The following is a 142,078-nucleotide window of genomic DNA, read 5'->3' as shown; positions in this document are numbered from 1 at the left end:
ATGAAAACACCTAATTTTTTGCTTTTTAATTTTTAACTAGGTGGCGCTATACATGAAATAAGTGGTAATTGGATGGGTTGACATGGCCCCTTGAGATCAACATACAAAAAAAAGGTGGACCTCCTAGGCCCTACGGTTCTCGAGATATTCACAGAAAACTGTCTCCGGCCACCTACAGGCCAGTTGGTGTATAGTAACATAAATGAATTTATTGTGTGGCCCCCCATGAACGGAATTCCACGAAACTTGGCGTGCATTCAGAGGGTGTCATAATGATCCTACACTTCCAATTTCGTGCAGTTTTGACTATGTTAGGTCACAGATACCTGCGATTACAACACCTCATTTTTACTTTTTTGTGTTTAACTAGGTGGCGCTATACATGAAATGAGTGGTTATGGAATGGGTTGACATGGCCCCTTGAGATCAACATACAAAAAAAAATGGTCCTCCTAAACCTTACGGTTCTCGAGATATTCACAGAAAACTGTGTCTGCCCTACCCTCCTTTCGGGGGGTGCAGTCCAGCGGGGGGGCTACAGATCAAAACGAAAAACGATGGTTCCATGCTATCCATATGGGGTTACATGCCCACCAAGTTTCGTCTACCCCGGTCTTTCAGTATCCCGGGAATCATTGACAGAAATTTGGACATGCGAAAAAGAAAAAAAGAAAAAAGAAAAAAATAAAAATCTGACTAAACCTATATGACCGCCGCTTCGCTGCGCGGCGGTCATAACTAATAACACCTTGAAAGACAAACATGTGTTGACAACATGGTTACAACATGGTATTTTATTTATGTATTGGAGTTTCAAAATGAACTGTAATTTCATTTATGGTTACTTGGTACATGGAACAATACACACAGCAATGCATTTGCAGTTCAAAAATAAAATACCTGTATTTGACAGGCCGTAACGTTACACAACCCCCTTCACTTTACAAAAATGGTTAGCCAAGTAAAAATGTTCGTATGATTTCAATGGTACTGTGTGGTGACAAGCTGACAACAACATAACAAGGCCTATTTACCAGTAATTTGCCAGTAATAGGCACGCGAGACGAAGCAGTCATCGCTAAGTTCCCTCTCTCATGAATGCATGTTCATGTAGATTCTAACATGTGTGCCGCTGACCCAGTAACGTTAACGGTTGAAATTTAGCTGCTAACCTTTATGGCACACTTCCAACACTGTCTATATCGATAAATAACCTAAATACTAAATTCATGGCGCAGTGTTATTTTGTCTGGCCTCATTAACGCTAACGTTAACTTTAAATAATAATGTTGACATTCATATAGTCTAGATGCTAACGCTTAGGCTACTCTGTCCAGTCTGCCATTTCTCCTATGTCAGTGGTGCCTTCAAACTACACAGAACATAATACATTAAGAAGTATAACAGCATGCATGGTGTTTCAACTATGGAGCTGGAGGCTGGTTGCACATATTTAGAGAGCAACCAATCAAAACACCCTAATAGGCCAATATGGTTAGCCTAGAAAAAGTTAACAACTACTGTATTTATATAGTGTCACGGTTGAGAAAGAACACAGAAGAAATGATTGCTTCTTATGACTTGTGATACGTACTTTTAAGCTTCAGTTTCTTTACTGTGATGTATGTTGTAGGCCTACTTTTGGTAATGCAGTGTGTCCAGGCACCAAGAAGGCATAAGAAATCTGTCACTGAACACCAGTCATAAAAAAGATGTGCACTTCACACTTGGAATGCTGCCCTAAAATTTACTAGTTCTACCAGTGCCAAAATACTTGTGACACATGCCAATTATATGCATGAATGTGTGGTAGGCATAAATAGAGTACAGCACATTAGCATCTGTCCTTGGTCATAAAAGGAAAATTGCATAGGTGAACAGACTTATGGGGCAGGCATTACCCTTTAATTAGTATATATGATAACATTTGCATTTGTATCACACTACTATCAAAGTATAGGTCAACTGTTCTATAGTACTGTATGTTGATAGAGAAAACATAATTATGGACAACTTTGCTCGATGTGCCCCTACTATTAATTTTTTATTTCAGTTTTTTCTGCTCAGTCAAAAATAGCCACATAGTTTACCATAATGAGCATCTCCAGATATCAAATGTTTTTGCAACTTTTTAAATCCTAATATATTTCATTAATGAATTGGTCAAAATACACACAAAATTATTTCACAAATTGAGCCACAAAGACGGAACATTATTATGGCCCTCACTTTGAGGAGAGAAACCTCTTTTACTGTTGTGTGTGACAGGTTGAGATGATGTTTAAATAGATCCAAACACATCAATCAAACACACTTTGCCTTATTTGAGATCTGCTTAGTTGACACAATACGGCCAATATAAGGAGGGCTGTGGAGGGTTGCAAAAGGCCAGGGGGGGTTCAAGTGCTGAGTAAGTCCTTGCTTTCACAGACACAGGCCGACAGGAGGCAGCTCCTCCTATTACAGAATGTGTGATGGCAGACTGCATCTCCTCATCTCTAAAGCATGGAACGAAGCATGGACTGCTCAAATGTATGTATTTAGATTACATTTACTTCTATAATAAATACTTGACTTTGTATGTTTCATCGTTTTTAGATACTCAACTGAGGAAAATTCATCTTGTCGTGGGAGGAAAAGGTAAGGCACTACATCTGATTTATCTGAACATTTAAACGATTAAAACAAGCCTTCAAGTAAACTAATGTTTTAGGAGGAATTTACTGATTATTTATATGAACTATGACACAGATGTAACTCCATTCAAGGCCCAATTTATATAAACATATTCAATCTTTACAACAGATTGTGTCCAATATTCATACACCATCAATTACCTGGACATCTGGAGAATGGGATCTTATGTTTAAACCATACCTGTCAACATTTAGCTTTCCAAAAACGGGAGATTTTTTTTCGGAGGGGGGGGGGGGGGGGGGTCAGTGTTTATACCGGATCTGTGTTTGCATATTTAATACGTTTCATACACGTGTTTCAACACTGCATTTCGGTCGTTGCTTTTACCTTACCTTTACCTTACGCATGCCAGTTATGTATCCACCAGCTGCCTGCCTGCAGCCTACTTCCAAAACTCCAAAGCTGCTTGCTGTCAGATTTGGTTCCGAGGGCACAAGTTCAGTGTATCAACAACACTCAATAACAGTTTATGTGATGTGTTAATCAATTAAATTCCCAACAATTTCACAACAGCTAGTTCTGGAGTAGGCCATTCAACTAGCCCGCTTGCTTACGACGAGACTCAGGCTGCGCAGTCGGCACCCACTTCCTTATTTGGGTTTTGGGTTGCCAGGTTTTAGCCTATGACAACACGGTTGAAATTAAAACTAAGTGATCGTGTATGTGTAGGGTTTATTTCATATACAATCTGGCAACCTGAATGGATCAATGATTTTAAAATGAAGTTTGATGGCCATGCAAATTACGGGAGTTTTCCGGGAGAAATAACAAAACGGGAGGGTGCAGATGAGTTCTATCATCGTCAATTAATATGTTCTTCTAAACATGGATAGTTCTGGTCCTTAATTATGATTGTGCTGGTCATTACAACGGCATCGAACGTGATTCAGCCAAACATACAACAGATTTGTACAGTTTAAGTATCCTACCCTATGTAGGCTACATTGATAAGCTCCATATATGGAGGTCTGGCAAAAAACTGTGGTTTTCCATGTTTTGCCCCTTAATGACGATGACACTGTATTTGCAGTACTGTGTCTGTATATGTCTGATTATGAAAAGCCTTTTATGTTGAAACTGTCTGCTCTTCATGTTTATGATTAATGCAGTAACCAGCAACCATGGGAGACGGTGAAATGGCCCAGTTTGGCGCAGCTGCCATTTACCTTCGTAAGCCTGAGAAGGAGAGAATTGAGGCCCAATCCAAGCCCTTTGATGCAAAGACTGCTTGCTATGTGGTTGACAAAGAGGACTTGTACGTCAAGGGTACAATAAAAAAGAGGGAAGGAGGCAAAGTCGTTGTTGAAACGCTTGAAACCAAGGAGGTACTTTAGCAAGGAAGTTAAAATTGTTCTGATGATAAAATTACATTATCACAGAAAGCTTCTTGAATACATCTCTTTGTTAAAGCTGTTTTCTACATTGGTTTTAGGAAAAGACAGTGAAGGAAGACGAAGTCTTCCCCTTAAATCCTCCCAAATACGACAAAATTGAGGACATGGCCATGATGACCCACCTCAACGAAGCCTCCGTCTTGTATAACCTCAAAGAGCGTTATGCAGCATGGATGATCTACGTAAGCATTACACTTTTCACCAAATTAAAAAAATTAAATAAAAAATGAAAAGCTGAATCAACAATCTTCTTTATTTCTTCATTCTAGACCTACTCAGGACTTTTCTGTGTCACTGTGAACCCCTACAAGTGGCTCCCTGTATACGATCAAGCAGTGGTGAATGCCTACAGAGGCAAGAAGCGTGTGGAGGCCCCGCCCCACATCTTCTCTGTCTCTGACAACGCATTTCAGTTCATGCTTCAAGGTATGCTTTCTGTTTTAAAGCCAACACTGAATGATATTGATACCTTATACTGTATATTTGATTCATTTATGTAATATAAACTATTCATGTAAATCTAAATCTCTATTTTGCCCCACAGACAGGGAGAATCAGTCTGTCCTGATCACGTAGGTGTCAGTGCATCCCTTAGGGCTAAACCTTTGCATCATCTTCTATGTACTGGTACACTTTGTAATTGTGATATAGAAATTTGAAATATATTCTGTTTAATACAGCGGAGAATCTGGTGCTGGAAAGACTGTAAATACCAAGCGTGTCATCCAGTACTTTGCAACAATTGCAGTGTCTGGTGGCAAGAAGTCAGAGCCACCAGCCAGCAGTGGAAAAATTAAGGTATAGGACCCCTTGCATATTTATAGGCTAATTATCACATAGCAACACAAACATGAACTTAAGTAACAATATATCTATTGACATCCAGGGCTCTCTTGAAGACCAGATCATTGCCGCCAACCCACTGCTGGAAGCTTATGGTAATGCCAAGACTGTGAGGAATGACAACTCTTCACGTTTTGTAAGTTTAGTTTCACATCTAATCTCTCACAAGATTTTGTTTTTACTTCTTTGGGTTTTTCTTTTAACTCAAACTGATCACGTACTTCGTTTTATATCTATTAGTATCTCATATCTCTTTTAAAAAACATCCTCCGATTTCTACTTAAACTTCTACTATCATCTTTTACTTTTTGTATTAGTAGAGGCAGCATTTATTGTTACTCTTAGGTCTATTACTGAATATTTTAATATTTATTGAATACGTTTCCTCATATCTAACCAGCTTTGATTAAAAGCATCAGCTAAATAAATACATGTAATAATGACTAAATGTAATCTCAAACAGGGTAAATTCATCAGAATTCACTTTGGCACTTCTGGAAAACTGGCTAGTGCCGATATTGAGACTTGTAAGTATAATTGTTCCAAGTAGAAATGCTCTTTTATTGCCTTAAATGTATCAAATTAAAATACATCCTTCCCCGTGTAAAAAGACCTGCTGGAGAAGTCTAGAGTGACATTCCAGCTTCCTGATGAGAGAGGCTACCACATCTTCTTCCAGATGATGACCAACCACAAGCCTGAAATTATAGGTAAGGTTAATATACAGTATTCACAACGTTCAAAAATCAATACATATAATTCTGAATTTGTAAAATATTTTTTTAATCTTGACAGAAATGTCCCTCATCACTGCCAACCCCTATGACTTCCCAATGTGCAGTCAGGGTCAGATCGCTGTGGCCAGCATTGATGACAAAGAGGAGTTGGATGCCACAGATGTAAGTCTTCCAATAATGGGTTTTCCCCCCTTCCATTTCTTAAAGAAAGCTTTAAAATAATCAAATACTTTATCATTACAGGATGCCATTGACATCCTGGGTTTCAGTAATGAGGAGAAAGTCACCATTTACAAGCTGACTGGTGCTGTGCTCCATCATGGCAACATGAAATTCAAGCAAAAGCAGCGTGAGGAGCAGGCTGAGCCTGATGGCACTGAGGGTAGGTTACGGCACTACTGAACCAGTCAGTTCTAGTAATAACTACAACGTAGTCTTATTTATTGAGAACATTTTATTATGTTAAGTTAAAGTTTAAAATTACTGATGTTTAGCAGACACAAACTGGCAATGGCAGATTTGGAAATTGAACCTGGCATTGACCCAGGTCAAGCAGTAACCTTGCCGCTGTTACACCACACCCAAAATTTATATACCATCATGTTATTCATATCAACATACTGTATGCATATTCATGGTATTTGTATTCTAAATTTCCCTCAGGATTAGGAAAGTATCTATCTTCACTTCACAATAATATGTACAAACAATGGTCACTCTAATAACATGATTTTGTGATTTATAAATAGTGTTTTAACCTACACTATCTTGGCCAAACTTTTTGATTTAGGGAGAGGAGATTTATGTGGACGAACTTGTTTCATATGCTGTCCCAAACTAGCTTGGAGTGTGGAGTATTAAAAAGTTTTGATCGCTATATATTTCAAATCACTAAATGCTACGCTGTTGAACTGTTTTTAGATGCTGACAAAGTTGCTTACCTCCTGGGCCTGAACTCTGCTGACATGTTGAAGGCTCTGTGCTACCCAAGAGTGAAAGTCGGAAATGAGTTTGTCACCAAGGGTCAGACTGTGCCACAGGTATTATTTTAGTCACTAAAAACTTCACTAAAGATGTCAAATCCCATGCAAATACCTGCTTTTATCGTTTAAGCATTTTACTTTTTGGTCTGAACATAGCATAACCATTGCTTTGATATTCTATTTCAGGTCAATAACGCAGTGTCGGCCTTGTCCAAGTCCATCTATGAGAGGATGTTCTTGTGGATGGTCATCCGTATCAACCAGATGTTGGACACTAAACAGCCAAGGCAGTTCTTTATCGGTGTGCTGGATATTGCTGGCTTTGAGATTTTCGATGTGAGGATAATTTAACACATTTTTTTCACTCAAAGAACAATGTAATATAATTTCAATAGGGGACATTCATATTCGATTTTTTTCCAATCACAGTTCAACAGCATGGAGCAGCTGTGTATCAACTTCACCAATGAGAAACTACAACAGTTCTTTAACCACCACATGTTCGTTCTGGAGCAAGAGGAGTACAAGAAAGAGGGCATTGTTTGGGAGTTCATTGACTTTGGCATGGACTTGGCCGCTTGCATTGAGCTTATAGAAAAGGTTTGTTTTAATTAATTTGTTTAAAATGTGAAGTACTAGATTCTTATTGTTTCATAATGACTTCTTTTAAAATCACAAATATTTTTCACAGCCTATGGGTATCTTTGCCATTCTTGAAGAGGAGTGCATGTTCCCCAAGGCCTCTGACACCACTTTCAAGAACAAGCTGTATGATCAGCATCTTGGCAAAACTAAGGCCTTTGAGAAGCCCAAGCCTGCTAAAGGCAAGGCTGAGGCCCACTTCTCCCTGGTGCACTATGCCGGCACTGTGGACTACAATGTTGGTGGATGGCTGGACAAGAACAAGGATCCACTGAACGATTCTGTTGTGCAGTTGTACCAGAAATCGGGAGTAAAACTCCTGCCTGTCTTGTACCCACCTGTTGTTGAGGGTAATAACAAAACACTATACAAGTCTACAAGCTAATGCAAACATATCCCATTTATGAATTTGTATATATATGTATACCTCAATCATTGAATAATGTGTATGTCAACAGAGTCTGGTGGTGGTGGTAAGAAGAAGAAGAAGGGTGGCTCCATGCAGACAGTGTCATCACAGTTCAGGGTATGTATGTTTAACCAATAACAAACAGATCAATCATCTAAACGAAAGTTGAGGGGATGTTTTCATTGCATTCTTATCTCAACAGGAGAACTTGGGCAAACTGATGACCAACTTGAGGAGCACCCATCCTCACTTTGTGCGTTGTCTGATTCCAAATGAAATTAAGAAACCAGGTAAAAGGCCTTTGGTAGTCAATAAAGATGTGTGCATTATTCATGAAATACATTGAGAATAGAAAATCTCATGACATGTATTTGACAGGTTATATGCAGAACTTCCTGGTCATCATATTATACATGTCATTGCTCCAACTCCTTAAAAAATACACATCTCTCTATAATAACAGGTCTGATGCAGAACTTCCTGGTCATCCACCAGCTCAGGTGCAATGGTGTGCTGGAGGGTATCAGAATCTGCAGAAAGGGTTTCCCAAGCAGAATCCTCTATGGTGACTTCAAGCAAAGGTGAACTGAGAAAGCCAATGAAGTATTATATAGTATTAGATTATAAGCAGTATATTCAATACTGCATTTAGAGAGGAAAAAAGTAATAATGTATATGTACATGTATTTATTCTGTCCAGATACAAAGTGCTGAATGCCAGTGTGATCCCTGATGGTCAATTCATTGATAACAAAAAGGCTGCTGAGAAGCTCTTGGGATCCATTGATGTTGATCACACCCAGTACATGTTTGGACACACAAAGGTAGACAAGTCTCATGCAATCTATTATCTGCTTGTCACAAGTACAAACAAGAGCTAAGCTTTTTCTGTGTCAAATTCATGCTGATATTTTCCTTTGTCTCTCAGGTGTTCTTCAAAGCTGGCCTGCTGGGTACCCTTGAGGAGATGCGAGATGAGAAACTGGCTGCCCTGGTCACAATGACTCAGGCTCTCTGCCGTGCATACCTGATGAGGAGGGAGTTTGTCAAGATGATGGAAAGGAGGTAATTGTTTTATTATTTTATTTTAGAGCTCAGAAGTCTTAAAGATTTCTATAGTTTGAATTGTATCACTTGTATAGTCATATTTCACTTGCTAGCCATTTCATGTAATCATAGTTTAATATAGAAGGTTTAAAGATAAAATTCACCAACTTTCTTGTATAGGGAGGCTATCTACACCATCCAGTACAATATACGCTCATTCATGAATGTCAAGACCTGGCCATGGATGAAGGTTTACTACAAGATCAAGCCCCTACTGAAGAGTGCTGAAACTGAAAAGGAGCTGGCCAACCTGAAGGAGAACTATGAGAAACTCAAAGATGTCCATGCAAAGGTTGAGGCCAAGAAGAAGGAGCTTGAGGAGAAGATGGTGGCTCTGGTGCAAGAGAGGAATGACCTGGCACTGCAAGTGTCCTCTGTAAGTGTATACTGTACCATTTCAATATTCACAATCATACAACTACCCAGTCTCAGCATTGTGTTTTCAATACAAATTATATATTGTCATGCTTCCATCTTATATTTACAATAGGGAAATGAGGGTCTCAATGATGCTGAGGAGAGGTGTGAGGGTCTTATCAAAAGTAAGATCCAGCTTGAGGCCAAGCTTAAAGAGACAACCGAGAGACTGGAGGATGAAGAGGAAATCAATGCTGAGCTGACTGCCAAGAAGAGGAAACTGGAGGATGAGTGCTCTGAGCTCAAGAAGGACATTGATGATCTGGAGCTGACTTTGGCCAAAGTGGAGAAGGAGAAACATGCCACCGAGAACAAGGTTTGGATTTTTAAAGGGCAGATCAAGTGTGTTGTAAATACAATATCATAGTTACACTGTTTACTAATTTAAAACTATCTGTGTGCAGGTCAAGAACCTAACTGAAGAGATGGCCTCCCAGGATGAGTCCATTGCTAAGCTAACAAAGGAGAAGAAAGCCCTACAAGAGGCCCATCAGCAGACTCTTGATGATCTTCAGGCAGAGGAAGACAAAGTCAACACTCTGACCAAATCCAAGACTAAGCTTGAACAGCAAGTGGATGATGTAAGTTCTTAACCAACAGGAGTTTACAAAAATCTACATTTGATACATTTTCCCACATGCTCACCTCAAACTTCAAATTGGCAGCTTGAGGGTTCCCTGGAGCAAGAAAAGAAGCTCCGTATGGACCTTGAGAGAGCCAAAAGAAAGCTTGAGGGTGATCTGAAGCTGGCCCAGGAGAACATCATGGATCTGGAGAATGACAAGCAACAGTCTGAGGAAAAGCTGAAGAAGTAATGCATGATTCCACTGAACAACACCATTTATGCAAAATTGTAATCTTAATACGACTAAACACTTTTGTGTAAGCGTTTACTAACATTTATTTTACTTTACTGTGACATAGGAAGGACTTTGAAACAAGCCAACTTCTTAGCAAGATTGAGGATGAACAATCACTGGGTGCTCAGCTGCAGAAGAAGATCAAGGAGCTTCAGGTTTAATTATTCTCTAGCGAATCAAAATCTGAGCTTTTTTTTAATTTTCTGTCTTACCAATATTCTTGTTACCTATAGGCCCGCATTGAGGAACTGGAGGAAGAGATTGAGGCTGAGCGTGCAGCTCGTGCCAAGGTTGAGAAGCAGAGAGCTGATCTCTCCAGGGAACTTGAGGAAATCAGTGAAAGGCTTGAGGAGGCTGGTGGTGCCACTGCTGCTCAAATTGAGATGAACAAAAAGCGTGAAGCTGAGTTCCAGAAGCTGCGTCGTGACCTTGAGGAGTCCACCCTGCAGCATGAAGCCACTGCTGCAGCTCTCCGCAAGAAGCAGGCCGACAGTGTGGCTGAGCTGGGAGAGCAGATCGACAACCTTCAGCGTGTCAAGCAGAAGCTTGAGAAGGAGAAGAGTGAATACAAGATGGAAATTGATGATCTCGCCAGCAACATGGAAGCTGTTGCTAAAGCTAAGGTTGATTATATGTTTACCCTCATGTTATCTTTTAAACAAACCAACTTACAATAAAGTTTTTGCTACTAATGGGCATTTTCATAAACAGGGAAATCTGGAGAAGATGTGTCGCACCCTTGAGGACCAACTCAGTGAAACCAAGGCCAAGAGTGATGAGGGTGCCCGTCAGGTCAATGACCTCAGTGCTCAGAGAGCAAGACTTCAAACTGAAAATGGTGAACTTGGCCGCCAGGTTGAGGAGAAAGATGCTCTTGTGTCTCAGCTGACCAGAAGCAAGCAGGCCTTCACTCAACAAATTGAGGAGCTGAAGAGACTGAATGAAGAGGAAGTCAAGGTACTGATACCTGTGCATGAAATAAAAAACAATGGCAGTATGTGGATCACTTTATTTGAAAGGTTTTATAAACATCCGTACTTGGTAACAAACAGGCCAAGAATGCCCTGGCCCATGCTGTTCAGTCTGCACGCCATGACTGCGACCTCCTGAGGGAGCAGTTTGAGGAAGAGCAGGAGGCTAAAGCTGAGCTGCAGCGTGGCATGTCCAAGGCCAACAGCGAGGTTGCTCAGTGGAGGACCAAGTATGAAACTGATGCCATCCAGCGTACTGAGGAGCTTGAGGAATCCAAGTATGTGTTAAAGATGCAACAAAGTGAATTTGGATGTTAATTAAAACCTTGAATTTTCTTGAGGAAAATCCATCATGCCCCTCTGACATTAATCTGTTTGTATTTCCAGAAAAAAGCTTGCCCAGCGTCTGCAGGAGGCTGAGGAGCAAATCGAGGCTGTCAACTCCAAGTGTGCCTCTCTGGATAAGACCAAGCAGAGACTCCAGGGTGAGGTTGAGGATCTCATGATTGATGTAGAGAGAGCCAATGGTCTAGCTGCCAACCTTGACAAGAAGCAAAGAAACTTTGACAAGGTATTATCTCCACAACACCATTCAAATGTGGAATGTAGGTAAAAGCGTAGTAAGTATAATCTTCACAGCAAAAACTGTTTCTAAAAGGTCCTGGCAGAATGGAAGCAAAAGTACGAGGAGGGTCAGGCAGAGTTGGAGGGTGCCCAGAAAGAGGCTCGTTCTCTCAGCACTGAGCTGTTCAAGATGAAGAACTCCTATGAGGAGTCTCTTGACCACCTGGAGACCCTGAAGAGGGAGAACAAGAATTTGCAACGTGAGTCAAATCAACCCAATCCATATCCCAATCAAAAATATTTTAAAACCTCCAGATAATATTGTTTACTATAATATCCTGGAATATTCATGTTCGCAGAGGAGATCTCAGACCTGACTGAGCAGCTTGGTGAGACTGGAAAGAGCATTCATGAGCTGGAGAAGGCCAAGAAGACAGTTGAGACTGAAAAGTCTGAGATCCAGACAGCCTTGGAGGAGGCTGAGGTAGAAATTCAGGCGGGCTTTTCTACACAGTGAAAAACTAAAATGATGATGTTATATTTTAAAATTCTTAATTTTCTTTGTTTAGGGAACTCTCGAGCATGAGGAGTCCAAGATTCTTCGTGTCCAACTTGAACTCAACCAGATCAAGGGTGAGGTTGACAGGAAACTTGCAGAAAAGGATGAGGAGATGGAGCAGATCAAGAGGAACAGCCAGAGGGTGATTGATTCCATGCAGAGCACTCTGGACTCTGAGGTCAGGAGCAGGAATGATGCCCTGAGAATCAAGAAGAAGATGGAGGGAGACCTCAATGAGATGGAAATTCAGCTGAGCCATGCTAACCGCCAGGCTTCTGAGTCCCAGAAACAACTAAGAAATGTGCAGGGTCAACTCAAGGTCAGTTATAGAATGAAGTAGTACAAGGGTTCTATGTGATCTCATCTAACCACCATTACTATTTATTTGACAAGTATCTTCATAAAACATCTGAACTGTCTATTGGTAGCATGACGTCTCTTTTGTCATTCCATGTTTTTCTGTTAGGATGCCCAACTGCATCTTGATGATGCTGTCAGAGGACAAGAAGACGGGAAGGAGCAGGTTGCCATGGTGGAGCGCAGGAACGGCCTGATGGTGGCTGAGATTGAGGAACTCAGAGCTGCCCTGGAGCAGACAGAGAGAGGCCGCAAAGTGGCTGAACAGGAGCTGGTTGATGCCAGTGAGCGTGTTGGCCTCCTGCACTCTCAGGTGGACATAGTTTTTTACCTCGCATAAAATAATTATTTCCATTGTTTCCACAGTATTTTCAAAAGATTTTTACTCATTTAACATTTAACAAATTATTTCTGAATATTAGAACACAAGTCTGATTAACACCAAGAAGAAGCTTGAGGCTGACCTGGTTCAGGTCCAAAGTGAGGTTGATGACATCGTCCAGGAGGCTAGAAATGCTGAGGACAAGGCCAAGAAAGCCATCACTGATGTAAGTAGTGCTATCTTTTTCTTAATTCATACATAGCGTATTAAACATGTGAACATTAAGGATATGTTTTCATGCTACCTTCCATAAACAATCATGCCGTCATCTAGGCTGCCATGATGGCAGAGGAGCTGAAGAAGGAGCAGGACACCAGTTCTCATCTGGAGAGGATGAAGAAGAACCTGGAGGTCACTGTGAAGGATCTGCAGCACCGCCTGGATGAGGCTGAGAATCTGGCCATGAAGGGTGGCAAGAAACAACTCCAGAAACTGGAGTCCAGGGTGAGTGGCTAAACTAGGGTGAGATGAAAATTGTTCAAAATGTAATGAATAAAATGAAGACCTTGTGTGATATGAAAATGTTGCTCATCTAAAGGTTCGTGAGCTGGAAGCTGAGGTTGAGAATGAACAACGACGTGGTGTTGATGCTGTCAAGGGAGTCCGCAAATACGAGAGGAGGGTGAAGGAACTCACCTACCAGGTACAAACTTTATTTAACCACTATTGAAATACATTTAACTTGAGGAGTACAACAATTGACAGATTGGTTTTCTTTTCAGACTGAGGAGGACAAGAAGAATGTCACCAGACTGCAAGACCTGGTTGACAAGTTGCAGCTGAAGGTCAAAGCCTACAAGAGACAGGCTGAGGAAGCTGTAAGCAGTTTCTTGTGTTACCTATATGGTCAAATATCTTGCCTTTCATATTAATAAAAAAATATCTGTATAGGTTTGCTTTAGAACTTAAGCCTCTGTACAACTCATCAAACATATTTGCTTATTATTAGGAGGAGCAAGCCAACGGCTACCTGTCCAAGTTCAGGAAGGTTCAGCATGAGCTAGAGGAGGCTGAGGAGCGTGCTGACATTGCTGAATCCCAGGTCAACAAGTTGAGAGCAAAGAGCCGTGATTCTGGAAAGGTAAATCAAATTTACCATATTTCAATGTGTTGTAAGTCATCATATGTCACTATTCAATTACATTAAATTTCTCAATTTCTCTGTCTTAGGGCAAGGAGGCTGCAGAGTAAATCCTGTGAAATCTTCTGCCTTGTCACTCAGCTGGATTAATATCCTGATTACTGTGGCTATTTTGTAACTACTACATAATAAATGTCTCTTCATTATTCTGTATATGAGTTCATTGTTTTTAATGTCAGTTAGAATTTGCTTATTTTGTAACATCTTGTAACAGACCAACTCTATGTTTGAGCCTGTACAGCAGGATGTCATGGTCAATGGTGTCAAATGCAGCACTAAGATCTAATAAAACTAAAATGGTGCAGGAACCAGAGTCAGTGCAGAGCAGAATTTCATTGTACACTTTCTTTAGGCACTCTCACTGCTGATGATAGCTGTAAAACTAGATTGGAATTCATCTAATGAATTAAAACGGTTTAAATATGCTGTGAGCTGCTAGAAAATCACTTTCTCTAAAAAGCCATTTTGAGATAGGTCTAATTTTTCAAGTTGCTTGAGTCAAGGGAAGGCTTTTTAAGGAGAGGTTGCACAGTTGCATGCTTGAAAGTGGATGGGACAACACCAGTGGCTAGTGAGCTAGATTTAAGATTCAAGATTTTGTTTAATGAAATTCCAAAAAACACTTCAGGAAGTGCAGTGTAGAACAAAATTACATTGCATAGGACCACCATAAAAACAGACATAAAAACACCATCAGCAGTTACAAGAATGCAATTATAATTAAATAAATATGGTGTAGTAAAATATATAAATAAGGTAGCTTGCAATTAAATATGAGAGATGTAGAAATATACTGTGCATACACATATCCCACACATACATAAATCATATATCACTATATCAATATTGCCAAAATGAAAGGATAGATAATGGAAAATAATAATATCTGAGAAGAAATGACATCTGAGGGGCAGTGAGTGGGCTTCATCCATGAGACTCCCTGAGACAGCTCAGAGGAAGAAACTGGTACAAACTGCTGAAGATGGCTGCTAATGGGGGGTTGAGATTGTGCAGGGTCAAGAGTAGAACTAAGAATATTGGCTCTTATTGAGTCAATGTTTGGAATAAAATAAATTAAAAAAAATGCGCACAAGGTTCAGTGGAGCTTTTAATAGTGAGGACAGCATATCCGATATCAGCTATTCTGATAACACCCAAATCTGCTTAGCCCTCTCACCCTAAGCAATTACTAAATCAGCATTTTATCATCTAAGAAATAGATAGATAGATAGATACTTAGATAGATAGATAGATATATAGCATGAAAAACAGTGTAGCAGTAAAACAGTGAAAAACATTAGGCTGTGTATTAGTAAAACAGTAGTAAAGCAGTAGTGGGCAGTCAGTACTCAAACATGGAGAGGGTGGAGAGGCAGACAGACTAAGCAGATATTGCCAAATTGAGAACATTTATGTCAAATGATGATGTAGAGAAACTTGATTATGCATTCATTTCTAGCAAAGTTGGTTACTACAATGATCTTTTTACAGAAATTCCAAAAAAGACCATTGGCGGGCTCCAGATGATCCAAAACTGTGCAGCCAGAGTCCTAACAAGAACTAAACGAACAGCAAATATCACCCCTGTGATCAGTCTATCAGTCAGCTATAGATTTGATTTTAAAGCCCTACATGGTGAAACAGCTTTTAGCAGCTATGGGATCAACTTCCAGAAGACATTAAAAATGCTCCAACAGTAGCATAAACCAAACAGTTTTATGATTATTTTTGCTTCATCACATTGCCTCACTTGTATGTATTTTTACCTAATTTATGCTTCTCACTTTCGCTCTATTTCTGTTTCCATGCGGACAAATGCGAACGAACGCCGCGTCATGCGGAAGTTAATCTAAACTGGGTTGGAAAAACGATAGACGCGCCCAGTCTGCTAACTTTAATGGTTAGGGCTAACGTTAATAACATTATCCGTTAGCATTCCTTAACATGCAATATCATTCTAGCAATGGGAAAATAAGCTACGGAGAGCTATTTGCCAAATAATGCTAAATCTTGAAATATGGTTCTGTACCTAGCCATTTCCTTTTCAAAACTCGATGTAGCCCAACTGTTAACGTTAATGACTTCAACTCACCATTCCCAGTCAGGAAGTCTAAGAAGAACGTGTCCCACTGAGTGCTGGGCAGAGTTGGGTTACTGTTCATGAAGTGGAAGTAGGACACAGCCGTGTCTTTGGGGTTCCTGAACACCATTAGCATCTGACAATTTAATATCTTTTCCTTTGTATAGCTAAACTAAATTAAAAGGAACACAATACAAAGCATTGCACAAAACACACATTTGCCAAAAAAGCTCTTTAATTTCAACATGAAACCAAGTAATTTAAAGTAAAAGTGAATTAATTAAAAAATATATAGTACAAAATAAGCGATTGCATAAATATATACCCCCTTCAAGTCAGTATTTAGTGCACTCACAAAGTCCAGTCACAAATTCTCTATTGGATTGAAGTCTTGGCCATATAGGAATCATCTTGTTATCTTTAAACCATTTCTGTGTAGCTTTCACTGTATGCATCATTGTCTTGCTGTAAAAGTAAATCTTCTCCCAAGCAGTAATTCTCTTGCAGAGAACCACTGAATCAGATTGTCCTCCAGGATTTCCATATATTTTGCTGAATTCATTTTACCCTTTACCTTTACAAGCCTTCTAGGGCCTATTGCCAAGAAGCATCCCCACAGCTTGATGCTGCCACAAACATGATTCACAAAGAATGGATCAGACAGGAGGTACGGATCGACACCGGAACCTCATAGCATGTGCTTTCCTTTGTTACAATTTGATTTGGTAGTGTGATGTTTTTTCTTCTGACTATTCGTCCCTAATATTTTACTAATTAAGCACAAACCTTTGCGTTTACAAGTGTTGATAACTTAAATTCTCAGCTGTTGCATATTTTACTTCACTATTTGATGTTTTAGTGATAGCGCAGAAAACACTGTAAAAGTTATGCAGTGGTATCTGGAAGAGTATGTTTTGCCACTGTAATCCTAATATACTGTATGTATATGTATATAGTTTCCCGTAATCGCCTACAGGGCCGCTCAGACAGGTGCCTTTAAATAGAATACATTTTATAGGCCTACATAACCAACAGACCATTGTGTAGGATCTGTTAATGTTCCATCAATTGTTGATGGGACAATTAATGTTGTAATACCATACATACAAGACTTCACTTCAGCAAGGACTTGGTTGAAACGGTTAACAACAACACACAAGATTCAGGTATTGATGTCCATGTCCACACCGATGTCCATATCACATGTCAGTAAATGTTTACATGCAGGCAGTGTGTGGTACAGTATAAGGATGGGGTAATGCCATGCATGTCTGTCTTTAAGGTTAACATTAACATTAAGGACCCTATATGGGTTTACGAGACTTATATTATCACATTCTGTTTTTATTTTCATTTTACACAATGTCCCAAATTTATCTGTTTTGAGGTTGTACAAAAACCATTTGTGCAACTAGGCTATGACAGATATCTTCTTTCACATTGAATGAAGTGGATGAAGTGAAACAGCGAAAGTAAGACATTAGGCCCAAAAGGCTAGACTGACGAGCCAGACCACATTAAAGACTACAACTCATGAGTCCCATGCGTTTCCCACCAGTGGAGCTAGTTGGCTAGTTCAAACTTTTGCCAACTTAAAAAAAGCTTAACTTGTGTCACGCTGTTCGCCAACAGCAACATCCATCTTCTTTGTTTTCAAGTAGCAGGGAATTCAAGCTGAACCGTTGCAACTCTGCCATCAATCATTATGTTAAGCCCGCCTACACAATGTGATTGTCCTTATCGAAGTTTAATTTTTCCAGCTCGCAAGCCAACGGAGAGTTGCTAGACTAGCCCCGCTAGGGTGCGTCTAGATTTCTAGGCTACCAAAAGGCCAACTAAAGTTAAGGCAGCTAGTTCTGTTGCTGGATGCTAGTTCTGTTGTTTCTCTCATTCATGCTTTTAACTGCTTTTAAAAGGCAACATTTCTTCATTTCAAAACAGACATTGAAATGACAGTCAGACACAGTGTTTCATACAGACATACTTACCTTATTCCGCGTGTAAACGGGGGGGGGGGCATCTTTCTCCGCTTTGTGTCGGAACTCCCCGTTGAGCAGTAGGCCTAGGCCTATATCCATTGCGATACATTGAGATAGCAGAGTTCTATCGAGATGACTGGCATCATATGTTATGGGTCATCCTAAAGTTACAAAGGTTTACTTAAGTGACTTAAGATATTTCTGTAATACACCTTTCTTATCTGAAGTTAGGAGACTGACTTAGGAGTGGCTGTTCGGTCCGTGCACCTTCTGTTCATTTGATTTTCAAATTCGAAACGAAAATTGAAAATCGAAAAACGACCTTATATCTGTATTTTTAAAAAACAAAAAAGGAAATTCCCTCGTGTTTTTGTTTTGGATATTAAACTTTGTATCCCCACGACCGAAATCCAAAATCCGCACAACAAGAATGTGAAATCGGCACTTTCCTCAATTTTTCATTTGGCCTATCCCCGCTAGGCTGTCCTACATTGAAACCTATGACGTTTTAATTAGAGACATGTTTGTAAACAAGCTAACTTACGCAGAAATGTCAGCTACGTTGTATCAACTAGGAGCAAGGGAAGCCGTAGAACGCAGCTGGGGGAAATCTGACAACAATTCACTGGCACGTAAATATGCATTTGGGCTCCTCTGTTGTTCTGTATGCGCGACTAGCCTATCGTTGCCTGTATTATGTTGGTAAAGGAGAATAGTAATGGAGAAAGAATCGAGAATGAGCTGTCCTTGCATTGGGGGGGTGCACGTGATAATTGGCCTAAGGAAGCATAGCCAGCCGACCAAAGACGTAGGCTATTTGGTTATGGTTATGATAGGCTAATGGTATTTGGCAGATGCTTCTGTTCAAAGTGATAGGCCTACAACTAATTTATATTTATATTCATATTGTAACAACTGAGGCAACAAGGTTCAAATCAGTACATTTATTGGGTCAGGAGCGGGGAACACAGACAGGTCAAAACATCATTGTAGAACACACAAGGCTAGTCACTAACACATGCACAATACACGAACGGGTAGTCACACACAACACACATGAATAAACACATGAGGTACAACCATAGGGTAGGCTACTATAACCAAGGGAAGACTACACATGCTAACACACCACAAGGTAAATGCAAATACAATAGGCCTACTAAAACCGATATATCACTTCCAACATGCACACATATGGCATTATGGGAGTCCGATACAACGAGTCAAACGCACCGACGTTAGATTTTTTTTTTGCAGTTTAAACTGTTAAACTAAGCCTATAAACATAGGCAAATAAATGCATGATGTGTATTGTCTTTTCAGTGACATTTACCCTCTTTCTTCGAAGGGTGCACGCAACCATAATCCCACTCCCTAGCACACCTGGACATAAATTAGGCCTACATATCGATCAAAATGAGAAGCTTGGAATGTTCTGGCGATTTTTTTTCTATGTGCAGATCACTGTCCTTCAACATCACCATCTTGCTCCCTTTGATGAACATATAGGCTAGCAATTATCCATTCGGACAGTGGCAAAAAATGCTGTCAGCATGCAATGTGGGTCCGTGTACCTTCTGTTCATTTGATTTTCAAGGTTGAAACAGTGATCAAAAAACGGATTTGAAGACCTTTACCTAAAACAGTACTTCCCAGAGAAAAATAAAACACAAATATTGAAGCATTTTGTGAAAAAAATAATCAAATATACAATGAGGGTTTGAATTTCAATATTGTAATTTCAATTAGTCATTATTCAAGTTAAAAATGAAAACAGGAACTCCACATTCACTACTGCATGCTGACAGCATTTTTTTGCCACTGCCCGAATGGATAATTGCTAGCCTATATGTTCATCAAAGGGAGCAAGATGGTGATGTTGAAGGACAGTGATCTGCACATAGAAAAAAAATCGCCAGAACATTCCAAGCTTCTCATTTTGATCGATATGTAGGCCTAATTTATGTCCCAGGTGTGCTGGGATGGGATTAAGGTTGCGTGCACCCTTCGAAGAAAGAGGGGAAATGGCACTGAAAAGACAATCGACATCATGCATTTATTTGCCTATGTAGGTATAGGCTTAGCTTAACAGTTTAAACTGCAAAAAAAAAATCTAACGTCGGTGCGTTTGACTCGTGAACATGCATATGTGCATGTTGGAATGTGATATATCGGTTTTAGTAGGCCTATTGTATTTGCATTTACCTTGTGGTGTGTTAGCATGTGTAGTCTTCCCTTTGTTGTACCCATAGACTGTATATATATATATATATATATATATATATATACAGTCTATGGTTGTACCTCATGTGTTTATTCATGTGTGTTGTGTGTGACTACCCGTTCGTGTATTGTGCATGTGTTAGTGACTAGCCTTGTGTGTTCTATAATGATGTTTTGACCTGTCTGTGTTCCCCGCTCCTGACCCAATAAATGTAGGCTACTGATTTTAACCTTGTTGCCTCAGTTGTTACAATATGAATATAAATATAAATTAGTTGTAGGCCTATGTCATTTTGAACAGAAGCATCTGCGAAATACCATTATCATAACCATCACCAAATAGCCTACGTCCTTGGTCAGCTGGCTACTATATGCTTCCTTAGGCCTTATCACGTGCACCTCCTCCCAATGCAAGGACAGCTCATTCTCGATTCTTTCTCCATTACTATTCTCCTTTACCAACATAATACAGCCAACGATAGGCTAGTCGCGCATACAGAACAACAGAGGAGCCCAAAATTATTTCCGTGCCTCATGCAGTGAATTGTTGTCAGATTTTTTCCAGCTCTGCGTTCAACGGCTTCCACTCCCCTTGCTCCTAGCTGATACAACGTAGCTGACATTTCTGCGTAAGTTAGCTTGTTTACAAACATGTCTCTAATTAAAACGTCATAGGTTTCAATGTAGGACAGCCTAGCGGGGATAGGCCAAATGAAAAATTGAGGAAAGTGCCGATTTCACATTATTGTTGTGCATATTTTGGATTTCGGTCGTGGGGATACAAAGTTTAATATCCAAAACAAAAACACGAGGGAATTTCCTATTTTGTTTTTGAAAAATACAGATATAAGGTCGTTTTTCGATTTTCAATTTTCGTTTCTAATTTGAAAATCAAATGAACAGAAGGTACACGGACCAATGTGGAGTTCCTGTTTTCATTTTTAACTTGAATAATGACTAATTGAAATTACAATATTGAAATTCAAACCCTCATTGTATATTTGATTATTTTTTCCACAAAATGCTTCAATATTTGTGTTTTATTTTTCTCTGGGAAGTACTGTTTTAGGTAAAGGTCTTCAAATCCGTTTTTTGATCACTGTTTCAACCTTGAAAATCAAATGAACAGAAGGTACACGGACCCGGTCCTGTAATGACTTTCTAAACAAGTTAGTTTCTCCATCCTCTTTTGCCGTGTTATCGCAATGAAAATGGGATAAAATGGGTGTGGCGGAATAAGGTAAATATAGACAAAAGTATTGGGACCCTTTTAGCTAGGCTAAGCAAGGCTAACTGGGCTAATCCACTTCCAGTGAATTATGCTGAGATAGTGTGGTATAATTCTTATATAGGTTTCTCATTTACTGATTTTTTAAATTTAACCATGTGCTATGAGAAAATGGTTCCCTTCATCCGAAGTCTCCCTCTGTGGAAATATCCAGAGAACGAGAAGACTGTTTGCTGTAGGGTGTCCGATTGTCTTCACCCTAAGGACACAAAACATAGGCTATTAGAAGGTTAAGGGGTTTTGTAACATCCACTAACTGGATGGATGGACCATTGTTGGAGGGAAGTTTCTTGTGATTTTCCATGGGTGTGTGTTAAGGGTGTAAGAACTGATTTTACCCATGGATGTGGGCTTGTTACTTTGACATTTCATATGGGTAACATGCTCCCGGTATCGAGAATAAAGCTGCAGTCTCACACCAGTTGTCTTGGAGTAATTTTGACCACACTAGACTAACAGTGTCAGACAGGGTTATTGCACCCATGAGTGCAGGCTTCTGAAGCTAGCACACCTGGGCCTACTTTTGATCTTGAAGAACTGGAGATATAAATACTATTTCTGTTGTTTCTATAAGTGTCTGTTCATGTATTTTGCTTTTAAAAAGCAGTTTTTTTTCACCACAAAACAGACATGCAGTGTTTCCATCTATACAGTAAGGTATCCTTTTTATCTGACTCTGGGGTAGAGAGCAAATAATCCCAAAACATTGTTGTTTTCCTTGAAAGACTTTTAGTATGACTTAGAAGTACACTATAGCTGTAGGAAAAAATGCTTTGTGAATACGGGCCCTGGTGTTAATGAGTGTGGTTCCTACTGACTGCTTTTACACTGGGTATTTTCTGTTGCCTAACAATCAGTATGGTGAAGTTAAGAGCTTAAATTCAGTATGATAGACCAAGTTTACCAAGTTTAAAAAATATTGTCCTATTAAAAGTAAGTGCAGTGTCCTTGTGTGGAGTGCTTTTATTGGTTGGTTGAGCAACAAAATAAAATCCATATTCCGTGACCTGTGCTGAGCTGGAAAATTGAAAGCCACATGGTAAGCAACTGTCTAAGTGCTGAGTTTCACACCATGCTCATATTCTCTAAGATTATTCCATAAGTGGAAAGGCTTAAGTGACAGAGCATCTAGCACATATGCACGTGACATTCTCTGGCTCTGAGGTAACTCATAGACACCAAGGGGTGTAACAGCAATTCAGAAAGATTCAAATAATTTGTCCTTATATATTATAATGTCTGTAACAAAATCAGTAAATGTGGTCTGAGTAGATCACAGTGTGTGTGAAAGCTACTAAATACATAAAGCACATTCAGTTTACTCTTGAGTTTGAACCTGACCTGCGTAAAAAAACGTTCAGACGCAGAATGCTACATACACTACAGGTCAAAAGTTTGGGGTCATGTAGAAATTTCCATTCCACTACATTATAGACAGAATACCAGCCGAATATCAGTTGCATTGTTTTTTAATCAGGGCAGTTTTCAGATTACATTATGTGCTTACATAATTGCAAAAGGGTTCTCGACTGTTGCCGAAAGAAATGGCTGATCTTTAATGCAATTATCAGTCGTGGCCTACTGGTTAGAGCTTCGGGCTTGTAACCAAAAGGTTGCCGGGTCGATGCCCAACCAGTAGGAAAAATGTGGGTGGGGGAAGTGGTTGAGCACTGCTCTCCCATGCCCACATCCACGGCTGAAGTGCCCTTGAGCAAGGCATCTAACCCCTCACTGCTCCCCGAGCGCCGCTGTAGCAAGACAGCTCACTGCTCTAGGTTAATGTGTGCTTCACCTCACTGTGTGCTCTGTGTTCACTAATTCATGGATGAGATAAATGCAGAGACCAAATTCCTTGTATATGCAAGTATACTTTGCCTAGAAACCTGATTTACTACTTATTTGCTTTACTACATTGCCCATTATCAGCAACCATGTCCCAAAGGCGCATTCTGTTTACTAATCTGATATCATTTTAAAAGACTAACTGAGAGAACCCTTTTGCAATTATGTAAACACATAATGTAATATTTAAAAAAAAACTGCTGCTCTGATTAAAAAAAACAGTGCAACTGATCTTAGCTGGTATTCTGTCTATAATGAAGTGGAATGAAAATTCCTCAAACCTTTGACCAGTAGTATATGTTGCCCTCAGTGTCAATATAGCCATACTAAGTTGATCTGGTGTTTTGAAGGGGTTGCATTTATTTCAGTCTCATGTGACCTCACAGATCGGAGTCAGTTCATTCAAGTGTTGGTGGTGGTCTATATAAACTTTGCATTTTTGTCCATGTTTTTTTTTTCTTTTTCAAATTCTTCTTCTTCAAGCACCAATGAACTAGTGTTTAAGCAATGGATTGAGCCATTGGGAGAAAACAACCTTTTATTAGAAAACAAAAAATATTTCTTCAGATATATAGTCTAAGTAGCACACTGAGTGTATTAGTAAGCAAACCCATGGTAACAAAACACTACACAGTCCTGCAATTGCATGTGGTGAATGATGATTTTAGATTACAGTTGCCCACAAGCTTGTGAACAAGGGCTTGAGCCAGTATGGGGGCTTTACAGCTTATCTCTTTGGCATTTAAATTGTCCAAGTTTAGGATTGCTTTGGCTTACACACAGTAGATGCTTTGGAGTCAGCAGCTTGTCAAGACTCCCCCCAAGTGGGTGGTTTATTACCAGTGTTGCAGCCACCTCTCAAGACTTCCCTTAAGCATTTCACACTTCCCTAAGCATTTATCACAGGCCATGGGGAATCGAACGGGAAGTGATATATAAACAAATTTCCTCTTATTTTTTGTAATTTATATCCCAAATGTGATCTAATGTAGCCTGTACCCAATAATTTTATGGATTCACTCATGTTTTCTCTTGCAGACATTTTTTAAGTGGTTGAGAGCACTCCAAGATTAGGTTAAAAAAACATTGTCCAGTCAAGTTTATTTATTAACACATTCACACAACAAATATATGTCATGATTAAACACAGTAGATAAAAATAACTGGAATGAATGAATATCATAATCTCTGACATTTACATTATATGTTTTTAAATAATTCCATGCATGTTGGTGCAGTAGAATATTACATTTATCTGATAGATAAATAATATTGGTCCATTGATCAAAATCATTGGATATTACATATTAGCATACTTAAAGCCCTTAAAAGCGTGTCTGGGTATTTCCACAGGACACAACATGCCCTTTTATAGTCCTTAGGGGGCGGTACCTATACCAATAACAAACAATCCACTCCCATTTATGATCAAGAGATACTTATCGTTCAGCACACCAGGGTAAGATTTGGATGGTTAAGAACCTGTGGTGTATTTATAGTTGACTTCTGTTATTTTTCTCTTGACAGAACATTAAGAGAAAATACAGGAGTCATTTAAGAGAATATTGCTGCATTGTCCTGTTCCTAACCAAGTTTTTATTGATAACTCTGAACTTTATAATATATGATTCCCCTGTAAATATTAAGTAATAAATTAGTCTAAATTCTGAAGATTTATCATTGCATACTATGCATACCTGATTATTCCTCAGCAAAACAATGTATTGCTTCTTATTACAGTGTATTACAATCAACAACCCAACAAGAAAAGCAGCTAGAAGTGCAAAACTTGAATAGTTCAGTAAAAGTTGAGAAACACGGGCATTAAGAAACCAGGGGTTTTTTTTAAGTTTGAAAGTAAACCCCTCCCCAAAATAACACTTAAAAACATAAGATTTTATTCTAAATATATTATGCAAACTATAACCACTTAGAATATATATGTTATACAAATGTCAAATATAATATGATATAACAAACACTGCACTGGGTAAACTGAATGCCACACATTCTTGAAACATATAGAATATTCCTTACATTCCTTATATTATATTCCTAACATCCATCACAGTCTTCTACAAGCTTTTTCAGTAATATGCATGCAGGATTTGTATAATTACAGATATTTTAAAAGTCATGCCCCTAAATCTTACCCCTTGGATCATAAAGATGTCCCATGCTCTGCTATGTTGGTTGCAAGCAGCTGCTAGGCAGACTGAAACTATGTGCACTGAAAAATATGCCAAGACCCCGTCCTAAAGAAGGTGATATGAAATGTGTCTGCTCAAGTTCCTTGAGGCACACATGGCTACCTCTGACTGCCACATTTCTGCTGTGGCTGCTACATTTATTTTTGGCTGTCCTCTCTGCCTTAACTGAACTCAACATCAAGTTCATTACGGACAGCTGCAACATACAGTTGTGAAATGAGAGACTGCCACAACTCCAGCTGGCTTGGTCTCTAAACCACCTGCTGGGCATTTTATGTATTGTCTTGTTATGTTTTCATGTCATGTCAAGTGGATGTGTGTACCTTGTGTGTTTTCACCTATTCTAGTCTTTGTCTGTCTTATTGTCTTTGGCTGTTTTTGAAATGTTTACTTTTTCATTACATAAAGCATTATAGAGTGAATAACTATATAAAGGTCATTCATCATTATATATATAGTTCAGTGAATAGTGAGATAGTGAAGATATCGAACAGAGCACCTGTGTGTTTACACACCATTTTGTGTGCACACCTCTTTCTCGTTGGGGTGTTAATTTGATGTATTTATATCCACTAGGTTCTATTGTTTTATTTTTGGATGATAACGAATGTAAACTTTTTTTTGTGGATAAAAATAGTAGTTTTTAGTATTGTTATATGTTGCAAAGATATAACCTTGAGGGCCAGCTCAGTACAATAAAGACCACTGACCATAGACAGACTGTGTTCCAATTTGCATATTTCTGTCCTTACAGTACCTAATATGAGTGCACAAGTGCATTCAAATTGCATTTAAACACCAGTAATGTTATGTTTAAATGTTACAATCGTCATTTCTGTTAAGTGCACGGAGTTGGTGTTTGATTTGAGACAACCCTACCCTGTTGAAATTCACACACTATGCGATTAAGAACACGCAAATAGCGCACTTCATTAAAGCAACACCAAAGAGTTTTTTATACCTTAAAATAATGTTTCCAAAATCGTGTCAGTCGTTCATCAACTTGTAACAGGGTGAACGGCACTTCTGCATTTGCTTCGCGGCCCTCTATCGGCTATAACCGCACTATATAAGTTTCCCAGATCGGGTAGCGGATCTGTAGTTCAATGGAATGAGACATAAGAAACTACAAATTTGACTTGCATCTGATGTCGCAATACATCGTAGGCTACTTTTTTTTTATAAATCGTGCAACATATTCTACCTTGTCTGTGGACATCGTTATTTGCAAAGCCGGTGCTGGATAAACAAATAGCATGCGTGCGACAGAGGGAAAGTTCTTTGGTGTTGCTTTAAAGTGTACTGATGGAAGTACGTGGATTGGAACAGAGTCAGAGGCTGTTTCTCAAAGGTAAAGTAGCCACTATTTGAAGGATATTACGTCATCAAGTCCAAAGTACTGTTCCAATGTCAAGCATCCATCAAAGTCTACCAAATTCTACCAAGGCCAAAGTCCTTCATTTTGCTGAATTTTCAAGGATGCATGTATGTATCCTCTGTGTGTTCGGAACATCCACAATTCAGTGCGCACATTTATGGAGGATTTAAAATCTGTACTAAGGCAGTTCAGTATTTAAATGTAAACATTGTTTTACTGTCACTATGTAAGATAGCCTAAATGAAGTATAGGCTCAGGTTATTTTGACAACTTTGAACTTTTACTCTGTAATCGTGTAAAGAAGGCATTTAAGAAGGTTATTTAAACCTTTTCCAATGAGCGTGATTGCGAGCTAGTACACTTTTCTCTTTACAATGGTTGCTGCTCTGTGGTTTATTTTGGTAAATTAATCAAATGTGTATAATTTAATTTATTGACATGGGTATCATCTGTTCCATTGTGTGTTCCGAATGCTAAGAAGAAGCCTTGCCTCGTCTTTGAAGGACTTGACCTGGCAGGGCTCAGTTCTACCAAGCACGAATCCTCGAGGATCCTCGACTTTGAGAAACAGCCAGAGACTTTCTAATGAGGAGACACAGCACTCAATGAATCCAATATGGCAGTTGTCTCTACACATATCCTGTATGCCTCTCCATTCACTTGAATAGGAAAATAGCTGCCCAAAGTGGGTTTCAAGATGGCCGCTGAGTGGGGGAACTTGCTTAAAAGGACTTTGCCATAGACCTCTGAAGTTCGCCTACAAAAAGGACCCAAAGCTGCCATCTTTGCCCATATAAGGAGATTCGTCTCTACTTATCTGGACAAATATACTACCCAGATCTCCTTATATGGGCAAAGATGGCAGCTTTTGGGTCCTTTCTGTAGGAAAACCTCAGAGGTCTATTCTTCCAGTTTGTTGTTTGTAGGTTGTTTTTAGACCTTTTAACTGCCAGTTTGTCTTGTTTGCTTGTATGTTCTGTTTTCCATTCTGTACTGTATGTCATGAGGCCTGGTCATTGATGGACCTTATTTGGTTCAGATTTGCCTTTGAATATAATAATCTTGTGTCTGGTCTTTTTGAGTATACTGTGTACTGAAACTTGGCACTTTTTTCATTAAAATAAGATTCACTTTAAGCCATGCCGGTTTGCTAGCGGTCCCTTCTCCTAGTTAAATCAGACAGGCTGACTTGGTGGAAGGAAAACACATGCATCTACAACAAGAGCAGTCAGGCAACGGCACACCTTCATCCCTATCACACAATATTGTCCAAAAGGAAACTCCATTATTTTAACGAATTCCAGCCATTTCAACATTCCATTCCAACATTCTGAGTGGAAATGAGGACCAGATATGGTGTCTCTCTCCCTTATTATATGACACACACTCAGATGAACAAAAAAAACCTCCAATTTTTGCAATCTAATTGATCTGATTTCAAATTATTGAGAACTTTCTGTCACAATGGTACACCAAATTTAAATCAGAATCCAGAATCCATCTATTGAGCATGTTACATTAAAAAACAGATATGAAAGGATCCCTCATCCGTGGTTTGCCGACCAAATATTGAATATTGATATGAAATATTGGCCTCCTCTGGGAGAGACCCAATGCTAATACAGTTTAACTCAGTGAGTACAAACTAGTACACAGTACTTACTTCATACTTGCATATAATCACATTGTAACCATAATCCTGGACCTACCCCTAACTTTTTTAGATATGTATTAGATGTGTTGCAGCAATTAAAGCAATATGTCTCTTCTATTGCTGATGTGCATCTGGTATTGCAGATCATAAATATCAATAATCTTTGCTTTAAACAACTTTACTCTGAAACTGATGAAACTTATTGTGATAAACTCTGAAACCGAAACTTATTGTGATAAACAGACACAGCAACACCTGCAAACATAGACCCACACATTGTTTCCTGACTGTTGATGCTGTTTATTGTCAGCTTATAAAGTTTAGGCGAAGTAAGAAGTAACGTTAGGAATCTCTGATCAATGTGATTGGTAAGGCTGGGCCAATGATTTCAAAGTTAGTGCCCGTCGCCATGCAAGTGTTGCAAACGTTTCCCAATCATGTTACCAGACTCTATTCATGTTGTGAAAAAGTCTGGATTTTTCCAGGCTACAGACATTGCGCTAGACACTGCTAAAATGTTGTAATACAAAGGCCTAAAACACAGGCGGGCACAAGAGAAAATGTAACTACCCGTATCTTCTTATAATGTCCATTTTAATTTTTTTGTTGCATTTTGTATCCATGTAGACCATCAGATAGTGTTAGGTTGGTGTGGTGAAAGTTGCTTATTCAGTGGACATCCTATGAACTTCCTCCTTTGCTCAGTGAGGAGCATTAAAAGTGCAGATCTGGGCTGCTACAGACCAATTGGATGATGTCTATGCTGTGAGTGTCAGGTAACCAAACTCCATTTATAAATTCTTGATATATTTCCCCTTTGATTTATGTGCCCAAAGTGGGTGGTTAGCCCTACTAGCAGTATCCAGTGTCCAACATAGTATCCAGTATGATAGAATTGAAATATAGCCTAATATAATATACATTTTAGTCTAACAGCCAGGAAGATGACAACACAGTGGTCATAAGTCCAGAGCTAAATTATTTCTTGAATGGACTTGTATTGGCTTTTTTTCTTGGATGGAATGTAAATGATTTCTTGAATGGACTTGTAATGACTTGTATTCTTAGATGGAATGTATTTTATTTCTGTAAATGATTGCAAATAAATGTACGTTTAAGCATACTGTCATATCATGGCAATGTAATTCTCAAGGAATCTACAACTCTGATACAGTGAATCAAATATGATTACACCATATTGCTCTTAATGAACATCAATCTATGCACACATTTGTCATGCACTTAAAATTGTCATAATCAATAAAGTATTTAAGGGCCTTCTCTCCTACTCTACAAAGTCCCTGAGTGCAGCTATCCTTGGCCTAGAACACTGCCAGTTTTTGGACAGGTTTATATGGATGTATTTATGTATCTTGAAATGGTGACAATTCCAAAGACCTGTCACCAGCTTTTTCATCAGTGACTGAATCTTGTAAACTTTCAAACTTGTAATCCTGTCAAACAAATGCCACTTAAAATAAAACATAAATAAATATAATAATAAATAAATAAATAAGATAAATATCTATTACCATGACAAATGTACTTAGTGATTTGAGCACAGATGCATATGTTGCAGGCCTTTTCAATTTCTTATCTTTATAGCCTAATAAATAACAAACTCTGGTGCAGTGGTAGTGCAGTAGGCTAATCATTTCCCACTTTCTCCTGGCTAAACACTTTTTTTCTTTAATGTTAAGTTCAAACAAGGTATGGTAAGGTAAGGAGTGGTATGCCTCGCCTTGGTGATATGAGATAAAAAGTTGTTAAACCATAAAATAAACATTAGGCCTATTACCAACATGACAAAATCTACAATAATTTGACCACCTAGTTTTCCCAATAATGAATAGGCTATATTACCAAGTGACAAAGTAATAAATCTTTAGCTGATGTTTCACTAACTGAGCCTAATGACTCTTGAATTTCCCCTTGGGGATCAATAAAGTATCTATCTATCTATCTATCTATCTAATGCCTTTTACCATGCCTCTCACGTTCATGCCACTTACACAACAATTTACTGTAACCAACTAACTCATTCCGAATATTTCATCAATGATCCTGCAGCTATTTAACTAATTAAGAATATTTCAAAGCCTGTGCTATGATCCTACCTCTTGGGACATAACGCTGTCCTGTTGCACTATGTTTACTGCCAACAGCTGATAGCCTAATTGAACTGTATATCGCTTGGAGCCTGTCCCATAGAAGGTAATGCTTGCTATGTGGTGTGTCTACTCTAATTTCTCATGACGCAGGCTTCTCAGTGACACTCAGCCTTTCACTAGCCTGCTACGTTTTTGCTGTGGCTGCTACATTTATTTCTGACTGTCCTAACTGACTCAAAAAGAAGCTCACATGTGACAGCCGCAACAGGTGCGATTGGACGAAGGTTGGTACTGACGCAGAATGGAAAATGCACTCCGGTGTTGGTGGGGAAAATAATATGAAGGATGATCTGCATATATTCATGGTTCATAAATAGGATCAAAGCTGTCTTCAACTGGAAATACACAAGAATATTAACACATTAAAAGTGTTTTGTTGCATGCCCTAGATGGAAATGAGATATGAGCAGAGCCATGCATCAGATTAACCTCTAGCCTAATGGAAAACTAAACTCAAGTCAAAGAAGGTCATAGGAGTGTGCAGCAATTTCATGGATAAAATTAGACCGAGTTTCTTAAGCAAAGTAGAACAGCTTATGATAGCCCAAAAGAAATTTCAATATTATAATATTTCATATATTTACATTTTTTTGGAAAGACTTCCGACACCATAGCAAATTTGCTGCAGAAAGTCATCAAATGAAACATTTGTTAATAAGTATATAGATAGATAGATGGACTGATTGAGTGATTGATCAATTTGTTAATTCCCATAGGGAAATTGCAATGTTGCAGCAATTTATACCTCACAAAAATAAACCACATTCACAAAAAAAGCATTCTGTATTATTAATGTATAAATATCTTAAGGCACTTCACAGAGTGTCTGACCCCCTGGAGCAAGCGCTAAGGTGACAGGTGACCCTTCTAATTCCATGGTGTCAGCTTCATATCACTTTTTAACAGTAAAAGTTCCCAAAAATAGAAGGGAGGAGGAGGGAAGGACAAGAGAGAATCAAAGGCAGACAGTTAGTCATACATGTCTATCACTATCAAGATAAACAAAGCATAGTCTACAAGTGACAAAAGATAACATATTATTATTATTATTTAGTCTATATTGTCCATAATGCACAACATAATGACATAGTTACATAGAGCCAGCATTCAAAGTAATGGCTGTAGTGGGTATCAGCTAGGGGTTTAGAGTTTGGTGGGAATGAGCCGCTTTTTGGTGGGCAGCAGAGTGTTTCTGCAAGTACTGTACATCAGATGGACAGACTGCAACAGCATCCCACATTGGGGGTTGTCTAGAGTAAAAATGGGAAGAAAAGAGATAAAGTGAGTGGACAGAGCTAGGTTACCAAATATCATATGATGATGAGGAGCAGCATTTGCAGGCTGAGGTCCTACAACAAGGGAGAGTACAGAGACAGGTTAAGTATTAGACCCAGAGTATTAGACCCAGAAAAGAGAAAGAGAAAAAGAAAACAACAGGTCATATGGCCACTTCAGTATCAATTCCTTAGGATAATATAGAAAGAGACAAAGGGATAAACGGAGAGGTTACCCAGCACTGTGTGTGGGTTATACCAGGATAGCAAGGGTTGCCAGATAGAACAGCACTGTACAACTGGCTGGTGACAGCCACAACAAGCCCAGGAATCCAACCACAAAACTGTCGGACACAATAGAGCAGAGAGAGAGTTGGACGTAATATACTTCCTGGATCATTCATAGGCCCTGTAAGCCAGGAGGAGGAGGGGAGGCTAATTCACATGGTTCAGTTGACATTAATGACTGTGATGATAAGTGCTTATTTCATGATCTCAACAACTTCCAAATCACAGCCCTCTTTTGGCATCCCATGTGGCATGTCTATATATAATTTGAGAAATTCATAGTTTGATATGACAGCAATTTGTGTTTGTAGTGGATTCTGGCATGCACAGTGCTTTAATGACCACAGGCCCATAGCCTGTGCTAGCCATAGCTATGAGCGGGGCTGCAGCCAGGGTTTGAATATGAGGTCCAGGGCTTTGGGGGGGACACGGGGAACCAGGCTCAAATCCAACCTGCGTTCATATCCCGATCCCACCCCATCTCTCTCTCCCCCACTCACTTCCTGTCTATCTTCACTGTCCTATCCAAATAAAGGCAAAAAGCCCCAAAATAAATAGGCTATATATACTGCTAAAAAAAATGAAGGGAACACTTAGTTTTCCACAATTGTTAAAACAAATTTTTTGAAACCTTCCACCCTTTTCTCCATTCTCAAACTACATTCACAGAATGTCTGACAGTTCTTGCAAAATAAAACACTCGCCTCAAAAGTTTTACTTGTGCTCAGAAACAAACAGTGTCAGAGTACTGATCCAGGGTATTGAAGTGTTCCCTTAATTTTTTTGAGCAGTATATATATATATATATATGCCTGTCTTTCAGGCTTGTTTTTCATACATTTGTACATTTCTATGTTGTACTGTAGGCCTAGGCCACAAAGAATAATGGCAACAATTAATCTCCCTCAGAACTAAATTGTTTTGACCATTTGGCCTGTAAAGTTGGCAACAGCTTCTTGACTGCCAGGATGCCAGTATGTTAGCCTACCCCTCTAGAGGACCATGTGAGATGGCATTGAGGGGGAGCACACAATCACCACTAGTTAATGGCCAACACAAGCTGACTACTATGCAACTGGCACAATCACAGAATAGCAGGGAAGCTGGCTCAGTGAGCTGTGAGATATCTCTTTAACATATTATAAATTCGATAACAGCCTAATGTGTGAAGTTGTGCATCGCAATCTAATAAAAGAGATTTAGAGCCATGATAATGACACACTGAAACATTATTGATCAGGTCAAAAAGTGCCATCGGTTTCTTTGTGTGATTACTTATGCAGTGTACAGTGCAGTGGTTCTCAAAATGTGGGTCGGGCCCCTCTAGTGGGAAATAGAGGCATGACAGGTGGGGCGTGATGAACAGGAGGAAATCTTTTTTGTGTGTGTGCCTATCTTTTAGCCTAGAAATCTAGACGCACCCTAGCAGCAGCACGTTTGATTACATTTTAATGTGGGTCTGGCTCGTCAGGCTACCTATCTTTAATAATGCCTTTCATTTTTTGACAAGGAAGATCATAGATTCAAAACAAAATAGCCACACACAAACATAGAAGTCAAACAGACCAACATATGAATTTAAATAACATCTGATCCAGCGGACCAAGACAGGAAATGTAATGTGTAACCAAAATGTGAAAGAAAGAAAAATTTAACATTATCATTTTGCTGGGTAGATGGGGCCTGAAAATTCCCCACTCTCAAGTGGGGATTGCCAGAAAAAGTTTGAGAACCACTGTTTTAGTGGATGTTTAAATCAAGAGTAATGAACTACTTATTTTAAAGATTCACCAAACCACATCAGAGGATGACAGAAAACCTTTTTGTAGCAACATCTTGAGTGATTTGTTTCTGAATTTGGGCAAACAGTTTCTTTGTCCCCTTATGAATGAGCTTTCAAAGTTTCATTCAGAGTGGGCTTTCACACAGTCATAAAGGCTAATATTTTGATTATTTGATTATCCATTTGCGACCATTTTGATGTGCAAGCCAAAAGGAACTTCAGATGTAAACAAATGTGGCCATGCATGCATACCAAATAAGACATAGCAATGTACTTCTGCACCACCTCCACCAGGTGGCGATGGTGCCAAGGAAAATACACAGCCATATGGTTTTGTATACAACCACACACACAGGGCTGGAAATATGAAATCGGCTGGTAGTTGTCAGACACAAAATAATTGAGTGGCTGGTAAATTTCATCAAAAACCTGCCAGTGGCTAAATTTTAACTTTCACCCCTGCACACACGGGATCATAACCATTATGTTCTAGACCTTGAAGTTTAATTGGATACCCCTGGTCTGTAACTAACCCAAGTTTCATGTCACATGTTGATCATTGAACTTGCAAGGTTGCATTGTACAAAAATGAATCCACTCTAATAAACTTTATAGACTGAGTACTCTTTTGTTGCTTTAATCAGTAGACAGACTATTTGGTTAAAAACCAGGATAAAGTAATTTAAAAAGGGCACTGATTTCCCAGATTGACAGTAATGTCTTGTGTTCATTAAGGAGCATTAAAGGAACACGCCACCCAAAATCAGTAGTGATATATGTTCTTACCGTAACTTTCACGAGTTGAGTCGTAGGCCTACCTCTCCCGCGTCGGTAGGTGCACTCAAACGCTCTGTCGCGCTGCGCGAATGTGTTAGCATGTTGCTATGCTAGCGGGCTCTGCCGTGGCCGTAGAGAGAGGCACATAGCAGTATTCAAACACCTCCACGTTTTACCTACTTAAATACAGTTGCACGAGTAGTTGATGAAAAACATGAAACGTGACGATTTTCCAAGCGAATAAACATGAGAACTACAATGTGTGGCGCAATAGCACTTGGGAGTACTTCGACCTAGCGTGGTAATATTATTAACACCTATAATTGTAGATCCTATCCACCACAGAGTTTAGAATCCATGCTGGATCGACCCTCAGCCTCTCCCTCCCCTCTGAGCGAGAGAGAGGCACACACACTAGAGATGCGCTGATGGGCTATTATTTCAACCATAACTGCATAGCAAAACTTATCATCCATCAGCCATCCATCAGCACCAAAGTTTGACCAATTTTCAAAACTGCACCTGCCCACCATCCGCTGGTTGTTTTAATGTCTATATGGGTGATGCAGCGCTGCTGACGTGAGGCTAGAAAGCCCTTGCCTGTTCTAGAAAGACTGATCTAATGCAGCAAATATATTAAAAGGCAAAAGTTGTACATTGGCTAGGCCTATCCCCAGAATATCAGCAGCAAACTCAGTCTCTGTCGCGCAAAACAGTCTCCAAATAAAACGCACATCGGCCTGTTGCCTATTCTGCCAGCTTGTGACAATATATCGTCCAAAATGCTTGATTGCATTGCATTCTCCACATTTTTAGCTACATTTTCATGTACCACATCAGCATTTTTGTTCAGTGAATCTTTTGTAAATTGCTTTACAATTACCGTCGGGCCCTTGTCAGCAGACTTCGGCTTATGGCAAGCGATTTTAACATTTTCCGCTAGACTGGATATGTATTGCAGATATCTGTAATTCAGTTTTGCCTAGTCAAAACGAACATTTTAGATATCCGCAACTGAATTCTTCCTATCCATAATCGTCATTTCAGATATCCACAAAGACATTCTTCCTAGGACAAATGACGCCACATTTGCCATTCATTTCTATGGGGTTTATCATTACGGATATCTACAATTCAGTTGCAGATATCCACTATGTGAATTACGGATATCTGCAATTGAATTGTAGATATCTGTAATTCCAGTTAGAGATATCTACAATTTGATTCTGACTAGTCATAACTCCAGTTGAAGATATCTTTAATTCACTTCAATTCAAGATATCTACATGTTCCTTTTCAGATATCTTGAATTAAGTTTTGACTAGGCGAAATGACATTGTAGATATCTGTAAATGGAATTTTGACTAGTCAAAATGACGTTGTAGATATCTCAAACTGGAGTTAGGGATAGTCATAATTTGATTGTAGATATCTATTATCAAGTTATCGATATCTTGAATGATTTTTGATTAGAGATATCTGAAATTGGAGATATCTATAACTTTCATTCTGCCTAGTCAAAATGTAATTATAGATATCTTGAATTAGAGTTTTGACTAGGCGAAATTACGTTAGAGATATCTGTATTGCTATGCAAATTAGGCCCGCATCCCACTTTAGGCGGGAGAAGAGCGTGTTGTTGTTCAAATCATCAAATCACATAGCACCTGTTAACTGTTAACTTTGTAATTAGCACCATGTCAGAGCAGCCAGAGGGCGAAGGAGTTTTTAATCGTCTTTTTAATGCTGCAGCCTATGCAAGACAGGAGCTGGCAGCAAGAATTGATGATTCAATGTTGCTTTGATTTTTTCGATTACAGCCAACATTATGAATGGAATTTCCTGTAGCTGGTGCTGGTGAATTTAGTAGCCTAGGCCTACTAATTAATGTAGGCTACGACATTACAGCCTGCTTATTCTTCTTCCATTCATAGAAATAAGGAAATTTCTTCGATTATGTTGGGGAGGGGAAATTAGCTGACAATGTCTAAGTAGATGGGCTAGCCTAGAAATCTAGACGGGCTCTGCTACGGAACTAAAGAGCAACGTCTTGCACAATAATTTCCACTAGTCATAATGACGTTTGAGATATCTTAACCTTTCATTCTGCCTAGTATGGCAAGCGATTTTATCATTTACCCGCTAAGTTTGACTATCTGGAATTAACATTGTAGATATCAACAACGTCTTTCTGACTAGTCGCAATTACATTTTGGATAGTTGGAATTGTCATTCAAGATATCTGTAACGTAATTGTGACTAGTCGAAACGTCAGATAGAGATATCTGTAATTTAGTTTTGACTAGGCAAAACTGACCCAGACAGCAAAATATATTTGGGCCAGATTTGGTCCAGATCTTCATTAGCATTTGGCGCAGATCCTCTAAACGGACCTGCCCCGGGGTCATTTCTTCCAACGGGCCAATACCGGAACAGGTTGGAATTACGGATCAGAGACAGATCTGGGCCAGAACTGGCCCAGTACAGTTAATATTGCCATGGCATTTGGTGCGGATCTGGCCCAGACTCATATTCTACATCTGGGGCTCATCTGGCCCTAGTCTGTGATTCATATTTAAGCTATCAGACAATTAAGACCCACACAATTTGTTATTTTCAAAATAGTTTTTTATTTTCAAAAGGCAAAAGAGAACACTGTGTCCGCTAGCCTAAGCTTAGGCCTAGGCCTACAACATAACAGAAACCAATATGTTAAATAAGGCTTATGTTGATAAACAAACTCCGCTAAACGCACTGAAAGAAAATGTCATGTTAACATAGTCCGTTGCATCTAACCGGCTGATGTCCCGATGATGATGACGACGACGCTCAGCTGTGTCGGAGGAAGATTACTGGCAGTCTGGGGAGCACTGAAAGCACAGAACAGTTGGGCGATCCTGCAGATCAGCAGGTCGGTGGACTTTGACAGCGACAGTTTGTTGTTTCGTGAGAGTTCTTCGACGTTAGCTAGGCTACTCGATCCAGACTGCAGGGCAGGCTGCTATCATGGCAGCTCGCCGGTCAGCAGCAGTTCCTTGGTCGCGGCAGCGGCAGATCTCTCGCAGAGGCTAGCTGTCCTGAGAAATATTTTCGGACAGACTGTGAATAGCAGCGCCGTTCACGGATGGATGTCAGAGGACCAGGGCAAAAACTAGCCCAATGGACTAACGTTAAATTAGGCATCAACCTGCGATTCTTCCTCACTGCTCCTGTGAGACGTACAAAAAGCACACAAAGCAAAGAAACAAAGAGTAAATATTAGATTCAACATCCAAAGATTATTTATTTTATAACAGTAACGTTATAGTATGCCAACAACGCAATTGCATCCCAAACCGGATAAACTGGAGGACAGCGACAATTCTTGTGGACCTTCGATAAAAGGCTTTACAGCCCAGTTTTTCCACTCTAAATCCATTTTAAACAGGCTTAAAAAACGCTGGCCGTCTAAAGCTAGCTACCTACAGTGCTACTAGCAGCAAGGCTAGCTACAGACAAATCATAGATATATACACTAGATGTCGCCTTGACTACTGCTGTTCATTGGAACGAATGCGTCAATCGAGACGCCATCTTGCTTCAGTGATCCACTCCTCTATAATGCATTAGCGTCAATCTGGGCAAAGATCTAGCGAAAATAAAATCACCATAAATCGTCAAAATCTCAAGCAATTATCTAATTTTTTGGGTTGTTCCAACTGACAGGCATGTATTTATGGTTGAGTCTACAGAAAACTAAGCTTAAGACGATAATAAAGATACATTTTACCCGTCTAGCCCCATAGACTCCCATTCATTCTGCACTAGCTAGCGGCGGCCCCTAGAGGAACAATGAGTAAACTGCAACCAGGTTCGATACAATGAAAGTAAACAGGCTCTTCGTAGACAGGCTCTGGTTGAGGCCACATACCCCTCGTCTCGTTTACTCATGTAAGTTGTAATCTCACCAGAAGTTGCTGTAGATCTGTAGAACATTTACCTCTGCTACTACATAGGCTACGCCAGTCGTTACTTTTATAATCATGGGTCAGTGCCATGGGCAAACGAGATGTAGCTGAATTCATAAATGACAAAGCCATGAGAAAGGTGATTTTCTTACGTTTCAACAACAAAGAAGCCGATCTGCCATCATTGTGAGAAGTTCCCAAATTTGTCGCTAATCGCTAAAAAGGTTTTCTATCGCTGGGGATGGCCAAACGTCGCTAAATAGGTAACGCTGACAATACAGGAGAACTAGTTTAGCGATTCAGATCCCTGTACAAAGATGGCGGCGGTGTTGACGCATGCTGAGAAGCAGAAGGCGACATCTAGTGTATATATCTATGCAGACAAATGGCTACGAATTTGCAGCTAACACACAAGGACACGATATTAAGCGATTTTGGTGAATAATAAGCAAAGCTCACCAATTTAGCCTTAAAGCTCATGTTCACATAGTTGTGGATGCATGTTTAAAAGAACCTAGACTACAAGCTAGATCTAACCGTAGCTACTACCCTTGTCTGGCACGTTTCAGGTTGTCAGAATTTCAGAGTAAACTAAGTTTGTAAACTTTCATGTTTAATACAGAACAGGCCTAAATATTTAGCAGACTAAAATGATATCAACACCAGTTTACATTTAAAATGATACTTGTATAATGTACTTACCAATAATCACAAAGACGGTGCAGCCTGTCTTCCACTCTGCATAATCACATAACGTAGTTGCAGTTGCAGGTTTATGTGGGGGAAAAGTGTTCCGTTAGTTGTGGCGCGTCAGGTCTGCGCAGCTCCTGAGGATCTGGCCCACACCCGCCGGGCGGACTCAATTCAGTTGTGGCGCGTCTGGTCTGCGAAGCTGCCCCGGATAGGGGCCGCACCCGCTGGATGGACTGTCACAGTCAGAAGCTACAGACAAGTCTGGCGCAAAGTTGGTGCAGATCTGCATAGTGAGTGCGACTGCTGCGCGAATCTGCCGATTCAAAAACGGATCTGGCACAGATGTAAATGCTGTCTGGGGAATTACAGATATCTGTCCTCACGTCATTGAAAACAACATTCAACTCGTCACACATCTTAAATGGCAATTGCAGATATCTTCAATTCAGTTTTGACTAGGCAGAATGAAAGGTGAAGATATCTCAAACGTCATTATGACTAGTGCAAATTATTGTGCAAGACGTTGCTCTTTAGTTCCGTAGCAGAGCCCGTCTAGATTTCTAGGCTAGCCCATCTACTTAGACATTGTCAGCTAATTTCCCCTCCCCAACATAATCGAAGAAAAAGTGGGCTTATTTCCTTATTTCTATGAATGGAAGAAGAATAAGCAGGATGTAATGTCGTAGCCTACATTAATTAGTAGGCCTAGGCTAGCCTGCTAAATTCACCAGCACCAGCTACAGGAAATTCCATTCATAATGGTGTTGGCTGTAATCGAAAAAATCAAAGCAACATTGAATCATCAATTCTTGCTGCCAGCTCCTGTCTTGCATAGGCTGCAGCATTAAAAAGACGATTAAAAACTCCTTCGCCCTCTGGCTGCTCTGACATGGTGCTAATTACAAAGTTAACAGTTAACAGGTGCTATGTGATTTGATGATTTGAACAACAACACGCTCTTCTCCCGCCTAAAGTGGGATGCGGGCCTAATTTGCATAGCAATACAGATATCTCTAACGTCATTTCGCCTAGTCAAAACTCTAATTCAAGATATCTATAATTACATTTTGACTAGGCAGAATGAAAGTTATAGATATCTCCAATTTCAGATATCTCTAATCAAAACTCATTCAAGATATCTATAACTTGATAATAGATATCTACAATCAAATTATGACTATCCCTAACTCCAGTTTGAGATATCTACAACGTCATTTTGACTAGTCAAAATTCCATTTACAGATATCTACAATGTCATTTCGCCTAGTCAAAACTTAATTCAAGATATCTGAAAAGGAACATGTAGATATCTTGAATTGAAGTGAATTAAAGATATCTTCAACTGGAGTTATGACTAGTCAGAATCAAATTGTAGATATCTCTAACTGGAATTACAGATATCTACAATTCAATTGCAGATATCCGTAATTATGGCAAGCGATTTTAACATTTTCCCGCTAGACTGGATATGTATTGCAGATATCTGTAATTCAGTTTTGTATGGCAAGCGATTTTAACATTTTCCCGCTAGACTGGATATGTATTGCAGATATCTGTAATTCAGTTTTGCCTAGTCAAAACGAACATTTTAGATATCCGCAATTGAATTCTTCCTATCCATAATTGTCATTTCAGATATCCACAAAGACATTCTTCCTAGGACAAATGACGCCACATTTGCCATTCATTTCTATGGGGTTTATCATTACGGATATCTACAATTCAGTTGCAGATATCCACTATGTGAATTACGGATATCTGCAATTGAATTGTAGATATCTGGAATTCCAGTTAGAGATATCTACAATTTGATTCTGACTAGTCATAACTCCAGTTGAAGATATCTTTAATTCACTTCAATTCAAGATATCTACATGTTCCTTTTCAGATATCTTGAATTAAGTTTTGACTAGGCGAAATGACATTGTAGATATCTGTAAATGGAATTTTGACTAGTCAAAATGACGTTGTAGATATCTCAAACTGGAGTTATGACTAGTCAGAATCAAATTGTAGATATCTATTATCAAGTTATAGATATCTTGAATGAGTTTTGATTAGAGATATCTGAAATTGGAGATATCTATAACTTTCATTCTGCCTAGTCAAAATGTAATTATAGATATCTTGAATTAGAGTTTTGACTAGGCGAAATGACGTTAGAGATATCTGTATTGCTATGCAAATTAGGCCCGCATCCCACTTTAGGCGGGAGAAGAGCATGTTGTTGTTCAAATCATCAAATCATAGCACCTGCTGTTAACTTTGTAATTAGCACCATGTCAGAGCAGCCAGAGGGCGAAGGAGTTTTTAATCGTCTTTTTAATGCTGCAGCCTATGTAAGACAGGAGCTGGCAGCAAGAATTGATGATTCAATGTTGCTTTGATTTTTTCGATTACAGCCAACACCATTATGAATGGAATTTCCTGTAGCTGGTGCTGGTGCTGGTGCATTTAGTAGCCTAGCCTAGGCCTACTAATTTATGTAGGCTACGACATAGCCTGCTTATTCTTCTTCCATTCATAGAAATAAGGAAATAAGCCCACTTTTTCTTCGATTATGTTGGGGAGGGGAAATTAGCTGCATGTCTAAGTAGATGGGCTAGCCTAGAAATCTAGACGGGCTCTGCTACGGAACTAAAGAGCAACGTCTTGCACAATAATTTGCACTAGTCATAATGACGTTTGAGATATCTTCACCTTTCATTCTGCCTAGTCAAAACTGAATTAAAGATATCTGCAATTGCCATTTAAGATGTGTGACGAGTTGAATGTTGTTTTCAATGACGTGAGGACAGATATCTGTAATTCAGTTTTGCCTAGTCAAAACTAAATTACAGATATCTCTATCTGACGTTTCGACTAGTCACAATTACGTTACAGATATCTTGAATGACAATTCCAACTATCCAAAATGTAATTGCGACTAGTCAGAAAGACGTTGTTGATATCTACAATGTTAATTCCAGATAGTCAAACTTAGCGGGTAAATGATAAAATCGCTTGCCATAGTTTTGCCTAGTCAAAACGAACATTTTAGATATCCGCAACTGAATTCTTCCTATCCATAATCGTCATTTCAGATATCCACAAAGACATTCTTCCTAGGACAAATGACGCCACATTTGCCATTCATTTCTATGGGGTTTATCATTACGGATATCTACAATTCAGTTGCAGATATCCACTATGTGAATTACGGATATCTGCAATTGAATTGTAGATATCTGTAATTCCAGTTAGAGATATCTACAATTTGATTCTGACTAGTCATAACTCCAGTTGAAGATATCTTTAATTCACTTCAATTCAAGATATCTACATGTTCCTTTTCAGATATCTTGAATTAAGTTTTGACTAGGCGAAATGACATTGTAGATATCTGTAAATGGAATTTTGACTAGTCAAAATGACGTTGTAGATATCTCAAACTGGAGTTAGGGATAGTCATAATTTGATTGTAGATATCTATTATCAAGTTATAGATATCTTGAATGAGTTTTGATTAGAGATATCTGAAATTGGAGATATCTATAACTTTCATTCTGCCTAGTCAAAATGTAATTATAGATATCTTGAATTAGAGTTTTGACTAGGCGAAATGACGTTAGAGATATCTGTATTGCTATGCAAATTAGGCCCGCATCCCACTTTAGGCGGGAGAAGAGCGTGTTGTTGTTCAAATCATCAAATCACATAGCACCTGTTAACTGTTAACTTTGTAATTAGCACCATGTCAGAGCAGCCAGAGGGCGAAGGAGTTTTTAATCGTCTTTTTAATGCTGCAGCCTATGCAAGACAGGAGCTGGCAGCAAGAATTGATGATTCAATGTTGCTTTGATTTTTTCGATTACAGCCAACACCATTATGAATGGAATTTCCTGTAGCTGGTGCTGGTGAATTTAGCAGGCTAGCCTAGGCCTACTAATTAATGTAGGCTACGACATTACATCCTGCTTATTCTTCTTCCATTCATAGAAATAAGGAAATAAGCCCACTTTTTCTTCGATTATGTTGGGGAGGGGAAATTAGCTGACAATGTCTAAGTAGATGGGCTAGCCTAGAAATCTAGACGGGCTCTGCTACGGAACTAAAGAGCAACGTCTTGCACAATAATTTGCACTAGTCATAATGACGTTTGAGATATCTTCACCTTTCATTCTGCCTAGTCAAAACTGAATTGAAGATATCTGCAATTGCCATTTAAGATGTGTGACGAGTTGAATGTTGTTTTCAATGACGTGAGGACAGATATCTGTAATTCAGTTTTGCCTAGTCAAAACTAAATTACAGATATCTCTATCTGACGTTTCGACTAGTCACAATTACGTTACAGATATCTTGAATGACAATTCCAACTATCCAAAATGTAATTGCGACTAGTCAGAAAGACGTTGTTGATATCTACAATGTTAATTCCAGATAGTCAAACTTAGCGGGTAAATGATAAAATCGCTTGCCATAGTTTTGCCTAGTCAAAACTAAATTACAGATATCTTTATCTGACGTTTCGACTAGTCACAATTACGTTACAGATATCTTGAATGACAATTCCAACTATCCAAAATGTAATTGCGACTAGTCAGAAAGACGTTGTTGATATCTACAATGTTAATTCCAGATAGTCAAATTTAGCGGGTAAATGATAAAATCGCTTGCCATAACAGCCAACACCATTATGAATGGAATTTCCTGTAGCTGGTGCTGGTGAATTTAGTAGCCTAGGCCTACTAATTAATGTAGGCTACGACATTACAGCCTGCTTATTCTTCTTCCATTCATAGAAATAAGGAAATTTTTTCGATTATGTTGGGGAGGGGAAATTAGCTGACAATGTCTAAGTAGATGGGCTAGCCTAGAAATCTAGACGGGCTCTGCTACGGAACTAAAGAGCAACGTCTTGCACAATAATTTGCACTAGTCATAATGACGTTTGAGATATCTTCACCTTTCATTCTGCCTAGTCAAAACTGAATTAAAGATATCTGCAATTGCCATTTAAGATGTGTGACGAGTTGAATGTTGTTTTCAATGACGTGAGGACAGATATCTGTAATTCAGTTTTGCCTAGTCAAAACTAAATTACAGATATCTCTATCTGACGTTTCGACTAGTTACAATTACGTTACAGATATCTTGAATGACAATTCCAACTATCCAAAATGTAATTGCGACTAGTCAGAAAGACGTTGTTGATATCTACAATGTTAATTCCAGATAGTCAAATTTAGCGAGTAAATGATAAAATCGCTTGCCATATCGGCTTGCCTCTTGCCATATTCACTCCTTGTCTTCCGATGTAATTTCTGAGTCATCTACAGATGTTCACCTCCCTAAATAGAACCAACTTCAACCTGTGTTATATCCTAGATGAGACTGCCTGGGTTATTTTGTTTAGATATTAGCCTAAAACACATAATTGTAGCCTACCATTCAGGGAATAGGCATTTAAAAGAGAGACAGAGAGTGATATGACTAAGAAATGACATCGGGCGATGGCAGTGCGAGATGTTCAGAACGTAAGAGCTAAAACTTCTACAAACTCACTAACATCCACAGCGGAAAAAGAAGGTAGCCTAAGTCGGAAAACTTAGATGTGTAAGGCAAGCAAGCAAGTTTGGCGGTTGTTACTAAAAATGTGAACATGCACGTTGCATTGTTGTGCGGTGGACTTTCAGAATGAATGGAGTCGGAGTTTCTTTAATATCGAGGCGTCATATTTGTCCGATGGCCTGCTATAAAATTAATTGCGATGTCTGTCTGAAAAAGACGCGCTCGTGCAGTCAAAATGAATGGGAGTCTTCAGAACAGGCTTGTCAGTCAACCTGACATAACAGTGTGTAAAGTAGCCTATAATGTGAATGACTTGTTATTTTATCAAGGATTTCTTTGTTTTTGCAAAAAATAAAGTACAATAGGCATTAATTAGTAGGCCAGGAGCATGCTGAAATTATGTGGCAAATTGCGTTTTTTATTACAATGATAAAATTGTAAAAGGACGTGACCGAAGCTGAGGCAAGCCAGGCAATAGGCCTAGGCCCGACGGTAATTGTAAAGCAATTTACAAAAGATTCACTGAACAAAAATGCTGATGTGGTAGGCCCTACATGAAAATGTAGCTAAAAATGTGGAGAATGCAATGCAATCAAGCATTTTGGACGATATATTGTCACAAGCTGGGAGAATAGGCAACAGGCCAATGAGCGTTTTATTTGGAGACTGTTTTGCAAGACAGAGACTGAGTTTGCTGCTGATATTCTGGGGATAGGCCTAGCCAATGTACGACTTTTGCCTTTTAATATATTTGCTGCATTAGATCAGTCTTTCTAGAACAGGCAAGGACTTTCTAGCCTCACGTCAGCAGCGCTGCATCATAGCCTACATTAAAACAACCAGCGGATGGTGGGCAGGTGCAGTTTTGAAAATTGGTCAACAAACTTTGGTGCTGATGGATGATAAAGTTTTGCTATGCAGTTATGGTTGAAATAATAGCCCATCAGCGCATCTCTAGTGTGTGTGCGATCTCTCTCGCTCAGAGGGGAGGGAGAGGCTGAGGGTCGATCCAGCATGGATTCTAAACTCTGTGGTGGATAGGATCTACAATTAGGTGTTAATAATATTACCACGCGGTCGAAGTACTCCCAAGTGCTATTGCGCCACACATTGTAGTTCTCATGTTTATTCGCTTGGAAAATCGTCACGTTTCATGTTGTGTGCCCTAACATTTTTCATCAACTACTCGTGCAACTGTATTTAAGTAGGTAAAACGTGGAGGTGTTTGAATACTGCTATGTGCCTCTCTCTACGGCCACGGCAGAGCCCGCTAGCATAGCAACATGCTAACACATTCGCGCCGCGCGACAGAGCGTTTGAGTGCACCTACCGACGCGGGAGAGGTAGGCCTACGACTCAACTCGTGAAAGTTACGGTAAGAACATATATCACTACTGATTTTGGGTGGCGTGTTCCTTTAACATGCAGAAATTACATCCTGCCAGAATAGTTAGTGTTGGTGAATAGCCATACCATGCCCATTTTGGGTCCATTTGTATCAGTAGTAAACTTTTATGCCGCTTTCACTTTCACAAGCTTCTGTGCTCTGATCTTTCATACAAAATTTTCCACAAGCATTTTAAAGCTTTCCAAAAGTGTATAATAATCACTCATGCTAGAGATGTGAGGTTCTGGCCTTCATTGAGAACGCCTTTTTCTTTACTTTGAATTTCCTGAAAACACATAACACAAGGAATCCTGGTATACTGAATGAAGTGGAAAATGTTTTTAACTGGTAATTGGGAGGTTTCAGCCAAGAAGTATTTATATTTGCCAACTGCACTACTCAAGTTCCCCCCACTACTGGAACTTGTAGAAGTGGTGTGTGTGTGTGTGTGTGTGTGTGTGTGTATGTATACACATCTCTAAACTACATCTGCCAAACATCAGATTTAAAACCAAAAGGTCAAGGCTAGGTCCTTGATCTGCCTTGACCTTTTCTGCCTTAAAAACAATGGCAGACACACAGGATCAAACACAATAAACGCATCAGTATGGTACCCTCAATTTAATGATCCCTTTATCCAAAACCTCAGAGAAAATTAAAACAGAAACAAAAAGGTCACTTTCTGAATACAGATTTAAGAACATAAGGTAAGCTCAAACGCTACAACACCTTCAACAGAGCACAAGAGGACATACAAGGAGGGAAAAAAAACAACACAATTGCTAAAAATCCTCACTATGTACAAAGCGTGTCTTCCATCTCCAGAGGACAACTGAAAATCAGGGCCTTTATCATGAAAAATACGCGAAGACTGATTCGTTAGGGAATAGGAATCCACAAGCTGCCTTCAAATGGTAGTCACTCTCGCTGTCAGCTTGTCCACCTGTAACAGAAAACGAAAAAAAGACATACGTCAGAGGCTTCGATCAGTCACCCAGGACTAATTGAAGTTTTTCTTTAAAAGAAAAAAACTTCATCTCCTTGTTTGACTGTTCACTTCTTGAGCTGCCACTTTAAGCTACGAAAGATGTACTTCACCAGATTAAAGATCATATGTACAACTTTCAGTTATTCAGGAGGAAAGAAAGCAAGGAGAACAAAAGAACAGCCAGCAAAAGCTTCCGCTCCTCTGCTATGGTGGGCAACTTCACCATAAAGGAGTGCATCTGATCACTTACACTGATACTGACTTCTCAATCAGTTTAGGGACATTTCAAACCAATTAGACCCCTCGAGGTTGGTTCTAAGGGTAGATTTTCCGGTCAGCTTTTTTTGGCTCAGTAATGTGCGTTTACATATGATCTTTAAAATGTATTATTACCGCTTTAAAAAAAATTAATCACAAAAAAAGGCTCGTGATGTATCATTTGGAGTTCTCTAGGGGCTCTAAAGAAAAAGCAAGCATTATGAGTTTATGCAATTTTACAGGGGGATTATTTAAGGAAATCAAAACAAAGGAAATTAAAAACCTCTGAAGTTCCAGAACTGAAATACAAGGACACTAAAATAAAACAGAGAAGAGCAGAATAAAAATATGACATCTTGAAATCACTCTTTAGATTTCATTATTTAAAAGCCCTGTAAGAGACCCATTTCAAAAAATTGTTAACAAAAACATCCACAACAACTTTAAGGAAAATTTGTTGAAAAGAGAAGTCACTTCCTTTCTCAGTTTATGCTGTTTTTTGGTTGTGTGTGCTTTCTTTGTCTGTCTGTCTGTTTGTTTTTTATTAACGCTGGTACAGGAAGGTTGAAGAGACCATACCACAGGACAGCGTTTTCTTGTGCATGCCTGGCTCTCTGCCCGCTATGTGCGACGCCCAGAGATTTGTGGTCAGGTGACACACGGCCTGCAATGAAGTTCCCGCTGGCAGGTACAAACAAGGTACAATATCAGAATTAGGAAAGGAGAGGAGAAATAAGGATAGGTCCTTACTCTGTGCCCATTAGCAGTACGTTACCTGTTAACAATGCTATCAAGTCTCTATGCTCTATCCTTATGATCACCTGTTAAAAAGCAGGAGGAAAAGACCAAGAAAACAAAAACAACACGGAAAGGAAATCTACAGAAAAACGCTTACGTTTTCCTGAAAGCTTTCAAAATAAGTGAACATTAAAAAGGAAACTTGAGGCAAACCTCTAAACCAGCATTAGCAATTAAAGATCTATAGACATTTCAGTTTAATTTTGGCATTGGGAATAGACATGTGATGTAAAGCTTGTCTCATAATTTCCAATTGTTTATACGTGTCTATTGATCTTTAAATCTTTGTGGTCAGGCCAAAGCTACAGCTTAGTTCAGGATCTTACCAAGGGAAATAAAATGATCTAAGCAGGTCTAGACAATCCCTCAGTATGGCTGGTAGTTGTTCTGGTGATTACCGCCTTCTCGTGATGCCTTGCCATAGCTGCTTTGCTGCCCTGGAGGAACACATTTAAACTTCAAAGACAGACAAACCAAGACACGCTCAGAGTCCAAGGTTCATCATGAAATGCAGAACCTTGCAACTTTCCAATTACAATCCACATAACCATGGTATCAACCAGAGAACAAATTAATTGATATTAATAAACCAAACAATGGCAATTAAACATATGCACACATACATTTTTGCTTTCTATAACAGTTAACAGTGACGATATATTTCAAAAGACATGTTAAAGTATTTATCAAGTGCTTACCACTGTAGTCATCGTAACCCTGGCCATATCCATAATTCTGATAGTTATAGCCGGAGTAATCATAGCCCGTATAGCCATTGTACCCCTGACTGTATCCATCGCCGTAGCTTCCGTAGTTCTGGCCATAATAGTTACCATAGCCTTGATTGTAATTTTGACCTTCGTACAGAGAAGAAAGGGTCAGTTTCAGAAACACTTTAGGTCCCTTTGCTTCTCACCCACCCAGTATTTCACAGCCAAAGGAATTACCGCCCCTAGTATTTGTAAATATGTAGGCAAGCAAAATAGAGCTGCACAAGTAATCAATTTTTAAACACAATCCCAATTTGAACTGAAGCAATTAGCTTATCGCAAAGAATACTAATAATAATGCAGCTCGCAACTGTCCAAATGGTTACGTCTATGGTTTCTATATACAGGGTTCCTACACATTTTCTATTTCAAAATTCCATACTTTTTCCATACTCAAATTTCCAAACTTCTCGGTAGATTTTTCTGACCATATTCTCGACATTGCGGCCACATCTGGTTTGGGATAACTCGGGGGGGGGGGGGAAACAAAGGTATGGACAACTGAAGTGAATTAAAAAATGACACTTAATATTCGTCCATTTAGCTGGGTCATTTTTAGTTGTATCTTAGTTGTATCTTGACGATGGGGACTGACAGTTAGCTACACAACAGTAGGAATGGTTCATTATGACCTGAGTGAAGTGATTAGTACTGCAAATGCAATAGTCTGGAAACACAAATATTACTCCATACCCTTGTTTCTTTTTTCCATACTTATCCAGACCTGGAAAATACTAAAATCAAATTCCATACTTTTCCAGGTTTTCCATACTGCGTAGGAACCCTGTTTATACACATCATCCTCCTTGTGTGACAGACAGTGAAGCTCACCTAACAGGGGTGTTGTGGTTCTCATGCACTAGTCAGAAGCGGCCCAACATAAAGAATATTGATTGACAACATAACTGAACCTTGACGTCGCATATCAAAATAGAAATCGCAAAATCTGTCAGAAAAATCACAATTAGATATTTCCCCAAATCGTGCAGCCCTAAAGCATAACAAAAGCGTTTGCTCTAAAATAAGCAATTAGCCCATTTCACACTTTCATGTTGCCAGCGTATAAACCAAATTCCACTGAAATTTGAAAGCTATCGCTGCTTGCCAGCGGTCCACTGTCAACAAACCGATTCATTAAAAATGTAGCACTATTTCAAACCTTCTTTGTCAAGTTTGCCGAGATTTAGGTTTGAAGGTGTAAACAGTGTTGTAGAAAGTCACTCTTCTACAGCACAGTCTACAGGAATGACAAGATGCTTTACCCAGGGTTCCCACCTATTTATACTGAAAAACTTTCAAAACCTTTCCATTGACTTTTCAAGTACAAAATTGCTTAATGTATGCCACAGATTGGGGGCAATTATGGAAAGTATAAAATGTGTTCACCCCACCATTTTATATCTTTGCAGAGAAATCCGAGTTGATGTATGACAATTAAATTTCATGACTTTTCCCAAACTTTCAATGGAGTTGACTGAATTACATAATTTTTCAATGCCTATAAAATGGGATTTTATAATTCCATGACTTTTCCTTGTTTTTCATGACCGTGGGAACCCTGTTTACCCTGCCAAGGTATCATTCACTGGAGTTCAACAAGCTATTGTGAAATGGGCTAATTGAGGTGGGGAAGAAAGACCAAGGCGGTCAATACTCTACCTCCACCTCTACCACGCCCCCGGAAACCACCTCCTCTGCCGCCGCTGTAGCCGCCTCTGCCCTCCGCCCGGTTCTGTTGTTTCCTGTAGACTTCTTTGGGCTGTGCCACCTTGATTTCACACTGAAGATCAAAGAGAATCAATGGTTAAAGTAAATATAGGGTTCACTGAATGAAAGGGTGCATTGAATGCGGTTTAAAATTGGGATGCTGTTCATTGTCTCCATACATAGCTAGACCAAAGTGGGGATGCGTCAATCCTATACTCAGGAACAGTATCGCTCTGATATTGGTCAAAATTAATGGATCAGTGATAGAAAAAAAAAATGGGTAAAACATCTATTTTAGAACATTTGGCCTGCAAATATAGGGTCTAGGGTGAGCTTGTGGGGCCCAGGTTTAATTGAATGTTGAATACAGAGGCACTGTTTATGTGAATATTTATGTGGACTTTTTGCATCTTAGTAATGCATAGGAATAATAAACCACCTTTGCAGAAATGTGCAATTGTGGCTGAGCCATATATCGTTAGGAATACTACACTGAGCCCATTGCGGCCTTTCCAGCATGCATTCTAGGCAAATGTATTCATAACTGCTTGGTTGCTTTAATAGATGGGAAAATACTTTATCGGAATGTTATTGGTATTAGTAGATACTCAGGGTTGTGATATCAGTATCGGGCATGAGAAAGTGGTATTGTGCCATCCCTATTTTAATGCAAATGCCATATGAACATTTCTGACATACATGCTAGGGGTTGGCAGAAAAAAGATTAAGGGCAGGCTACCACACTTCACTGAGAAGGTGAAAATTGTGCAAAGTGCTAGGGTATCCCTCTTACCTTTCCTGGTCCGACTTCATGGTATCTGTTCTCCAGGAGCTTCTGAACGGGTTCTTCTTCCACAAAGGTCACAAAGCAGAATCCTCTCCTTTCATTTGTTTTGGCGTCGACAGGAAGTTCAATATTTTCTATCTATGAAGGTGACAATAGGGCCATATATTCACATAACCCCTTCATAAAGTTCACCATAGAGCCATCAGTTCACACAAACCATTTACAAAGTCCTTCACTATTTCTAGCATATCTACAAAAAACAAGTTAATTTCACATTGGGTCATTCCACGTCAGTTCAACCAGGGCCCATGCACTTAGGTCTCAAAAAAGTCTGAAAAAATTACCAGGTGTACCTATGTTATCCAGGAGACACACTGTAAAAGTACTCTTATGTAAGATCAATACTTTCCAAGATACAGCCAGTTTTACAGGGGGAGGGGTGTGTCGATTTTGTTCTGCCTCTATTTTTTGTCAAAGTTCACAAGCCCACAGCGCAAGAACTAAACCATTGCAAAATCGTCACGTTTGGTCTGGATGATCCTGCATGGTCATAGCTTTCTCTCAAAGTTGATCAAAATTTTATTGGAGTTTTTGGCTGGGCTCTGTTTAAGCCTTCAGAAGACATATTTGTACTCAACATAGGCTCTTGATTTATTTTCCTCATTGAGATAAGTAGAAACACTCACAAAAAACAATGAACAGAAAATAAATTCCTTCAGGGTCTGAACAGCAGACATTACAAGTCTGAAAAATCATTTTGGTTCTGATTTTCAGAGCACCCAAACACCTTGTGGGATTATGCAAAGATTTTTTTTTATATTTTTTTCTTTATTCTCCATGATCCTTTCTTTTTAAAAACACCAATTTGACATGTCTTATGCAAATCTTTCTTTTTCACTTTCCACCCTGAACATGGGCAAAATGCACCATTGAGATCAATATGTTTTGTATAGAGCTACCACAGGTTACTCTATACAACCACAGGTGGCACTGTGGTAACTCTATATAAAACATATTGATGTCAACAGGGCATTTTGCCCATGTTCAGGGTGGAAAATAAAAAAGAAAGATTTGCATAAGACAAGTCAAATTGGTGTTTTTAGAAAGAAGGGATCATGGAGAATAAACATATTTAAAAACATTTTTTTAAAAATCTTTGTATATTCCCACAAGGTGTTTGGGTGCTCTGAAAATGATAACCAAAATGATTTTTCAGACTTGTGAGGTCTGCTGTTCAGACCCTGAAGGGATTTATTTTCTGTTCATTGCTTTTTGTGAGTGTTTCTACTTATCTCAGTAAGGAAAATAAATCAAGAGCCTATGTTGAGTACAAATATGTCTTCTAAAGGCCTAAACAGAGCCCAGCCAAAAACTCCAATAACATTTTGATCAACTTTGAGGGACAGCTATGACCATGCAGGATCATCCAGACCAAACGTGACGATTTTGCTACATACTATTCCTATTTATGTACCAGAATGCAACATTTGAGCCTCCTACATGGTTTAGTTCTTGCGCTGTGGGCTTGTGAACTTTGACAAAAAAAAAGGCAGAACAAAATTGACACCTCCTCCCCCTGTAAAACTGGCTCTATCTTGGAAAGTATTGATCTTAGATAAGAGTAATTTTACAGTGTGTCTCCTGGATAACATAGGTACACCTGGTAATTTTTTCAGAATTTTTTTTGAGACCTAAGTGCGTGGGCCCTGGTTGAATTGACGTGGAATGACCCCATTAAGTATCAATTTCAAACTTGACATTACATTTCCAAGGTTTTCAACCCTTCAGTCGTCCAGCCCATTCATAAATCCCACGTTGAGTTTACCAAGCACTAAAGCAAATGCAACATCTTATGCAAGACATTGCCATAAACAATTGCAACGTACCTCTCCATACGTCCCGAAGTATTCCCTGATTTGGTCCTCTGTTGTCTCTGGGCTGAGTCCACCAACAAAGACCTTCTTAGGAGGTTCCTTCCCCTTCATGGCTTTGGCTCGCTTGGGATCAATGAGCTTCCCATCCAACTTGTGCTCCTTCAGCTCCAAAACCTACATGAAGTAAGACTGTCAGTGAGCTGTGCTTGGAGACAAACAACTTAAAACCAAAGCTAAAATCAAAATAATTCAGTTATGCACAGAACAGTCAATGTTGTCTGATTAAAAAAAAACGAAAACCATTACCTGAAAGAACATATTGGCTTACTTACTCTTTCAACACTCTCTGCATCTTTGAAGAGTACGAATCCGAAACCCCGTGACCGTCCGGTCACGGCATCTGTTTTGATCGTGCAGTCCAGTACTTCTCCGAATTTAGAAAGATAATCTTTGAGGTCTTTCTTGCTGGTGTCCCAGCTGAGGCCACCAATAAACATTTTCCTGGAAATAAAAAAAATGTTTGTTATTAGCACACGTATTTCAAGGGCATGCATACATATGTGAAGCGCGCGACAACTCAACATATGCACAAACAGAACCAAACTAGCCACGTCAGTGAGCAAGTCTTGCTGAGGGCTTGCTAACGAGGTCAACTAATGTTAGCCTCCATGTTAACACACTATTGACTAGAATGTATGCCACCACAACACCTAAAAGCAAGAACACAAGCACAATCACGTCTCTAACTCAAGGCAATGACACCACAGAGGTCTGGGTGTAGGTATGAATGCAAATTTGCAAGCACCAATGTTGCGTTCACCTTGCCTGACAACGACATAACGCCGGAATGCTAGCTTTCAAAATGTAGCACTTTTTGGGTTCACTACCAGGTAGGTTTCAACAGACTCCTTACAATGGTAGTAGTGAGTTAGCAATCGCAGCTACCTCCAACTTTCAAACCACAGTAACTAACATTAAATTAACTAAGAAAACCACAAACACGCTGTGATTTCCTATGTAACGTAACGATACTTGCATTATCAGTATAAGATAGCTTAGCTAACACAATCCTCGTAAGCTAGTTGGCTAACTTCCTCAACTACGCAGGCTGCTAATTAGCATGTGAACGATAGCTAACGCTATTCATTTAACGTTACACCATTAACACCAATGTATGCTATATAAGAGATACACACACATGCAATTGCCAAACACGGGAAAATACAACTGTATATAAAATAGCGCCAATGTCTAGATGACATGTAACGTAACTAAACAAATAAAAGCTGCAGGCCAATCTAAGACTAGCTAACAGTTGCTATGGTTGCTAACCTAGCATAAAAATACAGGATACCTACCCGTCATCCTGCTGATTTTTACTTGCATTTATTTTAGATCCCTCTGGACACTCGTCTGAGGTGAAATCAGTCAGACCATCTGTCTCCATTACGCCTGCTGTCTTAATGAAAGTATATTAATATAACTATGAAAAACCGGGAAAATCTAATCCCCTCAAGTGCTTTCAGCTCGCCGCGTTTGATAAAATGGCTGCCTACAAAGGCCGTGATGTCATTCAACTACAAAAATGAAGGGGCGTGGCGATAGACTACGGAAAGCGAAAGAGAAGCCCCTGCTGGCTGCAGCTTGCAGGGGCGTACTTGAAGCGAAACCCCCCCTTCAACCTATGGTCTATGGAGGTTATAGAAACAGGCCGCCATACAACAACTGTAAACTAATCATGATATGCAGATCATGGAACATTGTCTGAATAGCTAGTGTCAGATGTATGTGCTCGTGTCAGATGTAGTTCTCCTATGTATCCACTGTAAGGAAATCTCTGGGTATGACTAATTCAGCCCAATAACAAACCCATCTTTTTGATTTACCAGATGGGTTGGCAAAAACAATGGTGTTTCATTTATTTATTAAGCAAGTATTTCAAGCTCATTTAGAGCGGTCATGCTGCAGGAAATGTGACAAACGATGGCCCAGGTGGGTTTGCATATATAGTCTGAGCGAATTAGCCTAGAAAAGGGTCAAAGGTGGAAGTAAATACAGCAAAAGCATATTTGGTATCATTTGAATCATAATTTTCTGTAGATTAAGAATTTGTGGTGCCTACAGTGCAGATTTGTACCGAAAAAAATATATAGGGCTTTGAATGGAGCATGGCACAATGATTTTTGGGCCAAAAACTTATGTTAGTACATCTTGATAATAGCTGATATCTCTTAAGCCAATTGAAAGATATTCATCAAACTTGGTCTACTTTCCCACTATAAGTTGTCAAAGAACTGGCAAGACAATTTAGGTCTTGAGGTCAAAGGTCAAGGTTACAAGGGGTCACACAAATAACTCACATGCAGTATTTGGTTCATATCTCCAAAGCAGACTGTTGGATCTTCATTAATTCTAGTACATTTATTGTCTATACAAGTTAGATGAACTTAGGGACTTAGGGCCATGGGGTCAAAGGTTAAGGTCAGTTTTATCCCGACATACAAGGTTATAGACGGTGGAGACATGCTAATCAACATGCCATGTTCAATTCAATTACTGTAAATATAGTGATTTCTTTTTTTTATGTTGCACAACATAGACTTGGTTGTTTTTGACATGGGGAGTCCCTATCTACAGCACAATAAGTTTAATACCCCTTCTTTGTATATAAGAATCAAGAATCTGATTGCAATTACTAGGCAAATGTGCTTAGCAGTTACATACAGTAACAGTGAAATACGTCCACTAGCATAGTCATGACCTGACCAATATCTCTTTCAATATTGCCCTTGCAGTCCTTTCCACAATACAAGCAGTGCTACTTCCAGCTGTAAATTATAGCTTTCTGTGCTGTTGTGACTTTCCATACGTTAGTATGACTGTTAACTGTGGCCCTTGCTATTTTTCCCTTCGTGGACAAGGTGGACACTTTCTCCTGGTAATTTCTGTGACCCTGAAGACAGCATTGTCTTCCAGTTTTGATGTTAGTAATGTGGCATGTCTGTTATTTGCAATGGATGATGAGACAGCACTTGAAGAGGAACCTGGCATATGCGCAGATCTTTGTGTTATCTGCCAATGTGGAGGTGAGCTGTCATCTTGTAGCACTGGCTTGCAAAAGCTGATTTACTATAGCATTGCTATAGGCAACAACACATTTTTAAAGGGGTGGTTCAGGATTTTGGACATAGGACCTCATTTCCAAGTTAGCATGTGTGATATTTATCAGTGGAGACCGTTTTCAACACGTTTGATCCAGTCCTTATAGTTGCAGAGTTTGCAGGTGCTAAGCTAGCGCAAGTCATCAGTATGTGTCAGCCTGCCACTAAAAACAGTCTTACCCACTCCACAGTACACCCAGGCAAATACATTATAACGGCAGACAAATAAATTATAACGGCAGACTCAATGTAAATGTCTGTGTTGATCATTTTATTTCTAACATTATTCTATGCATTTCAATGATCGCATAACATTTTAAGGGACTAGTTTTTTAGCAGCGGTTAGTAGTACTGCGTCGAAAAGTAAACAGACAAGCGCACTCTAATCAGGATACTGTCATGGAAAATGTCTACCCTGGAAATCCAGAGTTCTCGCGAGAGCACAATGGAATGAGCAATGATGCACGTTACTTTTACCCCTTGCATCCCGGGGAGCCAATCAAATCGGCGTATCTGATATATGCGGGCCAGAGGCGAGCTAAATTGATGACGACAACGCTGCAACGTTGGAGGTCAGTAAACATTGGTTATAGTGTTATCCAACTGTGTCGAAGTCCGGAATCATTCAGAGTAAACATTGGTCTAGTGTTATCCAATTGCTTGCAGTGAGATTTTCAAATGCATGCTTGGTGCCGCCGCTCGAGTTGGGCCATTACATTGTTCGTGGCCAGACCCTTAATCTTTTGAGATTACCAGGGTCTGGATTTTCCAGGTTAGAAAATGTCCACTTCCAAATCCAATTGTCCAATTAACAATTACCACATGACTATTTAGTAATTTAGCACTCTGGAACAAGGCGTCCGAAGGAGACAATGTAGATAGAAGATTTTCCGAAGACTGTTGATCTTTATTCACCGTATTGCAATGATAGTACAGCCCAACCAAAGTCCAGACCAACCATCAAAGCAATAGGGAGGAGATGTCATCAGCTGGGGCCCCCGACAAGATCTCCCCTACGGATGGCTATACACTATATTTTATACTCCTCAGCCCTTGAGAAGTGCCACCCTCTCACGCCATCTCCATCAACACCCTTCACCAATTAGTATCAAGCAGGGTCGCTTACATTGGTGGAAACCATCTTCCCATCATGCATCCTATGTAATGCATAGATAACATATGTAAAATAGTGTAACCCTAAGTTTTTCTGGTTCCTTCCAGTTTGGTGAAATAAGGCCTTCTTATCTTATTCTTTTCCTAGCTAGACAGGCACAGTGGCCTCCTCATCCCTGTCCTGTCCAGTCCTCACCAGCTTGATAACACCCCCTCTCCCTTAACCATATAAGGAGGAGATCCTCTCATCCTGGTACCCCCAGTACTTTTCCACTCACCCCACTCCGCTGACAGTCGGTCTGGCCTACACAAGATACAATGACCTCACACTGCTCACAGCAAATGCAGTGGCATTAAGACTTATGAAACTCATGACTACATTCTTCTAAAACATGAAAACCCATGCAATAGTATAAACCCTTATGAAACCCATGATTACATCCCTTCACATCCTGAAAACCCACCATAATAGTACAATCCTAGGTAATATCAGTCCACTGCTGCCGTTGCTTATATGCCTACTACCAACTTCAGGAAACAAAGTATAACTATTGCAATGCGATGCAAGGGTAGTTTTTATTTCTAACACTATTCTATCAAGATAGACATTTACATCGATTGTCTGGCGTTTTGACTCTGAAGAAGACGCATGGGCGTCGAAACGTTAGTCAGTTTGCACAAATAAAAACACGTTAAAGCATTGAGTGCTCCGGTCCTGCTCCTTGGCTCCTGTTAGACCTTGGATCTCCCTTTTTGACTTCTGCGTCCTGTTCCGTGAGCACCAACCAGGCTGAAGCGCAAGTGACCCCCTTCTACTGTCTGGCGTTATAATTTAAGTTGAAGGAAATAGCTCTAGATGACAATGTTTATCAGAAGTTTGACAGAAATGGTTTGGATTTAATCTACAACTTCTGCTATTCAGCTTGTCTAAATGAACTACAATGTTGTTATTGATGTACTGAATGTTATGTAATAGTACTTTGTTTTTACTCCAATATCATTTATGAACTAAAACAGTTATTTTAAAACAGGTATTCACACAGATGTTTGCATTTTTAAAACAGCAAATTATTTAGATTTCCCCTGATTTCAGAGAGGCTATTACTACAATACTAAAATAAGATGTGGAGGTTGAAACAACTGTTTTTATACAGAAAATAAAGTTTGTTTTGCTTTAATGAATGTCTCAATCTTTTTTAATGTTAATTCAGATAGTTGATTCTATGCCTCAGCCAGCTATAGCCTCATGACCTTTAACCTCTACCTGTGACCCCATGATCTTTAATGCCTTATCAGTTAATTTAGGCTTAATTAACTGTGTTGGGTTTAATGAGGATCCTTCAATCTGCTTGAGAGGTATAAAACAAACATTGCATGTCAAGTATGACCTCACGTGACCTTGACCTTTGACCCCAAGACATTAAACACCTACTAATTTTAATGAAGAACTTATGGTGAGTAAGTACACCAAGTTTGGTAAAGATACTTTTACCAGTATGGGAGATATCAGCTAATATCTATATGTTATAGTATACGTTTTTGGCCCAATAATCATTATACCATGGTCCATTCAAAGCTGTATATCTTTTTTCTGGTACAAATCTGCGCATGTAAATTCTTAATCTACATGAAATTACGGTTCGATTGATACCAAATATCCTTTTGCTGTATTTACTTCCACCTTCAACCCTATTTCGCTCAGACTAATAGTGGGGCTGTTAAGCTCAACGATCTTGCTTTTTATGAAAGAAGCATGAAACTTTCAGGGTTCGTTCTTGATGACCTAAGCTTTGATTTTAGATCTGGAGGCATTCTCAGTCTGACCTCTGAGGTCAGATAGAGGTCACTTACTGACCTCTGTAATATGTTGTGACACTACGGGTGAATAGGGTAAACATTTTAAATAATAGATATCACCATGAAACTTTCTCAGTTGATTACTCATGTTAAGCTAAGAAAAAAATGTATTGAAAGTCTTTCTAAATATTCGAATTAAGCCGTATCTCATTAAAAATTCACAAATTTTCATACATTTTAAAAAACAAAATCAGATTATCTGATAAAGCCAGGCACAACATATATATATTTATTTTCATTTTGTTGTCATATGAGATGGGAAAAGAATTACTGAGGGGTTTATGGACACATAGTTCTATTATGCTGTAATTCACCTGTACCACTATGATATTACATTTTTCGGCCCGAGATTAGAAATGGGTGTATCTTGGGATCTAAATGTGATAGAAATGTAAATTAAATATGTTTTTCCATGTTTCTGGGCATGAGAAACTCAGATAGCATTGATAACACTCTTAAGAGGTCAACATCATTAAGTGCAGTGAAGATCACTGGCAAAATATCCAATGATTGGGCAAATCCAAGTACAAAATGTATCATTTCACCAAACAATTTCATATAAATATGGACATGACAAAAATGTAGCCCTAGGCTACTTGAACTTGAGCTACTACCAATGTAACATTGAACAGGTTATCAGCATTCTAAAATAGTACAGTGAAAGTTGTTGTAGAGGCCTTAGCTTTTGGTGATGATTTTTAAATGGACTTCAAGAAAAGATTCAATGCAATTGAAGAACTGAGTCTGCTGTTTATCGCTCTGTACTGTTGGACAGTCAAAGGAGAAAGTTAGAGAGAGAGAGAACAGCACACAACCTTTTAGGTTCCCAAGTGCCGGAACTTCTGAAACCACACCCAGGCCACACCCATTGCCCCACCTTGTACCCAAGAACTGTGGGAAAATAAGATCCCGTTTGCATGTTTATTTTTTAAACAGTGCGCCCAGGGGTGTGGCGATTAACAACGTAGGGAGTGGCCTGGTGCATTGTCTAAAAATCGCTATTGTACACCTGAAACATAATTAGAATAAAGATATTACGAAATACATCTCACAATGCATTTGCAAATTGGTAATGATGGTTAAAAAATGATTAGGCGAGAGCACAGCTGAAGACGCACTATCACAACATATAACTCCTCTGCAGGATAAACGTTGTTTTAAACGTTGTTTTATTCAGTCATTTGAAAAATATTAGGGTAAGTGTTGCTTTTTCCAGCCTATGTTTTCGATGGTAACCCATTGTCAGTTAATAGTGAAAGTAACTTACGTTGCGTACTGGTATAACTGTCTTGTCATTGACTGACACCATGGTGAAGTTAGTTTCACTTTGCCAATGAGTTCAAATAATAGACGAGTGCAAACCATAGATGCAAACGCGTAAAGGCTATGCTAGGTTTTAGTAAAGCAAAAAAAGTTTAGCGGAATGACTGTTCCATACGGTCTCGCAAGCAGACTCCTTCAAATGCGCCGTTGACTGTCAAAATACCGATGCATTCTTTGACGTCGAGCTTTGCGCTGTTAAAGGGAATGACAGATGTCATTCTCATTGGTTTAAATGATGTTACGCCCCAAACACACCTATAACTGATTAAGAAACCTAGGAACACCTTGATGCCTCATGCGCTCGACGTTTGATAACGAAAACACTCCCAATGTGGACTGGACATCCTACTAAATTTGAATAAGCTTTTGACAAGTGACGATGCTCTTTAAGACTGTCATGATAGGGCCCTTGGAGTGCTATCAGTGCTATAGATGAGTTCCTTTGTACTTGGATTTGCCCAATCATTGGATCTTTTGCCAGTGATCTTCACTGCACTTAATGATGTTGACCTCTTAGAGTGCTATCAATGCTATCTGAGTTTCTCATGCCCAGAAACATGGGAAAACATATTTAGTTTACATTTCTATCACATTTAGATCCTAAGATACACCCATTTCTAATTTCGGGCCTAGAAATTTCATATCACAGAGGTACAGGTGAATTACAGGATAATAGAAGTAGATGTCCATAAACCCCTCAGTAATTCTTTTCCCATCTCATATGACAACAAAATGAAAATAATATTTTGAGCCTGGCTTTATCAGACAATCTGATTTTGTTTTATAAAATGTATGCAAATTAATGCATTTTAATGAGATAAGGCCTAGTTTGATAAACATTAAAATGTAAAAAACTTTCAATACATTATATACATTATACATATATTATTTAATTTTTTTGCCCCCATTCACCTGTAGTGTCACAACATATTACAGAGGTCAGTGACCTCTATCTGACCTCAGAGGTCAAACTTAGAATGCCTCCAGATCTTAAATTAAAGCTTAGGTCATCAAGAACAAACGCTGAAAGTTTCATGCTTCTTCCATAAAAAGCAAGATCGTCCCTATTTTAAGAGCTTAACAGCCCCACTAATAGGCCTATTACACAAAAAGTCTTCAGAGGAGGATGCACCTTCTTCCCATTTGAAAGTGAGGGACATCAGAATGTAAATGCTGCATGGGATTTTGTGCTCCACTGAGTTGGCTGCATGCAACAAATTGTCAGTATTTATAAAGCTATCTCGTTAGTGCAGACCCTAAGATGACAGGGGAAAAAGAAATGTTTTAAGTTTCTGAAGCGCACAGGAAAGTTTCTTTCCTTACAAACAATGCTTTTTTATGAATTATTTGGAACTTATATGCAGGAAATGCAATATGTTGGACCTTTAAAAACTGTATTGCACTACATAGTAGCATACTGCACTTCACACCAGAAACTAAAAAAATGTTGTTCAAATCAAAGTTTTTTTTTACTTTCAGTAGGCCTATTCGCTGAAACATCAGGTCAACAACAACAGCAGGAGGCGCTGCAGGCCTCTGGTCAACAGCCATGGAACTCTGGTAGAGGATTTTTCACGAGAATGTTAAGGGCTCATTTGTGTCTGGTTCTGCGGTGGCTTCAGAGTAGTTTGTCCATTTAGCTTGCTGACTTTTATTTTTGAAGTAACGTAACTTGTCTGTTCTCTGTGCTTGCCTGGATCTAGTTTGTCTGTGTTCTTATTTAAGATAGATATACTTAATTGCAGTGCTAATGTAAACCCATATTTTCAGGCTTTGACATTTCCTTATTCAGTGCAGTGCAGTGTTGTATTTGGGTAGCTAGCTAGAATTAGCCAGCAACTTGCTGGCTTGGAGGGGTGAAATGGCAACGGTTACTGTTCCAGCAAATACCAGTGTGTTTCTGCTGGATATTGAAGGCACTACCACACCAATCACCTTTGTAAAGGTAACGTTCAGCACGTTATTGTTGCAATTAGACAGCTAGCAAGTTAGCGCCACCCAGCTAACATTAGCTACAAAACAGTTGGCTAATTTAGATTTCTGCCTCTGTGATGTTAAGGCTTTATTTTCTTTCCCACAGGATATACTGTTTCCCTACATCAAGGAGCATCTTGAGGATTATTTGTCAGATCACTGGGAAGAGGATGAATGCAAGCAGGACGTGCATCTTCTAAAGAAACAGGTCAGATGGATGACTGTCAACGCGAAACATGTTAGCTCATTTACTTGGCTAAGTTAGCTATCCATTGCCACATGGTCTAGCTGTTATGATGAAGGCATTGCTAACGGGCTACTTAACGTCTGAATAGATTATAACCCATTTATCAAATATAGTGTCGTAGAATTTGATGTGTTATGTTTCTTCACACTGGGCCGCGTGAATCGTTTTGTCATTTGCAAGGAGTGGTACTGTCGGTGGTAACTTTAGTGGCAATTTGTATGGCCATAGGTCATTGCATGGTTAACCAGATTCGCAGATTTGACTATTGCGGTACCCTTGCAGTCCAAAACCATAATAACAAACTCATATTTGATGCTATATAAATGTATCATGTTGTTAAACCTATTTTTGTGGCGATGGTCTGACTGAGTAATTAGGTTATGAGGCTACTGTTGGAAAATCAATTGGAAAACCACATTTAGGTCTGTCAATATTGTCTGAGAGGGATCCTCGGTAACACCATCCATCAACCTTTGTAGGCGTCTTCCGTTTGGTTGTTCAAAGACTGTAAATAGTCATTAGATTCTTCAGTTACTTCCACAAACGGTTAACTTGTTCACTGTGCACAGAGCTTGAACCTAATGTGCTAATGTGAATAAGTGTGGCACTTTTTACCAAGTTTCTAAATTACTTTTAGGGCAAGTGCATTAGTGCACTTGTGCATCCTCAGGCTTATTGGCACAGAGCTCACTGAGGCTTGCCAGCTGGTATACTTATGACCTCACTCACAGCAAAAGCTCACCCACAGTGCCAGTCTAGGCTGTGTAGACTTCTCCTCCTAATATTGTCCTATGACAATGCATTCATCTCAAGAACGCTTGCCTATTAAGCCTGGATGAAAACATGCCAAGATTCCATAAAGTTAACCATCCATTAAATCACCGGTTTTACAGTATAGCCCTGTGGATAGGCCTTCATAAGACTACCGAAGCATTATGAGCATTGGAATGTAGCACCAAGGTTCAGTTTGATAAGAAATGTGCAGTGATGGGCTGGGCACTGATCGAACATTATTCACCCACCCAGTGGCCTAGCCAGTGAATCTCTTCTTTGATTCATCCAACCATGACCTCTCAGGTCACCCCTTTCTATCTTTTCTCTTATAGACAGAGGAAGATCACAGACTGAACCGAGCAGGCCCAGTGCATGCTGTGGACCAGACGGTGCACACTGACGAGGAGAAGGCCATCCGAGAGGTAGTGGATAATGTCCTGTGGCAGATGGCCGCTGACAGGAAGACCACCGCACTCAAACAGCTGCAGGGGCACATGTGGAGGGTTGCGTACAACACTGGGAAAATCAAAGGCGAGTAAGTGGCTGGAAATGTGTTACTGCTCTAACAATCTATAATTCACACATTTAAATGTACATTTATTCACTTAGTAGATAGAGATGATTTGTGATGGCTTAGTATGTTTACAGTTTATTATTTCTGTTTAGGTTTATGGTATTTAGCAGACACTGTTGTCCAAAGCAACTTACACCGACAAAAATAAACAATCAATAGTTTTGCTTCCAAGATATCAAACACAAACACACAATTGTGTTTTTTCTTTACAGTAGCTGAGCGACAGGGATGTATAAATTGAAACAATATACATAATGTCCGTTCAGGATGTGTAAGAAATTGGTTATTGATTATGCATTATGGGTTTAATTGTATCACAGGGTCCTGCACCCAGATAATGATCTAATACGGAAGTTTTGTGTTTCTGAAGAGAAGGCTTGCCCATTCTTTAGTATTTAGTGTCAACATGCCTTTAGAAGGTGAAAGTGTCATATGCACAGTCAATGTAAACATTTGTGTACATAACAGGAATACCAGTTAGATCACATAGTAAAATTAATTTCTACTTTTTCCCTCCAAAATGAGTTGAAATAACTAACATGCATTTACAGTTGGACATTTTCCAGATTAAATGTGCCTATTGTCCCTTTTACATAGACCGAGGCGGGACAAAGTGTCTCGCCAAATTTACTACCAAGCCCCCTAGACATTTTGCCGAGTTTTTTCGTTCCGGCACCAGTGTGAATGGGTCAAGGCGGAAAGGGGAATCTGGGCGGGCATTTCGATTATATGTCCAGCCCACCACAGGAGATTGCAAATCAATCTGATCAAAAGCAGCAATAGCAGAGACACCACATTATGTCAATCTATAAATTCACAAAGTCTCCAGTCATTCAATGCCTGCTAGAGTTGACTGTAGCTTGGAATGCAATCAGTTGCCATAATAGGCTATCATAAAATCCAGCGAAAAAACAAAGCATGAACTCATGAGCGTCTGTCTGCCCTATATGTAGGCCTATATCCTCTGATTGTAATGCTTACAGATATCTAGGCGATATTTGTAACATTTGTTTTGTATTTGGTCTGTTATAAAATCATGTAGACCTATTGAACAATTTAAACACATTAGGAACCGCAAAGTTGGAGACGTGCATAAAGACATTGCTGCAAATTTAAAACCGGATTACTCTGGAATGGCTAACTGTACAGGGGCTTTACACCTTTGTGTTCGGTAAGGTCTGCTGTTTATTCTGATATGGTTTGTCATGTGTTGAGGTAAAGTTCGCGAAGTACTCCACCAAGATGAATGGGTAGGGAGACGGGCGCAAAAAATATGATTAGATTAAAGTTACTTTTCTCGCGAACCGTTTACCACAACAACTAACCACTAACATCGTTTAAAAGCTCTTTCGTGTGATAGCCTACATGTGATGTCTGTGATGAATAGGCTACTTCGCAAGTAGTTCAGCAAATTTGGGTGGGACAGAATACCTTTACAGAGCAGCAGCTCTGGCCATATCGGCTCTGGCTCACATGATGTACTGCTTTAAATGCATTATCGCTTCACTACCCAACACGCGAACAAAAAAGGAAAAAAAAAAGAAACCAATGTGCTTATGTCGTGATTTCCGTTAGGCCCAGGCCTAGAGAAAAGACAGCTATGGTAACCTAACAATTAGGATTTGCTTTGCCTACACTGCTGTTTGGTTGTCCCAAACTTTGAGACGATCCATACTCGCATTAACTGAATCTTATCAACCCGAACTGCGATGTTCCAAACAGAGTGACAGGATGCAATGCCTAATAATCTCACTGCCTTCGGCATAACTGCTACAGTGCGCCTAGGCCTACTGTTAAACACCTGAAAAATATTAAGCTGCTGTTTTCTTTTCATGACGAGCAGGCCTACGCTTAAATGATATATGACTGAATGGAACGTTGCGTTTTTAAGCGCCAGAACTGCTTATCACGTCGTGTGACAAAGTTTACACCAATCATCATCTTCTAATGTATCCTTATGTTGAGATGTCCATTCTCTTTGCCCTAGGCTATCATATGTGCGCGAAGCATGTTTCAATTAAGACAATACACAAGCTATTTTTTATTGTTGTAATATTGAATGATTTCATGAATAAATTGTACGCACAGTGCGTACAGGATTACAGCTGGCGGCGCCACTGACCAAGGCCACAGTGTGAACCTCTGATTTTCAAAGGGGAATCACGGCGAACGCAAGGGGCAACTCTTCTCTTCAATTTCCCTTCCAAATTACTTTTTATTGTCTGAAGACATCTATCGCAAGAATCTAACAGCAACAGCAAAGCAAATGCAAGCTAACTAAAGTGCAGTCGGTTCTCCCGCCATGTTTTTTGAAATCACACACCTGCTGTATCTGAAGCCCCACGCACGCATAATAAGGCCGACTATAGCTCTACACGCCCCCTGTTGCACGTCACAATTTAATTACAGTGCATGAAAATGCACTGTACTGTTCTTCCTAGGCAACTTCTTCTTATTATTATTATTATTCCGCTTACCACTTTTTCTAGACGCAATTTCTCTTGAACAGTTTAACTTAGAAACTTCATTCAAACTTTGTAACGTAGGTATTCAAACGGACAAAGCTGCTATGTATTTTTCATCTTTGTAACTTTTATACTTTTTAAACTATTAAAGAAAAACGTTTTAAAATTCCCCATAGACTTAACATTGCCGATTATGACATCATAATACGGCCATTAAGCAATTAGAATCCTATGGCAGGTGTTCAGGCCACCTGGATCTCAACTGCCAGTCTCAGGCTTTAAGCATACAAACTGGCCCTATTAAGACTACACATCCTGTTAAACTGCTTCCTCTGCCAAAAACTGTTTCAAAATAAAAGTCCTCACTACAATATTTCACTGTTAAACAATTTAACCCTTTAAACTACTGAACTTTTTAACTGTTTAGCCATTGTAACTGTTACTTGTCATCAACTATGACTCCTACCCACTGTAGCTAGTTAGCATGGTTAGCATAGTTAGCATGTTAGCATGCTAATTAGCATTTTTAGCAAAATTACTAAAAATGATTAGCTAAGTTAGCTAAGTCATATGGTTAGCATAGTTAGCATGCTAGCATGTTAGCATGCTAGTTAGCATTTTTAGCAAAACTGCTAAAAATTATTAGCTAAGTCACATGGTTAACATAGTTAGCATGCTAGCAAGTTAGCATGCTAGTTAGCATTTTAGCAAAATTACTAAAAATGATTAGCTAAGTTATTAGCTAAGTCACATGGTTAGCATAGTTAGCATGCTAGCATGCTAGTTAGCATTTTCAGCCATTAAACTATTTGAATATCAACATTCATTAAACTGCTAGAAAACGTTAGCTAAGTAGCATGGTTAGCAGGTTAGCATTGCTAGCACTACTATAAAACATTAGCTAAGTAGCATGGTTAGCATAGTTAAAAATCTTAGCATAACTGCTAGCGAACATTAGAGCCATTCCAACTTTCAGTTATCGTCAAATATCTACCTATGCACAGCCATTAAACTATTTGAATATCAATATTCATTCAACTTCCAGTCTGTCAACAACTTTTAAACTATTTACCTTCAACTTTTAAACGGTCTACTTTTAAACTATCATTAAACTATCTATTAAACTAGCTGTCTATCAACAACTTTTAAACTATCTACTGTCTATCAACAACTTTTAAACTATCTACATTCAACTTTTAAACAGTCTACTTTTAAACTATCAACTTTTATTAAGCTATGCAACCACTATGTCTATCCTAGCATCACCGTAGTAACCATCTCTTTATTATTATGACCGCCGCTAGCGAAGCGGTCATATAGGGATTGTCAAAGTTTTTTTTTTTCCCCCGTCATCTACTTCCTGAATTTTTGGCCAACGATACCCGGGACACCGAACCACCGGGGCACATGAAATTTGGTGGGTATGTAGCCCCACTAGACTTTTACGGAAACATTTCGTTTCGTCCCCGGGGTCCACTCCCCCCCCGTGCTGGGCCCCCCGAACCGCAAAAAAAGCAGTTTTTCCTAAATAACTACCTGAACTGTGGCACCGAGGATGAAGAATCTTTTATGGTATGTTGGTCTCAAGGGCCCACATCAATCTGGCCCATAATCACTCATTTGTGATTTGCACCCCCCCGGTAAAAAATGAAAATGCAATATTATTCTGCTTTAATCGTCCCTATCTTCAGTTAAGATGTTCAGAACTGCACCAAATTGTATGTGTATGATTGACCTGGCATTCTCTGGGGGTATGCCAAGTTTCGTAGAATTTCATCCATGGGGGGGTCTTTAAAAAAATAGATTATGTGTACATTTAGTGACTGTACACTCATTGGCCTGTAGATGGCGGTGCACACATATACACATGCACACACACACAGGCACCCACATACTATCGGTATTAGAACGGCTGATACATAATTACAAATTCAGTAGGATTAAAAGAAAGCCAAAATAAATATTCATCATCATCATCATCATGGCTGCATTTCCAGTATTGGCGATAAGTAGTCGTTTGTCCACTAGATGGTGCATCGTTGCAGTGAGACGTAATTTTGTTGGAAGTTAAACGTGGGTTGGAATACAATGGCCGCTTCCTACAAGGACTATAGTTTACCGCAGAGAACGTCTAATAAGGATAGGATGATGTTCACATGAAATGTAATTCCCATTTCTTCTTGAAGCCGAAATAAATCTGAGGATGTTTATCGGACATGCTTGGTTTTTACTGCAGGTACGTTAATCTTATAATATCAATAAGGACCTAGGCAATGTTACCGTTAGCGTTGGTTGAGTGATGGAGGCCAATTTGATTGATTGCATTTGTAGAAAACTATAAATGCGGTTATACCAAGCAAATTGATAACAGCACTGTAATTGTATCTTTCGACTGTCATTTGTTGCACGTGCTACAAAAATCATTCTGTGCAATGGAAGATTTACCAACGTTACACCGATCGATCTGATACAGTTTTGCCTACATGCGTGAGACTGAGACGCCTGTTTATTTTGTTTGAAGTGCGTGCAGGGTGTGAGAGGGGAATCGATGTGCTTTGATTCCAGCTTGGTAGTTGTAGTCTGTGAAATTAAAAAGCACGTGTGTGTGAAGTATCCAAACAATGACACCTTCATTTCATTATGGCTGCTTTAGCAACACACCATAAGCTACTGTGTAGGCTAGTGGGTCCCATTTAGAGGTGGCTACTTCATTCGCGCTTTCCTTGACTCATGGAGCTGCGTGAATTTTATTACAACTTTTCGCCACGATATGGCAATTTAAGTCCGCTTGATACTGTAAGGCTTAAGCCATTGGTTTCCAAAGGAGATTTTATTTGTGTCGCCAGCATAGCTTATTGACAATTTATGTTGTAAATAGGCCTACCTTATAAGCCTACCTGTAGCTTAAGGAAGCTAACAGCTTTCTATTAGGATCTAGTTTGTTAGTTACAGTTTTGTCATAACTCCCTGATGCATTTTTGCATTTAGAATAGCCAGAGCGTGAACAATATCGGGTGCCTATGGACTAGGCTCGCTTGGTGAACCCAGCCTGATCTGCCCGCTATTTATTTTTTGATTTCTTAAAAGATTGAGCTTGGTCTGGTGAAAGCCAGACTAGCCATGGACCTCAGTTACACAATGCAAGGGAACATGAATCAGCCTATATTTGCACGAACAATAACGGACAACAGCTCTTCAACTTTGGCCCGTTAAAATGTGTATGAACAGTCTAGCGACGCATTTCATCAAGGCCCATTTGGACATGTCAGTTATTTGCACCACTAGTAAAACAGCATTTCGTTTCAGACTACTGTTACTTAATTTGTGCATTAACAATAACGTTTCAGACTACTGTTACTTAATTTGTGCATTGACAATAAAGTATTACATGAACTAAAGATGACTAAAATCTTATGTAGAAGAAGAAACATTCACAAAAAAATCCATCCATCCAAAAATGACCTTTGTTTTTGATAGCTGTTGAAAACGGCTGAGATGTTTTTGTAAATAAATAAATAAATAAACAAATAAATAAATAAATAACATTATGCTGATACCTTTTGCTTTTCCCAAATACAATGTAGCCTACAGGTGTAAGTGACCTTTCATCAATCCAGTTGCAATGGATGAACTGTGATGAACTGCCCTACTTGTGATTGTTTAGAGATTTTAAAGGTTTTATAACAATGCTACATCTTCTTTGGCTATTCTACAATCTATTCACCTTTTCAGCACCAGTAGGCTACTTTCTGTGCAGCCGCACACACACACTCAGGCATGCCAAACAAGCATACACAAAAGTTTCAAGAGTGGGGGATGGAGTAAAATATGGAGACAAATTGAAGTGTGCTTTATTTTCGCGGAACGGATGTACAGGACTGAGCGGCGGTCATATTTTGTACCGCTATGCGGTACATCTAGTCTGTTTTAACTATACATGATATTTTACATCACAACTTTAGCATTTTCATGCACTGGTAATTCCTTGGAATTGCATTTCTAGTTTACTATACTGTAGCTGATCCTGGCTCCCTAAAATGCCGCATCATGTGAACAGATCAGCAGGCCGGCAAATTTTCATCTCGCTTTCAGACACAAAAAGACGGCAAAAAGACGTCTCCCTCTTCCCGCAAATTTAGCGGGATCTTTGTGTGAAAAGGCCTTATGTCTAATTCAAGTACAAAAATCCAACTGGCTACTCAATCCAATGGCTACTCAATAATTACTAATGAATGGTGTGGTTATATGATAACTTAAAAGTCTGCAACAGGATATGAAGATGACTGATATTATCTTTGTATGTTACAGAGTGTACCAGGATGTAGTACCGGCCATCAGAGGGTGGCGAAGGCAGGGGATGAAAGTCTACATCTACTCCTCAGGGAGTGTGGAGGCACAGAAGCTGCTGTTTGGATACTCTGTGGAAGGAGATCTTTTAGACGTGAGAATTTAATATTGTTCCCATGGAATTTAAGCCTGATTTAATGACAGAGGAGCATATAACCCATCACAGCAAATTCAATCTGGGGTACAGGCTTATTTCCTTGGTGCTTTTGGGTGTTAAAAGTAACCTTTTTGCACCTCTGGCTCCCAACCTCTAGTGATAATTGGTGTAAAAATGTGGAATGCTTAAGCGTACATTTTTCCATTTACCTATTGCCTGAAAGTAATTGTGGTGAATAATTACTTAATATTAATCTTAGACTGGCAAACTTCAGGAAAAACTCAGGAATCAGGTTTATTCTGTTACAAGCAGAGAGGGTACAAAAAATGGTCTATGGTCTATGTAGCCTAGGCCATGGCCTCTGTTGGATCACCCTCTCTCTTCTTCAGTTCTCCATGTTCTAATCTTAGTCTTACAATGCAAGTTAATCACTTTTGTATGGGTTAAAGGTCCAGTATGTAGGAAATAATGGAAAATAAACTGTAACCATTCCAAAAATGATCACCATATGTTGTCAGAGAGTAAGGAAACACGATGAATTGAAGTAATGGCTTATTTGACAACACTACTCTAACCCGTAAAACCTATGAAAAAAATGAGTTACGGGGCGGAATCTCTTGGAATTTTCGTTTATGTTTTGAACGATTAATTCTAGAATAGCGTATTAATAATGGGCTAGCGTGTCCTCCTATTTGGGTTGCCAAATTAGCGAAGGCCAACTGTCAACAGCTGTCAGTTGTAGTCATGAACGCCTACGAGAGGCAGGCAAATTTCCAAAATTAAAACAAACAAATTAAGTGCACATCGGAGGAGCTTCCTGAGATGGTGACGTCTTCGTCATACGAAGAATATCAAGTCTGACGCAGAGCTAGCCATATTTCTCCACGACAGGTAGCCTAGGCTAAAATTCATCTGCATCGCTAACTTCAGCAAAATATGTTACGTTGGTTAGAGAGGTATGTTTTGTTTTCACGGTTTCCGTAATGTGTAGCTGGGTCATGGTTGGAGAAACGTTAAAGCAGCTGCAGGTCAACTAACGTTAGCTAAGTCTTCATTACATCTGGCAACCCAGAAGAGGCTCGCGTCTGGTAGTCTTGAGAACGTTCACCAGTGTTTTGATTTTGGCCTACAGAACGTTCGGTAACAATCCTACAAATTGCACCTTTAAACAAAGAAGAAATGGCGGCAAAACAATCCCACGTGATTGGTTCTCCACTTGGCGTCAGACACACCTACTCACACCTACTTCACACCTATCTGAATAGCATGAGGAGAGATATCTTATATATCAGAAATATCACTTATAAAATGTTCCAAACATTCTCACAATCAAATCATTACAACCCTTGTACTGAGACTATTACAATGATACCAAACATGAATATATTTACATTTCATGACACATTATATCAAGGTAACATCCTTTGTCTTGTGGACCTGATAGCCCTTAGAACCAGTACATTAGCATTTCATTGGGGGAGGGGAGGGTGTCTTTGTTTTAAACCAAGAAGGGCCACATGGCCAACTGAAACTAGTCTTGAAACTCCAAAATAATTCCCATCATGCCTTTGTTGTCTTCAGCTCTTCGATGGGCATTTCGACACAAACATTGGGGCTAAAGTGGAAAGCAAAAGCTATGAGAGGATCGCAGAACGGATAGGCTGCGCGCCTGAAGAGATCATGTTCCTGACGGACGTCACAAGAGGTAATGACCTTTTTTCTGACACGGACAGTTGTTACTGGAAAAAGAGTTAGTGTAGTACTTAGCAGTGTCTTACATGGTTAACTTGTGATGGTAATTTGCTTTTAATGACCTACTTTATGGTCTTACTTATCTGTTTGCAGCAACTTTCACTCAATTGTGGTGTCTGTCAGTGTGCATTTCTGTGTGTACCCATTTGCATGGTATTTTACATGAATTTTGAATTTTGACATGGTATTTGCATGAATTGCCAGGTACTGTTTTACTTAAGACGAGGTTTAAAATGGAATAGTCTCATACTGACTAATTGATTGATTGGTTGATAGATCAGTTAATTGATTGATTGCTTTTGCTGTGTGTGCTGCTCGCAGAGGCAAAGGCTGCCGAGGAGGCGGGCTTGAACGTGGCGGTGGTGCTGAGGCCAGGCAACCTGGAGCTGACGGATGAGGAGCGGGCCCACTACAGCACCGTCACCTCCTTCAGCCAGCTGGAGCTCAGCAGCAGACCTTAACATAGACGCCACAGACACCTGCACGACTCATCCTCCTCTAGCTTTCCCTTTCCTCAGTCTCTCTTGCCAACATTTCCTTTGGATGTCTTTTCGTATTTTTCTTTCCTTCTTTTTTTTATTAAGTCCTTATTTATGTGGAAAGGTAAAGCGGTGGTCTCAGATACTGTTTAGTGAAAGGATGACTAAAAGATACTGTGTTTGAGAGAAAGCGGTGTGGTTAGTACAGTGCTACCACAGAACCTGCCATAAAGATGTGTGAGGCGATCTGAATGTTCCAGTTCTTTGGTTCCACTTATGAATAAAAGTTTTTGAAGAATGATCCAGGTGGCAAGTGCCAAACAGGTCTTAGTGAAATGTCCTGGTTTCAACCAGGATTTCTGTCAGTCCTAGAAAACAGTAGTATAAAATCAGTGTTATGTCTGTGTGTGTGTATTATGAGAGCAGGGATCCCTCAAATTCATTCCCTCATTCGACTTCATAATAGTCATCCTCCTCATTGGTGCAACATATTCTAAATCCATGTTGATAGTAAATTGAGTGGATGCTCTGTCTAAGTGACTAATACCACGAGTGAATGTTTTTGTATGGGTCTTGTGTGTGGGGGTGGGAGCATACTGTTTGCATGACGTTACTTTGATTTGTAGAAGAGTGTCCAGCAAACTATTTGTAGCACTGAAATTATGCAGACATAATGGCTCCCTATCATATTCACAAGCCCCCTGAATAAGGACACAATAGTCTGAAACAGGAGTCACTGTGATACAACTGATTTGCGGCAACATTTTAATAATCTGAAATATTACAAAGGTTGTCATTACATTTTTTTTTAAGTATCAAGAACTTGTAGCTACAGTATTATGTTTGATTGGAGTACTGTATTGTGATGGCCTGAAATGAAATCCCTTCTTTGTTCTTTTGATGGAAGATCAAGAATGTGAGTTTGTTAAAAGTCTAAGATGGTATGCATTTGTGTTCTTCTCAGTGGCACTTGAGACACCTGTGAGATTTTGCGAATGGGAAGTAAACACATGGAAAACATCCTAGTCCTACATGCTTCTTGTCTCTTTTTACAGAAATACCACAGATGAAATACAGATAAAAACAGATGAGTTGACTGAGAAAGTAGTGACTTACCTTTAATTTCTTCTACTTTCAAAACTGTGCTCTGAGTTGGGTGAAAATGAGTCATTCTAAGCTCAGGGTTGAATACATTCCTCAGGCAAACATGCATGTAGTGTAGCGCTTACACACTGATCGGATACATTGTGCTGGATACCGCGTTTTGGTCATAGAATACTTTGGCTATTAGCCAGCATGCCTGTCCGTTGGGACTAAGAACAAGGAATTGTATCCAACCATTGGGTGTGTTTCTAATGTATAATTGCGAGTTTGTGGCAATACCCAAATAAGGTGCTTAGCTAATCAATGCATCTGTCTGGATATCTGAGACAGCCCAACACAGCAGTCATTTCTGCCACAAGTGTTTTGTTGTATTCAACCTGCATTAGAAGCAGTTTAATTAGTTTTATCCAGAGAGTTCAGTAGATCACAATTGTTTTTGTTTGTTCTGATTCCTCCGTTGGCAAATCCTACGACTAGGTTGAGCTCTGCCCAAGCCAGGCCCTACAGCTGATCCGACTGGTACTCTGACACCTCAGAGAAAGTCTCGGACAGACTGAGTGGGGGGTCCCGGTTGTCAGTGCACAGAATCTCAAAGTGATAGTTGCGGAACTCGATGGCGAAGGAGGCTAGGAAGGTGAGAAAGAACATGACAAGAGCCCACTGCGTCCGTGCAGCGTGCATGTGAAGACCCTGAGCCATCAGGATGAAATCTGTGTAGTGCTAGTTAAGGTCAGAGGGTCAAGGACATTTCAGTCCCACCTTATTTTGATCTGGGTGTTCAGGACTCACAAACATAAGAACTACTATCAAAAATATATACTTAATCTATTATTACATGTTCCTAACTCCTAGTTTATCTCAACAACATTGAGTACAGTATAGTAATGATTCCTTAATATAAAATGTGGACATTTTGAATGTTTTTTAGGCATGTGCAAAGTGAGTTTCTGCCAAGATCAAATAAGCAACTGCAATTAGCATTTCCATTCTTTGCTAATTTGAGTGTGTCACTGTTTTCCTAGTTTGATAACAAGTTTGTCATGCAAACATCCACAATATGTGGTGTGGTGAGTTTGTCGTTGGGTTGGTGACTGTTGGTTCTCATAGCCGAGTGGTAAATTAATGCATAAGTGTAACATAAGGAAGGATACAAAGCAGCATGCAGATAGTGACTGCTCCAGACAAGAGGAAACGAGGGATACCTGCCCGTCTGCCCTCGTTCAGCAAGTTCACCTTCACTGTTATGAGGGACTGCACCCAACAGAACAGAGTTCCCAGGCCAAAGGTCATTGATGTGCCTACGTTGTGCAGCTCTTCATCATTGGTAAGCTGGGCAAATGAACATAGCAAAAGCCAAATGATGTATATTGATTGTCATACAAAACTTAATAAGAAACACATAATCTCAGAAATGTGTCACTTTCGCATCAATGATTTGATTTGTGAAATATATGAAAATGTCAAGGTTTTCAGACTAGCTCAACAGTGTCTGACAGGCCTTAGACTTAGTAAATCGATGAAAAGAGTCAGAATATGGTACCTGGAAATTCCCCACTAAGGTCATTCCAAAGCAGGCCAGAGATAAGGCCACAAGACCGCCAATATTCATCCAAGGCTTGTGCATACGTGGCTTTAGCTGAAGGTATCGGAGCACACCAAGAATGAATCCTGTAAGTATAGCAGAAATGAACATTTTGATCTGATTTTTTTATGTAATACACATAATACAATAATATTTTTCATAATTTATATTTGTACAGAATATGATCATATATAATGCTGTATGCTTTATGTGCTCAGGGCTGAAAGATCTTAAAGGCCTTCTGTTCCTGAAATACAAACCCTTTCACATGGTAATCGGACACAAAGCAAACATCATCAAACATCACCTATCCTTTCAACAACCTCTCTCTTTCAAGAATTCCAATGACACAATTTGTTATGTATTCTGCAGATGGATATTATAAAAACATGCAGTAAACAAACAGTAGGAAGTTTTTGTATTGAAGTAGTATTGTAAATAATTGAAAAGCTGATATGAATGCTCCATGCCTACCCACAAATGCTGCCATGTTCATGACTTGGCTAAATACGCAGCTGGCTGGAGGTGCATTGCCTGCAATGCTGAGGAGTATGAACACGTGAGGAAGAATGAAACCAGCAAGAGAAAAACATACACTCTTCATAATTACTATGAGGTAAAATCATTAGAGTGTGCTTTGACTGCACCTTATGTAGGGGGGAGACTTCTGGCCCGATCTTCTGTGGAAAATAAATGTTATTAGACAGGATTAGATTAAGTGAGTGTCATCTGGTCCAGTATATGTTTATGTATGGAATATGTTTCAGGGGAAGTCACCTACTTGTACTCTGAACTTAGAGGAATTATTTTGTCATCCTCCACTGCTATGAAATACCTAAAAGGAGAAGAATGTACATATCTCTTTTATCTAGGCCTAATTGCCCCATGAGTTTAGTGTAGACTTAAAGTATACCTCCCCTTTTAAAGTAAGCAGACCGAGGTCATATGACCTATATATTTATTGTTGTTTACTTTCTACAAATAGGCAGTTAAAAAGGGACACAGACCAGACCACTAGTAGATTTTAGAACCCATAGAATACTTACACAACCCACAGGCCAGCTGCTGTGAACAGGGAAAACATAATAGGAAGAAACGTCCAGGGACTACATTTCCTCATTCTGTCATACAGTGTGGTCCCCACAGCCTTCTAACGTTATCTCTGTGGTAAAGAGCACACGATGGAATATTAGCATAGATCTTCAGTTACAAGTCTCAAGGTGATGCAACCACATAGGGATGCTCCGATTGATCTGCCACCGATCATTATCGGCCGATATTGACTCAACTTAGTTTGTTCGGAGCACTATGAAGACCGATCAGAGAGCCGATCAAATTACGCAAAATTGGGCACAATGCGACCATTTCTATCGCACGTTCGAGTAAAAATTATGGCACGGGAGTGCAAACAAAAAAAATAGGCGCACTGGTGCGAATGACTTCTAATCTGTCTACAAAATTCACCGAAATATAAGTCTACTGGTGTGAACTATAACGACGTCGCGAATGCGGCACAAAAAAACTAGGCCTACACTCCCATCAACACAGTGTCGCGTTACTTTACCTGAAGTTTCTCTCTCGCCTTTTTGTCCAGTTGAGGGATTTGGCTGGAATATGCCAAATATAACCTTATAGCCTAGCTATAGCGAACAGGGACAAAGGTAGTCCTAACTCCTAGTTTATCTCCATCCTAATAAAACAACGCCGTAAGAGGTTATCTCATACGGGTCCTAAAGCTGATACACCTTATGTTAGAATTCACTTCTGCTTTTCTCACTTCTGCTAACCAGACTAAAAAAAAAAAAAAAAAAAACTTACGATGGCCCTTTTCAAATGAAAAGCTCACACCTACATAACGGTATAGCCTCATCTGGCCTACATTATGAAGAATACGATTTAAAACAGTTATTGTCTAAATTAAAGAACCTGTTATGGCGTAATTTATGTCTACAATAAATATCCTTGATTAGGCTATGTTGGGTTCTGTGGAAGGCTAGCTTGGTTTTAGTAGGCCTGCAGTATGGAGTTAAGACCATGCATGGACATATCTGCCTGGATTCACAAAGATTACATTTTGCAGGATACTTGATGATATACAGGCTAAATGCAAATAGGATATAAAAATAGAACAGACCAAAAATAAAGTAGGCTCTATGCACTAATATTCTTTAGATTTAGTTTCCTGTAAATGTTGTCAATCATTCACCTTGCAACTGGTGCATTGGCATGTTTAACTGTTGGCTGCAGTGTAATTACCAGGGGCGTCAGGGGCATCCCATTTTGTTTATTGATATCAGTAGGCCTGGCAAATTATCATGCTCATCCAATCAGCATGAGTTCTGCCTACTGTAGCCTACTGTGGAACACTGGCCAAGTACCCTACTCAAAAAGTTGCCTTGTGCATCATCAGCTTCACACACTAGCTAAAAATGAAAGGCTTGTGTCATGTTGACAGAGAATTAAAAGGGGGGGGGGGGGATTTTGAACTGATGAAAAATACAGTCACACAATAGGCATATCATGGTAAACCAAACAGCCGTGCTTAGCCTAGGCTGTGCAGTTTCAGAACTATGTGACGGACAGCTCCTGTTCAACTTCAGTGGACATGAATGCATGCCCCATTCATTGTATCATTGCGTTTAATTTGTCTTGCATCTAAAGGCGAGCCAGCAAGATGATGGAGATTTATTAGACTAGAATGTACAGGATGTTTTATACACGTGGCTAGCTTACGTATTTACTTTAAACTGCTTATTTTCAGTAAGGCTAGGCCTGGGCTATAACTTTCTACAGCACTGAACACGTTCTAGGTCCTCATCACTATTCCAACTCACTTCGACTGCGTTTAAATCATAGACTGTAAGGTTTAGATGCGAACAACGCCCATTTCGAACACATCTATAAAGCTAACTGTAATAGCCTAGTTGAGGGTTAGCCTACTTGTAATGGGCTATTGGACTTGTTTCTAAGAGACAATTGTCTACGAACCCAATAAAATGGTGGACTTTTTCACTGTCGTGACGAGATGATATGCAATCCCAGGTTATAATGCGCCATTATAGCATTCGAGGAATCGGCTTACCTCCTGAACAGTCAGCACCTCTTATGTGTGTGACGGTTGTCTACTCATTGCATAGAAGTCTTCATCGACCATCGTGTTACTGGACCCTCTTCAACGACATTGCCCGTTGCAGAGAATAGGCTACATTTCAAGTCAAAGAAATCGCGCAACTGCCTGAATAAAGCGTTGCTGAAGGCTGGCTGTTAACGTAAGCTACCTCAAAATAATAGACTAGAATAGAATAGACGAGCTTTCCTCTCAGAAATTGTAGAGCTACGCATACGACTTTCTAGAGCTGACATAAATCGGTGGACATTCAGACAGCAGCTGTAAGTGAAGTAGGCCTGCCTGACCCACTTTTCATCTAACATTAGATTCTAGGCTAGTAGTAAACAGGCACCTGCCGATTACAATGTTTGGGAACTCTTAAGGGACGTTACGTAGGAATTCGATAGTCTATCCCCTAGCACACAGCTCACAAATGTGTAATATGCAACACCAGAAACGTCTACACATGATTTATTTATGGAAGAGTAGAGTAGGCCTATACATTTAGAGCAGAGACTGGTAGGTGGGTGCTGACAAGGACATAGCCAGTCAATGGAATTTATTAAATAAAAAAACAACTTCTGCAAATTCAGCTCTAAATAGCTCAGCCTACCCAATAGGCTAATCTATGGATTTAATTAAAACTGCCAAGTTTTGCACACACGACGTTACAGAAATTCAAAAGGGATGTCTATTCAAATATGCACAAATCAGACCAGGTTTGGCTTAACATGTATTTAGAAGTTATGATCAATACAATCCTTAATACATTTGTAGCTCATCATACATTTCTTAGAATTACCAAAAAAAGTAAACATGAGAGTGAAAACGAGCCATGTCAATGCTGCTGAATGCTCTGCAGAGACGGAATAATTCCTGATATAGGCCTATCAAACTTGTGTCCTTTAATAACTGTATTAAGATGGCATCTATTACCCTGACTCAACAAAGGTTTCTTCAAGGTAACAGTGGTTACAACTATATTGTTAAATGGCTACAACAATATGACAGAATTTTTTTTATTCATACACACATTTTTCATTGATGTTACCATGATAGTTCTCGCACTACACAAATATCACAATATGCTAGATGTACTTAGACAAAACTGTAAGTAAATGTAGCCTACCACACTTTGTGTTCTGTTGTGCAAGCAAAAGGAGGCTAGGATTGTCTCATTGAATATAAACTGAGACAAATGAAAAGCATTTAATTTATCCTCCATTGGCAGAGTGGTTAAACTGCAACCTTAACTAAACCAATAACCCTGAGTCGCCAATATAGACTTTTCTGTATGTCAGAGGGAGGTAGAAATCTTAACCTCTGTAGATAAAGAAGTCAAATAACCATACATTCCTCAATCGAGTCATTGTGGACTTTGGAAATTGTAAATGTGTAAAAGCCATCTCACACTTACCCATACAACCATGATATACTTCTCATCACCCCCACCCATATGGGGTATATCGCGCAAGAAATATCAAAACACATCAATACTCAACAATACGAACAGTTGATTGTTTAGTGGTCAAACACTTGAAATCTGTCATGACCAGCAATGGGCAGTACATTCAAATAGGTGCTAAGGCAAGTCTGTAACCCTATGGTGAAATTAAGTAGGGTTGCATATTCAGCTTGTTTTGACCTTTGTAGGGGTCTCCCTCAAACTGACCCCTGGCAATATTTATGCAAGTTGCTTTTGTCTTATTGAATGAGATTAATTAAATAAAATCCAAATATAATTTAACTAATTTCATTGAATTGTAAAGGAAATAATTTATTTTTGTGACAGCATTAACAATTAATATTGCCTGGTGGCCATGTTTTATCCCTTTCCAGTCCTGCTCTGTGGCACACCCAAATAACTGTTGATAAAATATATAAAAATCCAACCATAGCAGTCCAATACATTTAGATTTTACACTTATGTAAACATACAGCATGTTTTTTCAACAATTATTAAATCTATGGCAAACCAGCACTATTAACCAGGAAACAAATGTGAGGCTACTTCTCCCTATCATCTCTAAATCCACATTGTATACTTTGGTGAGATGTGTCCTATGATCCCCGTATTTCATCTGATCTACAGCTTCTGTCTCTGTAATGCTCTGCTACATCATACACACTATCCATACATTTCTTTTGAATGTAGTTGATGAACCCATCTGTGAAGACTCCAGAGAGGCACACTATATTAACTTACTTACCCCTCCCAATTTGTCATCTATAGATAAAAGATAAATATAATCTTTAGTCAATAAATAGATTCATGTTCAACTAAATGTAATTGGAAAATGGTTGAGATACAATTAAAGCAATGTTCCATACAGCCTTGACCGTGACACAATGAAACAACTGGCAACTGACAAAAAAAAGTTGAAGAAGAAAAGGATAAACACACTGATAAAGTGTTAATATCTGGCTTCAGAAAGTAAAAGTTCTACCATGTATTGGTTCTACCTATTCACTTAAAGGTACACTATGCAAGATTTTTGAAACATTACCTTGTCAGTAGATCATTTTCATTGTGTACAGGGGGATAAGACACGAGAAATCTGCTATTTACAACAGCAGAGTAAAATGTAAATATATTGCTCTAGAGGGAGCTTTACGGTCGCCAAAAATACCTAAACCTGCATAGTGTACCTTTAACACAGGGAATTTCACTAATTTAGCTGATCTACCTGATTTAATAAATGGTAGGAGCAAATATCTGGCAGGACTTTTGCTTTTTATATATATATATATATATATATATATATATAGATAGAGAGAGACCCTCTTCACACACACACACACAGACATATATATATATATATATATATATATATACGAGCCCTTGCATGTGTGAAGAGAGTCTTCAGCCCCTACATAAGTGAATGATGGCCCTCTGAGCGGATCTTCACAGGCTTCCTTCTCCCGTCCTGCATTTACGGGCCTGGACCATCTGTGCTGAGGCTTTCTTGCAGTCACTGGCCAAGCCGAGCAAGCACATCAGGTCTATGAAGCAGGTGGTGGGGTTGAAACGTAGTCCGAACTCACTGGCGGAGTAGTCGAAGGGGAAGGTGTGGTGGAAGTTATGGAAACCCTCTCCTGAAATTTCCCCAAAAGAAGTTGCCCAAGAAATCATGGTCAAATAAAGAGTTTACATGAAACACAAACATGACTATTTTGGGTATAAAAAATCTACTGTGCAGTAGCTGTGCCATTTTGCACTCTGTATGCAATATTTAATGCCATTCAATCAATTGAAGTTCAGTACATGATACAGCTGTAAAAACGATAAGCCCCCATTTAGAACATTGTAAATATCAACTCACCAATGGCTCCAAACGTGACAAAGCCATTTTCGCGGGGGTTTATATTTACATCATATGGCCGGTTTCCGTACATGTGTGCGGCGCTGTTTACTAGCCAGGTGATGTTGAGGGAGACTGTGTAGCGCAGAATGCCAGCCAGGAAGTAAGAGTTCCACAGGCTCTCTCCCCAGAGGTACCACGGCACCAGAGTGGGCACCAAGAAACACATCACAAAGACCGACATTAAATAGTATCTGGGAAAAAATAAAAACATGTATGTAATGAATGAATTTTCGCAAGAATCAAATACAATTTAAACAGCGATTTATTGTCTGTGACCATAATTATAATGACCTGTTACATAGTTTATTACACTTGAGACTGGCAATATGAACAGTTAAGATGTAACTGCAGAAGAAAGTTGCAGTTGACAAATTATGAAACATTAAAAGTGATATCATCTCTCAATCATCATCTCTCAATCACTCCTTTATCTCTGCCCTAGCATAATATGATGAATAGAATTTAAAAAATGCAGTCATTGGTTGTTACTGAGGGATTGGTTAATGTTCAAGGACCAGCCATGTGGGCGTGAAGAATTCTTCTCAGGTTTCCTTTATAGCCTTCCGGAATGTTACAATAGCCCTGTTTATTCAGTGGGCCAAACCTGTTATGTTTCAATCATATCTGCACTCTGATTTCAAGCTAATGTTATCACGTTCCTTACAACCCTCTTTGTTAGAGAGGGGATACACAGTCAGGAAGTATCAACACTATCCATCTACAGTCTCAGCAGAGGGGCTCTCTAAGTATTACAGCTGGCAGGTATTCTCCAGTGAGATCTGTAAATGTTCTCTTAGTCATAATCATAAACTCCTACTACTTTGAGGCGTTGTTCTCTTTACAGCTTAGTCTAACTGTTAATGCTCTGTCCAGTCATGTTCCTTTAATGAGTCATTCAAAAATTATGCTCTCTTCACGTGCACATTCCTGCCATTGGGATCCCATTGACTCTGACTACCGCATAGATTTGCTTTTTCAGATTTGCTTTTTCTTCATTGTATGAAGCTAAAAAGCAATGTACACTTGAGAGTTTATAAATACAACATATCTGTACCACTTCCAATAGAGGACACCTCCTCTCTTAACATTTCCAACAACCTAACACACCCAACAACACACACTTACCATGCACTCATCTCTCTTCCCTCCTCTACCTTCTTCTTTTTCTACCACTTTCTCCTCCTACCACACTTTGACTACTTGTCGGCACTCGTTTCCTCTCGTAACAGTATTGACAGATGTAGTAGTAATTCCTAGATAAGGTACTCTGCACTGTTGCTTGAATGTTATTCTCTTTCTGTAAGTCAGATTGGATAAAAGCATCTGTTGAAAATGAATAAATGTACTGTAAAATGTAATATTGACAAAGCCTCAAATACATATTTCATTCCAACATCCCACCTCCTCTGAAACATCACCACAGGGTCTGCCAAAAGGTCACTGACGTCCAGCCTCCGGCCTTTTTCGATGACGTCTTTGTGCTTCCTGACGAACAGCCAGCCAACGTGAGCGAAAAAGAACCCCCGTTTGGCATTGTGGGGATCAGCATCTGTCTCTGAGTACTTGTGATGCACCCTGTGATCCCGCGACCATTCAAAAATGTCATTCTGTTCACAACAGTGAGAGAAACATTATTTGTCACTGACCGTTCTGCTGTCTCTGGAAATACCACTTACAGAAAGTGAACACAGAGAATGTCAGTCACCACCACATATCAAACAGACAGTTGAAACATAATCAAACAGTTTCCCGTACATGGAATAAGCCCTCGTCCTTGACTAAAAAAATAACTTCATTGGAGATTTCAAATGAGAGAGCTTTTAGTTTAGGACTAGGCCTAATCCATGCACAGGAAAGTGACTCAAAGTGTAACACCTAAATGAATGAAACAGAGAGTAAAAAATGAAGCAAAAATGCATCACCTGGAAGGCCATGGAGTTTATAGCAGCCAAGAAGACCCTAAGGGGCAGCTTTGCCTTGTAGGACCTGTGACTCCATAACCGATGAGCCCCAGCGGTCACTCCCAAGGCCGTGAGAAAGAAGCATACATAGGCTACAAAGAAAAACAAGAGGGCAGAGTATAAGGGTCAGTCCGACACTGCTAGACCATACACTATATGAGCTGCTCTCATAATCTGAAAACTATTAATTGAAACAACTGGGCTAACAAGAATTTCCATTGGCAAAGATTTGAGAAGTAACTTGTGTGTGCTAAATGTGTGCAGAAGTCTGTTTGGGCTGAAGTGTTTTGAAGTATAATTAAATCACATATTATCCGGCCAAGCAGGGCTCCAGATGGCCAATCTGCTACTAGGCAATGAATCAGTCTTGATGAAGGATATCAACAGACAGACAATACATCAAAATACTAGGAGGGTGGGGGTGGCATTCAATTGATTAATTCAATAATTCAATTGAATTATTGCCCAACCTGACTTAAGGTCTAAATGAATAAATGTGAATATTGTTAGCTACATGCCACAAGGGTATTAAGAATTCAAGATTCTTCAGGATTTAAGCACATACCGCCATTCAAATGGGTATAAAATGATGTATAAAATAATGAGTGGACAACACAGGTATAATTTCACTACTTGATTGTCCAGAAGCCTGACTATGATCCAGACCCTTGTTTCCATAGAAACAAAACTTCCTTGTTATTGCACCTGATGTTTCTGACGTTCCTGACACTAACCATACTACATGTCACATTCAGCCTCTAGTCTTCATAGTCCACAGGGGTCTAAGGATTCATTGGACTATGTGTTGTCTGGCCATTGCAGTGAATTTATGAGAAAAGCCTATTGGTGATTATTGCAATTGTGGAACATTACTTTTTCTTTAGATCCTGTATGCATGATGTAGCCTATGCTTAAGTCTACTTTAATTGCTACATCTTGCAAGTTTTACAAGTTTGATGGCATGGGGGGAAAAACATTCCTAGTGTTCCTGTGCGTCTAATACCTGAAATGTATATACCTTTAAAATGACAATGACCAATAAACAGGAATATTAATTACTCTTTTGTTGACATATTTCCATCACAATTAGGCTGCACCATTTTAGGGAACAAAGGTCTCACATGCGTTGTTATACAATGTACCTCTAGTGAGCATGCATCCAGTGTCATAATAGCTGTTTTGCATCAGTAACATCCTTTATAAGTAGTATAGATCACAAATAAATATCAATCCAGAATTATTCAATAAATACTAACATTCACATTTTTACCCATATTTTCCCTGTAACAATTCTAATTTGGATTAAAACACCACACAGAAAAGGTAGCCCTCACGCAAGCATCTCAGTGGAGAGTTTGGAAGTTACACAAGCAACCGTCGTAGTTACGGAAGGACAATCTTTTTCGCTCCGACTTACACCAAATCCAGGTGAGAGGTCGTGCTGTTGGTATCAAGAAGATGGCATAAATGGACGCAGCATGAAGAAGGGCCATAAGAATAACATTTCTCCAGACGATCCCTTGCAAGTGGACTCCCTTGTCATGCGTTGACTTGGGTGCTGGTTCCTTGTAATTTTCCCTGTCGGCGCTCCGTACATCCTTATTCTCTCCCCGCACAGCGCAGCTGAGTAAAATAGCCACCATCTTCTCTCTCAAGCGTTACTAATACTAACCGAATATCTGTGGAGCGCAACTTGAACGGTTTTCTAATTATAAAGACGACGAAATTGTATGAACTACATTACTACACTAACTGGCTGTAAACAGCACCTAACAAAACGGACCTGAATTAGAGCAGGACCTGCAGTAGAGTAACCAGCCACAGGGATCAGTCAAGAGATGCTGCTGCCTAGAAAGCCCGCTGAAGTGATGTCACGAAGATATCAGTCACTGATCATCAGCGGCTTTATCAAGATATTTCGAACCAGGTTATTGAGTTCATGAATTACCATTCAAAACAATAATATGTATTTATGTTTGAAATAGTTTAATATATTTGTTATATATACACATATAGGCCTATGTCATGTATTTTTTATTATATTTAAATCCTCACTTTGGCTTTACCTACTTTTATAAAGATTTTCTCAGAACTATAGGCCTATATATTTGTAATAAAATCCTTCAGGCTATAGGCTACATACATTTGAGGACAAACACAATGACATTCTATAGGGGTACAAAATGTACTTCAAAATAACAAAATGTCATCAGAAGAACTGTTTTTACACTACCAGTCAAAAGTTTGGAGACACTTAGAAATGTCCATTCCACTCCATTATAGACAGAATACCAGCTGAGATCATTTGCACTGTTTTTTTAATCAGGGCATCAGTTTTCAGATTACATTATGTGCTTACATAATTGCAAAAGGGTTCTCGACTGTTGTAGAAATAAATGGCTGATCTTTAATGCAATATCTACATTGCCCATTATCAGCAACCATTCATCCAATGTTGCAAAGGCACATTCTGTTTACTAATCTGATATCATTTTAAAAGGCTAACTGAGAAAACATTGGAGAACCCTTTTGTAAATGTAACTGCAGTGTTGTTGGGAAGTGTACAGTAAATGTAAATTATGCACACCACTTCCTGGTTCAGTGGGCCATAATCCTCCGCTTCCTCTTGCGTGGGTGAACCTCCAGGAAAAAGGGCTTTGGCGCCTGGATCCCCCCAAAGACAGGTGTGAGGTCTGGTTTGCTGCTGTTCTTTGGCCAGACGAAGTGGAAGTGACGAAGCAAGGTGACAAGAATCAAGAAGAGCTCCATGCGAGCCAGGGCTTCACCCAGACACACACGAGGTCCTACACAGATAGCATCAGACACACAGGTCACACCACATGCCATACAGTTTTTAGTGTAGTGCTTTGACGACAAAGAGGAGGGAAAACTATTGTAAGTGAAATATATGTTTTGCATATCCACTGATCAGCAATCAGATTTTACATTCCATAACCTTATCTTCATGGATCTACTTCTAGTTTTGACGTAGTCTCAGCCTTGTATGCACCACCCATATAGTGGCACTGAGCATGTGATACATGCAACACGTGGGCCTAAATCAACTTCTTTATAATTGTCTGTATTTGTGGGTAGAGAAACCATCATGAATGTGGAGGGGGGTGGGTCTGGGACATCAGATACCACTGTTGAGCCTGCTGGAGGTATCTTGGGCCTAATTCAATGAAACACCAATGAAGGAAGGTGCCTGCTTGATGAGCCCAGTGAAATGTTCTCGATGGCTGTTCTGTTGGTGATGCTTTTTTGCCCTTTTTTGGTGTTTTTTTTATGGTAAATAGGCTTGGTTGTTGATTTGCAACAGTGAGAAATCCCCTACTTGTAGCACTAGAAATTTAACATCTCTCCTGTGTACATCTGAAATAATAAACACATTTGTACCTGCAGAGAATGCCAGGAAAGCTTCAGGCTTCACAAACTCCCCTCTGTTGTTCAGGAAGTGGGCGGGATAAAATTCAAATGGACGTTCCCATTGGCTCTCATCATATAGGACAGAGGTCAGGTTTGTGATGACAAGGGTGTCCTGAGAACATCAAGGAGATGCTGTAGATTTGAGAAATGCAGTAGACCAGGGAAAGTGACAAGGTAGACAACGTGAGAGTATACTGGTGTGAGATCTCCCTGATTTTCACCTGTGTGTTGTTGTCGTCTCAACTATGGCATTTTCTCCCAGTACCACTAAGCACACACCCTTGGGGTTGGGAGCTAATCACCAAGGCACCAAACTGAAAGAAGCTGTCAGGCTGATATAATATGAGCTAGCTATGGACCAGAGTGGGGTCACACCTCACACCTAAGGGAACTATCTAGAATAGCGTGCCTGGTAAATGTCTACGAGTGCGAGTCTGGAGAGGAGCCTCCAGGCACGAAACTGGCTTCACTTACGATTAAATCATTTAGTGGGTGCTACAGTGCATGGCATGCAGTTCATTCCACACTCGCATGGTTAATCTAATCTAAACCCTAAACTCTTCAGGAAATTTGTTTTGAACTTCTCACCTGTCGCACGTGAATAAACTCTCACATGTTCAGACTGTCACTCTGTACTTTTCACTTAATAGATCTTATTACCATCACACGTTTAGCCTTAATAGTAACCTGTGAGACATCACGTCAACTGCTGTTCCCTGGAATCTGCACCCCCGAGGCAAAGAAATCACAGGTGTGGTGACGTCAATCTAACCATCCCCTCACCTATGAGGAGCAACTCACCTGAGGGATGTGGTAGCCCATGAGTGACGTGCTCTTGGTGGCGGCATGGAAGACCCCCAGAGGGGCGATGTTCGCCAGGCGCTGGATCTCGTGGATGGTTGCCATAACAAAGGGCATCTGATGACGATCATTGTAGGACACATCAGGCCTCTCTCCAAGGACTGAGTCGATCTCCTGTTGGCAAAGCACTGGGGACACAGGGTGAGTGTATGGGGGTGTTCCTATGCCCTTTAGTTTCCTCTAACAGGTAATGTCGTCTATTTTTCCAATATGAGCGCTCCCAGAGAACAAAATGTTATGATATGAAGCACATTACTCAAATTGAGTCAGACTCACTTTAGTGCACTTTTATATTCACATTCTGTATTTGTTCAGCAGATGCTCTTATCTGAACAGACTTAACAGTATGGTTTTGTTGACGTGTATTTTTCTTTGCAATCATACATTGTTTTTCACCAAAACAGCTGTGCTTAGCCCTACTTCTGTTGACCTAGGGTAAGTAGTAACCCACCTTGAGCATCGCGATAAGTGGTCAGATAGAGAAAGGCAGTGAGGAGAGTGTTGGAGCTTGTGTCGGTTCCAGCAAAGTGAAGATCCAGCAGCAGCATGACCAGGCGCTCTTCGTCCAGACAAGATCCCATTGTACCTCTCTGCAAAGACCAGAGGCATTAGTGGAGCAGGAAGGGAATGGTGGCAGCAGTCTACAAGACCCATAGGCCCCGTTTACACATGGTTTTAAAATGCACATTGGGTGACCAGATCACAAGTGGACAGCCGGGACACGTCACCGTTTACACCTGTCTATCAAGCATCTCCAAGGTGTAAAGCCAAAGATGCTGCTGATCACTTATGTTCACATTTCGTTACTGCCTACATGAATTTACTGCCTTCATCACTTGTCAAGGACGCATCAGGAGACATTAGGATTGATATTACAAAAAATATATGGCCAAATGCATCTCAAACAACGTCAGTGAGTGGTTTGAGCGATGAGGTGGTGCCTTGGTGGATGAGGATTGTGGCATTTACCGTTGTTCACTTGTGATCCAATGGCACATGACCAAACACAAGGTCATTGATATACACAGCAAGAGATGAAATGCAATCCATAGGCAAAAACAGTCTCCAGAGGAAGCAGTTAAATAATGTTTGTATGATGGCTGTAGAGTGAATTCCACTCGAGGCAAAAGTGGGACAAGGGGATTGGCAAGTAGAAAGTTTTTCACAAATGAGCAGAATAGCTCATAACTCCAAGTAGACATGTTATATGACATTGGCTAGTAGTACTGCTTTCTAGAACCAGTACTACTGATTTTTTCAGCAGCACCTAACAATATCTTCTACATGATATTCTAGTAATAGATATTAAGTACTGTATATGGTAAAAAGGGTGAGAAGAAAAGCTAGATGCTAGACCTTCTCCATCTCATCAAGGTAACAGTCTATGACATCTCGTGGTTCTCCTGGGACCCTGGTCTGCTTGTGTTCAGCCACAATGCCTCTTGTGTGTTTCTTCAGGGCATCGTAGTTCTTAAACACCTTCTGGAAGGGCAGGGGCAGACTTCTCAGCATTGGCAGAGTGTCATAGATCTAAAAAACAAAACAGAGCCTTCTCAGACATTCAGGACTTTGGGTCTATCTACAGAATAATTAATGATTTGTATACAATTTACTCAAGTTACTTAATGCATCACAACTGATAAATAATAATAAAAGGGAGATATTTACCACGGCCCAAGCGCTGTTGGCAACTTCTGCATTTTCTTTGAAGCTATTGACAATGAAGGACAAGACTTTGTCTTCGTACTCGTAGCGGGTCCCAAACAGGACTGAACAGATGATGTTGGATGCAGCGCTGTGGATCAGCACCTGGGGATTTATAGGTGTATCTGTGTGGAAAACACCATACAATACATGAGGCAGACTGTAAGGTAACTCATGACCCCCAATATTATGTTCTTTATATTTGTGCAAGCAGGGTTGGGTCAGATTACTTTGAAATGTAATCCATTACTGACTACAAATTACATGGCAATTTTTGTAATCAGTAACGTAATCCGTTGGATTACCAAAAACATGTAACGTAATCTGATTACTTTAGGATTACTTTTAGATTACTTCAATAAATATGTCCCTTAAGTAAAAGACACCACCACTGAATTGATGAAAGAATTCTCATTCTATTTCTTCTTTATTATTTCATTACATCTAAGAAATCTCTTTGCTCTGAGTAAAGCATTCCTGTGTGAATTAACTGATCTTTTCCTCCAAAAATCTTAATGTAGCCCCTTGTTTTAGTGTTACCATTTACTTTAAGGTCACCAGGTCCCATTGTCTGAAAAACACCCAAAACTAATACGTTTCTATAGCTATTCTCCACTTTGGGGGTGGTGTTTTGGTGGTTGAAATTTTCACCCCATCCCAAAATGTATTACCTAGTCATCATGGATGTGATCATGGATCACTATTCTCCAAACATGCACAACTCAGCTTAACCTTTATAAGGGCACACCTGGACAATGAATTTAGCTTTCGCTGGATTTTTTTGACCCAGGGACATGGCCTGAGATTGAATGACACCATGTCCATTTCAATTGTGGGGGTGAGAAAATCATTCCTTTGGGATGTTTTTCAACCAGGGGGACCTGGTGACTTTCTCAAAGTAAACGGTAACACTAAAACAAGATGCTACATTAAGATTAGGAGGAAAAGATCAGGCAGTGTGCCGAGAGACCTGCCCCAATAGTAAATAAATTAGTAAATAGCCAGGCTATCATAAAAAAGTTGCATTGTTTGCATGATAAAATGTGATCAGGTAATCCCCAACAATGTAACTGTAATCTGATTACACATTTTTTTTATTGTAATCTGGGCTGATTATAGTTACTTGATTTTTGTAATCAGATTACGTAATCCAGATTACATGTAATCCGTTACTACCCAACCCTGTGTGCAAGAATACAACTGTGTTATTCATTCATTAATTGTAACACACACACAGGGGCGATGCCTTTAAAACAAGCACATATAGGGGCGTGATATTTAAATTAGGCTACGCTTGTTTCCACCCGCTGTCAACACCCGGCACATGTATCAACACACGTTTATTCTTAGGCTGGAATTGGAGTGATACAAAAGTTTCAAGAATCACATGTGAGCCCCGTCGTAAGATGATTTCTGCGCTAGTAAGTAAGTAAGTAAGATGGATGTCTTGCCGTTGTTCTTCTCTAATTGTGAGCAGATGAAAGTAGTCTCCTCCAGGATCCTCTGCTCCATGGTGACCTTGCCGAGCCCAAAGTTCCGCATAGTGCTCAGAACAAACCTCCGGTGCTCCCGCCACTCCACCCCATAATCTGCCATAATCAGCCCTTGAGGAATGTGTGTGTGTGTGTGTGTGTGTGTGTGTGTGTGTGTGTGTGAGAGAGAGAGAGAGAGATTATTAAAACATACATGAGAGAGAAAAAACATGATAACAAATAAATGTTTGCAACGCATGAGAAATTTAGTACTGTAAATCCACTAGAACCTTATTCAATTTCCATTATCAGTGTCACCAGTGGGGTGTGCTACGAATCTCGATTAGTGGGTTAGCGAGGTATGTTGCGCTCAAAGCCAGGCTATGCTGTGACACGAAAGTGGATCTGTTTTAGTGTCGCTATATTACCATGGTATCTTATGCTGTCAACCAAACCTGGTCGGGAGGAGGTTATAGCTCAGGAAGTTATAGCTCAAATCGTGTAATCTACCGCACACTGACCAATCAATTGTCTTAAAAACGAAGTTCTCACGTGTAGGATTCTGTCATATATCTTACAGGTGGAGCTCCGCCTCTACTAACATTTTGGATCTCGAATGCGCTTTAATAGTGCTGTGCGTGCAAATATCCCACTATGGACGTGCATACCATACAACAACTGATGACAAATGATTTATTTGATGTTAAAGGTTAGACACAAAAAATGACCGCAGTGTAGATTAAGCTTTCGCACATGAATGCGGAAGTAATTGTTTTTAAATAGAGGCGGTCTTGTGCGTCTCCACGTTACACGATTGGCCAAAGTCATCCCAACACTGAGAACGCGCACAGATCTGAGCTGAAAGCCTAGTTTGACAAATATATCACATAACTGCAATCGTAGTATCACTTAACGTATACCGTTTGTCAAGCCTCGATATGTCTACATAGCCTAGATATGTCTAACGTGCTTCGTAGTATACCCCACAGAACATGTTACCAGCTTCAACATTCTGGAACACGACACATCTACATGTGGTACTATAAATACCACATGGTCTTCCTGTGTTGTGGAAAAAACATCTTTGTGCCCAGTGAGTGCTGGCTTTGTGAAATTAGAGCCATACAAAGGCTTTTCCATGAAAGTCCTGTTGCAACACTAATCTGATTCTGTGCACGAAAATAACACCATGTTATTTAACTACATTCATTACGAACAGCCAGCTAAACTATAGACCAAAGTGAACCATTTCAACCATATTCTCTGGCCTGAAAATCTTGGAAGGAACCTAGATTTTTAGACCTCAGACAATTATTTAGATTTCTCCTCACCTTTGGAGTCTGTGACATGGTTGATCATAAGTCCCTGTGGCCTTCCTGCAAAGTCTGTGGCCCGCATCATCAGTGCCTCCCTGACCGCCTGCAGCCCATGCAGCATCACTGCTGGCCTCTTGCCCAGGAAGAGGCTGTACACATTACCATAGCGACGAGCAATCTGGAGGTAAAAGCACACCAAAGATGAGCTCATTAGCCAGGAATCAGGGCCTCTCTTCACTGTAGTATATGCTTCACAGTTAAAGGTCATTGTCCATCTCAGAACATTATTTACAACCAGGAATACAGAAAAAGTTGGGACATTGTTTAAAATGCAAATAAAAACAGAATGTTGGGTCACAGTGGCGCAACAGGCTACAGTGCCCGTACCATAAATGGGCCCAAGTGCCCATGGGGACCCAGGTTCAAATCTGACCTGCGGTCATGTCCCGATCCCACCCCATCTCTCTCTCTCTCTCTCTCTCCCAACTTTTCCTATGTTAGGGTTGTAATAAATTGTCTTTCTAATTAATATAATAAAAGGCTTTCAAATCATTGTGTATACCCGTCATCCTCCTTGCCATTAACATTTTAGTCAAAGAGCACTGCCATGTTGTACAGATTGCAGAGGTTCTATGTACCTAAAAGGTAGGCTACTGAACAAAAAACTATACCTTTCCCAAGAGCATCATTATAACTATGAGAAAGCGCTCAATCAGGTTCTGTTTAACAACTGTTCCAGTGAACTTACCCCTTGTTAGGGTACATTCTCTGAATTGTTCTCCTGTTTCTGTGGTGTTTTGTGGTACCTTATCTAGATCCGGCATAGGGTTCTTCATGCTGAGCTGGAGAAGGTTCCCGAGTAGGGGTAGCGCAGGGGGCCCGGGAGGGAAGTTGGGGCCCCTCTGTGGGGTCACCAGCAGCAGAAGCAGCACTATCGCAGCTGAGGCCAGTCCCAGGAAAAGCAGCCACCCCGACATGATCTTGTGGTCCAGGGGAGCTCGACACACACACACACACACACACACACACACACACACACACAGAAGCCAGGGATTCAGCAGAGCAGAGAGTATCTATCTGGACTATCTATCCAGAGTCCAAGAAAGTCCAAGAGTTCGATCCCACAGACTTGACACTGTTGTGCCCCTGAGCAAGGGACTTAACCCCCAACTGCTCCAGGCAGGGGAACCATCTACAGTAGTTTTCTGTAAATAGCTCTGGATAAGAGCATCAGTTAAATGACTAAATAGTGATATATACCGTAGTTACAGTAGCTATAACTAAAGAAATTAAATAAACAGTTAGCGTTTAGCCACAGTTAGCCAATAATTCCGCTCAGCTTTGGTCTGCTCCAACTTAGTTTCTCCACTGCCCCACCCCCCCATTAGCACATGTGGGATTAGCTAGCGCAGGGCAAGGGTGGGGTGGGACTGAGCCAGTGGCCTGGGGTGTACAGTACTATGCCCAATGCACCACAGCCAATCAAACTTTCTTTAGAAAATACCTTTGATGGATCTTGAGATATGAACTTCATAGTTCCAGAGTCCATGCCAGCCTTAACTCCCTATAGGCAGCAAAGGCTTTTAGTTACACTACTTTAATTTCCCACATATTAACCAAGGTTTATACATGATTATTTGATATGATACTTGATTTTGCAATATTTATTCATTTTTGTAATCCGTAACGTAATCCGTTGGATTACCAAAAACATGTAACGTAATCTGATTACTTTTAGATTACTTCAATAAATATGTCCCTTAAGTAAAAGACACCACCACTGAATTGATGAAAGAATTCTCATTCTATTTTTTCTTTATTATTTCATTACATCTACGCTATGAGGTTAATACATGGGAGGGCCTATACAAATTTATTTTCTTCATTCTTCTCTATGGCTAAAGCATGATCTGATTCTGATTCATTGGTCTATTGGGCACTGCGGTTAATACATGGGTTTTTTTCAGTTGCCAGTTACCGTCCTGTGGTTTATAGATAATGCGGCTGATACACAGGAAATTGCTGTATTATTTTGTAGCAAACCATTAACTTTGTATTAAATCTTCAAAAAAGATAACACATTCCACTGTTTGTTTTAAATGTCTCTTTTCTGGCTGGTCTTCATCAATGTCCACTTAACAGAGTTCCATCCAGTATGGGAAATAAGATATAGATTGAAAATGAGACGCTAAAAAAAAAAAAAAAAAAAAAGACAGACAGGGAATCATACAGTTGTGAGCTTGTCATTTATTGTCAAAGAAGTTATCATGGTTACTTGCATTGATAAATCACACAATACAGTAAACTGCTTTTTTTCTAAGGCTCACTAGAGATCAGTGGCTGGGTTAAACATACAGTATATCTTATTGGCAATTAGATATGTTAAGTACATTCTCCTCTACAAGATGTTCATGTACAATATACAAGTTAAAAAATAGAGTTTGCCTGCATTGAGTTCGACATTTCTTTTTCCGTGACCATTTCTTTTTTAGGGTAATACATTTCACATTAGGTATTTTGAGTTTATAGTTTTATGTACTAGGTGGTGTTTTTTATTTGAAGACCATTCATTTCCCCCATAGAGAGACAGAGACATGTTGAAAGAGAGCGAGAGTGCGAGAGAGGGTGAAAAGAGTAAGAGAGAGAAAAGTGTAGTATTATTAAACACATGTAGAGATCAATACAAGTGTGTGTAAGAGTTTCTGTACGCAAGAGAAAAGAGCTGACATATCAACAGCTGTATTCCCTTATACACATACACACAAACACATACACACACACACACACACAAAAACACAACGGCACAAACCATGAACACTTTTGACGAATAAGCACCCATTCTCTCTCTCACCCACTCTCGGTCACACACACACACACACACCCACCCACTACAGTACAATGAACAGACACACTACGGTACACAAGCAGAGCCACTGGACCTAAGGTCACCGCACTATTGTTAAAGGGCAGGTCTTATTAGTTTTGGCCCCAGGGTGCCGTGCATATGCCCTGGTGAGTTTGAGATTTTCGTAGGAGAGCTTCCACAGCATGTGAAACGTCATATTCAGATGTGCGTGACCGTGTGTGTCTGCCTCTGTTTAGGGTTGGGGGGGGGGGGGGGGGGGGGCACAACTGGCCTGAGAACTATGAGGAAGTGGGCATACAGCATACACACACAAACACACATAAACAAACAAACAAACAAACAAACAAACAAACAAACCACACCTGGCTCACTAGTCTTGACCTCTATAAGAGCTAAGTCAGCCCACAGCACAGCAACACAGGATTTGGATAAAAGCCCAAGGACCGGAGGCATGTGTTCTAATCAGTCTCTGCCCACACGGACTCTTCTTTTAGGATCACTTTAGAATCAAGACGCAGCAAAAAAGCATAAAACTTATTCCTTGGAGAATATGGAGAACCTCTACAAAGGCATCTGAGCCCTCTCAACTCATAGCAGAGTTCACCACATGACCAGGAAACAATAGGCATGTCTGGATGTTAGTATTAGTGTATGTGTGGGGTGTATGTCACCCATAGGTGTGAGTATGTACACACATACGTGTGTGTGTGTGTGTGTGTGTGTGTGTGTATCTGTTAGGGTAGAGAGGCAGGAGGCTAATGGGTTCATAAGTGAAATGCTGTGGAATCACTCATTAGCTTGGTCATCGAGCACATATGGACAATACATAAACACTTTTAAATTACTGATGTGAAGAAGGTACACTTTTGCAATACTGCAGTTGAAATAACACACTCCAGCTTTTTGAAACAGAAAACTGAAAGAGTGCCGAGTTGTAATCTGCTGCGAAACACAAACACACACACACACACAGCAAAATCTTTGCTTCCAACACACACACAATAGAGAATGATAGACCAAGTGTAGAGTAGACCACACAGGGCACATCTAATCATCACAAATAAAAATGAAGTCATCCATCATAGAGTGCTCATTGTGGCCAAGGCTACCAACCAAAACAAACGTATGTGGAACCAAAAACGTATGTGGAAATGCTGGCTGAGCTCAAATGTGCATTCACTTTCCAACAGTGATTCTGGGCTTTAAGTTCATGTGGTGAATCAAATGATAGGCATTTAAGAGAAAACCAAAGTACAAAACAGAGTTGAATTTTAAAAAAGAAAGAGTAAAACAATAAGGCAGCCAGCTGTAAGGTGGTGGTGGTGGTGGTGTGTGTGTATGTATGGAGGGGGGGGGGGTTGTTGGGGGTCAAGAGAGGGCGAAGACAGAGACTCACAGTGTGGGTCAATGAGTCATAGCAGGGAGGGCCTTATTACAGTCTCTTCCTGATTTAAGTAGTGCATACTATACTCTGGGAGCACAATGGATAGCCAAAAGGCAACATCTAAAAAGCAAAACAACCACCCTAACCCCGTACTAGCAACCAAACACTGGCACCATCCTTGGACTCCTAGAGTTGACTTTTGACCCCTTGGGTTTGGGAAAGACTCTAGGGTGAAATGAGGGAATGTATGGGACTGAGAGGCCTCGAACATCCTCACTGCTGGGTCACAATCACCAGGTCAATGATGCTCAGCCCACAAAATCACCACCACCACCCCCTGCTCTCTAACTCCACCTGCTGGCTAAAGCACAGACCAGAGGCCTCGAATCTTAGGTCCCGGCAGGCTTCCTCAGCCCCACCGCCATGACCTTTTCCAACACTAGCTCCAGTAACAGAATATTAAACAATTATCTTCATTAAAACGAGAAAACAAAGAGAGAAAACAAAAACTAGGTATTCTACAGATGGCAGAACTCCCTTTGCCCACCAGAGGGCGTTTCTTCTGCCCGTTCCCATTAAGACAGGCTGAGGCGGAAGGATGGCAGAGGCATGCAGCGTCCGCTAACTCTGACGGTAACGCTGACTTATTCTTTTGTTTTTGGCACAGGCCTCCTCCACTAAGCTCTCCCTCATTGCTCCACAGAAAACTACTCTAACGCATCTTCCTTTGGTTAAAAAATTAACAGATTATTACAGAGAGAGAGAGAGAGAGAGAGAGAGAGAGAGAGACCAACAAACAGGAAGAAGAGTGAGAGAAAAAGAGAGGGGAGGGAGAGAGAGAGAGAGAGAGAGAGAGAGAGAGAGAGAGAGAGAGAGAGAGAGAGAGAGAGAGAGAGAGAGAGAGAGAGAGAGAGAGAGAGAGAGAGAGAGAGAGAGAGAGAGAGAGAGAGAGAGAGAGAGAGAGAGCACAAAAGCTTTCCCACACTTGCAAGATGCAGCCTGGATAAAATTTCTCCAAAGCCAATCAGTAACTTTAGAGGGCCATAATATATGTATGTGTGTGAGTTGTATATGTGTATGCATGTAAGTGTGCGTGTGTGCGTGCATGTGTGTGTGTGTGTGTGTGTGGATAAGGCTCGGTGATGTTCACAGTGGTTTCAGGGTGTGTGTGGAGAGGCTGGGTCCAGCTCCAGGCACTGATCGCAGACCAGGTGTGGAGACCAGGTGTGGCTTCCGTTTTTTTTTTTTTTACTCGTCATGTTCATGTTCTGTGTGGTCATGATCTAGTCAGGTGTGGCAAAAACAGCTTCCTGTGTGGACACACACACACACACACACACAGAGAGAGAGAAAGGGGGGGGGGGACAAAGAGCAATAAAGAGTAAGCAAACATACATATCGGTATAATATAATAGAATTATACAATAAATAAAAATAATCCACTAACTATAACTATAATAACTCACTAAATGTAACACATAGAACTCAGAGGCATATACTGAAACTATGTTGCATAATACCTTTAACCCGATCTGATGAGGCTTCCCTGATGGGAGCCAAATTGGGACAGCACGTGATTAATGTAGTTAATTAGGTTTACTTGTGAGGTTCCATGTACAAACTACAACAGGCTCAGTATAGAGGAGACGTGCTGCTCCAGATACTCTACTGGGCTACAAGCTCACTGAACTCTACACATGAAGGAAACCGAGCTCCAGTTACTTAACAGAGAATCCAGTTGTTTTGGAGTTGCAGGGTTATGGTAGTGGTGGATGAGATTGAGGTGAGGATGGAGGTAATGTTGGTGGTGACGGTGGTGTGATGAGAGTGATGATGGTGTCTAGTGTGGTGATGTTGGTGTCTGGTGATGGTGGTGTAGGTTGTGTAAATGTTGGTGTAGATGTTGGAGGTGTAGGTGTACTGTAGGTGGTGTAGATGTTGGTGTAGCTGGTGTAGAAGTTGGTGTAGAAGTTGGTGTAGGTGGTGTAGATGTTGATGTTGGTGTAGATGTTAGTGTTGATGGTGTAGGTGGTGTAGATGTTGGAGGTGTAGATGTTGGTGTAGCTGGTGTAGATGTTGGTGTAGGTGGTGTAGAAGTTGGTGTAGGTTTAGGTGGTGTAGATGTTAGTGTTGATGGTGTAGGTGGTGCAGATGTTGGAGGTGTAGATGTTGGTGTAGCTGGTGTAGATGTTGGTGTAGCTGGTGTAGATGTTGGTGTAGGTGGTGTAGGTGTAGGTGGTGTAGATGTTAGTGTTGATGGTGTAGGTGGTGCAGATGTTAGTGCTGGTAGTGTACAGTGCCTATAACAAGGATTTCACCCCCCCTTGGATATTTTACCTTTTATTGCTTTAATAAATGGAATCTTCGTTGATTTAATTTGGCCTTTTTTTACATTTACAAAAGTCCTCTCTTTAATGTCAAAGTGAAAGCAAATTTCTACAGAGTAATGTTAATTAATTAAAGAAGCCCTATGCAGGTCTGGTTATTCCTTCGCTGTTTCTGGGTTTTCGCCTGATTTGGGCTCGCATTTTTCACGACATAGCTCCGAGCTAGCCATCAAGAAACCAAGCTAAACACATACAGGGCTCACAATAAAATGGTCGAGCAAACACATTGTTCAAGAGACTATCAAACCACATTACAAAAACGAAGTTCATTCAAGGGTAGGCTACTTACAATTTCAACAGCAACAAAGCCAAGTCGGAGTCTGTTTTGCAGTCTTCTTAGAAACTACAATCTGACTACATTTTCGAGGCACGATTGGATACTTCCGCTGAGTCACATCCGGATTTGTTCGGACCGGGACCAGAAAGTTGCATATTCGGTTTTTCCGCGGAGAAGCACTAGGGGGAGACGAAGCACCCACCAAACGACACGAAAAGTGTTGTAGAACCATCAGAACGACTCTCAACCTGCATAATTAAGGTCATTTTTGCTAAAATTGTTGCATAGGGCTTCTTTAAAAATTTATAATGCAAAATAAATATCCCCCCCCCCCCCCTTAAAGTGACTGACCTAAATTAACATTGGTGCTAATAGTCTCACAATTAGTGAAGATTGCCTAAGTGCAGTGAATGTGTATAGTAGTAATATAAAGACACCTGCGTCTGGAAGGTCCAATCTCTGGTTAGTCAGTGTTCCTGGCTATGATTCCACCATGAAGACAAAAGAACACTCCAAACTCAAGGAAAAGGTTATTGAAAAGCATAAGGGGATGGATACAAAAGAAAATTCAAGTCACTGAACATCCACTGGAGTTCAATGAAATCCATCATTAAGGAATGTAAGGCAAATGTATGGCAAATGTGTAAAATTGCCTAGAGCAGGCAGTCACCACAAACTGAGTGACCGTTCAAGAAGAATAATGGTGGGGGAGGCCACCAAGGCACCTGTGACAACTCACAACTCACACTGTGACAACTGAATAAGTTAAAAGCTTCAGCAGCTGAGATGGGAGAAACTATGCATACAACAACTTTTGCCTGAATCCTTCACTAGTCAAAGCTCTATGGGTGAGTGGTAAAGCTCTTATTAAATCAAACCAAATATATACTTTTAAAAAAAGGCCAAATTAAGTTGATCAAGATTCCATTTATTAAAGCAATAAAAGGGGAAATATCCAAGGGGGGTGAATACTTTTTATAGGCACTGTAGATGTTGGTGGTGATGTTGATGTAGATGTTGGTGGTGACTGTGGTGATGGTGTTGATGTAGGTGCTGGGGGATATTCCATCAACCTCGCTAATGAAGGCGGCGCTTAACAGAAATAGCCTGGCTTGAACTAGCGTAGACTTCCACTTGGGGCTGAAGCCGTTCCATTAACTCAAGTTAGCGGCATCTTGGTCTCGTTTATTCAAGCGAGGTTAAAGTCAGCTTCATCTCTGCTCGTGCACGAGGTAGAACAGCAGACCATAACAGTAGATTGACAAAAAGAGGATATATGTCGTAAAATTAAGACAATACTAGACGATTTCTGTTCGATTTGGCAAGCGCCATCTACAGGATTTTCATCGAAAGTCATCAAATTTAACATCGCGAGAAAAAAATAGATTGCCTACAGAAATGGGAGAATAATGAAAGCATACATTTAAAACAACAATACTAATGGTTTTGAAATCAATTGCAAGTTTGATTGGCTTCACTCTTGAACACATGGGTCTACAGTCTATGCTTGAACAAAACGAGTGCATGAATAAATAGTATAAACTCAAAAACAACTTATGGATATGCATATAGATATTCAAAACTATCTATAGCCATCTTACGTTCTTAGATTAAAAGAGTTCATTCACTCCAAATTATTGTCTAGGTGTAGGTGGTCATAAAATAAATTAGTATCAACATAATAGGCTATTGTCTCCCATAAGTCCCAAAGTGTTTGGAAATAAAATTATCTGAAATACAATGGCTTTCAATTCAATGTATGCCTAATATTTAATCTGTGTAGCACACAGTTGATTTGACATTCATGAACAATCGTCGACACATGAAACAGTTTTAATTATTAGCTGCCTAGGCTACAGAATAATTATCCTTTGGCTTGCATCAGATATAATAGGCTATAGCCCACTGGCAAAGCTGTCACTGAACAGCCTACCAAATGTTCATGACCCTTTATCAGCAGTAGACATATGTTTTTCATCAAAGATTATAACTAAAAATGCCATTATCAAGGTGATAAACAATGTAGCCTTAATACTTCGTATGGGAAGCGAACCTGAGAGCACGCAAGAACGTAAATCCTATCCTATGCCGTCTCGCTGCACGTTACACCACCACCGAAAGTAAATGACGCACAGTAGCACGATTCCTAGAACCACACGCATGTGAAGTTAAAACATTTTTAATCATATAATCTTCATACATTCTTTGGAGCTAGTGAATGTGTAAATCCATGCTTGGTGCACTGTCGGAAAAAAACATTTCTATAGGCCTACTTCTATTTTTGAAGTAGTATGCTACAGGTGACGAGAGCACAGGTTGACGGAACCATCTTTTTGGACTCGTTTTCCGACTGATTGGTTTTTTTTGCAACACAGCTTAATTTAGCTTGAAAGTTAACCTCCTACGGAGCAGGTTAGTTCTGTGGCATAAATTCCCATGGTTACCAAGCTGGGATTCACATTAACCTCATTAATGGAACGGAATTCTCACTAAAATTAGCGAGACTTATCGAAATAAGCCAGGTTTGGCCTTTAGCGAGGTTGATGGAATACCCCCCTGGTGGTGTTGGTTACCTGTTCAGGGGAACAGCGCTTGGCTTCTCATCTGAAGCTCTTCTGCTGCTGCATCAGACCCACGTTCTCATACACCCTGGAGCTGTCATCCCGCAGACTGTATGTGACACACACACAGAAAGGTGTTTATTTGTGCTTTTGTTTATTTGTGAATAGAAGTTCAGCAAATATGAAGCAATTGGAGATCTCAGTTTCATGTCTCATATCTGTCCACAAGGAAGAATGTGTGTGTGTGTGTGTTCATCACAGCTGTATGTGTGATTCACTCTGGGCAAGTTGCCATTGGGATGCAATGTGACTATGACTGTGTATAATGGTGTGTATAAACGTGTGTGTGAATGGTTTGTCCACAGCTGTATAGTGACTCACTCTGAAGAGGCACATATCGAGTGGCAGTGTGTGTGTGTGTGTGTGTGTGTCTCACTCTGGGCACGTTGGCATCGGGGTGCAGGGTGGCAGCGGGCTCTGGTCCCCCGCAGTCAGGTCAGAGAGAGAGTACTTAATGTTGGTGTATTCACGACCTTTAATCTTGCTCTTCTACAGGAGGTAAACACACACACACACACAGACACAGACACTCAGCAACAAGCTCATACTGAACCATTTGCTTCATTGTCAAACAATACAAACACATCTGGCATATCTTCAAACAATGAGAACAATGAGAACATTGGCCACAGTTGTCAAACTCTTTGGTAAAATACTTTCATCTGAGTAGCATCATGATTAAAGTTGATGGGTTTGACCACAACATATTCCACTCAGCAGCAAAGGCATGCACAAAAGGACTCAATCAGTTTTTCCAGCTCTAATTTGTTTACAAATATATGTCCACCGAGAGAATGATAAACAAGTACAATATACACCACGTTACAATGCAACACATTCATACTCACACACACACACACACACACACACACACACACCTGTTCCTCCTCGATGCGGCGCTGCAGCGTCTCAATGTAGTGCTGGACGGCCATGTAGATGAAGCGGTACTGAGCCTCTGTCTGCACCATTCCTGAGCGCTGGGAACGCACCATCTGGATGGTCTTAGGCACATCGATGTCACAGTCCACCCCTGCACGGACACACACGCACACACACACACACACACACACACACACAGAGCGAGAGAGACTGTATTACTTTGCACATTGTTTTGCACATGCCTATCAAAATTCTTCTGTCTTGCACCTGACCTGTTGTGATTTCCTATATAAAAAAACCTATGTGCCAAACATTTTCTGAACAGTGACTTATGAGGTGAAACTGTTGGTCTGCACACTGAATAAAAGATGACTGCAAAAACACAAAATTAGGAGTAAACATTTTCAGCTTGCTGCTATCACCATTGCTCATAATCACAAACAAACTCTCACCTCTTCATTTCAACTGTGGTTCTATGCACCTGAGCTGACCTAAGTAGAGCAGTTCAGTCCTTTTTTGAACAGTGACTTAGCAAGACACACACTCGTGTCTGAGGAATCGTCCAGTACACAATCAATGTTGCCAGTCAATGCAACGGCTCACTCACCTTTCTCTCTGATGACGTCAATGAGGATGTCGATCACAATGAACGTTCCAGTCCTTCCAATCCCAGCACTACAGAGAGAGGGATGAGCGAGGGATGAGAAGAGACATGAAAAAAAAGAAAAACTCGTATAACGATGATGGTGTCTTGCTGTCACACCAGAAAAATAAAACCATATCAGTATCATGAAGCAACATGAAAAGTTTGCCATAGAGCTGTAACGGCTACGTCACAAAAAAATAAAAACAATTGACCCACTGGCAGGAAAAATGGCTCTGATCAGTAGCCAGCCAGTACAGCTCTGAAATGGTTTATGATGTCAACCGCTACATCTCTATAGCCATATTAATTAATGTTATAACATCTGTTATAACTTCCTCAGTTTTTGTACTAGCCCAGATGCAATGACTGAGACTAATATGTGTTGAAGAAGCAATACATAGAGGGGCTGATATACTTAGTAGTCTGGTCTAGTACTCTACCAGTAAGTGGTCCAGTCTAGTGCTCTACCAGTAAGTGGTCCAGTCTAGTGCTCTACCAGTAAGTGGTCCAGTCTAGTGCTTTACCAGTAAGTGGTCCAGTCTAGTGCTCTAACAGTAAGCGGTCCAGTTTAGTGTTCTACCAGTAAGTGGTCCAGTCTAGTGCTCTACCAATTAGTAGTCTAGTGCTCTACCAGTTAGTAGTCTAGTGCTCTACCAGTTAGTAGTCTAGTGCTCTACCAGTAAGTGGTCCAGTCTAGTGCTCTACCAATTAGTAGTCTTGTGCTCTACCAGTAAGTGGTCCAGTCTAGTGCTCTGCAAGTAAGTGGTCCAGTCTAGTGCTCTACCAGTAAGTGGTCCAGTCTAGTGCTCTACCAGTAAGCGGTCCAGTCTAGTACTAACCTGCAGTGCACCACTATGGGCCCCGGCTCCAGGTTGCTTTCCTCCTTCAGGTTCACCTCCTCCAGGAAGTCAAGCACGCCGCCGGGGTCTGTGGGTACACCATGGTCTGGCCAGGCACGGAAGTGATACTGCCACACAGTGCGCTCTGTGTTGCCCTGGTAAAAAATAAACACAAGCACACACACAGACACAAACACACACACATACATACATACATACACACATTATACAAAGTCATCTCAAATCCTACCAAAGCACTTTTGGTATCAATCTCCCCTGAAAATAGCTGCATCTGACCTTGACAAATAAGCTGCAGCCATCATTACACCCACAGCCAACAGCGGCTAGTCTGACTGTGTGGGAAACGTCTTACCTGTCCCACCTTGGACAGCTTCAGCTCTCTGAGGGTGTAGTCATGTGCTGTCGTCTCCTTGACGTTGCGCACACGCATGGCTCCGTACTCTTTAAGGGCGTTCATGTCAGGCCAGTACTTCACACACTTACTCTGTGGACACAGACACACACACACACAGACACACACGCACACTTACTTTAGAGGCACGTTGCAGGATAAGACCAATACGTTGAGTTGACATCAAAATTATGTCATTCGGATGTGTTTTGAGAAAGTTCGATTGTACCGTTTTCAGTCACAACTCGTAGCCTGGAAGTGAGCGGGGCATTTCAATTGCGCCGCTACAAAACGCTATTTTTGTACCTCTTCTACAGTTCCAAACAACATAACACTTACGTGGTAGTGAGTAGAGGGTCCCTAAAGCCAAACCGAAGTATCCCGAGGTCTTTATGTGGTCGAATAGAGAGTCCAGAATGAATTTCATCAAGCCAGTACCTTTACAGAAATGTTGCCATCTTTGCCGCCACCTTGAGGGGAAAGTCCGTAGGAGTCTTATTGCTGAGTGTGTTGTAACACGCTCTGGAAATTCACAATTTCGTCGCCGTTTTTTAGTCCAGTATTTCTTTCGAAATTGAAATGAAGTTGTATGGACTGGACTATGTTTTTTTGACCACATAAAGACCTCGGGATACTTCGGTTTGGCTTTAGTGACCCTCTACTCACTACCACGTAAGTGTTATGTTGTTTGGAACTGTAGAAGAGGTATAAAAATAGCGTTTTGTAGCGGCGCAATTGAAATGCCCCGCTCACTTCCAGGCTACGAGTTGTGACTGAAAACGGTACAATCGAACTTTCTCAAAACACATCCGAATGACATAATTTTGATGTCAACTCAACGTATGTACCCCCAATCATCCGGAAATCGATCTAAAGTGCATTTTACTCCGGATAATTCCTTTAAAAGGTTAAATAATTTAGCAGCCACTTTGGGGCCAAACTCATCATGTACTACATCATGGGCAATGACAAGTGCCGGCAATAATCTAGATTTCAGTTTGAGTTAGTGCCAAGTCTTGGGGCTCTGGGGATTCATTAGCCACTGGTACAAATGCAAACAATAACACTACACTGACACTAAAAGTTAGCATTTTCCATTACTTACAGACAAAATTATTTTACTACACTACTTTTCACTGTGGTATAAATGCCACTGCTTATCACTGGCAACGCTGTACTCTCAACTTCCATAAATGTCATGGGTTAAAATCAACGTCAGAGGTTGAAGCAGCACCTTTCCCCGCTCCACCTCCTTGGTTGTCATGACGATGACGCGGGAGTTCTCTTGGAAGACCATCCTCCAGAAGTCGCTGATGGTGTTCTGCAGGCAGCCCTGGGTGGCGATGTAGCTCTTCTTCATCTTAGCGTTGTTGCACTTTGCATCGAGCTCCGGCTGTGGGATCAGCACACACAGAAAAACAAGAAAGGCATCACGTATCTGACAATTGAAAGAACGTTGTAAATTTTCATAATGTTCTATGGACACCAACACTGCGTATGTGGATCTATGAAAACCACTGATATTCTTTACAAGATAACAAGAATCAGTTGAGCTAGAGAGAATCTCACAAAACAAGATTTCTGGGATGGCCAAATAAATGCAACCAGTTGTGTTAAGCCAAAGTCCTTTTAGGCAAGTCCCTCCACTCGGTGGCCATATTGCAATGCTTTTTGGGCACTTATCGGGCATCTATTTCGGGTAGAACTGCGTGTGCGCAATGCTACACGAATCACGACACACCAACCTCGCTCCAGCTGCGAGATCACAACACATAATCGGCACGATGTATTCACAGCATACCACATGATTGGCACGATGTATTCACATGTCAACTTTTGGCGGCGGAATGGGCGGAATATGTGTAGACGACCGCCATGTTTGCGCTACGAATTAACCCCATACATTTCTATGGGAGATTCTTTAAGTGTTGTGTCTCCTCATTAGAAAGTTTGGATTTGGATTCCATTTTGGATTTGTATTGGTGCAGACATCCTGATAACTAACTACTTCTGATCTGTGAGAGTTCTTTGTGATTATGTTAAGTGTGGTCTGGTGTGGCCACCCTAAATGAGGGCCATGACACTGGTTTCTCTGTTACCATTATAATGTTGGCATTGATGTAGTCCGAGCCAGATTCACTGGGGTCCCCGTCTCTCAGGACAACCCGCGTGTGGTCAACTGTGATAAAAAGACAGACAAGGAGTGTCACCCAAGAAGATAAAGCATCACAGCGCACGCACACACGCACGCACACGAGAGAGAGAGAGAGAGAGAGAGAGAGAGAGAGAGAGAGAGACACAGCGAGAGACACACACCCACACCCACAAAGCAATCAAGTACACAAATGACTGTCGGTATTATGTCCAAACGGAGATGCATACAGCACCAAAACAAAAAGATGCTGAACGGACATTCACACACTACATATACATATGGGTAACCTTAAAACTAGACAGGTTTACATCATGTGTCCTTTGGTTAGGGATAAGACGCAACAGTTTGAGGTTCTACTTACAGGGGAGGATGTTCTTGTATCGGTTCTTGTTTTTGTTCTCTGGTCTTTGCCCTTCTTTTCGGCTGTACAGCAACTTGCACTCCTGTTGTTGTAGAGTCTGTGACAACGCAGAGGGGGCATCAGTGTGCGGTGATTTAAGTACATGACGGTGTGTGTTTGGGTATGACTGAATTTGTGTATGACTGAATAAGTGTGTGTGTGTGTGTGATAAAAAGTACAATGCACAATACTGATTTTTTTTCGTAAAGGGTGTTTATGTACTGATAATGGAATATGATGGTGAGTGGGTTTAATATGAGTATATGTGGGGTATTTCACAGATAAATGTTGTGTATCGGCCAATTACTGTGTGAGTGTGTGTCTGTGTGAATAGGTGGGTTTACAAGTGCATGACAGTGTGAGTGAGTGAAAGTGTGTGAATGACACTTTGACTGAGTGTTTGTGCATGTGTGTAGGCTATGATACTGTAAGTGCATGTGTGTGTGTGTGTGTGTGTGTGTGTGTGTGTGTGTATGATACTGTGAGTATGTTGTGTGACACTGTGTGTGTGTGTGTGTGTGTGTGTGTGTCTCACCTCAAACTCCTCCCAGAAGCCCTGCTTGACCTTGTCGGTGGTCTCGGCGAGTTTGCTCAGCTCCCTGACCCTGCTCTCAATCTCTGCAGCGTTGATGCGTGTCGTGTTCAGGGGCTTCACAAGGACAGGAGGACATTCATTAGTTGTTAACTCGAGTTGATCAGGGCCACATAATCAGTCCCTTCAGTCAATCACAATTTGACCAATTTGCGTTTTTAATGGGATGGTCATAAATAAATAATCTTTTCCATTGAACGCATTTCATAAAGGGTACATATACAACGTCCATTCTCTGTGGTGCATCTCAATTCCACCTTAAATAATTTTCATCCTCGCTTGTTTTTGCATAACCTCGGTCCACTATGCTTCGCTACTGGGGGGTCGTGCAACATTCACGTGTTGTTTTCTGTGTCTGCTGACGTAGTTATCGCCTTTCGGGATCATCTGCCATAGCTACAGGACTATAGTAAGGTCATTTCATTTTCACGGTCACCCTTTTTCTCTGACGTAACCTGACTTTTTATGTAAGTACATCTGTTAAGCCTGACTTTTTAAAGCAACATTTTACCATTATTAAGGAAAGCTTTACTATGTAGCTAGGAGGAAACATTCTCAAATTCCATGACACATGGTCTTGACACATGGTAAGGGGACATTACATATGTCCCTTCCCACTAGTCACCCAGGACGTTATGTATGTTTCTTAAATGGTTTACAGCCTAAGCACATACATATTTTTTACAAAAAGAAGCAGTATATTTTTCAGAATGTGCACAAATATCAGCTTGGAAGCTTGCAAACTTTTTTAGAGCCAGCAGTCTTGAAAACTGCTGGCTGCTCGCTTGTTAGTTTTAGATGTAAACTCAGACAAAGGCAAAGCCTCCAGAAGAACGAACAAATGACAACAATTTAACCAAATATGATCACTTACAGCGCAGACCTGGATGATTTTTTGTTTACTACACGTGATCTCGCTCCAAGAAAAGCACATACTGCGCAGCAGATGGCTCCAATTTTGTCAGTATGTCTGACTCATTTTGACATAATTTCGAAATGCATGACGCCATGCTGTTTGTGTGCTTTACCGCTGTGTATTACTGTCCCTTTAACCTATTTACTCCTAAAATGCCTGCTAAAAACGCCTATAGAATCCTATGGCATTCTAGACTAAATAACCTTATTTCCTGAGGGTTTTCTGAAAACATACTAAAAATTGTCAACGTCTACCAAAATGTAATATCTAAGCCTCTGTAGCACCTAGAAACATGAAATAAAAAGCATGCTGCGCTACGCAGCATCCAGCGGGAGATTCAATGTTGCGTCATGCAGCATCCAGCGCGAATGGGTTAAGGGCCCATCTACATGACGCTGTGTTTTTTTTTTAACCAATGAATTTATTTTATCGGTTAGCGGTGCTAAGTGGTCATGGGTACCTGTTTGAGCTGCAGCACTGTGCCCAGGGTCTCCACCATGGGGTTCTTCTTGTAGTGCTCCACCAGGTCAGTCAGGGTGTCAAACTTTTCACCACCTCCAACGTCGTACTTCAGGTCATGCTGCTAGACACAATTGCAAAGGCCTGGCTTACATCTTGCTCCCAGTATTAAAAAGATGAAAACACATATGACCCAAATCATTCACAGTAATTTAGAAGGGTGCTTGAACTTCCCATACCATGATTTGGAATAATCATGAGCTACAGTCTCATGCTCTTAGGCAAACACATGCATAGACTTGGTTTACTTCTTGCCTACGCCCATCTGATACACATGGAACTGTCAGGGATTGTTTTTTTGTTTTTACAAAAACACAACCAAATAACATATCATGCTGATAGCTTTTGTTCATCTCAAACACAATGTAGCCAGGTGAGATGTTTACAACTACATGACCTTTTATCAATCCAGTTGCAGTAGGCCTAGATCCCAACCACAATTGATGAACTGTGATGAACTGATTGTTTTAGAGATTTTAGAGGTTTTATATCGATGCTACAGAATTTGTGGCTGGTGCTACAAAACTTTTAACCTCTGTAGCACCAGTGCTACTTGCAAAAAAAGTTAACGTACAGCCCTGAGTAAGTTATGGGAAACTAAACATGTGCAGATACTATGCAAGCCCCTTAGGGATATTGGGGAGGTACCTAAATAGAATTTAAGTGCAACGATTCAGTTCAGTTTAATTTATGAACGGATTCCAGCATTGCTGCTATAATACAAGGCACATCACAAAATAGGCATACAGCTACACTCAACATTCTCCCTTACCACAACAACAATCAAGCACCGCCACATGGTACCGCCACATGCATAGCTACATCTACATGCATATTGCCACTACATACAAAAACACAACTGTACTTGCTGTACATTGCCTTGGCAACATTCCCTTTCCTACAGCTGACAAAGAAACAACTGCATTTGCATTACTAAGACTATACATTACTAAGGCTATATATATTACTGCATTTATATTACTAAGGCTATACATTACCGCTGGTTCACCATGTCCTCACACACACACAGACACACTCCTAACACTGAAGACAGACCTTGTCCACAACCACACTTATACCCCCAGGTAGCTATATAGTCTGTGCTCCAACTACAGCAACTAATGCTATACCCCACATGCCACCTACAGCTCACCACATTTGCATACCACATTTGCAGTGCATTTTCATGCAGAGTGATCTACTGTTCAGGGAAGGCTTATATTTGACCAGTTCACTGACAACTCAAACTACACCTTTAATGTTACTGCCCAACACACACACACACACGTACCTGACAGCGGATCATAACATGGGTGACCTTTGGCTTGCTGTCACTAGTGTCCGTCTTGTCGTCGCCGGTGCGTACAGATAAGACAAAGTCGCCAGGATGGCTTTGGCTCTCGCGCACCAGGAAGCTGCCATTCTTGCCTTTCTCTGTCAGGAGCTTCTCTGCCTCCCGGCCTGACAGGTGCCCATGAAACCACCTGCAGCGGGTTAGGAGAAAGATCAGAGAGATCTCTTACAAACAGTAAACCCAGAATGACACACAGACACAAAAGTTACTTGCACACAAAGTTGTAATAAAAAAAAGATTGGAAATAACTTTTTTGTTCAGCAGCATATTGGAAGACTAACATGCAAGCCTGCATAGCCTACATGAATGGATATGAATGCTTCCTGGGGTTGTGGTGGTGGTGGATTAAATCTGATATTTATTGCTTTAATAAGAGACTGACCGTTCAGATGTGGGGTCTGCGCAGTTGAGGGGATATTTGAGCTCGATGACATCCCCGTTCTTTTCTTTCAGCTGCCCATGATGCTCCATGTAATACTGCACCAGCTCAGCCAGCGTGGCAAATTTCTCCCCTCCGTACAGGTCATAGTAGTCACCTGTGTTCTGGATCTTGATGTGAGTGACCGCCCCATTTCGCCTGTAAAAACACAGGGGTTGAACAAAACTTCCAAATCTTACTCAAAAATCTATTGTCTGTTTAACGCAGCAGTCAGGCTATACTCTTAAAGGTACTCTAAGCGATGCTGGGTAACGTCACTTCTGTTGACTTTAAAACAAAGCAGAGAGCTAGTTCGCTACTTCTTCCCCCTCCCTCCTGTGCTGCTCCCGTGCAATTGAAACTCTCCTAAACGCGCATCTTGTCTGTGATTCGCTGGAACAGTTTGTTATGTTTTTATGGGCTAGGTTTTCCCAGGTTGTTTTTGTTGCCGTTTTTGGTGCATGGATTCCAGTTGCTTCCAGTAGCAGCAACTGGAATCAATGACTGAATCGTGACTAAATTCAAGATGGCGGAGAACGGTAAACTAAATCGTCTTGTAAATAAACTACCAGTGCTTTTTCAAAGTTCTCAATGTCGTTTTAAATGTCAAGGCCCTCGGAAGTCTTACCAATGAAGTGTGGAGCTACTTTGAGCCTCGTAAATGGTGTAAAACAGTGATTTATTTGCATGGCTAGGCCGATGCCCAAGGCACCCCATCGAAAAACTGTTGGTAGCATCGACTAGCTAGCGCCAGATTTCTGAGTGCAGGGGACAAGCCGAGATGAGCTATGAGACATACTTTCACACTCGGTATCATGTTTCAACACACTTTAGGTCAATATCACACCGGAATTCTCCTTTAATCAACTTTAGAATGTTGGGGTTATGTGGGCATTATCTGGGCAGTTCCCAACTTCCGTTAACTCAGGGGGGCAGATACATATTAGGCAGTGGGCGGGATTTGTTGGAATGAGACCTTGTGAGGGCCGTCATTCTCATGGCCATTTCAGCACGGGTATTAGATTGTTGTTTGATCATGTACTCCTTTACTACACCCACTAAACAAATTAGCCAATATGCCCCGAGAGGTTACACTGATTTTAGAACAGCTAAGGGGTGTTGCGTAGACTGCCTAAAACACCACTTAGCTGTTAGGCTGTTCCAAAATCACTCCAAGCTACGGACTCAAGTGGCTTATTGCTTTTCTAAAACGGTTACTACATAATATATCTGCCAATATTTCATAAAATAAAGGCACAGTAACATGAAATTATTTATTCATAGATAATCATTTTTCTGCCAAGAAATAGATTTCATCTATCTGAATGGTTGCCAAGCAATGTCGAGACGCATCTACTTTAACTTTTGTGTCAAGTTATGGTAGAGCAGTAAAATAGAACGAAATGCGGTCAAGGTGTATGTTTGTGCTGGATTTTACAGTGGCATTGAACGCAATTCAGCCAATCATAATCGAGGACTGGAACTATCCATTTTAGAACAAGCTATATAGGTTTACTATGTGCTGCTGTCGTATTTCTGCTGTCATATGTGCTGCTATTTCTTTTTTGAAATACCCTACCTCCCATATCCGTCTTTCTTTTTTTCAGCAGCATGACAATATAATGTAATTGTTGGTGCAGTAAACCACATTTTCCCTTTCCTCTATATATTCCTTCCTGAGGATGGTTTGATTAAATTGATTGTATCATATCATATAGATATTACTTATTACACATATACGATGACAACTGGAGTCAAAACATCTGGGGAACCTGCTGGCGGGCCTGGACGGGATCCACCTGATCGGTTGTTGTGGTGTTTGAATGAGCTTACCAGGGGGACAAGTACGGGGATGCTCACCTGACAGACAGCGTGAAGTCACCAGGATTACTCTTGCTTGGCCTGGCCAGAAAACTGCCATCCACCCCCCGCGTAAGCAGTAGGTTCTCGGCCTCCACTCCAGTGATGTTTGGGTGGAACCACCTGATAAAGCATCACACGATCACAACACCACTTAGGTTTGTACAGTAACCCGCCCCGCGGGAGGGGCGGCACCCTCTTATCATTAACAGAGGTCTCGCATCCAGACGTGCAATTACACACCAAACTTAGCTACAGTGCTCTTACTTGTTCTATGTGTTTTTACCATATGAAACGTACAGTACGTCCAGAACCACATACTGTTTTAAGCCTGACATCTACCAGTGCGAGGCATTACTTTCATCATTCCACTGATGTGGCCACAGTACATCCGAAATAAATGCAGCAAAATAAGCGGCTTGCGCAAATTCTCCCCAAGACTGTACCATACTGTTACCGCAAGTGCCTAGTTTGTAAATTGGCAATCAGACAATTGGTCACCTTTTCCCCTTAAGACTGCAGCCATTGTCAATTATCCATTGATAGTAGTAGCCTATGGTAGTAGCCTAATTTCAGCGCACTGTTGGGTCAGAGTGGTGGGATACCATAGGTAGCGTCCTGGCAATACATAAGTTAGCTTGACCATAACAAAAATAGCTAGCTAAGTTGCAACTTTTGAATAGCTGTAAGACACTAACTACCAAGCTACATAAACTGTTAACTCGTTTGCTGACTAGAGTGTATGGAATCTATTACCTTAATGGCAGTTGATTAGACCAAGTTTTTGTCTTCACCAAAGCTGACAAACATGAACAGCACAGAAACTACTGAGCTAGCTAGTTAGCTACATTTTGTACGTGATGCCATCCCTATATTGGCTGACTTCCCTATGTTGGCTAGCTAACAAGCTATAATGGCTAACTAACATTAGCTGATTCCGCTAGCTAACATGTTCGCTACCCAGATATTTTTAAGAAAAACACAAACGAGAGGGACAGCGGGCCTGAAGAGAAACCACTTTTGCCAAGATAACCTACGCGACTAACAATAGCTACCAACACTAAACACATTTACGGCAAAGCCAAAAGGACAAAGGGTACCAATACTGCACCATTTATGAGTCTTTTTCGTTTTCTAAAATCTTACCTACGAGATGTCATATTTTTCTCGCCTCGTATTCGACCTGGAGAGTTGCTTCAACTTCGCTAACTGTTGACAACTTTGTTTTTGTAGCGCCGTTTATGTCCAGAGAAATTGCCACATAAGGCTAAATGCCCGCTCAGAACGGGTTGTGGTAGAGTGACATTTGTTGAAATTATAAAGAAACAAAAACGCTTAGGCCTCGGTCTCATAGACCACAGCAAGTCGATTTTAAAACGTCACCAAATATGCGACAATTCCGAAGTTTGACCTGCGCAGTAGAATCACAAGCGCACCCGAGCAGCCAGTCCGAGCAGCCCCACATCACACTGGCAATGCTGGAGAAAAGTAACATTGGGATATATCATTACTGAAGTAAAACATGAGAGAGAGAATGAGAGATTGAGTACACCACAATCAGAAGACATGTTAATCTGTATGAGCACACCACAATCAGAAGACATGTTCATCTGTGTGGGTGCAATGGAATTATTGTGTATATTAATTAGATTTTTTAGCCTGTTGGTATTTCAAATGTAGATTTCGAAAAGGGAGGTATTATGTAATTGAATCCATTTCACAGCACTTGCACAGCACCAGATCATATGAAACGTTATCTTATGCGCATGTAAAGGACTGTTTTCCCTCCTAAACAATGTATCTGTCTACACACATTAGACTATATATGATCAAAAATATCTGTACTGTAGACAATGTGCAGGGGTGTAAAAAAGGGACTTTTGCATTTATGCTACTATTTTTACATTCGAGAATCGTTGACGTATTGTTTGTGCCTTCTCACGACCCGTCTAAAGATTTACGTGGCAAAAGGACCAAAGCAGCTGAGCCGAGATCCGTCCCAACTCTCCGCCTTTAGCGTATGCTGCCAACAACCACCTTACAGTAATTTAACATATCGAATGGGCTGAACTGAAGCCTTGATGTGGAAGTTCACATTACTTTGACACAGAAAAAATGATGATGAGGGCTTTTGAACCTTTCATTCTCCTGGCGTTCTGCTGTGTCACAGCATCAGGCTACTTTGTTAGCATAGACGCTCACGCCGATGAGTGTTTCTATGAACGAGTAAACTCAGGGACCAAGATGAGCCTCATGTTCGAAGTTGCAGAAGGAGGCTTTCTTGACGTTGATGTGGAGGTGAGATGTCACTATCGAGCAGTTTTCTCTGCATTATGTTTCTGTCGTTCACATGATCGTCTGAAAGAGTACAATTTGGTTTCGTTGGTAACGATAGCTTTCATACATTTCACGAGGCTAATGTCAAACTAGCTAACAGTTACCATCAACCTCGCTCATCATAGGCTGGATAATGATTTTATGTTTTTATGTCTGTCCGTGTCTGTCAAAACGTTGCTGTGATGGTTTGCCTAAGGCATGGTTAGCTGGCACGAGATGCAGGTGTTAAATGTAATTCAGAATGAAGAAAACTATTTCACTCTCAATAATATTAAAAATAAGATAAGAAATAACAAGATAATGTTTTGCAAATTGTAGCCCATTCTGTACAGCTTATTGTTTGTATCAGATGCTTGTTTGGCATTGGTGACATAATTCGAATCCAGACCACATCCAATGAAATGAGAGTCTAGCATTCAGATTTTCATAGGATAGGATAGACGTCCTTTGCTTATAGCAAAAAAATTGGATATGGAACTGACAACTGATAATATTACAAGTGAGGGAAATTAGAAGATAATGTTACTCTACAGATGCTGTTTCAGCATAACTCACCATTGCATTGGATAGTTACTTACTGATTGGAACTGATCAAAGACTTTCTAACAGAGGACATCACTAACACAAGACATACCTGTCTTTTCTACAGATTACTGGACCTGATGGGAAGCAGATTTATAAAGGCGACCGAGAGTCTAGTGGGAAGTACTCTGTTGCGGCGCACATGGACGGCACATACAAATTCTGCTTCAGTAACAAAATGTCCACCATGACTCCTAAGATAGTAATGTTCACTATTGACATTGGCGAGGCTCCAAAAGGCGACGACATGCAGACTGAAGGTACCGATTAGAGCTATCTGATGGTTTCTCTAACTTAACATGGATAAGTGTCAAACATCTTGGCTCTAAAGATACCTTTCTGTAACAATGTTCAGAAACATCCCATTGAAATGCTAAAGGGATATAAGGAAGACTTGGCTATTAGCTGTTTTCAGAAACAGCTTTATTCAATTTTGAGATGTGTATTAAAGAATGCTACTCATTGTGGTTATGATGGTTAACTTAACACCCTTTCTCTCAGGTGCTGGAGATAACTGGGATGGTAGGGCTATTCTGCATTATGGCTGACACTGATCTAACATGCATAACATGCATTTTGGTCATATTATCAAAGTTGTTCTGCGGTAATACTCAAACACTTGGTTTTATGGTAAAATTGATCAGCTTGAATTGGTGAACTCTTAACAAGAGCCTTTAACAGGATGAGAAGGAATGCCTCTGTTTGAAATGGGGACTAATTAAGTAAAAACAGACCATTGTGTTTTATAAGTGAGCTCTGCAAACAGAAACGTCCTTAAGTCACATTTCCTGCATGATTTCAGTAGATAAGTTACATTCTTTAACAATGAGGTGTCCAGACATTATACCCTTTAATTATACTTTTGTGTTGAAAGATTCAACTCTACAATGAAAATATTCAAGCCTAAAATGGAATTAAGTCTACTGATGTGTGTTAATTTGTGAGTTTTTTGTAATGAGAGCATGTGTAATACATTAGCATTGTGTGTGTGTGAGTGATGTGGGGTTTGTGTGTGATTGTTGGTGCTGTTTGATCCTAAGGCACAGCTGTTAAGTTGCTGTGTGTTGTCTATTTCAATGGCATGTCTATGTGTGTGTGCTTGTAATACCGCACCATGTGTAGCCTATCTCCACTGGCATGTTTGTTACCGCAGTGTGTGTGTTTTCCAGCCCATCAGAACAAACTGGAGGAGATGATTAATGAGATGGCCGTTGCTATGACAGCAGTGAAGCATGAACAAGAGTACATGGAGGTCCGTGAAAGGATCCACAGAGCGAGTAGGAACATTTCTCTTCTGCCCATCCTTCTCCCAGCTACTCAAGCATTTACAACATAAATGTTATCACTGTTCCATGCTGTCACATATTGCCCTCAAGCAATTAAGAAGGCAACAGCTCCCCACTGAATTCGATATATATTCTGAGTTTGTGTTTTAGATCATATAGTATAATGACTAGTTTTATAACCATTCATAATTTCTGATCAATTGTAATATTTGTGCAAGTTTTTTTTTTTTTATTATTGATTTATGGTCTTGTGTTCTTTTCTAGTTAATGACAACACAAACAGTCGAGTGGTGCTCTGGTCTTTCTTTGAAGCTCTAGTGTTAGTCGCCATGACACTGGGCCAGATTTACTATCTGAAGAGGTTCTTCGAAGTGCGACGAGTCGTATAAAACTCCGAACCTGTGAGCTCAACTGGTCAAGACCTCAGCTTCAGGATTCAAGCCGGTCTTGTGGATACTCCCAAGTGTCAGAGTATATTTCGAACCACCACAATCATCTTTCTTTCCACACAATCCATTTAGCTGATGTCATTCTGTTCTGTTGTCTCCCTCAAAGTCAGCACAGTCCCTGTTTATCTCCATTTTTAAGAGGGCGTTTGTAATTTATTATTTCTGTAAATGTGTGATAACCATAAATCACAGACAGAGGGTGCTGTGCAAGATTTGAGGTGTGGTGACTGCTACTAGTGATAAATAACCGTGAAAAGGTTATTGTGTAATGTACTTGCCTGTTTAGTTGAGTATTATTTAGGCTTATTAGTCTGAATAAGTGCTCAGTGATGAAGGAAATATTCAGAATGTATTTGTAAACGAATGAACTATCTGTTTAGTAGTGGATCTTATGTTCCACGGACTACGCCATGCTGTTACATCTTTCTTGCTTTGGGCTTTTACGGTGTAGATTTTTAATCCTGTCATACATTTGAGGCACATAGAAAGTAAAATATTTATGTACATGAGTGGGAATTTTTTCTGTTCCCTGTTTATTACTGGTTGCTTGCGGTCACTAAAATGTTTGAATGAGAAGTGTGATATATAATTTTGCGTTACACTGTTCCTTTTGTCAGAATCAAATAGGAATGTTAATTTAAGTATTTTTGTAATTAGATTTTTCTGTCAGTTCAGATTCTCAACTAAGGCCACTGCTTACTCTGTATCAGTGATGACTGAAATGTCAAGCAGGTGAATGAATGGCTTGAACTGTACAAATGTAAAGTAAAATGCTTATGTTTGTGAAACTTGATTTAATAAAAGAAGAATGAGACCTTCTCTATATCTTGATGAGTTGCTGATTCTTGTAGTGGTCCATCTAGTTTAGTTCATCTGGATGCGTTTTCAGATATGGCTTTGATATCTCTTAACAGTGTCCAAGTCATATTGTATAAGCCTCTCTATATGTATTTTTGGGTCAATGACGTGAAGCTCATTTCTATTTCTATATTTAATACAAGTAATGAAACCCCATTGTTTTGAATGTTTTAATTAATATGGGGAATCGTGTCTGTCACATCAACCACTTAAAATGTCAAGTGGTGTAACCACCATTTAAGTAGCAATTTTGTATGTATTATGCCAGAGGATCATGTGACAGGAAACTATGTCATAGAGAAGGACCCTTCAAGACCCTAACTGCTATGAGTCAAGGTTAGCAACTCTCTTAAAGTAACATAATAGTGTTTTTAGGCCATGGCCAGGCAAGCTTAGGTTACATGTGAAATGGTATGACCTTTTGAAAATGTTTACAAATCATAATAATCATAAAATATTCAATTTAATGTAAAACCTGTGTTTGAATGTTCACATAAAGGTGAAGTGTGTACATAGTTGTCCATAATAATGCCTGCAAATTTTGCTTTTCAATAGAAATGTCAAATGGTGTAACCGTTTACACCATTTGACTCTTTTCTGTTTGAGACCAGTTTGGTCAGATTCAGGGCCAAGAGGATGTAATTTTAGGTGCCAATTATATTATTTTTATAATTTAAATAGTGACCCTAACTGTTAAGCATGAACAATAGCTTTAAAAGGGTTTAATTAGATTGCAATTTAAGCGATTTTTGAAATGTCAAAGCTTTTCATTTTAAATTTAAACTTCCATAATTCCCCCAATGGATGCCACTTACAAGCAAGGACAACTTGTCTCGCCACAGAGTGCAAGTGAACGCAGATCCTGCTGTTGGTTGGTTGTTAAGAAATGATCATACCCACTCTTTCACTCACTCTTATTCTCTCTCACACACACTTTGGGCCCTATTTTAGCAATCTAAAATGCATGGTCACTAACGAATAGCGTAAATACATTTAGGGGTTTGTCCAGTCCACATTTGGGGTGGTTTTGTTATCAAACGTCAGGTGCCTGGCGCAAAAAGGAGGCTCTTATATTTCTTAATCAGTCATGGGTGTGTTTTGGGCTTAACATCTTTTAAACCAATGAGGAGGACATCTGTCATTCCCTTTAACAGCAAACAGGGCAACATCAAACAGCGCATCAGTATTTTGATAGTCAGCGGTGTATTTGAAGGAATCTGCTTGTACGCAAGACCGTATGGAACAGGTATTCCACTAAGCCATTCTTTACTAAAACCTAGCTGAGTATAGGCTACACACATCTGCACTTGTCTATTAATTGAACTATAGGCAAACTGAAACTAACTTTACCGTGGTGTCATAGTCAATGACAAAACAGTTATACACAGTTAATTACTTTCACTATTGACTGACAATGGGTTACCAGCAAAAACATAGCCTGAAAAAAGCAATACTTCCCCCTATAATATTCGAATGACTGAATAAATAACCTAAGGACATTTATTCTGCAGAGGAATTGCTGCTTACATCTCGTGACAGTGCGTCTTCAGTTGTGTTTCAAATGCGCCTTTCGCTATAGACCAGACTTTTCTTGGTCATGGCGTAATGATGTAAGATAGCGATTTTTAGATCATGTGCCAGACCACACCTTATGTCGGTAATTTCCACACCCCTGGGCGCATTTTTTAATAAAAGTGAAGTGTAAGATAGGAAAAAACTTCAGAAACGTCAGAATAATAATACGCTTTGCGCCAGGTTTTGCATCATGAAAATAGGGCCCTTTATCTCACTCTCTTTGAAAATAATGGGTATAGACTGAAATTGTATGAGAACTGATCTGAAATCAAATATAACACAAGTTTCTTCATTGATGTTATGAAATTATATTTGATATGGAATATGATGAATGACATGAATACATATAAAAATATCCAACTCAGTTTACTAGGCTTGGGAATCGGTTCCAAGTATCGGTTAGGAATCGGTTCCAAATGTTCCGATCCATCGCAATCGTACACATGTTAACGATTCAACTAACGATGCAAATACAAAGCTTTGTTTTAGAAATGTTTACTATTTAGAAATTTTAAAACATTCAACTTCTGTATTGATATTGCACACTTGATATTCATTCTCTAAAACCACTTTAAATTAAATTCAAAGCCAACAACTCTCAAAGGCATCCTATAAGTGTTCAGCAAATGGTACAGGAATCGATATGGGAATCGATAAGGAATCGAATCGATAAGCAGACTCTACAATGGCATCGATATCGATAATTTCTTAACGATGCCCATCCCTACAGTTTACCTTTATGCCTATTTTCTGTGTCAATTTCTTGTCCTATTGCTATAAACGTTTTATGGTCAATTGGTGTAACCAGTATTTTGTCTAAAAGACTAATAATGTACAAAAAAGTTAATATGGATAATGATTTAATACTCTACTTCACTGTAATAATGGTTGTTTAAACCATTTTTACTCAAATGGTCAAAGAATAGACATAAAACAAGATGTTTATGGTCAGTACAATGAAAAACCCATATAATTTAAATTTAGAAATAAATATAATAAAACATATTCTCATAAGATATTACAAAATAAACTAATAATTTCATGAGAGCAAAAGGTGAGACATATTAGACATTTGTCATTTTTGTGGTTGCACCATTTCACAATTTAACAGGCTGTTAGTTCTATCTTTTGTTAAAAAATAGTATACACGTCATATTAAATAATATGAATACAACAGAAATACAAAGTATACACTTTAGCAAATCTCAGGCATGTTTTGTTTTAAAGGTTTTAACATATTTTTAATTTTCTCATCTTACCAACCCTTATGTCACTGACCCTTTTTCAGAGTGGTGGCGGAACCAAAGTTTGTGGAACGTGTTCCTATCCGGACTGTATATAGCTTCAGACAGGAAGTGGGTTCAGCATGGTTTCAGACCGTTTCAGACAGAGGTTGAGAGCTCAGAGCAGATAGTGGAGTTGTGGCTGTATCAAGTGAATTTATTCATGTAGGATGGATAACTCAACAGCTGGAAAATGGGACAGTTTACCAGTAAAACTGGACGACAACATTATACAGACTCTTGACGAGTTGAAATTTACCCACATGACTCCAGTCCAGGTATTTTCATCATGGCACTTGTCCAGCATGACTATTGTTTACATGAGATGATTACATGACAAATGACCACTTTTTCTGTTTTAGGCCGCTTGCATACCTCTGTTCATGAGTAATAAAGATGTGGCTGCCGAAGCGGTAGGTTTTGTTCAGCATAATTGTATAAAACCACATGTTGATCCAGCATAACAGCTGCATCCTGTTAGAAACATTCTGATTGTGTGTGATCTGATCGAAGGTGACTGGCAGCGGAAAGACTCTTGCCTTCGTGATTCCGATTCTTCAGATTCTCCAGAAACGTGAGGAAAAGCTTAAGAAGCTACAGGTATATCCAATGCGGCGACTCGCATACCTTAAGCCTTGTTTTATGTCGTTTTGGGCATATAGCAAGCAACAGAAAAACCAGTAGTACTTTACAACCTGCCTTTTCAGATTGGTGCACTAATCATCACACCCACCCGAGAACTGGCCCTACAAATTAGTGAGGTTGTGGGACGTTTCTTGCAAAGATATCCCCAGTTCAGGTCAGTTAATAACTTTTATTGTAAGCCAGATCCTATCCCCAGATTTACATTACTAGAGCTTGACTGAAAATGTTACCCCCTTGCAGACAGATTCTTTTGGTTGGTGGCAGCAATCCTATCGATGATGTGGAGAAGTTTAAAAGCCAAGGGTATGTATTCAGACTTCTCACACATACTTGTCAACTACCCAAGTTGGTACTAATGACTTGTAGTCTGTTTCAAGGATTTGAATTAGTGATGTTGACTGGATCTCTTCTGATAGGGCAAATATTATTGTGGCAACACCGGGTCGCCTGGAAGACATGTTCCGTCGGAAAGCCGATGGACTGGATTTGGCCAGCTGTGTGAAGACTCTGGATGTTCTGGTTCTGGATGAAGCAGACCGTCTGCTTGGCATGGGCTTTGAGGCTAGGTACGGTACTCCCCATTAAGTCCTTCAACAACCCATTAAGCCACACTAAATAACTCCCATCTTTGTAATCACATCACGTTGTTGTTCTCAAACACCAAATCAATCAGTTGAATTCATAATAATAATTTCCCTGCTGCCAGCCTTAACACCATCCTGGGCTACTTGCCCAAGCAACGGAGGACAGGGCTGTTCTCCGCCACTCAGACACAGGAACTGGAAAAGCTGGTGAGGGCGGGGCTTCGTAACCCTGTACGAATCGCAGTCAAGGAGAAGGGCGTAGCTGCCAGCAACTCTCAGAAGACCCCAGCGAGACTCAGCAACTACTACACTGTGAGTACACAACACCCGCTTTGAGTTTGATATATAGTTTTGATTAGACAAAAAGTGTCACTAGAGAGAGACATCCTATGGTAATTGTTATGTGTATTTCTTTGTGTCACATGGCTTGTTGGCTGTACAGATGTGTAGAGCTGAGGAGAAGTTCAACACACTGGTGACCTTCCTGAGGCAGCACAAGAATGAGAAGCAGCTGGTATTCTTCAGGTGTGTAGCAGGCTCAACATCATCTGCTTCATGTGAACACAGACACACTGACACTGCATACAAACAGTGCATAAACACACTTTCCATTCTGCTCCTATGCCTAGTTGTTACTTTTACTGAAAGAAGAGCGCAATATTAATTTTAAAAATATGAATATATTAATTTTAAAATTAATATATTAATTTTAAAGGACTCAACTTTGTTTTTTTGATGACATAATGCGGGCATGATGCAGCAGTGGTGGTAACGTCACCACCTGACAATTTGTTGGCCCAGGTTCGAGAATCGTTGTGACTTGTATCGCCTTGGATAAAAGTGTCTGCTCAATACCAGTCAACTGTAACTTTAGCTGTGAAATATTGTTTAAGTAAGGCATTTGTATACTGTATGATGACATATTGTGTGTGGGATCATAGCACCTGTGCCTGTGTGGAGTACTTTGGGAAAGCCCTGGAGGCTCTCATCAAGAAGGTCACCATCCTGTGCATCCACGGCAAGATGGAGAAGAAAGACAAACGCAGTAAAATTTTCTCTGAATTCCGAGAGCTCAAGAGGTTAGAAGGACAACAGCTCTTTTTCTTATGGGCTGCTGGCATGAGTCATTGTTCTCCTCAGAATCCATTGAATTATTTGTCTCAACAAATATGTAATGAAGCCCAAAATGTGGCTACATGGAAATGGTTGCAATGTGAATGTAGAAAGTATACTGAGAGGGAATGCACACAGATGAATTGCACGTAGGTCCAATACCAATGTCCTGTGTTCAGTTTCTGTGAAGCACATGTTATAATAAGATGTGTGCCTATGTCATTTGAATTCACACGAAGGATGCTGTAGTCTCAGGTGTCTCTTTTCTGTTCTAGTGGGATTCTGGTGTGCACAGATGTGATGGCACGAGGCATCGACATCCCAGATGTCCACTGGGTGTTGCAGTATGACCCTCCCAGCAGTGCCAGGTCTGTCAACATTCACACATTACACGTTATAACATTACACACATCTAACAGCGAAACATTTTTCATCGCTGCGTCAGTGCAGACTGCATTTATTAAATCTCATTGTCTGTTCAAAACATCACTGTTCACTAATCTTAATCCTCGTTCTACACATCTACATACAAAAAATACATACATACATACATACATACATACAATAATCACTTTTCTTAAAAAAAAAAACCTAAAACCTTTTACTGCTGCAGAACATTAAAACATTTTTGTAGAGGGTAAACAACAAACATTCTAACAATACAGTAAGAGATCTGAAATGTTCCTGAGTTAATGATACAGAAATTCTATACAGTCTGTTTTGTGTTACCAGAGGAAAATTTACTAATCTCAACTCTCACTGTCTCTACAGCTCTTTTGTCCATCGCTGTGGCCGAACTGCTCGCATTGGTAACACTGGCAATGCTCTTGTTTTCCTGTTGCCCATGGAGGAGACGTATGTCAACTTCCTGTCCATCAACCAGAAGGTACTGTAATATCACTCCCTGTTTATATCTACTCGGTGCCCTGGGGGGTATTCCAAGTACGTGGTTTAGTGACAAACCTGATGTATGTGTTTGTGTGTTCTGTTGTCAGTGCCCTTTGCAAAAATTACCTCGTATAAAGGACGTGGTGGACGTCTTGCCAAAGGTAAAGGCCCTTGCACTTTCAGACCGTGCTATCTTTGAGAAGGGCATGCGAGCATTTGTGTCCTACATCCAGGCCTACGCCAAACATGAGTGCAGCCTCATCTTCAGGATCAAAGGTGAGTCTCTACCTGTGACATGTAGAGTGCAATCAGATATTGGCGCATATCGAGACTCTTATTTGATCTGCCATTAGCGCAAGTATCATTATGTTAGTCAGTTTATCATGTTACCAGCGATGCCCTGATTTGTAGGCTGTACCCCACAGGCTACATAATCTCGTCTGACGCATTCAGTTAAAAGGTATTGCTCAACGATGCTGTTGATCATCTTTAATCAAACCTTTCATCAGCTTTCCCGCATGTGCGACACTGCACATGCACTCCCATAATTGGGTTCAATGCTTTGTGTGTGTGTGTGTGTGTGTGTGTGTGTGTGTGTGTGTATGTGTATTTTTTTCTGTCAGATCTCGACTTTGCTACTTTGGCCCGGGGCTTTGCGCTTCTCCGCATGCCTAAGATGCCGGAACTAAGGGGCAAGAGTTTTCCCGACTTCCAGGAAGAGGCGGTGGATACAGACACCATCCGCTTCAAGGACAAACAGCGGGAGAAACAGAGACAGAAGAAGATTGCTGAACAGAAAGAGAAACCAGAGATACCCAGGAAAAGCTTCATCAAGAACAAAGCCTGGTCCAAACAGAACAACAAAAAAGAAAAAAGGAAAAAGAACGCTGCCAAGAGAAAGCGGGCGGAGGTACAAAACACCTTTGTCAGATGTTCCATGTTCGGTCACAAATCTGAGTCTGCTATGTGTGTTTATTTGCATTTGAGTACTCATTTTCTGTGTTGATAAGTCAGTTATCTCTGTGTGCAGGGATCTGACGTTGAAGATGAAGACATGGCCGAACTCTTGAGCGATACCCGTCTCCTCAAGAAACTGAAGAAGGGTAAAATCAGTACTGAGGACTTTGATAACCAGATGTCTGGTCGGCGGGACTCGTAGTATAATCGGATCTTGGGACTTGGACACCGAGGGCACCTAAGAGCCCAAAGCATACAACTCAACAGAGTGGATGTGGGTGTGAGTAAGTCACCTGCAGTTTGAGCGAGTTCTGGAATGAGCAGAGCTGGGAGAGAGAGCACATTACTAGAGCTCATTTTCCAAGACTCGGGGACAGTCAGGCATATGAGGTCCTGTTGAAGTATGTGCGGAAAGCTTAACTTTTGCCAAAACAAACCAATTGGTGTTTTATAAACTATTTTGAAATGTATTCACAACAGAACAGAATATTTTTCTGTATTGGGGCAGGAAAGGGTTAGAGGTCAGACATGCCTCTCTATTCCTTGTCATCCTACTTTAACTCTAGCCTGGATATTCCTTTTCCAGCAGAAGGAAGAACGGATGGCTGGAATATTCTGCAACCTCAGGACTATGTTGTAAAATGTACAGACTTGATCTGTATTTGTAAATCATAGTGTTGCTGTCCACAATAAATGGTAATACTTTTAACATGAGCTTTATATGTAGGGAACTGGTCTGTGTTTTTGATCAGTATTGATCAATGAGGTGTCTCACTCTCTAATCATGATATGTCATTAAACAAAAAAGTATCTCAGTTTTGTCATAGGCCTACTGTCTTTCCATATTTAGTATGCTACTTGCTATCAGTTAACAAACATTAGATTAAGTTGTTCAATCAAGTGATAAAGATCACCTCCCAAGTTTATGGGGTGTTAGATAGTTATGGATCAGATGAAGAAATCATAATTGGCCTAGAGCTAACACCATGGTAGATATTCACATTACTCTTGTGGTGACCTTTTCAATGTTTTTGAGATCAGTTCTTTGGATCCTGTTGGAGTTCAATGGTGTTTGTGTGTGTAGAGAAAGATCCACAGATATGCACCTTTTAAAATAAGCAACATGTATTTAATCAACAAGGTCCATAACTTTAGTGTGATTAATGTTTTAGATTTTGTCCATTTTGTCTTTAAAACGTCTCGAATAGAATGTTGTAGATGACAGACGTAGCAATCCGCTCGCGCAGGGGCGCTCTCCTGTTTTCTGAAAGCGCAGTTGCCTGTACGAGTTGCTGAACCCGCGAGCCGTCATGTCGGGCAGGTCGGTGCGCGCAGAGACCCGGAGCAGGGCCAAAGATGACATCAAGCGGGTTATGGCCGCTATTGAGAAAGTACGAAAATGGTAAGATGCCTAGTTAGTTAACGCCAGTTACATTCTGTCAGCCAGCTCAACCAGTGGGGGAGACGAGAGACCTAGCTATACATAACATTCGGAAGAAGGGTCATTTTTTACCAAGTTGTCTGAAGAACAGATAGTTGGGAGCTGGGAATAAAAGAGGTGTTACATATTACTTAATATTTCGCATAACATCTGTGCTACGTAATATTTTCTTCACGGATATCGATTTAACCTAGAAGCCATGTTGCCGTCACGAGCAGCCATTCCTCCTCCCCTGACCGGCGAAAACCGAGCGGAGAGCAGACTGCTGAGACCCGTTAACAACTCTAGTCATCCAGTAACAAATTCCCTACTGCGCTTACCATGCCGGTGCCCCAGAGTCTACTTGTTTTAAGACATTCTCGAGGTTTAAATTTAGCGCTTTGAGCTACTCGGCGCAGACAGGCGTGTCACGGGAGGGAGAGTGGAAGTCTCGAATGCAGAGACGTTGCCTGACGGGGGGTGAATGGAACAGCCAATATGCTTACCTTTCAGCTGTTTCTTATAACAACTGTGGAGTAAATTTAGTAAGAATTATTATATGGTGCATGCACGTTTCAACCAAAGTGTTTCAACATGATATTTGTAACATGATTTTGGAAGGTCTGTTTTTTGACCTAGTTAGATGACTGAGAAAAACATGTCAGTTTGAGTGCACTGAAATGGTCAGAATCCTTCACATTTGTCGTCTCATAATTATTAACTTCTACCATGAAAAATACTTCTAGTGCTGCAGTTTTGTGATCTTTCTCAACAGTAAAGACGAGTGAATGTTGTTTATTATGTGCCTACCTTCAGGGAGAAGAAATGGGTGACAGTGGGCGATACATCACTGCGTATTTATAAATGGGTTCCTGTAGCAGAGTCAAAGTCAGACGATGTAAGTTCCTAAGTAGATTTTTAAAGTGAAATTTCAGCACTCTAGCATAACTATACAGCCACACTGAACTGATGTTTAGAGGGTGGTTAGTGATTAGTTACATTTATGCCCACTGTTATCATAATTACAAGCAGGGGAGATCTGAAAATGATGCAGTAAAGAGAACATGGGTAAAATAGCTATACAGCACCATGATGTTTCATTTGCAGTTATTTCTGACCATTTTAGAAAAATAAAAACAAGAAGAATGGACAGGATGAGAAATATGGATCAGAGGTCACAACCCCCGAAAACAGCTCCTCCCCAGGAATGATAGATATGCATGGTAAGAGGGAAAGTCTGTATTTTGGTGTCAGTTGTGTGTGGCCGTTTGTACATAAGTTGTGTGTGTCTTGTGTGTGTGTCTGTCTGTCTGTTTGTGTGTGTGTGTGTGTGTGTGTGTGTTTGTGTGTGTTTTATGCATATGTGTGCGTAAGTCTTTGGGTGTGTGCACTTGTGTGTGGATATGTGTGTGTGTGTGTGTGTGTGTGTTTTATGCATACTTTATGTGTGTGTAAGTCTCTGGGTGAGTGCACTTGTGTGTGGATGTGTTTTGAGCTTATTTTGTACATAAGCGTTTGTGTGTGTGTATGATTTGATGTACAGTGTGTGTGTGTATGGTTTGGTGTACAGTGTGTGTGTGTGTATGTGTGTGTGTCTGTATGTGTGGGTGTGTCTCAGCTGGGCCAGCACATACCGTGAAAGGCCAGATGTTGCATATTAGTTTCAGTTCCCATATTATTGCGCTGTGCGTTTGACGGTTTCTCAGGGATTGTTTTTCCTCAGATGAAAACAGTAACCACAGCTCCATCGCTGACTCGTCACCTGTGAAGCAGGAGGCCAACAGTCATGGCAGCCCTGGGCCTGAGCTCAGTGGCGCCACGCAGAGGGAGGGCGGCGACACTGCAGCCCCTAAAGAGGAGGCTGGCGTGACCCACACAGATGGTGCGGATGCCAGGAACGAACAGGCCGAGGATCAGGGCAGTGACAGTCAGGCTTCAGGCACTGAGACAGGTTAGGCTTAACACATTGGTTGTTGTCTGGGATGCTGAACAGATTCTCAGTGGATAAATATGTACTGCTCAGGGGGGACTCCCAATCTAATGTAGCAACCAGTGTTAAAAATAAATGAAATGCTTCCTTACAATGTCAGGCAAAAGAGCAGAAAATATATGTAATATCTGAATTTTGGTCCAATTTGGATTGATTTCCTGTTTTTGGATGCCTCAGTACAGGTGAATAATTTATGGGTATTCATTAATGACCATTTCTAAACTTAGGTTTTACGCAAATGTAATGAATTGTATCAAGAAGTCAATGTTGTCACGGTCATGTAAACATTGTGGAAACTTTCAATGCAGTGAAAAGCAGATCGGCAGAAAACTCTGTCATTGTTGTGACCAAACGAAGCCCCCAAACCACTAGGGGGCAGGACCTCCCTTCAGATGCCACGAAAGACACTCAGGTAACACTACATGGAGAATTGCTTCCCTGTTTAGGTTAAAACCCCTCATACTGGTTTTAAACTATTCATAAGTTGTTGAATGCTGAATACCAACTGTTAAGCAAATTATACACATTCTTATTTATACTTGTTTACATGCATAAGCTCACTAATCAAATGGGTTTTTTTTGTATGTTGAGCAGGAATTAGAGGAGGGCCCTCCAAGTAAGAAGACCAAACAGGAGTCACCTTCTAAGGAGCCTAAGGAAGAGATGTAGATCAGCCTCAGTTGCTTTTAACAGTGTAGATGTATCTTCCTCAATAGTATGGGTGCATCCTGGCGTAGGCTACCTCTCCCATAAGACAGGCACCACACTTTCACACAAGTCGTGTTAGTGCCCCATCATTTACTACTCTCTAGAACCCTTCAGTGTTAATGCCCCATCATTCACTCCTCTCTAGAACCCTTCAGTGTGATCTGTTCTATTCTGGACATACAGAGGTGTTACATGTAGAAAAATGTGTTTATTTTCCCACCAGATCAGGTTAACATTACCATCATGCTATCATTCTCATACCCCAGTGCAGCGTAAGAGTTCAACCCAATTAGATGACATAAGTGGCATATGCACCAATTTGCCTCAGCTATAGAAGTACATTCAGTGCTCTGTGGTAGAACGAGACCTTGTGTCACATCTGAGAGACTGCAATCCCCCTGGGTATGAACACCCAGATGAAAAGCATTTTTATCTGTGGTGCTTACTGACTCATGCCTCAAGGGGTTTCTGCGTTAAATTAGGTTTCGTTGTTTAACCATCACCTAACAGCAGTCTATAATGAAGTGAATATATCCTAGTGACACAAAATTAGAAGTAATTAGCATTTTTAGTATTCTCATTAAGGATTGGTGTACCCAGTATGACTTAAATAGATTTGTGTTCAGTACTCTTGTAATAGTTTTTTTTTATATATATATATTTCTTTTTTTTTTATGAAGCAGATGTGCAAGCGAACTGTAAGCACACAGCATGCTGGAGCGCTGAATGTTATTTTGGGCATTGCATATCAAATTGTGTAACAAACTGTGAGGGATGTTGGATTTTCGTATGACCTGTTTTAGAGGGCATTCCACAAAATTGGTAACATTTTACCTATTTTACAGGGGTATTCCAACAGCATTAAAGTTTAGGATAGGGATTTTTGCTGCCGAATTCTTCTGCTCTGTCACTGCATTCAAAAACCCACAAAACAGAAAAAACACACTTTATGATTTTTGAGATGTGTGGTGGTATTGGAGGATGCAAATGTTCACTTTTCAGTTTTCATCCATTGTTAGCCCTCCCATACCCCTGGAGTCCATATGTTTAAAACAAAAGACAAACATTACCACCATTTGATGGCTTGTTCTAGAAAGCTAGGTGACCCAGTAAATACCTCATGTCCAGTTTATCCAAGCTGCTATTGAAAGGTTAGATTTTATCTGTGTGTAACACCTCACATTGTCAGTCACTGTTTTACGATTCTAACAAACCTGTCCTAGACATTAGAGTATTGGTGTAAAAGAAAACAAAGAACGCTATGAATGCTTAGATATAGCATTCCTCTTCTTTGAACACGTTTTGGTTCTTGGTATGATAGCTCTACATTAAACATGGTGTTACCTATTTATTTTTCTTTGCCTTGTTTAATGTGTACAAAATCTGCTTTTAATAGTGAATAAATATGATTTAATAATAATAAACTATTTTTGTAACTCTTTAACTTTAAATGTTTTTGAGTATGTCAAAATGCTTTGTTGATACATGTATTTTGTGTACAGTTTTAAGTCATGGTTTTCATGTGTTCCATGTTCAACTAATCCTCATCCTTTCTGAAATCTGAAAATATATAAAACCCAATTCTCTTTCTCCCAATGCAATTATATGAAGCATTAACCCAATGTAGACAAAACAAAAAAATACACTGACTCTTGTTTTGCAATATATTACATATATTGAATTAGTACAAGTTAACAGTACATAAAACAGTGCACTACTTAAAGACCATCACAATTTTATGTAGAAAGTCCACAAAGCGTTGTGAATAAATGCTGCTAAAACGAGTGCTGTCAAATATTACCTTCATACAAACAGAATGAGTCTCAAAATATATTTTAAATAATTTCAATGCTGTGGCACCCTATGTGCAATTTCCTTCAAAAAATGCAGCTGTTTTAAAAAGTTGCAGTATGTGATTTCTGGTGACGTTTATAGCAATGTAACATTGACAACAAAAAATCCCTTTTAAAATCTCTCTTGCACATGTATTTGTGCTAAAGTGTGAAAAACAAAGTGATGGAGATATTTGGATGAGTCCTTTAAGAAACTCTAAAATGCTGTAATTGTTTTCAAGATAGTTAAACTGGCATAATATGTATCAGTATGCATGGATGAAACAAAGAAGAAATCACATACTACAGCTTTGAAGTTGAACAAATCTCATTTGTTAACCATATCAAATTTACAGCTTTCCCGTACTATTGACAGATACAATATGATCCAAATTTGTGCTTCAATAACTGGTGTCTTGCAGAGATAACATAACACATAACATGATATAACAAGTATTTTTTACATTTCATATAAAAAGTATAACTTAAATAGTTTTGTAGAATGACCGTTAAAAGGGAGTGCTTGAATGCATAAGGGATTAAAGTGAGCAGTGCAATACGTTTTTTTTTTATTGGCTGGTGTGGCCTAGCCTGACACTATGGAACCTATTTAGTTACAGCCTGATTTGTTCTTTGAAAGATGTCAGTTTTCATGTAGTCTCGCGGGGCCAAGTCTCACCAAGAGTGCACATCTGGAGACAACACGTTTGTATTTTGGTTTTCATGAGTTTACCTGTGCATGTAATATGACTGGGAGATAGGAGTGATAGAAATCTCTTAAAATGGCAGTGGAGTGAAGTCTATCATTCATCATGCTGCTCTCCTCCTGAGCTTTGCTTGTAAAATATAACTTTATGCTGAATGCCAGGAGCGATAAGGCTGACTTTGCTTTTAAAACACACCCAAGATTTGACAAAAGCAAGGCATGCATTGACTGTATTCTGTTTGAATCAACTTTGTTCGACCTGCTCCGTCACAAGGCATTGGATTGGTTTAGAATGATTTAAATTCACTGATCATGCAAATCGTTCTCATCCTCATTTAGACCAAGTTTAGTCATGGCTGTCCCCAGACTTGTAACAAACGTGTATAAACATGTGTATAAACATCTGGCTCCGTGATTCTAGTTTTTTTTCTGTGGCTGTTTCATGTAGTACAGGTGTTCACACAGTACTGAATTACAGTACAGGACACACACAAACATTATATCAATTCCTTTCAGACAAGCAGCATAGCTTCCTGTGCATTTTCAACCTAGGAAAGATTACAGGGTTAATCTCTGACCGGGGGTATTTTAGTAAGGAAATAATGACGAGGACGCACACACACATACGTACAAAGAACGTATACAGATAAATATGAAAGGATCAGAGGGAAAACGGAATGTGCAGTGCCTGTTCCCAGGCAGGAATAGTGTACTCTAGAAGATCTAGAAGATGGAATGTTTGTCTCTAGAAAGTTTGGTCGTCATTGCAGGAGTCTGTGGCGTGTCCGAACGCTTCACAGATGTCGCAGTAGGGTCTCTCAGCCGAGCGCCGGCCATGGTAGGCGGTGTGGGGTGGTGTGTCAGGTGATTGGGCCTGGGTAGGGCAGTCTTCTGTGTCGTGCTGGTCGAAACAGTCACAGATGTCGCAGAACACCCGAGGAGGTGCCTTCTTCTTGGACTTCCTTTCTCTTAAGCTGTGAGAGCAGGATGAGATTTAAAAACAGTGTCAATACGACTAATGGAAGTAGACAGAGGTGATTTTGTGGACCTCCTGGGTCTTGAGAGCGTACACAGCTTACTATTAATAGTGTCCGGACTAATCAACCCAAATAACGGATCAGAACAGTTTTATCTCTCATTTTCAAGTCTCATGCCTGGCTTGACTTAGATAAATTGATACCAACAAAAGGTTTTAGTGACAGTATACATCACAGGCAAATTATTTTCACTGGTTCTTCATTATGCCAGTTCCCCATTAGCTATCATTACAGTGCAACTAAGACAGAATATAGTTCCAGAACTGAAATCCATGGTATTGCTACACATTTAGTTTATTTGTTTAATTTGTTTAGGTTTGTTTGAATATTTTATTCTCTTCTTAAAGATCTTTAATTAGTGTAACACCAATGATTAATACCATGTTAAGCACCCTCTTAAACACCCTCTCACCCATGAAGCCAAATATCTGAGCTACAGTACAAACACTTTTGTCCGGTCTCCAATGGAAAACTTGCTCATTGTCAGTTCTGAGTTCACCTGTCAATCAATCCCAACTTCTCCACCTCTAGCGTCAACTCACCCATCGTCTTCATCGTTCCCGTTGAACTCAGCCAAGGCCATCTTCTTCAGCTTCCCTTTAAGATCCTCATTCTTTCGCTGGAGGTCTACGATGACCGAGTTCAGGAAGTTTATCTGTTTTAAAGTGGAGTAGAAGAGTGAGGAATGACCAACACAACAAAGAGTAAACTATCACTTACTTGCATAAGTAAGGAAGCATTTGTCAGCACTAACCAGGGGGTGCTACATATTGGTGGTGGTTAGTGAGGTTCCCTGTTCACTAATCAAACACTTTTGCCTTGATAAAGCACTTTAAATGCATTGTGGTGTTGTTGTTATTGTTGTAACATCAGAAATTGACAAACTAAAAATATTTTCTAATAATAGGCTGATAGGTGTCCCAATACATCTGCGCAATGTATTACACAGACCTACAGATGTCACAACACTCGGAAAGATCAAACATTTTAAAGAAGTTATTTTCTATATTACCTTAAATGTGGAAGAAAAAAAACACAAACCTGCTGAAAATGTTAAAATCAAGATGCAAGTCCTTACCTGTCCCTCAGCAAACTCTTTCTCCTCCCGTAGCTGGTCAAGGGCAGCATCACCTGCATGAAGTAACACATGCACACACTTTCAACAAAGATCAGGGCATACAGCCACTAGCACTGCATCAAATGCATTCAGCATATTCAGCCACTTTTGGATGCGCCGTCGTGCTGGGCTGTGCAGAGCTTATTTGCTAGCTACTTTAATAAGTTCAAGCTCCTAATTTTGCCTACAGTGTAAACAGGGCAACTATGACTGCCATTACTCCTCCCTTTAAGATGACACAACTGTATGTGTTTACTGTTGATGGGACCAAATAATCTTCCTGACTGTCACTGTGCACACTATGTACGTTTAGGATCAGTAAATGCTAAATGCAGATAGGATTTGTTTGATGGTAGTTTGATTAGATTCCCTATAGTTTGTTGGTAGTTGCTGGTGGGTGCAGACTGTCTGGCCTGAGGGTGTTCTGTCTGACCAGAGGGTGTTTTGTCTGACCTGATGGTGCTTTGTCTGACCTGAGGGTGTTTTGTCGCCTGCTGCTGTTGGCTCTCCAGTGAGCCGCTGCTCCAGGCTGCGGACACGGTTCTGCAGCTGGGCCTTGTCCTTCTCCAGGGTCTCTACGGCCGTGCGCAGCGTCTCCGCCACGGCACGCTCACCGCGCAGCAGGGCAATCTGACACAGGGCAGAAGGGCAGATATATATATATATATATATACACCGGTATGTATATTCAGGTCAGGCCGGAGAAAATTACACGGTGGAGTTACATCCGCAAGAGGTTCAGCTATAGGCAATCTGTGTCAGCAAAATGAGCTGCTAGCATCACACTTTATTCTCCTCACACCTGCTTTAGTAAGAAAACTCACTCCTCGTGTGCATCACACACTATAGGTACCTAAAAATGAAATGTAATGACTCAACATAACTAAACCTTTACATACATCTTTGCACAATTTTATGGTAATTAGCCAGCAACATTACCTCATTTCTAAGCGTCTGTAACTCTCTGTCCTTGTCCGTCATCAAAGCATTGGAGTTGTCCCTGTAAAAAGAGGAAACATCTTTTGAAGGAGATGTACAGAACATCTGCCACACATGCGCCTCTTCTTTGGCACTGTTAGTAAGCAAAATACACTACTGATGTGCACACATCTAAAGCAGAGAATACTATTCTGATATTTTATTCAAGTTCATTATTAAAATGTTCATTCTGTTATGTAAATCTACATACAGTAGATTATTCAAGCTCCAACAGGCAACTGACTGCATTAAGTAAAATAATGAACCATTCCTACATATCAAACACAACCCCAGTTATATATTGCTTATAGTAACCAGCCAGTCAGATGTAAAGATGACACTGTAAAACACTTCTTACCTCTCAGAGATCTCCAGCTGGTTGTTGGAGAGCTTATCTTCAATCTAAAAGGACAGACACAGACAAATGTAAACACTCTCTAAATATACCGTCCCCACCAGGAAAAGAGCTAAACCATCAGCCAAAGGTCCTGTGTCCAGATACCCTGCTGTGATGAAGCGTGTGAAACCAATCCCTTGTAACCGAGCGTCCTGGTTGCCAAGTTACCTTCTTGTGGGCGTGGCCCTCGAGCCGGCTCAGGTCAAGCTCGTGGGCCAGCTTCCCGTTCTCATCCTGGAGCGCCGCCAGACGCTGGCTCTTCTGATTGGTCGCAAGCTTCAGCTCCTCACTGGAGGAAAGAGAATACGGTCAGCCGTTCAGACCAATCACAGCATCCCATGAGCTCATTGTGTTCATTTTGACTCAATCAGAAAAGCTCTTCTTTGACTCAATCAGCCTCTCTTAGGTTCCCTTGATAATAAAATGACACCACATGGCCAGACTATTAGTGGCCAGACTATTAGTGTGTGGCCAGACTATTAGTATGTGAATAGTTCACAAATGAGTGAAGGGTTTGCAGAAATTCCACATGTGAAGTTGCAGGCAGTAGGGTACAGCAGTACAAGGAACATATAGACTCTTAATACATTCTTTGATCAAGATCATAGGTTCATGGGTTGGGCCTTACATAAAGAAAACATGTGCACATCATCTTGATCACACACACACACACACACACACACACACACACACACACACACACACACACACACACACACACACACACACACACACACACAGGATTGCAAAAATAGATTAAATGTTGCACGTAACTAAAACAGCACTGCACATGCCCACTTGGCAAGGACAGGAAGACTGGCCCAGACTATGATTTAGCAATTAATACACTGGACTGGAGCATGAAGTTGAAAAAGACAACCTTGTTTCGTTTATCCTATTTCTGCTCTATTTATACTCCCTCGCAAAGAAGCCACAGTCTCCCCCAGTTATGAGCCGACTAAGCCCAATCTGTAAACATGTCAATTCCTGCTGCCTTAATCCTCCCTCAGTTTGCAAACATTTACCCTCAAAACATCACTCTGCCTTACGCAGGACACGGCTTCAGAAGCAATAGAAAGAGATGTAGAGCATCCTGGACTTCTGACATGATGGTTCTGGCTCTCATACATACTGTATCTCTTTCTCATTTGCTTTAAATGAAACTGAAATCAAGACTGAAAACGCAACAGAAACAAACATGTTTGTAAACGCTGCCTTGGTGACTCAGTGGAGACGCTCGTACAGTAGACAGTGTGCCGTCGCCATCCAAACGCCTCGCAGGCCGACACGCTTTCCTTCAACTGTGACAAACGCGGCTCTCTATTTTTACCTCCTGCGCCGCTCCGATGCAGAAGTTAATCAGATTCTTCATGCAGCGATGCGAGACTGGACTGTGTCAAATTTTAACTACAAAATCACTTATCTCTGAGAGCCTGAGAGGAAGACAACTCAAGGTCAAGTGTCTGTATTTAGAGAGGCATCTGTATAAACAGACACAAACACACAGTAACAGCATTACTGCCACTGTGTGTGTATCTGAAATTTCAGATAGATATATTCAAATCAACTATTCTGACACATTTCTGAAGGATTTTAATCAACCGGTTCTGTCTCCGAATGACAACTGATCAAACCCAAGATCAAAAAGAGCCGTGAGCCAAAAATCAGAAGCACAAAGAAGGTTCTGAAGTGTCTCTTCTAGAACCATCTGTAGTGTCTCGTCTGCCTCAGTATGCTTCTCTCAAACTAGTGCAGCTGCCTCTGCCTCACCTGCCTCACCTGAGAATGTCTTTCTCATCAGGAAAGATTCTTCACTTACAGCAAGAGATCCCTCCGTCTTCTAACCTCAGAAGACTGTTTGCTTTTCATTCTACTTTCTCATCTCTTCAGGAGAGACCTTTTTACTGAATCAATAGAATTCCTTCTGACAAACTACTTCTTTCTCACTAGTCCATCTACTAGTGGAACTTACTCAGCCTAGAACTTACTGGAACTTACTGAGCCTCACCTGTGTAGATGATTCTGTCTCAACGGGAAAGATGCTCCTCTCAAATCAACAGTCATCCTTCTCTTCTAAAACTCTAGATAGGCTTAACCTTACACACAATCTACACAATCCCCAGACCTCCTCTCTTTTTCTCAGCAGTAGGAATAGCCGCACGTCTCCCTCCCTCCCTCACCAGCCGAGCCGAGTCGAGCAGCCTCTCACTCCCATGTGACGGGCCTTCAGGCTGAGCGTGAAGGCGGGCAGGACAGGCCGGTGATGTAATACTCCCTGGAGAGTCCGAACGTCAGGAGCGAGGCGTCAGAGCAGAGGCAGCCAGAGCTCAGACTGAGCTCAGCTTTAGTTTATTAAAGTTGCCTGCTACACCCAAACAAACAGCAGGCAGCTCCGCTCCGCTACACCCAAACAAACACCAGACAGCTCCGCTCTGCTACACCCAAAATACACCTGTCATTCAAGTCTGGTACGTCCAAAAATACCCAGCCTGTAACACCCAGGTATCTGTAATCTATCAACGATACCAAACATCTGCTTCATCTGATTCCCACAGATACAGTCATCCATACCAGTCTAATGACAAAATGGAAGGTTTATCATCCACACCGAAACTTTTCTGCACCAAAGCAAATTTGCCTTCTACATCCAAACAACTCATCCACAATTTACACATACACCAGTTTTATGTTATACCACTTTCTAAATATATATTTACACATACACCACTTTTAATATGTTATACCACTTTATAAATATATATTTACACATACACCACTTCTATGTTATACCACTTTATAAGTTATACCACTTTATGCTCCACAGCCATACTGCAGACACCCTTCGATGCTGTTATCTCCAGCCTCTCGTAACCCCTCTTAGGGCTGATCCAGACCGGGTGCGTGGCGTGAGGGTGTCAGCTGCGTGGCGTGTCTGTTTTTATTTCGGTTCCCATGTTAACAGGTTAGAGCTTGCACGCCGCCTCAGGCGCGCCGAAAACACGTACATGCTAGAAATAGGACCGACGCCTATTTTTCATGCGACATGCAATCGTGTTGGAAGCGTTTCCATTCAAAACAGTGAAGGACAATAATGAAGAGATGTTTTAATATGCAGAGAGGCCACCGCAGCGCAGTGTCAGACACGTTTCTGGTGCGCAAAGACAAGCCGCCACGCAACTGACACGCAACAGACATGCCACGTTCACACCACGCAGGCAGTCTGAATCAGCCCTTACTCTCTTGGGCCACCTGGTGGTGGGCTGACACGCACGCACGCACGCAGCCTTCATCTCGGAATCATGAGCCATGCTGATGATGTCCCATCCATGCAATGACTCACATGATCTCAAGAGAACACTGAGTGCCACAAACAACACTGATATGGACATGTTGAGGCATGGCTCACTCCACTCCACATCATCAGCTAGGATTATCATCGCCAACAGGATTACAGTCATACAGTGACTGCTTCAGGCCTGCGCAATTTTCCCCAACACAACATGTTGACTCATTCAAGGTGAAGGTGGTGAAATAAGTCTCCTCTGTTTTACACATAGCCACTGGGCTATAAGGAAAACATGCAATGAGTGCAATGGTCTACTCAACCACCTAAAAAGAGGAGTCACTGTTCACTGGAAGGCCAACAGAGACCAGCATCCACATCAGCATCCACAACAACAAATAAGACAGATTTAGATGTCTTTGGGGTGTGTGTGCGTCTTTGTGTGTGTGTTCGTGCCTGCGTGCGTGTTTGTGTGTGTGTGTGTTTGTCTGTGTAAGTGTTCATGTGTGCGTGCGTGCGTGTGTGTGTGTGTCCGTGTGTGCGTGCGTGTGTTCGTGCCCGCGTGCGTGTTTCTGTGTGTGTGTGTGTGTGTGTGTTCATGTGTGCGTGTGTTTGTGCGTGTGTGCGTGTGTGCATATGTGAATGGGAGCCGAGCTCAGTATAAGAGGGGGGCAGGCACACTCACATCTCTCGGCTCAGGCTGCCGATGCGATGGCTCTCCACACTGAGCTTCTCCTGCGAGAGGCTGAGCTCCTGCTGGTACTCACAGTTCTTCTGTTTCAGAGCCTCCAGCTGCCCAGAGAAAGAGAGATGGAGAGAGAGAGAGGGAGATAGAAACAGTGAGGAAAAAGAAGAGACATCAAGTGGCAAATGGGGGAGAGACAGGAAGGGGGAAGCAGAGAGAAAAATGGAAAGAAAGTGGAAGAGGGAGGGGTAGTGGGGGGAAAGAGAGGGGTAGTGGGAGGGAGAGAGGGGTAGAGGGAGGGAGAGAGATGGGTAGAGAGAGGGGTAGAGGGAGGGAGAGAGATGTGTAGAGAGAGGCATAGAGGGAATGAGAGAGGGGGAAAGAGAGGGGTAGTGGGAGGGAGAGAGGGGTAGAGGGAGGGAGAGAGATGGGTAGAGAGAGGGGGAAAGAGAGGCATAGAGGGAATGAGAGAGGGGGAAAGAGAGGGGTAGAGGGAGAATTGGGGGTTGACTAAATTAGATGACGTCTCACACAGATCTCACAGAACAGAAAAACACAACACACTTCAAAAGCCAAAGGATCTCAAAGGACTGAGCCATAAATAACACAGGCATGTGAGAACAAGCATCTGGGAAAATCTGATTTTGGCATCTTAACTACATTACACCAAAATTGAATAACTGTACTTTACAGTATTGGTCTACATTTGGTCAAATTTCATTCAGCAATATCTTTGTTTCTTAAATATCTCCCACGTTTTTTTTTTATTTAGTTAGATATTTATTTGAGCTAAAAATAGATTTGGCTATTATTGCACTGTGCTACTACAAACACGACCACTACATCCCATTTAAACCCAAAAGCACATCATTGATTCATAAGTGCAACAAAAAATGTAAACGCGACCTAATGTCTATGGAGTTTTGTCTGCCTAGTAACCAAATAATCCCCAAATTGAAACACTACTAAACATTCTTCACTATGCTGAACTGACTTAAATTAAAC

The 142,078-nt window shown here is 40.3% G+C and overlaps 11 protein-coding genes across 14 annotated transcripts in view; 5 read left to right on the top strand and 6 right to left on the bottom strand.

The window, feature by feature from the left end:
* Positions 1-3,818: 3,818 nt before the first annotated feature.
* Positions 3,819-14,113, top strand: LOC143122463 (myosin heavy chain, fast skeletal muscle-like). Its single transcript, XM_076283251.1, has 38 exons — positions 3,819-4,022; positions 4,130-4,273; positions 4,361-4,517; positions 4,636-4,663; positions 4,772-4,889; positions 4,978-5,070; positions 5,398-5,461; positions 5,546-5,644; positions 5,730-5,833; positions 5,915-6,053; positions 6,593-6,711; positions 6,841-6,990; positions 7,084-7,254; positions 7,346-7,646; positions 7,755-7,822; positions 7,908-7,995; positions 8,169-8,286; positions 8,406-8,529; positions 8,634-8,770; positions 8,933-9,188; positions 9,303-9,545; positions 9,634-9,810; positions 9,895-10,040; positions 10,154-10,244; positions 10,323-10,712; positions 10,801-11,046; positions 11,142-11,338; positions 11,448-11,631; positions 11,719-11,884; positions 11,984-12,108; positions 12,194-12,502; positions 12,650-12,853; positions 12,963-13,088; positions 13,196-13,366; positions 13,461-13,565; positions 13,645-13,740; positions 13,872-14,003; positions 14,093-14,113. The coding sequence occupies exons 1-38, from the start codon at positions 3,819-3,821 to the stop codon at positions 14,111-14,113; spliced, it is 5,811 nt and encodes a 1,936-aa protein (XP_076139366.1).
* Positions 14,114-47,196: 33,083 nt separating this feature from the next.
* On the bottom strand, positions 47,197-55,327 carry hnrnpdl (heterogeneous nuclear ribonucleoprotein D-like). Of its 3 annotated transcripts, XR_012986782.1 has the most exons (9): positions 55,131-55,327; positions 54,105-54,273; positions 53,785-53,946; positions 51,905-52,036; positions 51,064-51,184; positions 49,333-49,491; positions 48,961-49,071; positions 48,416-48,517; positions 47,197-47,533 (listed from the first exon to the last, which is right to left on the bottom strand). XR_012986782.1 is itself a non-coding variant. In XM_076284148.1 (8 exons), the coding sequence occupies exons 1-7, from the start codon at positions 55,217-55,219 to the stop codon at positions 49,001-49,003; spliced, it is 903 nt and encodes a 300-aa protein (XP_076140263.1). In that variant the 5' UTR covers positions 55,220-55,327; the 3' UTR covers positions 47,197-47,533; positions 48,961-49,000. The 3 variants fall into 3 exon arrangements, 2 of the variants coding, with proteins under 2 accessions (XP_076140263.1, XP_076140264.1); XM_076284148.1 differs by lacking the exon at positions 48,416-48,517; XM_076284149.1 differs by lacking the exon at positions 48,416-48,517 and having other exon boundaries at positions 51,094-51,184.
* A 7,460-nt stretch (positions 55,328-62,787) lies between these two features.
* Positions 62,788-74,955, top strand: enoph1 (enolase-phosphatase 1). The gene is made up of 6 exons (XM_076284150.1): positions 62,788-63,171; positions 63,307-63,408; positions 64,554-64,756; positions 71,569-71,701; positions 73,286-73,409; positions 73,778-74,955. The coding sequence occupies exons 1-6, from the start codon at positions 63,088-63,090 to the stop codon at positions 73,915-73,917; spliced, it is 786 nt and encodes a 261-aa protein (XP_076140265.1). The 5' UTR covers positions 62,788-63,087; the 3' UTR covers positions 73,918-74,955.
* Positions 74,956-74,975: 20 nt separating this feature from the next.
* tmem150c (transmembrane protein 150C) lies at positions 74,976-80,036 on the bottom strand. Of its 2 annotated transcripts, none has more exons than XM_076284153.1 (8): positions 79,704-80,036; positions 77,668-77,783; positions 77,403-77,456; positions 77,269-77,301; positions 77,096-77,163; positions 76,580-76,707; positions 76,191-76,368; positions 74,976-75,749 (listed from the first exon to the last, which is right to left on the bottom strand). In XM_076284153.1, the coding sequence occupies exons 2-8, from the start codon at positions 77,739-77,741 to the stop codon at positions 75,541-75,543; spliced, it is 744 nt and encodes a 247-aa protein (XP_076140268.1). In that variant the 5' UTR covers positions 77,742-77,783; positions 79,704-80,036; the 3' UTR covers positions 74,976-75,540. The 2 variants fall into 2 exon arrangements, with proteins under 2 accessions (XP_076140268.1, XP_076140266.1); XM_076284151.1 differs by lacking the exon at positions 79,704-80,036 and adding an exon at positions 78,186-78,420.
* Positions 80,037-80,185: 149 nt separating this feature from the next.
* On the bottom strand, positions 80,186-86,920 carry LOC143123041 (stearoyl-CoA desaturase 5-like). The gene is made up of 5 exons (XM_076284147.1): positions 86,474-86,920; positions 85,018-85,148; positions 84,497-84,702; positions 83,054-83,286; positions 80,186-82,826 (listed from the first exon to the last, which is right to left on the bottom strand). The coding sequence occupies exons 1-5, from the start codon at positions 86,697-86,699 to the stop codon at positions 82,636-82,638; spliced, it is 987 nt and encodes a 328-aa protein (XP_076140262.1). The 5' UTR covers positions 86,700-86,920; the 3' UTR covers positions 80,186-82,635.
* A 105-nt stretch (positions 86,921-87,025) lies between these two features.
* LOC143123040 (cytochrome P450 2D15-like) lies at positions 87,026-93,345 on the bottom strand. The gene is made up of 8 exons (XM_076284146.1): positions 92,813-93,345; positions 92,502-92,654; positions 91,015-91,175; positions 90,703-90,876; positions 89,798-89,936; positions 89,287-89,474; positions 88,456-88,597; positions 87,026-87,860 (listed from the first exon to the last, which is right to left on the bottom strand). The coding sequence occupies exons 2-8, from the start codon at positions 92,644-92,646 to the stop codon at positions 87,655-87,657; spliced, it is 1,155 nt and encodes a 384-aa protein (XP_076140261.1). The 5' UTR covers positions 92,647-92,654; positions 92,813-93,345; the 3' UTR covers positions 87,026-87,654.
* Positions 93,346-96,065: 2,720 nt separating this feature from the next.
* On the bottom strand, positions 96,066-115,738 carry ptpn11a (protein tyrosine phosphatase non-receptor type 11a). The gene is made up of 16 exons (XM_076284145.1): positions 115,510-115,738; positions 114,364-114,486; positions 112,468-112,662; positions 112,023-112,215; positions 110,673-110,792; positions 109,240-109,353; positions 108,666-108,762; positions 108,249-108,328; positions 107,384-107,542; positions 106,111-106,242; positions 105,738-105,892; positions 104,860-104,927; positions 104,252-104,403; positions 103,750-103,862; positions 103,326-103,422; positions 96,066-99,398 (listed from the first exon to the last, which is right to left on the bottom strand). The coding sequence occupies exons 1-15, from the start codon at positions 115,521-115,523 to the stop codon at positions 103,353-103,355; spliced, it is 1,785 nt and encodes a 594-aa protein (XP_076140260.1). The 5' UTR covers positions 115,524-115,738; the 3' UTR covers positions 96,066-99,398; positions 103,326-103,352.
* Positions 115,739-116,321: 583 nt separating this feature from the next.
* Positions 116,322-119,848, top strand: LOC143123038 (transmembrane emp24 domain-containing protein 2-like). Its single transcript, XM_076284144.1, has 4 exons — positions 116,322-116,661; positions 117,350-117,542; positions 118,452-118,559; positions 118,833-119,848. Exons 1-4 carry the CDS (start codon positions 116,479-116,481, stop codon positions 118,955-118,957), a joined length of 609 nt encoding a protein of 202 aa, XP_076140259.1. The 5' UTR covers positions 116,322-116,478; the 3' UTR covers positions 118,958-119,848.
* A 2,967-nt stretch (positions 119,849-122,815) lies between these two features.
* Positions 122,816-127,634, top strand: ddx55 (DEAD (Asp-Glu-Ala-Asp) box polypeptide 55). Its single transcript, XM_076284143.1, has 14 exons — positions 122,816-123,011; positions 123,096-123,146; positions 123,247-123,333; positions 123,441-123,532; positions 123,619-123,681; positions 123,795-123,944; positions 124,085-124,274; positions 124,405-124,487; positions 124,904-125,041; positions 125,351-125,443; positions 125,847-125,961; positions 126,071-126,239; positions 126,587-126,873; positions 126,994-127,634. The coding sequence occupies exons 1-14, from the start codon at positions 122,904-122,906 to the stop codon at positions 127,120-127,122; spliced, it is 1,755 nt and encodes a 584-aa protein (XP_076140258.1). The 5' UTR covers positions 122,816-122,903; the 3' UTR covers positions 127,123-127,634.
* A 579-nt stretch (positions 127,635-128,213) lies between these two features.
* On the top strand, positions 128,214-132,419 carry LOC143122462 (B-cell CLL/lymphoma 7 protein family member A-like). Its single transcript, XM_076283250.1, has 6 exons — positions 128,214-128,322; positions 129,157-129,238; positions 129,467-129,563; positions 130,064-130,291; positions 130,639-130,742; positions 130,925-132,419. The coding sequence occupies exons 1-6, from the start codon at positions 128,231-128,233 to the stop codon at positions 130,997-130,999; spliced, it is 678 nt and encodes a 225-aa protein (XP_076139365.1). The 5' UTR covers positions 128,214-128,230; the 3' UTR covers positions 131,000-132,419.
* Positions 132,420-132,696: 277 nt separating this feature from the next.
* The window catches only part of clip1b (CAP-GLY domain containing linker protein 1b), a 30,610-nt gene continuing 21,228 nt past the window's right edge, over positions 132,697-142,078 (bottom strand). Inside the window, exons 14-21 of the mRNA XM_076284142.1 lie at positions 141,074-141,180; positions 137,274-137,394; positions 137,067-137,110; positions 136,670-136,730; positions 136,204-136,360; positions 135,692-135,744; positions 135,156-135,268; positions 132,697-134,550 (exon numbers count right to left, since the gene is read on the bottom strand). Coding sequence (XP_076140257.1) covers positions 134,322-134,550; positions 135,156-135,268; positions 135,692-135,744; positions 136,204-136,360; positions 136,670-136,730; positions 137,067-137,110; positions 137,274-137,394; positions 141,074-141,180 — 885 coding nt within the window. The 3' untranslated portion in view covers positions 132,697-134,321. The remainder of the gene's footprint in view (positions 134,551-135,155; positions 135,269-135,691; positions 135,745-136,203; positions 136,361-136,669; positions 136,731-137,066; positions 137,111-137,273; positions 137,395-141,073; positions 141,181-142,078) is intronic.

This window comes from Alosa pseudoharengus, unplaced genomic scaffold (assembly GCF_046254945.1).
Source record: "Alosa pseudoharengus isolate Yale_2024_CS ecotype anadromous, Long Island Sound unplaced genomic scaffold, YU_APseudo_1.1 YU_APseudo_1.1_scf_14, whole genome shotgun sequence".
NCBI classification, from domain to species: domain Eukaryota; kingdom Metazoa; phylum Chordata; class Actinopteri; order Clupeiformes; family Clupeidae; genus Alosa; species Alosa pseudoharengus.
This window is presented reverse-complemented; position numbering and strand designations above follow the sequence as displayed.

What these genes read in the sequence shown, in the direction of transcription:
- hnrnpdl (XM_076284148.1), bottom strand. Translation starts at nt 55,219, where the DNA reads ATGGAGACAGATGGTCTGACTGATTTCACCTCAGACGAGTGTCCAGAG. An exon ending in GGGGCGTGGTAGAGGTGGAG is followed by an intron (nt 49,492 to 51,063) that starts GTAGAGTATTGA and finishes CTCTGTACGAAG; the next exon opens with GTCAAAATTACAATCAAGGC. An exon ending in GGGTTACGATGACTACAGTG is followed by an intron (nt 49,072 to 49,332) that starts GTAAGCACTTGA and finishes GTGTTCCTCCAG; the next exon opens with GGCAGCAAAGCAGCTATGGC.
- ddx55 (XM_076284143.1), top strand. Translation starts at nt 122,904, where the DNA reads ATGGATAACTCAACAGCTGGAAAATGGGACAGTTTACCAGTAAAACTG. An exon ending in CAAAGATATCCCCAGTTCAG is followed by an intron (nt 123,533 to 123,618) that starts GTCAGTTAATAA and finishes ACCCCCTTGCAG; the next exon opens with ACAGATTCTTTTGGTTGGTG. An exon ending in TCCTGTCCATCAACCAGAAG is followed by an intron (nt 125,962 to 126,070) that starts GTACTGTAATAT and finishes TTCTGTTGTCAG; the next exon opens with TGCCCTTTGCAAAAATTACC.
- tmem150c (XM_076284153.1), bottom strand. Translation starts at nt 77,741, where the DNA reads ATGAGGAAATGTAGTCCCTGGACGTTTCTTCCTATTATGTTTTCCCTG. An exon ending in GCAGCTGGCCTGTGGGTTGT is followed by an intron (nt 77,457 to 77,667) that starts GTAAGTATTCTA and finishes TTCTCCTTTTAG; the next exon opens with GTATTTCATAGCAGTGGAGG. An exon ending in AAGTCTCCCCCCTACATAAG is followed by an intron (nt 77,164 to 77,268) that starts GTGCAGTCAAAG and finishes CATACTCCTCAG; the next exon opens with CATTGCAGGCAATGCACCTC.
- LOC143123040 (XM_076284146.1), bottom strand. Translation starts at nt 92,646, where the DNA reads ATGGCAGATTATGGGGTGGAGTGGCGGGAGCACCGGAGGTTTGTTCTG. An exon ending in CACTTATCGCGATGCTCAAG is followed by an intron (nt 89,475 to 89,797) that starts GTGGGTTACTAC and finishes CTGTGTCCCCAG; the next exon opens with TGCTTTGCCAACAGGAGATC. An exon ending in TGGGCTACCACATCCCTCAG is followed by an intron (nt 88,598 to 89,286) that starts GTGAGTTGCTCC and finishes TGATGTTCTCAG; the next exon opens with GACACCCTTGTCATCACAAA.
- enoph1 (XM_076284150.1), top strand. Translation starts at nt 63,088, where the DNA reads ATGGCAACGGTTACTGTTCCAGCAAATACCAGTGTGTTTCTGCTGGAT. An exon ending in TGCATCTTCTAAAGAAACAG is followed by an intron (nt 63,409 to 64,553) that starts GTCAGATGGATG and finishes TTTCTCTTATAG; the next exon opens with ACAGAGGAAGATCACAGACT. An exon ending in ACTGGGAAAATCAAAGGCGA is followed by an intron (nt 64,757 to 71,568) that starts GTAAGTGGCTGG and finishes TGTATGTTACAG; the next exon opens with AGTGTACCAGGATGTAGTAC.
- LOC143122462 (XM_076283250.1), top strand. Translation starts at nt 128,231, where the DNA reads ATGTCGGGCAGGTCGGTGCGCGCAGAGACCCGGAGCAGGGCCAAAGAT. An exon ending in GGCTTCAGGCACTGAGACAG is followed by an intron (nt 130,292 to 130,638) that starts GTTAGGCTTAAC and finishes CTTTCAATGCAG; the next exon opens with TGAAAAGCAGATCGGCAGAA. An exon ending in ATGCCACGAAAGACACTCAG is followed by an intron (nt 130,743 to 130,924) that starts GTAACACTACAT and finishes TATGTTGAGCAG; the next exon opens with GAATTAGAGGAGGGCCCTCC.
- LOC143123038 (XM_076284144.1), top strand. Translation starts at nt 116,479, where the DNA reads ATGATGATGAGGGCTTTTGAACCTTTCATTCTCCTGGCGTTCTGCTGT. An exon ending in CGACGACATGCAGACTGAAG is followed by an intron (nt 117,543 to 118,451) that starts GTACCGATTAGA and finishes TGTGTTTTCCAG; the next exon opens with CCCATCAGAACAAACTGGAG. An exon ending in TGAAAGGATCCACAGAGCGA is followed by an intron (nt 118,560 to 118,832) that starts GTAGGAACATTT and finishes GTTCTTTTCTAG; the next exon opens with TTAATGACAACACAAACAGT.
- ptpn11a (XM_076284145.1), bottom strand. An exon ending in ATGTTATGATCCGCTGTCAG is followed by an intron (nt 110,793 to 112,022) that starts GTACGTGTGTGT and finishes TGTGTCTAGCAG; the next exon opens with CATGACCTGAAGTACGACGT. An exon ending in CCCATAGTGGTGCACTGCAG is followed by an intron (nt 104,928 to 105,737) that starts GTTAGTACTAGA and finishes CTCTCTCTGTAG; the next exon opens with TGCTGGGATTGGAAGGACTG.
- LOC143123041 (XM_076284147.1), bottom strand. Translation starts at nt 86,699, where the DNA reads ATGGTGGCTATTTTACTCAGCTGCGCTGTGCGGGGAGAGAATAAGGAT. An exon ending in ACCTCTCACCTGGATTTGGT is followed by an intron (nt 85,149 to 86,473) that starts GTAAGTCGGAGC and finishes TTTTCTTTGTAG; the next exon opens with CCTATGTATGCTTCTTTCTC. An exon ending in TGTCACGTTTGGAGCCATTG is followed by an intron (nt 82,827 to 83,053) that starts GTGAGTTGATAT and finishes GGGAAATTTCAG; the next exon opens with GAGAGGGTTTCCATAACTTC.
- LOC143122463 (XM_076283251.1), top strand. Translation starts at nt 3,819, where the DNA reads ATGGGAGACGGTGAAATGGCCCAGTTTGGCGCAGCTGCCATTTACCTT. An exon ending in ATTTCAGTTCATGCTTCAAG is followed by an intron (nt 4,518 to 4,635) that starts GTATGCTTTCTG and finishes TTTGCCCCACAG; the next exon opens with ACAGGGAGAATCAGTCTGTC. An exon ending in AACATGCCACCGAGAACAAG is followed by an intron (nt 9,546 to 9,633) that starts GTTTGGATTTTT and finishes ATCTGTGTGCAG; the next exon opens with GTCAAGAACCTAACTGAAGA.